This window comes from Xenopus laevis, chromosome 3S (genome assembly GCF_017654675.1).
Source record: "Xenopus laevis strain J_2021 chromosome 3S, Xenopus_laevis_v10.1, whole genome shotgun sequence".
NCBI classification, from domain to species: domain Eukaryota; kingdom Metazoa; phylum Chordata; class Amphibia; order Anura; family Pipidae; genus Xenopus; species Xenopus laevis.
Genome location: NC_054376.1, coordinates 53,569,874 through 53,697,652, shown reverse-complemented (window position 1 = coordinate 53,697,652; position 127,779 = coordinate 53,569,874). Strand labels below are relative to the sequence as shown.

The following is a 127,779-nucleotide window of genomic DNA, read 5'->3' as shown; positions in this document are numbered from 1 at the left end:
TAACTTTGTTAAACATCTTTGCAAGACTAAGACTGTGCACATGCTCAGTGTGATCTGGGCTGCTTAGGGATCGTCATAAACAAAGCTGCTTGAGTTCTGCATGGCTGGGAAGTAAGGCGGGGGCTCCCCCTGCTGTTCATAAGTATGATTGTTTCCCTGCTCAGCAGTTAGGGACCGTCTGACAATTCCTATCCACAGCAGTAAATGAAGGGAGAGTTTCACTGCATACAGTCAGGTTTCTTTTAAAAAACGGTACATATTTTTAAATTAAAGTATATTGGAGATAGGTTTCTTTTTCATTAAAGAAAGTAAAAATTGGATTTTATTTTTTTGCCTTTACATGTCCTTTAATGCCGAGTGCAGGATCTTGTTTGTTAATGCCGGGTGCAAGATGCAGGGTCTTGTTTGTTAATGCCGGGTGCAGGATGCAGGGTCTTGTTTGTTAATGCCGAGTGCAGGATCTTGTTTGTTAATGCTGGGTGCAGGATGCAGGGTCTTGTTTGTTAATGCAGGATGCAGGGTCTTGTTTGTTAATGCCGGGTGCAGGATGCAGGGTCTTGTTTGTTAATGCAGGATGCAGGGTCTTGTTTGTTAATGCCGGGTGCAGGATGCAGGGTCTTGTTTGTTAATGCCGGGTGCAAGATGCAGGGTCTTGTTTGTTAATGCCGGGTGCAAGATGCAGGGTCTTGTTTGTTAATGCCGGGTGCAAGATGCAGGGTCTTGTTTGTTAATGCCGGGTGCAAGATGCAGGGTCTTGTTTATTAATGCCGGGTGCAAGATGCAGGGTCTTGTTTATTAATGCCGGGTGCAAGATGCAGCGTCTTGTTTGTTAATGCCGGGTGCAGGATGCAGGGTCTTGTTTGTTAATGCTGGGTGCAGGATGCAGGGTCCCGTTTGTTAATGCCCTGGCGCAAGTGCTGGAGCACTTAGATTTTCAAAATCATGCCTCTTTAGAAAGCAATTGTGTCAGAGAAATACCTGTGAATGGGATCAAAAATCTGGCATTAGGTGCACAATTGCAATGCAGCAGGTGAAAGGCATCTCTGTAAGAATCGACCAGAGCTTCCAATCTTGAAAGTTAGGGTAAGGGTGTGGAGCAGGAGAAATGACACCAATGTGTCTAAACTCCCACCCCTTATAAGTACAGCGCTGTTAAACGCAGGTGGGTCTGTATTCAAGGGAGAAATGTAGGTTCTTGTGCTTCATTTTGGACACATGGCCTGATGGCAGGTAAGGCTACAACGTGTGAAAGACCTGGCACCTTTCCCTGCTGTCAGTAAAAAGTTGCCACCTTACCCCTTTAAAACCAAACACATATGGAATCCACAGCCTGCATGGCTAATTAGCAATTCATTTATGTATAAATAAAAAATGCATATTGATTTCTGTACGTTTGGCTACTGTTTATGCAACTTTTCAGCAAAGGCTTAACTAAATGAGCTTATGTCAAAGGGGAGTATATCTTTTTTTTTTTCTTTAAGGCTACAGCATAGGATTACATTCTTGACAAATGCAGCTTCCAACATACAGGCAGGTTAATTGGCTCCCTATGAAATTGGCCCTACTGTGTGTATATGTGATAGGGTCCTTAGACTGGAAACTCTACTGGGGGAGGGACTCATGTACAGTAAATAATGTATAATCTCTGTACAATCAACACTATATAAATAACAGGTAATAATAACAACAGTTTAGAGAAGGTCTTTTCCTGTTTCAGCATTATGATGCCCCTATGCATAGAGTTAGGTTTGGCCTGATACTGTATAAGAGACGTGGTTGCTGTATAAGACCTTTATAAACGGCTGTGCTTGTGCTTGACGTTAGCTTACTAAAGCCTGCTATAGCACTGAAATTAGCCACATATTCCATGGAGGTAGAGATATGGGAGAAATGCTTTTTTTCTTTCTTTCCCTTAGTGCATGATTCATGTCACATAAAGTGCAGTAAAATCCTGGCCTCTGTTCTAGCATTATTTCTGGATTATGAAAGTTTTGCATTTTCCCACGGTACACGATTCTCCAGTATAATGGGACATTGCGTGTATTATTTTTTATTCTTCTCTGTTTTAATACAATTATGTTTGATTGAATTTAAGCGGCTTCTATGTGCTCAGCTGTGGCTGTTGCTGAGCAGGTGTTTGATCCTTCACCCATTCAAGGACATTGCTCTTCTTCCCACATATTTCATTGCAGATATGGCAGTCTGGGAGACAGCCACTGTGCTCACTGTTTGCCTTGCAAGAGGAACGTTTATGCAGGATTAGAAGATAGCAGGTGGTTGAGATTTCTCTTTCCATGAGTATGACAACACCTCAAGCAGGGCCAAGCTGGAATTCATTGTGGGAAAGTGGCTCAGTTGAAAGGAAACCAGAGGAGGGAGGAGAATGTCAAAGCAGGGTAGCACTGCCCTCCATTTAAAGTTGGTAGTGGGTACTATGCATAGTAAACGTCCCTGGCCTTGAATGCTAAATGGCACAATTCTCTCACAAACACAAAGCTTAGACTATTTTATTTTGTGTGTTTTTGTAATATCACCCCCCCCCCAATTAGGGTTGCCACCTTTTTGTAATATAGTTACCGGCTGGTGGGGGCGGGAAGAAAAAGGGGCGGGTGTGACCTCAAAAGGGGAGGGACTATGATGTAAAAAGAGGCTGGGCCATGGTGCGGAGCTGTGTGACATCGAAAAAGGCCAGGGCTATGACATAAAAAGGGGAGGGCTGCAGTGCGGACCTGTGAAGAGAAAGGACAAAAGCTAAGTTTTACAGGGGATTGGGGGCGGGCCGAGAGGGTCTTTTTAAGGGTATTACAAATTTACCGGCAGCTACATTGCCGGTAAATTTGTAATACCGGCCCCGGCCTTGGCAGGCGTTTTACCGGCTAGGCCGGTAAAATACCAGCCGGGTGGCAACCCTACCCCCAATAAATATTTTCTGGCCCACTGCCAAAACTATTGTATTTATAAATTAAAAAATGTCACAAATATCTTTATAACATGGCTCTGCATTCACAATGCTCCAATACAGCAGAGCCAAAAGCACTGAATAAAACACAGACCTATTTGGTATACAAATATGGTTTCCTATACAGCTTCACATTCTGACAGGACCACCATCAGAGAGCTCCACAGAACTGAATGATCATGACCCAGACACTGGATTTCCTGCCTGGAGCTGAGGTTCAAAGCTGCGGCTGCATGAAAAAAACATTTCTGCCTGGGCCCCACATCAGTTCATTTATGGCAGTTCCAGCTGTCCCCCCTTTTATGGTGGCTCTGCATTTGGTCTCTGCAGCACTTCTGATATTATTATTGCCATCATTCTATTACTCTAAATCATACCTCCCAACATTTTGGAAATAGAAAGAGGGACAAAAGGATTTGCTGTGCGGAGTGTGGCCAATTTGTGTGTCCATGCCTATTTTTGTGGCCACACCCCCTAATTACCATGTTCATTTTACAAAATGTGGCAGGTTATGAAAGTTTGAACAAATTTCTGTGGTTTTCATGTGTTATAACAGTTTTGCTAATGAAATTGCCCTTTAAGCTGCAAGTCACAGTTTGCTTCTTTGCTTATCTTAAATTGTTACAAAAATATCTAAGTGCACCTGCCACATATTCTGGGTTCACTACCAAAAGCCAACCTTGTATCTTTTTTTGGCTGTTCAGTGCAGGAGATCAAAGAGAAAGTCGGGACATTTGAGTAGCAATCCTGGACTGCAGGTTGAGCTGTCAACATCTGGACTGTCCCAAGAAAAACCGGACCGTTGGGAGGTATGCTCTAAATATTTACTACTTATTACAAATGCTTTCAGGCAATTGCCATAAAGGGTGATAGAAGACAAGTTTTGGTATAGTGGCTAAGTACATATATACTACCTAAAAAAGTTCCCAAAATCCTCAAAATCTTTGGGGACAGTGTGGTCTGGAGGAGTCCCACATTCACCTTATGTTTCTCTGCCTGACATCACTATTGGTGTCGAAAACAACCATATAACCCACTTAAGAGTAACTTTTCCCAAATTCAAATGCTTACTAAATCATGACACTTTTACCTTAGAAACAATCCTTATAAACAAACCTTCCTCACACAAGAGATGGCTGTCAACTACAGCCCCAGACATAACTTTCGGTCTGTACATGGCCCCCTTACATCCTCCTTACTCATTACTTCCACTCATTCCCACATTCAGGACTTTTCATGTGCTGCATCCATTTTCTGGAACTCTCTCCTCCATCCCATTAGGGACTCTCAGAGCATCCAGGTTTTCAAATGGTCAGTTCCTTTTCAATCTCCTTTTCATTCAAACCTAACCTAAGCCCTCAGCAACTTGGCACCTCTCTGACCCTTTACTCTTTACTCACACACTCACTAACTACTGGTTTCCCATTATATATATATATATATATATATATATATATATATATATATATATATATATATTTCCAAAAAAAATCCTGCACTCCGTTCACCATTTAAAAGAGCCGGGTGCTTCCTTAAAAGCACTCAATCATATATTTTACAAAAAAATAGGAGCACACCGGATATTTTTGAAAAAGTTAAAAATCCATAATTTTATTTTTTATAATTTTATTTTATCAACCTTAAAAACAGGCCAACATTTCGGTCTTGATAAAGGTCTTAGATGGAGACTGCAATGTTGGCCTGTTTTTATATATACATAGTAATAATAATACATTTAGTGGTAAGTGTAGACACAATACAGATAAGGAAGACTGATCTACTGTCCTACTGCCTAGGCCTGTATTAAAAATACAGAAGATCTTTTTTTAGTAGAAATATACAATGTACACGTGTGTTTATATGGGATTAAACATACAACAGTGTTCCTTTAACACTCCATGATAGCTAGTAGTTCTGCCAAGGATTAACAGGTGTTTAAAATTGATTCCTGTTGTGGAACAGCTCAGGAAATCTTCTTGTATAAGGTCTGAGAACTATTCATTATCTTTCCACTGCCCCTAGCATAGAAGAAAGGATGACTTATTTGCCTCCACAAGGCCTGCAATAAAGCTCAGCAAGAGCACAAGAGAAACACAGCCACACTATTTCCAGTTATTTATTCTATGGGCTTCACTTGGCATTATCTCAGCTACAGACAAGCACATGCAGAGCAGAAATTCTCCACGCTATACAGCCACCCTGCCTATATAATTATATATGCAGCAGTTTTATATGCTAATCTGTTTTACAGCATACTGAGCAATTTCTCTCAGCTGACTTCTTTACAATCCCCCAAACTGGCCCCTGTCCATGAATGCTACAGGGATACGTTTTAATCCTTACAAACCATAAGAATTCACCTAACGGCTTGTGGACCTTGTATTGTTGCCCATTACCAGCTGTGGCACTTTAGTGTAATCTATCATTTTGTCACCTTCACAATCGGCCAATGGTGAGAGAGGATTTTGTGGTAACACAAAGAATATGTGAAGTGGCCCCAGAAAAGCAGTGCTACAATAGCTTTGTGAGGACAGCTCAAACACGGGCTAGCTGCAGGTAATAAATTAAAGGATATATTTCTTGGGAATTGGGTAAGCATTAAAGTATTCCCTTCATATTGCTCTTGTCTTTCTCCAGCAACAAAATACATGTGTGTATATATCCCAGGGTGTCAGTGTCTGATTAAATGGAAGGAAGACTCATCACCACAGGCTCAGTGTGTTTGCCTTCTGAATGCTCCCGGCTAGAAATCTCACAATGTCGATCCTGTTATCCATGTTCTGCTACAAATGTAGTGAATCCAGGTACAGCTGGGGGTTGGCATTATTCCAACCTTTATAAAGAAAAGAACAAATGTGCAAAATGTCATCATTCATGTAACAAAAACAACCATCAGGTTTATTTTAGCCACTTGGGCCTCATGTATTCTCTAGCATAGAGTTAATGTCCCATGACCGACCTGCGGTAACATCAACATTGCATTTCTATAGTGGAAATAACTGCTAGCAAAGAGGCTCATCATAAAGGGGATTCAACTATTGGCAGCCCAGCTGTTGTGGATCTACACTTCACATGATCCCTAATCAAGTCACTCCCCACCAAAACAGCCAAAAATTTTATTTCCTGCGATCCCCTCCAAACGCAGGTGGGACAATAATTTAGTGCATCTACTCCTGCGCTCCCCTGCGGCTAAATGGAAGAAAGCGCAACACATGGGAAGGAGCACAGGAAAAACCGCCCGTGTTTAAGAGCCCTTAACCTAAACACTGTTCCGATATAATGCACTCACTAGGCAAGTATTTAAAAGATAAACTATTAACCTTTCATGGCATGCTCCTTTCTCAGAAATTTGTACATTTTAGTATAACAAGAGCATAAACTGGAAGTTGCATTTCCCTGCCCATTATTGGCAAGCCATAAATCATTCATACTCTGTCTGCATCAGCAGCTTCAATCATACATTGTTATATATAATCACAGTTACTCTTATATGAGCAACAGTCAGATTTTCAATGTATATAATCACTGGGGGTTGTTTATCATTGAAGCAGTGTTGACAAACAAACAAATTAGATATTTTGCACAGGCCATAAACTGGCCTCAGTTCCTGGAATGACTCAAAGGTCAGAACCTAAGGGTGAAGTAGATTAGGAGGAAAACAGACTGTCCCTATTGTAAAATATATTAGAAAATATTAATATTACATTAAATGACATCGCATTTATATACTATTTTATTCCCAGTTGCTGAGCTGGGAAAACAGTTGTTATTACAGTTCATTTATTTAAAGAGGTAGTTCACCTTTAAATACATTTTGGTATAATGTAGACTAATATTTTGAGGCAATTAGCAAATGGTCTTCATTTTTTTAATATATTTTTATTATTTATCTATTTGGCCACTTTACACTAGCAACTAGGCAATGGTTTGAATAAGAGAATAAAATATGAATACGAGGGTCCTGAATAGAAAGGTTAGGAATGAAAAGCAACATAAACAATACAATTGTAGCAATAGTTTTTTGGAGGCTGAAGTCAGCGAGCTGAAAAGAAGCAGAAGAGGAAGGCAAACAATTAAAAAAACTATTGAAGAGTTAATAAAAAATGTAGACCAACTGAAAATTTGCTAAGAACAGGCTATTTTATAACATGCTATAAGTTAACTTACAGATAAACTGCACCTTTAATGTAAATTGGATGAGATGAGCCTATTGGCTGGAGGTGAAGGTTATTATATCACCCTAGGATGGCGTAACATGTAAATCAGCCCTGATTATAAAGTTACTATAATAAATGCACACACTGCTGATTCTTGCTCAGCCCATATGCTTGCATTAGAGTTCTCCATCAGCAGTCACAAAGTGGACTGAAGTATGTTCTCTGTGCATGCACCTGGGCAAGCTCTGTGTGACCTTAGCCAAAAGCTGGCCATACATAGAGAGACCTGCTCGGTTGGCAAGGCTGCTAAACGAGCAGATTTTCCCCGATCTGCCCACCTTGTTGGGCCATAGGGCTCACAAATAAGTCACAATGAGGTGAATATGGGCGAGGTCCTCGATCCGGTGGGATTTTTAAACCTTCCTGATCAACATCTGTTTGACTTAATCTGTCTGCACCTTATAAAGGCCTGTGTATTGCCACCTTTAGCTTCGGAACAAGTCTGTCACTGTCCTGTAACCCAGCAGTTGAGCAGTTAATTTTTCTAGTTTATCATGGTCAGAGAACCTGATTTTTTGCAATTTCTTTGACCATGTCTGTGAAGTACCCTGATGATTGCCCCCTCTATTTGGTTATATGCACAAAAACATGAATATTTGTATCAGTCCACAGTGTATATAAAAAACTTCTTACTGATAGTTGTTATGTTTGCTCCAAAAGATTACGACACCTGCAAGCTCTTCTTCAAAGTGTGCAATGCACAATTAAAATTTGCAATGCAGTCTAAGAAGAAATATTATATAGTATTTAGCAAAATGCTCATTTTTATTCTTATTTATGTAATTTGTTTTTCTCTTTGCAACTTTTATTACATTACCCCTATGGTGCTTAACTATACCTCCTTAGAATAAAAATCAGATAGAGGAACAAATAGATCTGCAGTGTGCAGACCAGAGAAAAAGTTACTACTTTGTGGCTACACTGCTAGTTATCATGGCCCTTTATATCCTGGTAGCAGCATCAGACACACAAAAGACACTAGAGATTTTAGACAGACACAGCGACCCCACCATTTCATGACATATTGTTCTCATATTGTTTTTGTCAATGACATATTGTTGCCTTAAGCATTCCCTGAAACACTGCGACATGTGCCCCCCCCAATACTCTTCCCTGTGTCCCCCTTTCCTTTTGCAAGCTCACCTACTGTCTGTTTTTTTTTTTTTGCAATTTATATTTTTAACATGCTTTTATTTTAATGATTTTCTTCTGTGGTCATTGACCAGTAGTGTCAGGAAGTTCAAAGGCAGAAAGGTCCGCAATACTGTCCAGTACTGATCAGTATAAGAATAGAAAGCAGAAGAGCACTTATTGACAGTTGCAAGATCACAGGCAATTGGTGTGCTAAAAGTAGCAAGCAGTGATAATAAAGAAAACCAGAAGCTTACGGGAGCAGGAAGTGATTCCATCTTCTGGACAAAGGCCATATATATTCAGGTAAAGGTGGTCATACACACCCAGATATTATAGTACAAAAACATTTTCATATAATATTCGATGCGTGTATGGCAGAAGACGAGCCAACCAATATTCAGGCCTTCTGCCGATATCGGTCGACTTACCGATCGGTCTTTAAAGGCACCAGAACAGATACAGGTAGAATCCTATTGTTTCTATCTGTATGTCTGACAATTCAGCTCTACATGTGTGTATTGAAACGAACAATCTTTCTTGGAAAGATCTTTTCCAGGAAATATTGTAATTGTTACGTTTATGGCCAACTTAAATAAGCTGTAGGGTCAACCACAAGGTGATGTAAATGGCATGTTATTTAAAAGAATTTCCCTATTTCTCCAAAACAAGACAGGCCAGAATGAGCGGAATGATGGAATGACATGGCTGGTCTGTACCTATTGACACTGTACTCTGCACCTAACAGCAGATTTTTTATCCACATTTTATACAAATATCTTGCAAGATGCCTCTTAAGCATGGGGCTTCTTGTGACATGTTTATATATTGCCCACTGCTGTATTTTTGAGCTATAATCATCCTATCCCCAGTTGCACGATCACAGCCCTATGGCAGGCAATAAGTACAAGGCTGGTCTGTGGCTGGTGATTCCATGCTCTGCAAAGGGTTATTTGTAAATGACCCCCTTTGTGCACAAATCAGTATTTGGTATGTATGTACATATAACTTTATTTGTAAAGCACTGTTAAGGAGCCGCAGTGCTGAACAATGCATAAAAGTCCAATATAAGTAAAAGTACAATATAAATAAAAGTACACAGGGAGGACAAGTCATAATATACACAGTAAACAGAGCTCATATAAGGCCACAGTGCTTAAAGTGGTGGTTCACCTTTAAGGTAACTTTTAGTGTGTTATAGAAAGGCCAATTCAAAGTGACTTTTCAATTGGTTTTCATTATTTATTTTTTATAGTTTTTGAATAATTTGCCTTTTTCTTCTGAATCTTTACAGCTTTCAAATGGACGTCGCTGACCCCATCTAAAAAAACAAATGCTCTGTAAGGCTACACATGTATTGTTATTGCTACTTTTTATTACTCATCGTTCAATTCAGTCCCTCTCCTATTCATATTCCAGTCTCTTATTCAAATCAATGCATGGTTGCTAGGGTAATTTGGACCCTAGCCACGAGATTGCTTAAAATGCATATTGAAGAGCTGCTGAATAAAAAGCTAAATAATTCAAAAACCTTAAATAATTAAAAATAAAAATGAATTGCAAATTGTCTCAGAATATAACTCTCTACAATCTACATCATACTAAAAGTTATCTCAGAGGTGAACAATGTGATAAAAGACACAGTAGAGAGGAGGTTTCTGCCCTGCAGAGTTTACAGTCTAAATCCAAGTACTTGGTATTAAATTATTTTACAAAGAAAATGTTAAGTGTGTCCTACTATTCCTCAATTACCCCATATTCCACATTACCTCTTAGAATAATGACACACATGTGCTTTGTGTGATTTCTAGCTTGTGCGCAGGCAAAATGCTGGAAAATACCCTCTCATAGACAATAATGGGAATTGCACTTATCTTGAAGGTGCGATTGTGAACCAGGTGCTCGAATGCCCACTGCTGCATTTTCAGGTAATAACTGTCAGATCATCAATTGCACCATCTGGGTCAGAGCACATTTTCAGTTGTAGACTATGCAGGGGTATATTTAAGTGATAATATCCTGGCCTGTGATTGCACCTGCAGGGTCAGCATAATTACCATTATTACTTATTTGAGATCATATTTGTATTTCATGCATTACTAGGGAAAATAGTAAAAAGATGAAGAGGAACATGTTGATCTTCACTGGTAGGAGATCAGAGTAGAAGGCATCAAAATGCCTACTAACCTTTACACTATAGTCAGGTTACACTTGTAAAGTGAAGCTCATCTTGGTACTGGATACTATTTCCCACAAATATATAATGCATACCTTGTATCATTTATCATCACCATGTAATTAGAGCAATTCATGGGAATATTAATAACAATTTATAGATATATAAATCTCTCACTCCATATATATATATATATATATATATAGATGTATAAGATATATGACACAATGACTTTGCAAATGGGGCAATATACTGCCCAAAATGTCATGGTCAAAAGTTACTAACTTTTAGCATAAAACCTCTCATTTCTGTAGAAATCTGGTGCTCAGTTCAACGTATGTCTGCCAACAGGCCATCTTCCTAAAGTTCTGGAGAACTTCTAGTTACACGATTAATTAAAGGAGAATTACAAAGACAATCAGTTTTAAAGCAAAAGTTGTGCACGGAATTTCCAGCAAAGCAAAAATGATACTCTGGAATCTGAATGAGGCTTTGTTCAAAGGTCACAGCTTCACAAAACCTCCTATCAGTTTCCATTCTAATCTGGCCACAGGCAGCATTGTTTCTTTAGATTTTATGGACGATATTTTATTTCACCTTGGAAGAGATCTGCTTGTTTAGAGAAGCAAATTCAATGCAGCCTGATTAATCAAAAGCCTGTTTACTAAGAATCACCAATACAGTTCAATATCCTTCAACTCCTTCAACTGTTCCTTCATGCTTTAGATTGTAAGCTGTTTTGAGCAGGGCTCTCTGGCCCCTTTTTTATTGTGCAACTCTTATTTGTTACATTATGGTAAGACTCCTATTTATTATTAAAAAAATTAGAGCCCTGCTTAACTTGCCTCCGCTATACAGGTATGGTATGTGTTATCCCGAATGTTCGGGACCTGGAGCTTTCCGGATAACGGATCTTTCCATAATTTGGCTTTTCATACCTTAAGTCTAAAGAAAATCATGTAAACATTAAATAAACCCAATAGCCTGGTTTTGCTTCCAATAAGGATTAATTATATCTTAGTTTGTATCCTGTACAAGGTACTGTTTTATTATTACAGAGAAAATGGTAATCATTTTTAATAATTTGGATTATTTGATTATAATGGAGTCTATGGGAGACGGCCTTTCCGTAATATGGATCTTTCTGGATAACAGGTTTCTGGATAAGGGATCCCATACCTGCATAATTAAATGATTATAAGGATGATGAAAAGGAGTCAGTATAGCCAATGGTATAACTACAGGTCTCTGGCACAGTCATACCCCCTACATTGCAATCTATATTTTTTTACTAGTCTAACATTTCTATTTTATTTTCAAAAGAATAGATATATAAAATACACTGAGATCATGTAACAGATTTAAAGTAGAGGAAATCATGCAGAAGCAGTAAAACAGTGTAATTATTTAGGGATGAAAAAGCAACTTATCAAGGCGTATACAGATAGTCACTATAACTGCTCAGTTGTATCAGTGCTTTCCCAGACGCATTCTCCATCCAAACCCTCCCCCACTACTTCCCATACATTATCAAGCAAGAGTGCAGTATTTACTAATTGGCGCACCAATGATATATATATCATTGGTTGCCACTAGCATCCACACAGAGAAAACATTTCAGCCCATGCCCCAAAACGAGTCCCACTCCCATGTGTACAAACGGACTTGTGACTCTTTTCTCCTCCCCACCTGCCCTGGGCCTCTATCCTGGGTCCCTGGTCTGGTCAGGGGTCTGTGATTAGGGGATGTTCTCCTCATACTGTAGTTACACCACTGCCTCTGTGACTCATATCTACTGGAGAGTCTAAATTCCAAATTCCCTGATTACTTGTAATCCTTATTACAGGAGTGCCCATATGTTACTAATGTGAGGCCTACTTTTAGTGTTGTTGTCCAATTATGATCTACATCCATAAAAAAATTGTTACCATTCTGTTCCATGGAAGATATTTTTTAAATATTATATTGATTTGTGAGAGAATTTATATTGTTATATTTAACTATTTCTTATGTAACCTTAACATACTTAATATGTGTCTAAAAAGCATGAAACAGGAGGGTGATATAGACAAGGTGTTTGTCGACAGTGTCTTGCGATCTACTGATCACCTGCTCATGGTCTACTGGTTGATCCCGATCTACCTTTTGGTCACTCCTGCCTTATGCCATATCTGTATAATCATGAATGATCTACTATTTAATAGGTAAAAGATAATTCTTTATACCCATGGGCCCTTTGGAGGTCCCTTGGCTCTAGTACAGTATCATTGCCTGCAGTCCTTGTAGTTACACCATGAATTATAGTAGCTCAGATGTTTAATATTAAACACAAATATATAGAGGAAATATTATTTTTGTGCAGATTGACCATACATATTAATTAGTAAGCATATAAAAAGTTATATTTTCCTTTAAAAATGTGCAATTGAATAATGCATGAAAGCTATATAGTTGTAAGCAGAGAAGGAAAGAAAAACTATAATTAAAATAAATAAAAGTAATATTAATGCACCATACACGAGGATATAGTAACTACCCTTTCTATGCAAAGCAGGATTTCTTGATTGTATGCATTCTGTAAATAACCTAATTTGTGGTAGAATTCATTCTAAATACTGATCAATATGAGCCTTGGGACTCACTCACTACCGAGTGCATGCACTAGGCTTTATATATGTTTGTAATTGATCTTCTAACATAAAACACATGGGAATGTAATGTTATTAACACTGTGTAGAATACTATGGCATTACAGGCATTATAGATTTATTTGGCAATAGTTCTGTTATTTAATTGGAACAGCAAGGTATAACCTATCATAACTGGGTAATGATGCAGTATTTATACCTGTTGTCTTATTAGGGCTGCTTCCATTGTATATGGAAAGGACAAGATGCATCTAATTCAGGTCTGTAGACTGTCTCTAGGGTAGCACTGTGCCACTAAAAACAGAAACGCGGATAGCAGAGGAGCCAGCTTTGACTAATACTCATTGAGGAGGAGAGTTTCCTTGTTCCGCACCGAGAAGAAATGGCCTAACTATAGATAGTTCTTACTGTGGCTGTTGGGAGACTAATTTCTATGTAGATATCGGCTGCAATTATGCTGACATAAAAAAATAAATGCTACCATTTGTATTATAATTATTTATAATCAAGCATACATTTGACTTCTTTTTCTTTAAGTATTTACATAAAACAATACACATGCAGGTATACGACTGGATACAGCAGGTCAGAGTTAGTACCTGATGGAACTTATTGGAAATGTTTTGTGATTTAATCTCAAAATAATTGAGATTTTGGGATTTTTTTTATTGTTTATTTATTATTAGTAATGAATCATTTTTAGCATTGGATTCTATACATGACTCCCCTTTTCTCTGGCCTCACATATGATAACATGATAGGCCAATTAATTATTTTTGTGTTTCTTAGGCAAACAACAATTACATTATCTTGGCTTCCACTTATGATGTACAAGAGGTAGATCTATAGAGTCTCCTGGCAGTGAGTCTTCATATGAAAACACAGGAAAATAAAGTGGGACAAAGTGGCAGATCACAATGCACTGATCTGATTATACAGCCATATTTGGGAGAAGTTTTATAGCATGCATACCTGTGGGAAACAGAGAGCAAAATATTAAGTCTGGCCATAATCATATGTGCAGTTAGGGCACTGGAGCCATAGGAAATAATTTATATTGAGTGTCACAGAGTAGAGAATTCTCCCAAATGATCCAATGCATCACATTGATTGGTATTGGTACTATTCCTTACAAGGTGTCCATATTTGCAGAACATACCATTTCAAAACTGTAGACTTTGTGAGTTGCTTTTTACAAAAGGACTTGCACACTTTGGCAACGTGGGTTCTAAATAGGTACAGAAAGTGCAGATGAGTCAAGTGCAGACATTCCAGTAACAAAATAGTTTTAGATTTATGTGGGTCTATGGTGTGTCATCCAAATCCAAAATAGAATTATCAGTTCACTAGTAAATCACCATCTTGTATACCTACCATTGTTACTTAATCATCTTGTGATATGGTGTCACACTGTGTTGACTGTGACTGGTAGTTACAGGTCTAGTGAGGCTGAATAAACAACAGGCGCTTTAGCAGAGCCTAATCCTGCTGGGAGCAGTTCCGGATGACCGTAATAACCGATTGTCCCCTTGTGCCTCTGGATTGACTGACAGTGCTGGAAGTCCATCTTCTGCGTTATAGAGTCAATACGATCCCGAGGTAGCTCCCTAAAGGAGGTCTTTCAATAGCTGAGTGGCTAGGGCGCGTGCCCCCATTCTAAAAGGCTGTGAGTTAGATTCCCACCTTTGTTAAAAACTCAGGGCCAAAGCAGCTACTTTTGGTTGTGCTTCGACCACTCTGGAGGGAGATGGAAGGGAAAGTGCCCTTCTAAGCTACCCAGGTATCTGCTTCATGCCATGGGTTCCCCATCTAGGTCTTGCCTTTGCATTAACTTTTCGTTATTGAACTTTGAGAAGGAGCCAGCACTTTAGGAAGGAACTGTTTTGAGACAGCTTTTGTTACTTCCCTTCTCATTGTATTTAACCACGACCCAAGTTTTGCTTCCTAGCCAGACCTAGTGGTAGACATGAGAATAGTACCCAAGCAGTAAAAAGCAGGGAGCACTTATATCAATGCAAACAAATCCCTGAGCAGAGGTGTGAGGGAGCTGCTATCTGGTTAGCTGCCCATTGTTCAAGGCTGCTGATGGGCTGATGGGGGGGGGAGAAGGGAGGGGGTGATATCACTATAACTTGCAGTGTAGCAGTAAAGAGCGACTGAAGTTTAACAGAGCACAAGTCACATGGTTCGGGACACCTGGGAAATGGACATCATGTCTAGTGCCATTCCAAATATCAAAATTAAATCTAAAAAAACATGTTTTGCTCTTTTGAAAAATGGATTTCAGAGCAGAATTCTGCTGGAGCAGCAATATTAACTGATGCATTTTCGAAAAGAACATGTTTTACCACAACAGTATCCCTTTAACATTGGAGATGAACATCACCAGTGATGTTACCCATAGCAAGCAATTAGGCAATTAGACTTCAACAGTCACTTACAAGTTATAAAACAAAAGCAAAGATTTGATTGGTTGCTATGGGCAACATCAACAGTGGTGTTTGTCTCCAATGCCCCTGTGTACATAAATACACATAGATGCTAAATATAGAATTCTTTTTTTTATTTAAATACATGCAATTATAAATAAACACTCAAATAAACATCCAGAACATGATATCTTTAAGGTCGGTAAAGTCCCTCACACCTTACCATGTACCTATTTAAAAATAATAAGGCTAATATACTATGGGTATTGTGCAAGTGCCTACCCATAAACAGCACTGACAGGAGCAAGGATGCACTCCAATTAGGAGTAGGAGTTAGCCTGCAGTAGCTACACTTTTCAAATAAGTAACAATGCCAACGCTCATTAGACCAACTAGAATCTTGTGAAGTCTTCTTATCATTATTAGCTATGTCAGACCACTCACAGTAAGCAATCTAAATGCAACGTCCAATATATCCATCGGAAGCATCAAACAAACGTGCCGCAAAATATTTTCTTCTAGAGACTATTCTAACAATGCTATCTTCTACAACTTTCCTTTTATTATAAGATTGCATCCCAAATACATATCTTAGCAACCAAATTTTTTACCATGAAAAATTCAGCCATGTATGAAGAAATTAAAAGCATAATAAAAATGTATGCATATCTAAAATGTATAGATATTTAGGCGTATACTGAAGAGAAGTGTTTCTGGAACTGATGCCATCTAAAGTATCAGCCCCATTGCTTACTTTAATTGCAGTCAGAATAAAGGTGGCCGTAGACGTGCAGATTTACCTTCATATCAGACAAACGATCGCACAAAGTTATGTCCGACAAAGCTGGTGACAGTCTCCCACTGATATTGTCAGATCGGCAATACATGCAGAGATATTATCGGTAGCCGACAGAAATTTTCTAACCTGTCTAAACTGAACGGCCGATCGCCATGGCACGAAAAATGTCGGGACACTCCACACACGGCCCAAAAATCGTACGAAACGGAGATTTATACAAACAAATCTTTGCATCTATAGCTAGTTTAAGGATTTCTTATCTTTAAGTGGGCACTCTGCACTCAAGCAAACACATTTCCAGTTGAAGTTACCAGGGTTGGCTTTTGCCATCCAATAAGAGCATCTGAAGCAAATTTTGTCTGGTTTAATTGGGGGAAAAAAAACTGGCATTGAATCGATGTTTGGATACAACTTAGAGCAGTATATTTCATAATAAATGTAGGTAAATAAGTTGAATAAGAATCCTTCTATTTACATTTGAGACCGATTGTCCAAAAAAAACTTCAGTGAAAAATGTCACATTTAAACATAAGTGTCTGTTCAGCCTGTCTGTAAAGATACATCTAAATCTATAGCTTGAAAAATATCCATATGATATATAAACTATCTGTTGCTCAAGGATTCACTTTAAATGGTTTTAAATTAAATTAAAAAAGAATGTACATTTTAGTAGGAGGGCCAGCAGCACTCTCAAGTCTTTCACTGAAGAGCGCACTCACAGATAAAGGGGAAGAATAGAATTGTATAGCCTTAATAGAAAAGTTCAGCAGACAGTGCCGGAAAAAAGAATTTTTTATAAACAAAAGGGGAGGAATAACATTTTAATAATGTAAGGAAAGGAAAGGAGCAAAGGATACCAGAGGGAGATAGAAAACAAGAAACTGCAGTGAAGAATGAGAAGACAAAAAAGAAAAGAGTCATCAACAAATATAATATCCAGTTTTCTTAATCAAATTCTTTCTCTAACCACATTCCTTACCCCTTGTTAATTAAACTGCTAAACAAAAAGGAATAAAGACTCTCAGATCTACCTATACACCACTAATTTCCTCTTGTAAGTTATCCAACATGTGGCCCTCCAGTGGAGTTTAGGTGGGATGCTGGGAGTTCCTATAGCTCAGAAACCCAGTGGGTGATAGATATTGCAGAAGTACAGCAAGATGGGAACCTCTACCAAGAGCTTAACAATAGAGGCAGCCTATGTACAATCATAGTATATGTTTGTGAAAGTGTTTATCATATCTTGATATATCAGTTGACCTAAAAGGGAACTGTAGAGTATATATTCCTGTGTGAGGACAGAACTGTGATTGGCTTCCCACATCTTCGCCCCTAATGTAACCATGTGGGGATTATGTACGTATGGACAGCCTGGTGTGAGTGTACTATTTTAGTGCAAATGGATTGGTCACCCAAGAGGCAGTATAAATAGAAGAACTTACAATATTTTAATAATGAGAAGCTGAAAGGCAGCGCTTGGCATCCAGTGTGGTGCAGAAAGCCAAATGCTCTCCATTTCAGCTGCACAAAATGGCATGTGTACATCAAACGGAGCCTCGCAGGGCTAGGATTACCACTGTCTATAGTAATGGAAATGTGCAGAACTTTAGACATATTGGATAAAAAGGACACATAAACCGACGTACATAGTGGCAGATTTATTAGATACTGAACTGAAGAATCCTGAAGTATTTTCAGCAGTTCTATATATTGCATATTTATGAAAACCTTCCTATCAGGAAATTTTTTAACAATAAAATGTTTCATTTAACTCTTTATGTGCCACAGATAGCAGAATTTATAGTTCTGGATTGCTAACTGCATATAAATAATGTGCAACTAGTGCAAGCCTTCTAACTGGATAGGGTTGCCACCTGGCTGGTAAAAATTATGCATGATGCCAATGTTATTAATAGGAAAAAACGGCAAGAATATAGGAAGGCCGGTATTTTTTTTTCCAGAAAAGGTGGCAACCCTATAACTGGATCTTCTATTTTTCACATGTATCAAACCATAAGGGAGCTGCCATGTTGTTCAGTGTCAGAGCAGGTCCATATTTATATATAAGCACCTGTGGGCCTGAGACTAGGGTGGCAGCCCATGGATGCCTTTAAGTAAAAAAAAAAAAGCATAAAACAATGCCTGCTAACCCCTGGAGACTTGTGGTTAAATCTGGTGGAAGAACTGAGGGGTTGGTGGGTACCTTTTCCTCTGGCAATCAGCACATGCACAGAATCCAAACTGTATTTCACAGGCGCCGATTGCCAAAAGTAAATCAGCAAATCATAACTGGTCAGTGTATTGACCTTAAAAGGGACAGTTTACCTTCTTCTTCAACAGTTATTCAAGAAATAGGGTTTGTGATGAACATACGTTTTGCCTATTGTTTTAATCATGAAAAATCCATGTTTTTGTTATTTCTTGATCTAAACAGAACAAAAATGGAAATTTAAGCTATTTCATGTTTGGTCCTTGTGAAATAGATAATTAGATACAGTAATCATCGTTCTTTATTCTATATTGAAAGGGCAATTACCCTTTTTACCTTGCTTGAACCAAACACAGAATAGCTTCAATTTCCTTGTTTAGCTCAAGAAGAAATTGAAACCACAGTTGTTTTTCACAATTACTACATTACACAGAAAGGCATGTTTCTAAGGGGTTTATGGTTCATTTATACAATTTCCAGCTCTGGCCATATTTCAGAATTAGGCATTAGCAATTTGGTGTTTGCACTGTTTATCAGATAGCACCTTAAGTGATACTTGCTTATTCATATGCAGTCTTAAGGCAACCACACCCCAATTGTCTTCTCTGGCAGCCTCCTTGTGCAAGCACTTTATGCTAATGCAAGTGTTTTGTAGGTTATTGTCATATGGAAATGGTGCAGTCCATGATGGCGAATTGCAGTAGCCTGAAATGATTGCATAAGTGCTTTCAGGTGATAGTTATTATACGCCAGGGGGGTTATTTGGCATATTTTGGTGAATCTGAATCACACTGGTTATTGGTTATTAGTTATTGGCAAACAAAACTGGATCTGTGTTTTTCCCAAACACCTGCAACTGGTGCTACTTCTTGTCTGCATAGTATCTGGTGTCAGCTAGTGGTGAGTACAGATTTCTATGGCCCTGACTCATTAATTCATCTGCACACCCAAGGGCTGATAAATAGTAGATAAATAGTATAAGTAAAATACACAATACTAACATGTTCATCTACTGATGTGCAGCCGCTCTGCTCGAGATCTCACATTTGGATGCCTGGGTTCACAGATGACTGTGCAGACAGAAATACGATTGCAGGGGACACTTGGGGGCCACTATTACAGCTGTCTGGAGACACCAGGACAAATTGTTTGGTCTGTGTCTGTTTGAAGCAGACCAGCAATTTTTCACAAAGGGATGACAGTTTCCCTTTCAGTGATGCCCGCCATAGGCTTTCTTAGGTCAGACTGTGACCTAAAGAGCCCTGTGTAGTCTCAATCCTATTGGCTGGTGTACTTCACCCCTTCTGCTTTTAAATTCCATGAACAATTGAATGTTGGATAAAGAATCCTTTATTTAGCTCCATCTGAACTATTAAAAACAAGTTTGCATCTTTATCTTATGAAACTACTGTAGATCTCTCACAAATTATATATATGGAAAAACTGAACTTTATTATTGCAAAGGGCAGGGTCGGACTGGCGCAGTCGGGGCCCACCGGGTTGTGAACCTCGGGGGCCCCGTGCGCATGCGCAAAAACTAGTGCGCATGCGCGAACGTCAGCCCCAATGCGCATGCGCGAACGGCAGCCCCAACGCGTGCATGCGCAACAGCGCCGAAATTTTTTTACTGCCGTTCGGGGGCCAATTTAGGCCCGGGACTGGGCCGGCGGGGGCCCAAGTGGGCCGGGGCCCACCGGGTTTTTTCCCGGTTTCCCGCCGGCCCAGTCCGACACTGGCAAAGGGGTTATGTTCCCTTTGAATGCTGATCTATTAAAAAAAGAAACTAACAAGGGGCCTATTTATCAAGCCTCAAATATTTATTATGCTCCTAAACTGAGAAAAATCTGAATTTGAAAATACGCCAGCTAAAACCTGTCAATATCATGCAGATGTCAATGGCAGATGGTTCCTTTAACAAATTGGAACAAGCTTTTTACTTTCAGGATTCTCAATAGTACGCTGGTTTTCGTCCAATAAATACAGGTGTTTTGGCACAACTCGATAAATTCGAGTTTTCAGAGTGACAATATGAAAAAGTCTCCCAATTCGGATAGAAGCTTGATTTTATCGAGAATAATTGGGGTTTGGAGGTTTGGTCAAAAAAGTTTTTTTTTAAAAAAAAGTGAGAAAAAGTCAAGTTTTAGTAAATATGCCCCAAAATGTCAGTTATATGTGTATCCTAACATAGGGGTTTCATATTCATGCTTGAAATAAGCAAAGCCACGTTTTGTTTAGAAAGCAGGCAAATGTGCCAGTGTGTACACATTACCTTACAGTGTGTATCTTTAGCCTTTACTTCTATTGCTCTTGAACTTTTATTCCCAATGTACACAGGCAGACACACATGGGAATTGCTAAAACAATGCAGTCAGCTCTTATGTACCATCTATTCATGAAAAAAAGTCATGTCAGCAAAGTCACAGTTAACAGTTTGGGTTCTACAGCATTCCCTTAGTTTTACATAAGGCTTTGGTTTTGCTTTTACTTAGAATATAATTATTATAATAATAATTATGACAACCACACAGTAGACCCTTAATTTAGATTGTAAGTTCTACAGCCAAGGACCTCCACCCTCTTGTCTCTTTAAAATGCATTGCAAACAATTTAGCCTTTGCAAACCCCTTTCCCCCTCAAGTGACAGTAGAACAGTGATTGAAAATGCTATAGTTTGCGATAGTGAGCAGTGTATGTAACAAAACTTCTTACTGAAAAAGTGTTTGCTTCAAATGTTTATGCCATTTTCAAGCATGTCTTGAAAGTTTGCGATGTGCAATAAAAGATTAATGAAAAATATCACATTACGACATGCAAATTTTTATTATTTGCGCCAAATTCATTCACTTTGTAAATTGTTTTGTATTTCTCCCTAAGCTTTTAATCTTTATTTTAACTGTCTGTACTTTGCATTTATTTTTATTTATAATTGGACTTTTTATTTATTATTGTAATGACCCCAGAGCTGTCAACCCCCTCCCCCCCATTTTCTCAGGCGTTACCAGATTTTGAGTCTTCTGTCACTCTTAAGCGTTCCCCCCCCCCTCCCATTTCAGATGTCTTTCCACAATTCCGGAAGACTTGCGGGTGAAAATCTGATATGCACATGCACAGAACTTTTCAGTGATGGCAGCGAAGTAATTTGCGCATGCGCATCACAAAATCTTTGGCTGTGCATGCATGTGATGTCATGTCTGCTGATGTAATTTCTTTATTGGAAAATGAGGTGTGTCCAGAGAGAGCCCATTCAAAGTTTGTTCTATTCATTTATTGTTCTGCTGTACAGTGCTCCGTGGATTTGTATCGCTATATGAATAATAATCTACTGCACATAATACAGGTAATAAGGTAAATGTTGGGATGATAAGAAGCCTGAGCAATTGCATGAAATATTATTATGGCAAGAAGTGCTGGGGTATGTTTGCTATACACAGCAAGATTAAAGCTGCCGATATCGGTCCATCTATCTGCTTATCTGCCCGTGTCTGGGGGCTTCCAACGGGTCTTCCCAATCGATATCTGGCCATGATATCGAAGGGGAAGGTTTAATTTTTCAGGCGATCGACCCGTCGGAGCCCATTGCTCCTCGCTGCAATGCGATTGTTCGGCCAAACGGTCAGAATATATCCCTACGATTGTGGGCATATCTGGGAAAGATACGAGCGGATCTTATAGTGTTTGGCCAGTTTAAGTGACAATATAACTGTTTCCATGTCGGCAAGAAGAATATCTCGCTGCCATGAATGTGTCTAGTGATCCCAGTGGGAGTGCACAGATTTCTGAATCAGCTCCAGCTTCACTGCCACTAGGGAGACCCCAGGCTCTGCGGCTCCTCTACACACATTCCAACTGTGCACAATAGTCACACCAGGTTAACCCCATCCTTTAACACTTTCACTGCACAGCTCTGTTAACTCTTTGGTGACCATGTGTTTAAAAAGCACAAGTATTGCTGCCTTCAGAGTTCTCCTCTCAAGTATTTTACAAATCAGACTTCCAAGTGCTGAACACTGCTTTATAGTGTCGGGATGAGTAAATGTGTGGCTGGTAGGGCACATGACAAGCAGGATGGACATAGCATTAACCTTTTCATTGCTGCATCAGGGTTTCGATTCAGGAAATATTTCCGTAGAACACACACAAGGCAGCCATACAATACACAGAACGTTAATAATGCATACAAGTATTTGCAGTTATGTTCAGGATTAGGTGCCACAATGCGAACAGCCATAGGGGAAGTGGAGCCATGCCCTGAGGCATTTGCCAGTCCAAGCGAGCCTGCTAGCTAAACAACAAGCACATGGTATCGCCACTGGCCGGCAAGGGAAGTGATGGGCATTACAGTGTCCCCATATGGAATGTGTGGGGGGAGGACGGCACCACACAGAACAGAGCCAACCTCTGACCCCGTGCCCTGCGCTGCTGGGACACACAGCGAATACCTCAGCCCTGCCCCCCTCCTGGCTACACAACAGGATGCACTATGTAGTCCCGGCCACTCTAAAGCTTTCCTGTCCCACTGTCCAGCTCCCCTTCATCTCTTGCTATTCTCCCTCCGCCTCCTTCTTGCTCGTGTGCCTGCGCAGGAGCGCTCTAGGAAAAAAAGTCCCCGAAGGACTCGGGAGATCCTTGTGTGAGTCACAGAGGCACACAGAGAGCCGTAAGTGTCAGGACTCTAGCATGTCAGAAGGACCTCGATAAATGGCGGCTTGCAGAAGGCGACTTCCCCACGGGGTGCTCTGTTGGCTAACCCTGCTCAGCCTCCCAGGTGAGTGCTAAATGGGATTTTTTTTTTAAAGACGGAAACTTGCTTTCGAGAGAAGTGCGGGTTGAAAATGACCTGTGTCGCTTGCCCTGTGAGGGAACCTTTCTGCGCACACTTGCACTGACCCATACATGGGGAACTCCCCTGTGTGATTCAGTGGAACAGTCCGGCAGCGACTATATGTAGTACCCCACTGACGCGCTGCTATTCATTCGGCCACCCGGCGGCCCCACACTTGCTGTAGCTGCTGCTGCTGACTTGAGACTTGTAGTGCAATAAAATTGCATGTAAGACGTCACTAAAGACAACTTTATAAACTTCGCTTTAGTTAACTGCCACAGTTAAAGTACACTACACATGTGTTCACTTGTTTTCTTTCAATTCCACTTAAAGTTGATTACATTTGTTTGCAGTGGCCTAGATATCAACCAGCAAACCGCTCCTGCTGCTAATGACACTGTTGCTATTGACAATGGGCATTTTATACATAGAAGATAATGCTTATAGGCTTCATCAAAGCATTGCTATTAAACATGGCAGTTTAATCCCAGGAGAATATGTACTTCCTCCAACTGGCATCCCTTCTTCAACTGCCACCACATATAGCTGCAAATTTAGTTCCTTTAATACTATATCACTTCCTCTCTGTTATGACTATAGTGTTATTAATCCATTCACTTGTCATTTGGAAATCCCAAGCTTCATAAAGTTTTAAAGGAATTTATAGAACTAGACAAATATGTCGTTCAGATAGTAACTGCTCAGAGGAGTTTATAACCCAGAAGGAGAGATTTCAGTGAACTCTTTCTAATTTCCCTTGTCCCAGGTTTAACCACTGTAAATGGTGTAAATGCCTCTATTTTCTGTGCATTTTAGTGAACTCGGCACTCACAGGCCTTTGAATGACCTCAAGGAAACCCAAAATATCGAAAACATTATAATAGTTTTGTTTTGCAATTGTTACACAAGGCCCAAGACCGCCCTGTGCATTCAGCAAATATATTTGTACAATCATCGCATGTTTGAAATATTATTATATTTGTGTATGCCATTTTTGTGCTACAAAATTTCTAATGACATGAAATTGTGAATCCAAGTGGCAGATTTACTTAGGGTCGAATATCAAGGGTTAATTAGCCCTCGATATTCGACCGTGGAATGTAAATCCTTCGAATTGTTCGATTCGAAGGATTTTAATGCATCGATCGAACGATTTTTCTTCAACCAAAAAAAGATTGCAAAGCCTATGGGGACATTCCCCATAGGCTAACATTGACTTCAGTAGGTTTTAGGTGGCAAACTAGGGGGTCGAATTTTTTTTTTTAAAGAGACAGTACTTCAACTATCGAATGGTCGAAAAGTAAAAGTAAGCTGACGTGCTGTGCTTTCTACCTTTTAGAAAGGGAAATTAATATATTGGCAAGGATTTATTTATTCTTTATTTGTGCCATTCTTTATTTGTTATTTGATGACAAATAACAGATTTCGTTGCCAAGCTAAATAAATATAAGATATGTTCTTTTTTCTTACGAACACCAGGGAGCACTTCATTCTCTGAGGGCTAGTCCACACGGGGAGATAGCGACGCGTTTGCGGTCGCGGCGACAAAGCGCCGCGACCGGCGCAGGCGACAGTTTTGTATGGGCGCCTATGTAAAAACGCCTGTGCTAACCACACGAGGCGATGCGCTTTTCAACAGTCGCCTGAAAAAGCCTGGCGAGGCATTTTCAGGCGACTGTTGAAAAGCGCATCGCCTCGTGTGGTTAGCACAGGCGTTTTTACATAGGCGCCCATACAAAACTGTCGCCTGCGCCGGTCGCGGCGACTGGCGCGGCGCTTTGTCGCCGCGACCGCAAACGCGTGGCTATCTCCCCGTGTGGAATAGCCCTGAAAGGGACACTGAGGGTATAGCTATCACAGTAGCCAGTAATATAAAGTGATACAGATGAGATTGAAGGATGAGTTGGGGCTGGGGTATTGAGATCAGATAAAGCTTGTTCGTAATGGATTTTACACATCTTTGACTGTGAAACTGCTTTAAAATGTTGTTTACCCGCAGCACACTATCTGGTGTAAAATATCTCAGATTACAAGGGGGCTTTCAGAGTTGAGTTATTGATCCTGATCTGAGAAATCAATTGATAATGGGGTGAAGTCTAAACCCATTGATATATGTCACCTTAAGCCTTAATGTTCTAAACAAAGATTAAAGAGACTGATTAAAGGTATGACAACAGAGATTTTATCCTGGGGTGAGATTCTGCAAATTTTTCCTCTTTTCTTTTCATCTTGCTCTGTGATGGATTACGAAAGCAGAATGGGTTTGTAGAGTTAGAAAAGGCACAGCACTTCCTTCACAGGGCAGTTTTTTTTCTACCACAACAAAATGTGTATTGGGTAATCAAGCAATCTCCACTGCATGAGACAGTAAGTAACCAATTAGTTCCGCATTTCTGTAACAGTGGGCAATACACAACTGTCCAAATAAAGGTTTCCTAATCTCTATCCCACTGTGATTTAGCAGCAAGAGTCACAAATATTAGGAAGTTGCATTGTCCATATCCTAAATGTATCTGTTGAAAAGAAGACATGAAGTAAATTGAGCAAGTGAAGGAGGTATTAAAGGCAGCCTAATAGACAGACAAGTTTAGAAAAAGAAAGAGTGTGAGTGCTTGTGTTTAATACCAGAACAAAAAGTATTTAGAACTGCAGAATTTAAAGAGAAGACCTGTATCAACTGAAAGAGTATGTAACTTTATAATATGTGTAATGTACAAATATGTCCCAGTTGTCACTTAAGGTGAACGCACAGGAGATGGGTGTAGAAATGTGAAAACTCCCTAGGGCTGGAAAACCTGCTTGTTCATAAAATGAAGGGGATGTTAATGATTTCTTGTAAAAATCAAACCTTTATGACTTTCCCTGTTTAGGATCTGTGTGACAAGCTTGTAAAATTAGCTGACAGATTTAAACCTCGGTACGTTGTTAATGATGGGGAACCTTTACTTTTTGCATTTTTTTATCTTCCAAAGTTTTTGTTCTCACAGTTTTTTTGTAGGCACCCATACAGAGTTGTTGCTACACAAATTGGGAATAAACAAACAAAAACATTTCTGGAACAAACATGTTCTAGTAGGTGCAGAGTAAGCTATTTTTGCAGGGCCTTTTGTTGTAGTGGTTGTTTTCTTTGTAAAAACTGTAAATTCAATGTATACACCCATTTATTGCACAGAACTTTATAAATACATAATAATAACACAAATAAAAATAATAATGCAGTAACATTTTACATTATTTTAAATCCGTTATTCAGGATTGGCTATGGAAGGGCAGAAAGGCTATTTCTTCCAGAATTACATAGGCCAGAGAGTTGAGTATTGTCCAACCACAAATATGCACAAAGAAATAGAAATTAAAATTAGCATGCATGACTTTGCTACAGAATTCTCCAGATAGCTTTTTTAGCCCCGTGGGGTGTTGCAGTTCAACAACTCTTCGATGTTCTCAGGCTGGACATACCTGATTTGTCTATTTTTTTCAAGCATTAGAAGGGGACCATGGCTGACCTGCATTGCCAGGGCCCCAATCGTCTCTAGCATTTTAATCTTTTGGCTGTTATGCTGTGTTGAAGAAAGTTTATATATTTATCTTGATTATTAACAATGTCTAATTGGGTACAATTTTTCTTTTTTATGTAGGGATTTTGTGTTTTAGCGATCTGATGTTTGTTAAAGAACCTCAAGATGTAATAGTTTCACGGAAAGATTCAGTGATTTTAGACTGCCAGACTAATGGAGAAGCTCCAATAACAGTCACATGGATGAAGAATGGAATAAAGATTTCTGAGAATGAACGGATATCCACATTTCACAATGGATCCTTGTACATCCGTGAGGTAGAGGGCAGGAAAGGCGAGCAATCTGATGAAGGATTTTATCAGTGTTTGGCTTTGAACAAATTTGGTGCCATTCTAAGTCAAAGAGCTCATCTTTCATTAGCAAGTAAGTTATTTGGTGTTTGGTTTCAATAGGACTGCCTGTGTTGGATTGTTTTCATGTTCGTTTGGGCAATTAAGCTCCAAAAAATAAATAAAAAAGTGACAATTCAAGGCAAGCTTTCAATTTAAAACTTGGACCCAGAAGAAAACCATAATTTAACATGCCATTTTCTCAATCTTCTGGCATGAAAGTGTTTTGACGTCGGAATATGTATCATCTAAATTTAAGGCAAGGCCTTAGACAACTGCTATGAACATTTCCATGGCAACTGTCAGCCCCAGCTTTTGATCTAGGTGATGGCCATCTTTAAAATGGCTCATTTTAAAACATATGCTGTATCTTATCAATTTGATTCGATAAAATGGGAAATTTGCTTTTGCAGTGATGAACATGGATTCTGCGCAGGCAAAACATAGCCTTGTAAGAAAAAACACAAACGTATAGCATAATCAATCTTAGGCAGTTAAATGTATTTATTTATGTTTCCATTTGATACTATCAATTTCCATTGAAGGGACAGGCAATGGCAGTGGAATGAAGCATAGATCCATAGGCTAGCTATTTGACTGCTGGTGCTTTTTCATAATCAAGGTTCCTCAGGGAGAACACATGATATTAATGTGGGAAACCTTGTGGGCGATGCTGGCGTAATGCTTGTCTTCTAAAAAGCAAATAGTGATAGCTGGATATATTAAAGAGGCCAATAGCTTATTTATTTATCTCAAATGCATGCCTTTTCTGATTATTTGATGTTTTGATTTTGCCTTGATTCATTTTTCTAATGCAGAGTGTAGTTCTCCCATTTCGCACCTGGTTATAGAGAACCCTCAAAGGCTAAACCTTTATTTCCAGTTGCTACATTTGGGGTCGCTGGGCACGAATCTCTTCTACCTGCCTTTCCCTCAAGGTGGCCATATAGGTTACAATTACGATCTTTCCTGGAAGAGATCTTTCCAGAAAAGAGTGTTAGTTTCGATACACACACTTAGAGCTGAATTATCAGATATACAGTTAGAAACAATAGAATTCTACCTGTATTTTACCATTCAGCACAAAAATTGGCCGATGTTCGGCTGCGTTCAAAGGCGCCCAATCAAAATTTTCCGACCAGTTAGACGGACGAGCTGAATGTTATCCAAGACTTCTGCCGATATCAGCCAGCTTGTCTCCCACTATACACACCGAATATCGCATGAAAATTAGTTTTGTACGATATTATCGGTGCATCTATGGCCACCTTTAGTCTAGGGGATTTGGTGTGTGAGTTGCTAGCACGCAGCAGAGGAGAACCAGGGTTACAACCTTAGGCCTGGTACAGTTGGTCAGGTTAGATAATTCCATCTGCTGATGTGCAATGTTGTCCAGTTCATGGTGCACTGACAGATGTAGAAGCAGCTGTTTTTCTTGGCCATACTGTGTGTGTGGCCCTTCATATGCTCTTTTCTGCCCGTGGGTTGATTGCTGATCGGTAGGAGAGGGTACACTGTCAGCCTGTGTATGGCTGCCTCTAGGCTTTGAATCAACCAATTTTTATTACATGCTGTTCCTTGTTTCTTGTTGATTATATAGGTATACATGTATTATGTTGTAACTATAAACTTTAATGTTTAAGGATCCTTTAAAAATGTAGTCTGTTAAAGATTTTTATGAACTGACATGAAAAAGCCAATTGAATATGCTGTATGTACAAGCAGTAACCAGGACTTTTATACAATCCAATAAATAAGTTACCCTTACAAACAAATCAAAGACTGCATAATCTATCCAATGAATTGTTATTCACAAGCTGTAATAGAGATATCAGTGGGCACTTCTGAGAATATCCCAAAGCTTTTTTCACATGAGACAGAATTGTAAATAGCCTGAAATGGATGGTGTGTGCTCTGGCTTAAGGCATTTTCATTTTGTTTGTCCCATGTAAACTTTTTCACAGTCTCCTAGAAACAACGGCAAAGGAGCTGAACATCTTAAATGGACAGCTTCAAGACAAATACACAGAACTATGGAAATTTGTGTTGGGGTCAGATATCTGAAGGAATTAGGAAAAAATAGGAAAATGCCAGTGATTGCTTTATCAGCATGTGTCCTTTTTGTGAAATTCATCTACTTACCAGCTTCATTTTCACACTATATTATTTGTAAGGACACAACTGTGGTAAGCTAATATATGCAGATTCTATGATTTCCATGTATCCAAGGAAGTTAAACTAAAAGCGCTAAATCCTGTAGATCTTTTTCTCTAGGAACATTGTTCTACTGAATTAATACCATTGCCAGTGTTTAGATGTTTAGAGAAGAAAAGGAAGATTTAGCTTTAGATTGTTTGGGGAATATTTATGTCAGTTTGTGAAAACTGATGACTTACTCCTATAACTAAGGCAAGCTATACATATTAAATAGGTTGAGAATAGGCATTAAATGGGCATTCTCTCTTGTCAAAGAGCAAGTGCTATCTCAGTCAGAAACTACAGCAGGGGGCAAGGATGTCCTTTTTAGTGGTGGGCCAAAGCCTTGACAAGTAAGATTACTAAGAGCTTTAATATCACAATGCCGAAAGCAGCATTTGGAGCTCTGAAGAGCTTAGCTTGGGTACTAGTTTTAAGACCTGAACACACAAGAAGACCAAGTCTTTATTACAAAAGTTTAAGAAGTGAAAACTAAAGGTTGGACTCCAGGCAGGAATGCCATTATCTTTTTGCACACTGAATGCTATTATCAGGTTAAAAGGTTACTGACTGGTCAGAGTGAGGTGTGCCCTACTGATAAAGAGCAAATGACCCTTATTCTTTGACCAGATCTTTCATATTTCTCCAGAGCGATCCAACTTTGGCCAAGTATTGTTCTGCAGGAATGCTTAGATTGGGAAGTGGGCTGAGCCCTTCTTTGGGGTCATAATAGACCTTTATCTTCTGATCTCAGCAGGCCTGCATTGCAGGGTGTCATTGCTGGCCATTCCATGGTGTCTCATCTGTTCAGACAGCTGGATAAAAAGATCTTATTAATAGGTCTAACTGAATCCACAAGAAAACTAATAAATCAGAGAAGAATAATCAGATGCAAACAACTTATTTTTGGCAGACCTGCCTCCCATGTAACTTCTAAAGAAGTCGATACAAAGGCTCATGGATACGTGAATTTTGGTAAAACTTTCTTCAGTTATATAAGCATCAAAACTGACGCGTTAAGTCCTGTGACTGTGTTTTTTAAAAACCTCCATCTCAGCATATTTAGCTGTAGTCGGCCCAGGTCAAACATAGTTTGTGGGGCAGTATAATTTAGGTAAAGTAGAACTTAACTTTTGTGATTGTGGTACTGGAGGCACTCCATATGAAGGTGCCAATGTGGCCCTTCCCTAAGAGTGCTACTGTATTTGTAGTTTTACTGCAAAGCCAATTTTCTAGTTTCTACTTGGATGGAGTAATAATTCTAAGACGCTCGATGGCAATATTAAATGTACGTTCTGCTAGTTTGTAGTGTCTCTAACCTTATCTATGCAAGGTTATTATATTCTACTGTTCTGCAGACATTCCTCAGGGTTACTATTGCATTGCTGAACCAGACAATGTCCTCCTTGCTTACCTTTCTTCCTTTTCCCTTCATTCTGCATAGGTTGGCCTAGGAATAGCGGCTTCTTTTGTCAACCCCTTCTGCCTTTGTTGAAGAATGGTTTATAACTCTGAGCAGTTGCTTAGCCAAAGGTCTATTGTCACGTTCTTCAATTGAGCAGCTGTGTCTATTGTTTAAAATGTAGAATAATTTATTGCCATGGCTGAGAGGGGATCTACTGAGAATGTGCTTATATATGTATATATTTGAATTCATACACAGAACTCTCTTCCACTGTATAATGTATGTGGAGGTAGAAGTGAGTTTGGTGTTGTTGGGTAATGGGCTCATATGTATATCTTTTATTCTTTGACTAAAAGTGGGTTCCGCAGTCAGTAGGAAGGCTCAAAATTAGTTGTATACAACCATGGACATGTAGTTTGCTTTTTTTCATCTTGGATGGTGGCAGCTTTAGGTAAAGCTGTTAATCAGATATCGGCTCTTACACAATGTATTAATATTTCATTGAGAATTTCTGAGGATATCTTCTGGCTAAGCACTTCTTTGTGACTGAAGGCAATTCTGTGCCCTAAAACCCACATTGCATTATCGGTCTTACTACAATTTGTCAATTTCTGTTCCTGGACTTCACTTCTCCATTTCACGGGTGGAATAATTTGAATATCCACATCCTGCTTTAAGAACCTCTCATTTTCCCTCTCAAGTGCTTTAATTCCTCCATTCCTTCTCTGGATAAGAATTTGCTGCCAGAGAGCAATAGAAAAGACTCAAAGATATACTTTTTTTTTTTATTTAAGGATTTATATCTGATGGGGGAAAGACAAGCCATGGTATTTGGGAAATCTAGAATCTCTATATGGCAAATGAACAGAGGAGAAAAGCAGGGTTGGAGATTAATTTAGTAAGAGGAGCACCAATAACATTGGAAATAATTTATATTTTGTTGCTGACCTCCATGTTTTTTTTGAGTTTGCTTATTTTATTTTCAGCTAGAAACACATCTTTGCTGTGGCAATTGCATTAATCAAATAGACTCCTCTCTTACATCGGCAGTTTCTTGCTAAAAATATATTAACGACCACACACAATGAGAAACGTGGGAATATCAGCAATGAAATTTACATACACTAAAAATACTTTGGTTGCACCCTCACATACCAACAACTAAATTGTAACTGAATTGTAGTAGGAAACACAGCCCACAGCCCAAGAAAGACTTGGACCCTTTATGTTGGATGTTTAAAACAGAGGAAGGTAAAACATAGGGCATGTTGGGATATGCTTACTGTGCTTACAACTTGACACTGTGTCCTTAATTATAGACATTTTTACATTTCTGTAAAAATATTCTTTGATAAGAGTTTGCTTAAAAGAATGAGGTAATGTATTTGTAAGCATATTATCTGCAATAAACCAGTCTGATTGGGACTTAGTTTTTGTTACATGATTCCCTTGAAATGTTTCATAGTGTTGCTGCATTTCAATCCACAGGGGATCGTCATCAGGATAGTGTTAGGAAGTGAGACACTCCTTCTTCTACCCAAAATTACCAATCAGTGCAATGCTCTAATTATGACATCACTCACCAAACTGCTAATATTAGCATATTCGTTACAATTAAAGTGGCAATGTGCAATAGTTTGAATACATTTTGGAATGCTGATGGAATGGAATTGATGTCTTGATAAAGGCCCTCTTCTGCAGGACCAAAATGTTGACTTACACCATTACAGTTTTGCACATAATTAAGTCCCATGAGTGCTCTGTGTTCTTTATGCTGATACATATATATATATATTATAAAAACCCTCAGAACCACCCACAGATGTACTTATACAGAGCTGGTTTTGAATAGCTGTAAATATTATGCTCTTTTTATTATTTTATTATCTTGCTTTGTAGTGGCACAGTCTGAGAAAATTGCAGAGACCAAACACGGTTAAACCACCGTGTGTAACATTTTCCTTGGTTATAAATATTGAATGAACACCATATTGTCACTAACAAAAGTGTAGTGAATTCCCTCCTGAGGTTTGATTTATTGTGCCAGTGATTTGCTTTGTATTTAAGCTCCGTAGAATAGACAGTGTACCAATTTCAGAATTAGCTGAGAAGGATGGTTATATAGGGCACTGAAAGTCAGCACAATGGACTTTGCCATGAGACAGCCCCAAGAGCTTTATTGCTGCAGCTTGATTCTATTTGCTGTATATGTTATCTTCCAGAGTAACATTAATCACAGGATTATTGCACACTAAGGGGCTGATTTATTAAACCATGACTTTTTTGTCAGCAAAAACCTGAAAAAGTCATGGTAAAAAACCCACCACTTTTCCAGAATTCATTATGTGACAAAACAGCGGCTATTACAAATACATGAATACTCCAGCTACAAACTGTTGAAGTAATGTAGAAAGCAATGGCAGATGTCCCTTTTATATCTGTAAGATCTTTCTTTGACTTGTGGTTTTTGAGGTTTTTGGCTGTTTTTGTGACAAGTAAAAAAAAGTCATAGTTTTCATGACGTTTCTGCAACTTTTTTTCTGTTTTTGCTTTTTCGGTTTGGATTTATTCATGGTTTGAAAAACCTCTAAAACAACTAAAATTCGACCTTCAATAAAATAGGCCTCCACGTATGTTCAATGCCAATGTTAAAGCGTTTGTTAACCTTCCAACACTTTTTTTAGTTCTGTTGTTTTCAGGTAGTTCACCAGAAATAAAGCCTTTTTTTCAATCACCTTGTATTTGTTATAAATGTTATAATATTGATGCTCACAGTTTAATTTCTAACCTTCTCATGTCTTTCTAAAGCAGATTTGAGAGAGGGGGTGCTGCTGAGATGCTGCAGATGCTGAGAAATGTAACAGTTGAGAATCCACACAGGAATAACTGAGTTCAATTTTGGAAAAACAAAAAATCAAAAATGGAAAGCAATTGAAAAATGTCTTTATTTCTGGTGAACAATCTAAAAAAACAACTGAACATATTTATATATAAGTACATATTTAGTTTTTGTGTTTATTTATATAGCTGGTGTTGTAGCAGAACTGTACACCAGTCACAGGTTAGGTCTGCGCTTTATTTGCCCTTCAGATGTTTTTATGTAAGGGAAGAAGCATAGTTTGCCTGATTTTATCATTGTTGAGTTGGTTTGCACTTGGACTGCTTAAGAATCTACACGTTAACCATTTGCTTAACTAATTAATGTTGGTCATTAATTGTGAAGTTGTTTTGCAACAAGAATTACATTTCAATTCCAGTTGCCTTTTGGCTATAGAAATCCATCCATTATGCATACTCCCTTAAACTCAATGAAAACAGCTAATACATATCAACAGGATCATTAAACCTCTCCGTGACATCCAGCAAATTAATGTTTGAAATATTTGGGGAAGTTTATACAAGACATTTTGCCTTAGGTGTACAACTTTTAGAAAAGATTTAAGGAATTAGCAGCTGCTCCTGCTCAACATTTCAACAGTTTTTGCCCATTTGGGGAAATCTGTGGCAATTCTCCAACACAGGGTGAATTATTGTTTTTTTAATTTTAATACTAAGGCTATATATTTATATATATAGATATAAGCAAGTCTTATATTGTGTCATTTTAAGTTTAATAATCTGGTGACATCTGCCCTTCCCCCAGCCCTTAATTGTATCACTTTTTGTTTAATAACCAATCAACAGTCTCATTTTAGAGGTCTTTGAAACCATGACTAAACTTATTTTCTCTAAAACCACAAATATTGTGACATTAATTAAAAGATCCGAAAAAGCATGAACGGGAAAAATCATGAAAACTTTTTCAACTTGTTACACAATAACTATGAATTTTATGTAAAGCCAGGGTCAAAAACACCCAAAAACCTCTAGAACCTCTAGAGTTCTCTTCCAGTTGTAAAAAAAAAGACCTCTGCCATTGACTTCTACATGATTTCGAGCTGGAGTTTTGTCTCATAATAAATCCTGGAATAGTCACGCTTTTTTGGAACTTTTTCTGATTTCTGGCAACATATAGCCCAATTCATGGGACAATGAGATTCTGGCTGGCATATTACTTTTTTTTCCACGAAAAAATGTGCACAGGAATAATTGATTGTAAATTATACTTAAATAAGGTAGAATTCGAGAAAAAATTTAAATTTTGGGGTTTTCCCCGTATCCCCCATATTTTTAAAAATATCCCCATAGTGTAGGAAGTGGAGTTATGAGATCTTTTATGTGGAAACCCTATATCCAGAAATCTCAGAGTCCAATTTAAGCAAATAATACTGTGACATGTGACAGTATAGTCACAAATTTATTCTCTTTGCAAATTTTATTACATTTCCCCCTTAGTGCTCTAGCTATTATAAATACATTTTGGTGGTAAAATAATCCTTTTGGGTTATTTAATTTAATGGCAATATTTTTTTCTGTATAAGATTGACCTCTGGATGTTTTCAATCTAAAATATGCCTTCCCTACATTGCAGAGCTGAAGACAAAGACACGCTAATGTACATTTGATTATACAAGCTTCATGTGTGTAGTAACATCTAAAGAAGGTAATTACAGGTTAGAACATTTTTGTTCAAAGAGACTCTTATCAGCTATCTGCCAATGCCTATAAATAAGCCAATAGCCTGCAAAGCAAGTTGTTTTGGAGACCAGATTTCACATTCGTGCAAGCACACATACAAACATAAACACATATTTGTCTTTTAAATCCATCCATCCAGGGTCTTGAAAAGCTCTCTTTCTTGTAGGGGATTATAGGACTATAGGATTATTAAAATCCAGATATTTATGTTAGGAAATAGCATATTTACCTTAGATACATGTTCTTTAAAAGTCCAATGGAATTTTAGACAGCATAAAATAATTGCCTAAATTTTTTTTGATCAAGTGTTGCAACTAATGCATGAGTTAATGAGTTATCTCTGCTTTATAGGGTTGCCACCTTTGACCTCTGAAAAAACAGACAAGGGGTGAGATAATGACATTGGGGGAAGGGATAGAGATGTATGAGGGCAGGGCCATGATATTTGGGGGCACATTGGTCGCATTTGGGGGTGGGGTTATGACATTGGAGGTCGCTATTAGCCAGATTTTGCCACGTCTTAGTAAATGTGCTTTTAAAAATCCCACCTCAGTTCTCCTTTAATTGCTCCCTACTAATGCATGCCATTAGAACATAAATTGCATTATTTTGAATGTTTCTGCATATTTATTGTGTTATACCTTATAAAAAATGTGTTTGGCCTTTCTGCAAGAGTAATTGTACATTTATGATGGAGTATAGGTGTCAACTTGCACAGGTTCAATTGACAAGGGCAACCAATAAGGTTGTCGCTTTCATTTTCTAGCATGTATGAGTCTGTTAAAATGAACTGCAGATCGGTTTCTATTGGCAACTGCACATGTGCAATTTAACACCTATGTTTGTAAATCAACCCTTATGTATGCTTCATCATCTTTATGTACAGGTGCAGTTATATGAATCTACTTTAGATATTTTTACTCCATCATCTGCCAGTGGCCAGGGAAAAGCATCAGGGTGGATTCCTTCATAGCGTAGTCAAAAGTTACAATTACTTTGTACAAAAATTACATAGAATATGGGCATCTATTCCTCTTGTAGTGAAATAGACTAGAGGCAACTCTTTATAGTGCTAGTGGTATAAATCCATATAGGTTTATTTAAGGCTAGTTTTTGCTTGTCCTTGTACTGGACAATGAAAAAAAAAATGTTTGCCTTGATTAGGGGATTACTGAAAGGAAAGTGTGAAGACCTTTCTGGTAACATCTTCATTTGCCCTTGGGTGGTTGAACTGGTCTTTTCAAAAGGGCCTTTCTATAGCTCAACCAGTGGTAACTGAACCTTGGCAGGGATCTCTGCTTACCATTTCAGTCATAGGCTAGCAGCTGGGAATTGATTCGTTTAACTATCCAGCCTGTCAAGATCTTGTCAAGAAAAAAAACAGCCCTATAAAGAGCTATTCATTTACCTAAAATGGCATTATATTATTGAGTGGATTACTTTTGGGTCAGAAGAAGCCTCTTCGTGGTCGTGTTTCAATTTGGCTCGGAATCAAAGAAGGATTTGGCCAATAACTAGAAAATGTTCGTTCAAGTAGGGGACAAATTATTTAAACTCTATGAAGACAATAACTCATGTCTAAGAGACAGAATAGAATTTAAGAAAATGCTTCAATGTCACACCTGCTTATACTGTAGCCTGTCTCGTGTAGACTGTTTCAAAGGGGGTCAAACCAAGAGAAATATTCTACAATAATTTAACAGTACAATGTCTTAGACAAGTCTATGAATAAAGAACCAATAACATCTGTATGAGAATGTTGCGATACAGATTTGAGACTGGAATAGCTGATGTATATGTTCATGAGAGTTTGCAGTCAACAGAAAACTTGAAAAACACACAATACACATGTACAAATACCTGATCAGAAATGCAACATGAGTCTATGTTATTGCTAGTTTAAATGAGAACAAAGGCTTAATTAAAAAGTAGATAGAAATTCTACACATTATGTTTTGAGATTGTGTACCTGACCAAGGCGATCACAGCCCTTAAACAGGGGAGATCTATGTCTCCAAACATGCTCCAGTAGCTCCCCATCTTCTTTTATGCTGATTTACTGCACATGCTCTGTGCTGCTGTCAGTTACCTGATCTTAGGGACCCACTCAAAATTTACTATATATATCAATACAAGGATCATTAGTACTAAATTGCCCCTATATGGCAGCTCAGAACCCAGTGGAATTATAATTTAATGTAATAATCAGGCCTACAGCATCAGATTCTATGACATGTGAACCTCAATATCTGTTTCATGATTTGTGATGACCCCTAAGCTTTTCAACAGTTGTCCAGACCACACTAAGCATGTCCATGTCACTGGCACTACTAACATTATTGTTATAGAGATTCTAAAACTTTAGGCTGGTGCAGCAAATTCAATATAGAAAATAAAATATGGCATTTCTACACATATAGATTTTTAGGATCTAGTTCTTACTTAAAAGTAAAGCTGATAGATTTGCACCAGGAATAATGATGAATGGGACTTACCACTCAAGAAGAGGTTCTTTATACCTAAAGACTTGAGTATAATGTAAACTTACTGAAAGTGTGAGCAGTTATACATTCAGACAACTGTGCGTTTGTGGTTGGCTGCTGCCAAATTAAACTTCCAGCAACAGTCTATCTCAGGGATCCCCAACCTTTTGAACCCGTAAGCAACATTCAGAAGTAAAAGTAGTTGGGGAGCAACACTAGCATGAAAAATGTTCTTCGGTGCCAAATAAGGGCTGTGATTGGTCATTTGGTAGCCCCTATGTGGATTGTCAACCTACATTGAGACTCTGTTTGGCAGTACACCTGGTTTTTATACAACCAAAACTTGTCTCCAAGCCTAGAATTCAAAAATAAGCTCCTGCCTTGAGGCCACTGGGAGCAACATCCAAGGGGTTGGAGAGCAACATGTTGCTCACAAGCTACTGGTTGGGGATCACTGGCCTATCTGCTGCCTTGCTGTTTACAGATAGTTTCTGTGTAGAATAAGATATTATCATGCAGTATGGACCAGGAGGCAATTTCACATGCTTCGACATGTATATAAACTATAGTTAGCTTTTTCTACTCAAAGTCAAATAGGTTAATTGATTTGAGTAAGAAAATTTTAAACTTTTCTGCAGCTATTGTTGGTGTTTGTGTTTATGAAGGTGCAAGACATCAGAATCTGTATGTTCCTTTGGTGACATATTTTCATAGAAGTAACAGCAGCGAATGAGGGTCCAAGTAATGGTTTTTTAAAAAAAGCAATAAACTTTTGATTTTCTTTTTTAAAGCAGCCCCCTCTGAGGTTGCTTTCAGATCTATCCATTAACATCACAGTCATGCTGTGTTAAAATGTAATTTAATTCCACAGCAGGCTAGTGGGTAAAACAAAGACAGGTTGCCTTCCCCAGGACATGAAATGTGATAAGTGCTAACATATAGTTACTGAAGGAGGATCTTTTTCTCCTAACCACCCTTTACCACAGTGGACATCCTGCTTCCCTAAGGCCTTGAGTCTTTGCAAAGGTCAGGTAAAATTATCTTTAATAATTAAAGGGCCGAGCTGCTGATTTCACTCACAGAGTTATTTATTAAAAAGAAAAATGGTCCCTCTCTTTCAGTTTACGAATTCTGCACGTTTGTGTGTGTGTGTGCTCTCTCGAGTGCATCAGTGCGTGCAATAGTTTAGGTGTGCGCTTACAAAGGTACATTTTCCCCATATGAAGTGGGATTTTTTTTACCGGCTTTTTCAATGAAAACCTTTATGCGTACAAATGTAAAAAAAAATGATAATAGTGAAATCAATAATCTGCTGCGTTACTGTATTTCACTCCGTTTACTTGTAGCATCAAAGTTCATTTACTTGATTTAAGCTCGCATTGACTGCTGGGATATAGTGAGCTGCTGGGAGCTGTTGCCTAGCACAAGGTGAGAGCCATTCTGTTGAAGTCATGGCCAGTTAGCTTAGCTCTGTCATTTTTATTTCACACCAGAGCATTAATGGTCATTATGAAGTGATGAGAAAAGGAGCATGCTGTTGTGCCCTTGTGCTAGAAATAATACGCATTAAAAAACAGAACTCTCCAGTTAACCTTCTGCCTGGCTTTGAATGAACACAACAGGCCTTCACAGATGAAATATGACCTACATGTTTCTTTTACTCTTCTGGTATAAACTATAAATTGTTTTGATATGGCTTATTCAGAGCATTATGATGGATTTCCAGCTGGCTCAGTGCCACGGATTCAGTGTGACCAAGTTGGAATTTCTGCCAGTTCTTCGATAATACTTTTAACTGTCAATTCCCAGGGCAGCGAGCACCGCTGCTTGTTATACAAAGTACAGTGGATGATAAAACTTTTGCTGATTTTCAGTCTTGTCTCTGATAAGGAGCTCATTTACTTTCCTGGGAAAAAAACGAAAACCCCAAAAGGCCTGAATCACCTTGGCACCAAATAGAAGTTTGTAAGACCTGTGGGGTAACAGGAACATTATATGCTTAATGCAAGATGGTCCGTTTCACTTTGCCAATAAATCGGCAAAATGCATTGAAGTCTATGGGAGTCCGATTTTTTTTTGTTGTCCAACGCATGCGTCAAATTTTTTGTCAGGCTACAATTTTTGTCATTTTTGTCATTTTTGTGTCGAAACGTGCAGAAAATTTTTGCCATGCTGTCAAGCCGGTCACACAGGAGTTGTATCACATTTGCTATGGAGTCACAAGAAAACTAACCATGATGTATAATTTTTAAAGGTTACCTGTCACCCTAAGAAATAATTCTAAATCCTATTTTATGATGGTTGTCAAGCAAAATAAACTTAACAAATACTACATAAATGATTTCAGTCTTATTTCTTTTAGAATTCACAATCACATCAAGCAGGCAGCAGCCATTTTGTGGCTTTAGATCATGCAAAAATCTTGTTTATGTGCCAGAATAGGACACCTGATGCCCATACCCATACACTGGCTACACAATTAAATGTTGAGGTTCGAGGGGGCCTAAGGCATAGAGGAGGGGCAGGCAATATGTGATTGACAGCTAAAGGTTTTAAACAGGTTTATAACAGGCATAGATGTTTAATAAAAAACAATCTGCATTTCATGTTTAATTTTAAAAGGACTTTTATTATACGGCTTTTTATGTCTGGGTGACATGTCCCCTTTAAAAATCCGTCTTACATCTGTTACAGTTTATCCCTATTGATACTATTGCAATCCGTTAATATTTATCTGGCCTATCTGCCCATTATCGTGTTATGACTGATACAGGTATGGAATTCGTCAGAGTATATAATCCAAAAAACTCTGAATTACGGAAAGGCCGTCTCCCATAGACACCATTTTATCCAATAATCAAAATTTTTTAAAAATGATTTCCTTTTTCTCTGTAATAATAAAACAGTACCTTGTACTTGATCCCAACTAAGATATAATTAATCCTTATTGCAAGCAAAGCCATCATATTTATTTAATGTTTACATTTTCTAGTAGACTTAAGGTATGAAGATCCAAATTACAGAAAGATCCATTATCAGGAAAGCCCCAGGTACCGAGCATTCTGGATAACAGGACCCATACCTATACTACATTATAGCAGCTCCTCCCAACTTACCCACTATTGAAATAATAAAAAAATAAGATTGTGAGCCAACTATTGGCCTTTTATTTGTGTAACAGCAAGGCAGGTGAATTAAATTCTGCGAGCACCCCAAAGTTGAGCACAGGTATTTAAGATCAAATCACTTTTTGAATTGAAAGTGATACCAACATGTCAGTTTAAGTAGTAATCAAGGGATGCAGTGTAAAATAAAAAATATTTCTAATATAGTTAGTTAGCCAAAAATGTAATGTTTATAAGGCTGCAGTGACTGGATGTCTAACATAATAGCCAGAACACTACTTCCTGCTTTTCAGTTCTATAACTCTAAGTGGGGGCCACATGGAACTTGAAGGGGTGGCACATGGGACATATATGTTCAGTGAGTTTGCAACTGATCCTCAGCATGTAGCTCAGATTCAAAAGCAACAGATATGACCCCCCCTCCTCAAGTCTCTGATTGGTTACTGCCTGGTAACCAGGGTAACCAGTCAGTGTAAACCAAGAGAACTGAAAAGCAGTGTTCTGGCTATTATATGAGACATCCTGTCACTCCAGCCTTTATACATTACATTTTTGCCTAACTAACTATATTAGAAACACTTTTTATTTTGCACAGCCTATCTATTTACCCAGTTTTTATTTTTACACTAAACAATTCCTTTAAAGGAGAAGGAAAGGTTTATTTACTATTATATTTACTTACCCGAAACCCCTGGGCCGGCGATCCTATCAGCATAAAACTGCACCAATCCCACCCGGTCCCCTTCCTATTGACATTCAGCACTTAGACGAGTGAGCCACTTCCATTTGGCATGCTGGACTGTGAGCAAGCTCAACCCTTCTGTAGATTGCTGGAGGACTGTTTACATGTGTCGTGAGGGGGGGGAAGTATCACTGCATGGGGGGTAAGATCACTCTTGGGGGAAGTCCAGAATATTGCAGCTCTTTGAGACTGAAATGGCAAATGGATCTATCACCAGGTATAATTAAGCAAGGGGAAACTGACCTAAGTCAGGAAAGTATCAGTATTGTTTTCAGATGAAAAGATATCCCCTTAATTAATTCTATTACGTTTTTATTTAAAAAGGCTAATTGATTTCTAATGTGTTAGATTAAATACAAATTTTAAATATTAATTTGAACAAGGTATGGCAAAAAAGTGCTTAAATATTGTAACCCTTAGGTTTGTAAAGTGCAAGTGCGAAAATAGATTTAATAAATTAAATTAATCTTATAGCCATAAAGTGTTGTGCTCAAAAATTAACATAGTATTTTCAAACAATCATATTCCTAATAAAGTGACTTTGTGCATAGGACAATTGATAGTTTTGATCTAGGATTACCAAGTGGGAAAATAAATAATTGTTAAGAAAAAATTAATGAAATTGTACCCACTCCCATAAGCTTAAACAGGTAATTGATATAAATTAATTCTCAATTTATTCAATTCAAAAATTTACGATTGCTTCGATTCCTAAATAAGATAGAATAGGAAAATTAGGTGGTGGAGAAGTCCCTTTAGAGCTATCTTATCTTTTTCTGTCTTAGGGACCCCACAAAGAGGAGAAGTCAGGGACACTGGGACTGTGGTCTCGTTTTATTGCAGCTCTTGGTTACTTGTATTACTGACAAGTTACTACTGACTATTTAAACTTGTCAGTATCACTGTAAAATACTATTATACGGATGCCTTTTCACAGTGTGGCTGAGCTTGAATGACAAGCCACATCTCTATATTGTTGTGCATGTAATTTTACCCATGCTTCAGTTTTTGGGAAAAGGTGTGTTGTGGTTAAAAAAAATTGTGCTGTTAATTTGCAAATAGTCCTTATGATTTTTTTTTATTAATGTTCCTTGTTTTCTGTCTAAAAATGATTGCATATATATAAGAAAATGCTCCACGTGCATATACTTGCAACAGTGTGGATGTTAAAATTAATTGGCTTTCATTACGAGCAGAAAGACTTTGGAACAGTCCTCGGCTCTGGGGCAATAGAGCACCAAAGCTGAATAGTAGGTATGGGATATGTTATCCGGAAACCCGTTATCTGGAAAGCTCAGAATTACTGAAAGGCCGTCTCCCATAGACTCCATTCAATCCTAATAATTCAAATTTTTAAAAAGAATTTCATTTTCTCTGTAATAATTAAACAGTACCTTGTACCCGATCCAAACTAAGATATAATTAATCCTTATTGGAAGTAAAACCAAACTATTGGATTTATTTAATGTTTACATGATTTTCTAGTAGTTCCAAATTACTGAAAGATCCGTTATCTGGAAAACACCAGGTCCCGAGCATTGTGGATAACAGGTTCCATACATAAGTATACATAGAAAGTAGTGCTACACAATCATTCTCACCGCTCTTTGCAGCGTCGGGTGCCGATTGTGACTCTTTCTGCCCAGGTCAAATCCAATCTCCAAAATATATTCCAGCAGCACTCCAGTTCAGTGAAAAAATAATTAAATTTGCGACAAGTGAAGCAACGTTTCGGGCATAACCAGCCCTTTATCAATTTATTTGTGCGACAAGTGAAGCAACGTTTCGGGCGTAACCAGCCCTTTATCAATTTATTTGTGCGACAAGTGCAGCAACGTTTCGGGCGTAACCAGCCCTTTATCAATTTATTTGTGCGACAAGTGAAGCAACGTTTCGGGCATAACCAGCCCTTTATCAATTTATTTGTGCGACATGTGAAGCAACGTTTCGGGCATAACCAGCCCTTTATCAATTTATTTGTGCGACATGTGAAGCAACGTTTCGGGCATAACCAGCCCTTTATCAAGCTTGATAAAGGGCTGGTTATGCCCGAAACGTTGCTTCACTTGTCACACAAATAAAAAAAAATTTCACTGAACTGGAGTGCTGCTGGAAAATATTTTGGAGGTTCCATACATAACATGCAGGAGACAGTCCTACAATATATTCTGTTCTGAATGAAAGCTATTCAACAAACTTCGGGCAGTAAGTAAAATGGTATTTCATGTAAGCTGATTCACTTCAGCTATTTTTAGTTTTGTGTTTATTTTCCAAGTACAGTGTGAATTGGCTGTGAAAATGCTTAGCGTTAAAATATTTCCCTTGATCAACAAAAGGACAGAAGTGAGAAATGGGTCTGGAAAAATGTCACCCAGATGAACTTTGCTGTGCTTCGTTTTGCCTGAACATGTGTCGGGAAGTCCTAGATACAACAGACCCCGAAATGCTTTCTACAAGCAAAACATGACCAGAGACCTTTGAAGTCTTCCAGTTCATTCTGTGAGGCCTCATTTGGAATTTGTAGCCCATAATAATCAGTCATACATATTCAAAGTGTGCTTTTTTTCCTCTCTCAGTTTCCAGGCTTGAGAATTCACCAGGCTCTATTAATTTAATCATCAATTATTTATAAAAACACCACCATCAGATCTTGTGCAGCTGCATCATAGTGTAATGACTGGATGGAGCTGGAAAATTATTCTGTTGAAGTAGCAAACCTAACTTAGTGACTAAGTGCAAGGAATAGAGGAGAAGGGCATTTGATATAGGACTGATAAATAAATATATGTGGCTATCTTTCTATTTATTCACATTCTGCTTTCTCATGACATATACAGTAGACTATCTTCACCAATCAAAATATGATTTTAGAAATTATCCATAACTCTATCTTAAACAGGCAATAAAGACAATTTCGGAAGAATGTACTATTATTATGTAAACATGCTATGGAGTGCCACATCATTAATAATATGGGAGCAAGCTACTGTTCTGCTGGAAACATGTCATTACACAGTAGAAACAGCATTCCCAGTGCTCACATTATCAAGAGAACTGGTAAATGCTTGCTGATGAATAATAAAAACATGATATAATCATATAAATATATGAAGGCTGGTAGCTCACATCACGTGACATTGTATCTCTGTTTCAGTACTTTATACTGTACTAAATTTTATTTATCATTTGGAGAATGTAAATACTAATAACAATATATACAGTATGCAGAACTCAGGGTTACTGCACACACCTCCATACCTTCCAACATTTGAAAAATATAAAGAGGGACAAAAACCATTAGGAGTGCTTCGCTCAGTGATTTCTTTAACCACACCCCCTAATTACCATGTCCATTTTACGAAATTGCGCAGGTCAGGGCTGGAACTAGGGGTAGGCAAAGTAGGCACGTGCCTAGGGCGCAAAGCTGGAGGGGCGCCAGGCACACACCTTCTCTGCCTCTCCTATCCCCTAGTCTGGTCCCTTCTCTGGCCGACATGCGCAATCTCTCTAGCGCGTATCTTTGTTTTGCGCATGCGCACTTTAGTTTTTTCACGCATGGGCACTCATGATTTTTTGCGCACTCGTGTTTTTTCGCGCATTCACACTCGCGTATTGGGCGCTTTGCCAGGCCAGGCTGCCTAGGGCGCTGCCCGCGTTGGCCCGGCACTGGCGCAGGTTATGAAAGTTTAAAACAGTTTTTCTAATGAAGCGAAATTGCCCTTTAAGTTGAGTGATTCAAATTGTTATGATTGTTTCCTTGCTTTACTTAACTTGTTACAAATGTATTGAAGTGCAACTGCTCAGTGTTCTGGGCTCCTTGCCAAAAATTTTTTTTTTAGAAACTTTGTATCTTTTTCTGGAGTCAGTGCAGGCAATTGAAGAGAAACTCTGTCATTTCTGTAAGAAACCTGGGACTGCGGTCTAAGCTGTCAAAATTGGGGCTGTCCCACAGAAAACATTGGGAGTTGGGAAGTATGCACCTCTTATGAAAACACATGCCCATGTGCTACCAGAATATTATACATAGAAATCAGCAGAAGCTGGTGCACACTGGGAGCTTCCAAACATGACTTTTCCATTTATTGAATCAACTTTTTGGTCCTCATCCAGGGCTTAACCAAGCCAACCGGGCACCCTAGGCAACCCGGCAGGCCACCCGGTCGGGGGGGGCAGAGAGGAGGGCAGAGCAGCAGAGGGCAGGGAACAGTACTAGGGGTAGGCAGAAGACCCTTTAACAGAAACCTGCCTGGCGCCCCCCTATTGTTGCGCCCTAGGCAGGTGCCTCTTCCGCCTACCCCTAGTTCCAGCCCTGTCCTCACCTGGGACCTTTCTCAAGATACGATAAAAAATCAGTTACAAACAACACCTGGGGGTAGATTTATGAAAGAGGGAAGTTAGAGATCAACACAGTCCATAGAGTGAAATACCGCTTCTCTACATTCATTTCTATGGGTTTTTTAAAGGGTGATAAGTTCACAATTTGATAAATACGCCTTTAAAAATCCCATAGAAATGAATGGAGAGAGGTGGTATTTCACTCTGCCGACCGTGGAGATCTCTAACTTCACTCTTTGATAAATCTACCCCATAGACTTATCCCCCTTAAGCAAACCACATTCACTACTTGGTAACCCATATTCACCTTTCGGTGTGGTTAATTAATAAGTCTAAAAGTGTATTTGTAACTGCATTTATATTGTATCTTTAAAAAGGTACCAGGAGAAGACCAAAACGTTGATTCAATAAAAGGAAAAGTCATGGTCCGAAAGTTCCATTTATGCACAGGCTATACTGTATATCTATAGATATAGATATATAGCACCCTTAAATCTGCCCCCATCCCGGGCTTACATTTGCCTATGAATGTTACTTAGACCTAATGAAGTTATATGGAGTTTTCATGTGACTGCTTAGCTATTTAAGTAAGTTAATTCTTTGTGGAATGGCAGCAAGCCATGGGAAAAGGTATGTTTCGGATTAGATGTCATCTCTAGAAGGCAATCACTTGGCACACTGTTCATATAAGCTCCCCTGATAAGGGAAAATCTGTGTGCCTTTCACCCTCCCCTGAAACCATGGCGGCCACACAAGATGAACAGCTTTGAAGGTGGTTAATGTAGTTTTTTGTTTCCTTTTTCTTGACTCTTGTCTCTAGGTTGGAAGGGGCCAGGGTAGCTGTTTGATAAGTATATTAGTATTTATTGTACAATTTCTGGGGCCACACACTGCTGCTCGAGTGATAGATAATCAGAGGCAGCAAACTTGTCTCGATGCTATCAAATAATGCCTGTTTCTTTTCAAAATCCAGAATTTACTATGTGCTGTTTAGCATCATGAAGAAACACTATTCATGTGTAATTAGTATAGCTAACTGAAACACCAAAGCTAGAAATAAAAACATAACTAGCATGTTTCTTTGCTATTTCAACAATACTGTTATACTGTAATCTTATTATTCTGTATATGGGAAAGGATTAAGACTGCAAAGTAAGGTACATTGCCCTGCTTAATTGATTGATGTATTAGATTTCCCTTTTACTGTGGTCATGTATTCCCGGGGCTGTATCATAGAAAAAGTGTACATGGATACAATTAATGAGAAACGTAACTTTTTTTTGATGTAACAATAAAAAGGGTTGACTTGTACATGACAATAAAATGCCTGCTACTATTTGGCTTGTGCGTTTATAGTTGTGCTTGAAAGAGAGCTATTTTTTCTTTACTCGTGGTAACAAAAAATAATTTAGTAGCTATTTAGGGATTATGATGATGACTAATTATTAGGCATATTACTGCACACATGATGATTGCATTAATCTTAGTGACTGGTCCATTGGAGGACCCATTGGGTCATTACATCGGTGCAACCCCAACTACTTCCAAAAATGCACTTACATACACGGTACAATAATAATTTATAACATTGTTGCTAAAGCCTCCATTTTTGACATAAGCTTGAGGTCCTATTTCCTATGTTTGATCTGTCCATCACCCACTTTGGTAAGTAGAGAAAACCTCAGAATCCATCACTTCACAGTGGAACATGATAAGGGAGGGACTTCATTACACTGTGAGCCCAAAGTGGGTGGAGAACTGGTCCCTGCTATTGTAGACAGACTATCATGATTTTGTTTCAGGTATTAAAAAAAAACAGCACAACCTTTATATTCATTTTTCAAATTCAAATAGTTTTTTTTACATACCCCAACTTAAGGGCCGATTTTCTAAAGAGGGAATTGGGCATTCTTTTGGCGATAATTCACCAAAATGATAATGCGCAGCAATTGACTAATAGGTGAGTAACATACTTCACTAGTGAAAAACCTCAGCACTAGAGAACTTTTGCACCATTTCGCCTGGCGAATTTTTACTCAGGCGAATGTTTGTTAATCCACTTTTTTATCAAAACGTGAAAGTTTCTATAAAAAAATTGTATGAGTCTTTTTCTCCGGGTTGTGACTGGCAAATTAATAAGATTCAATTTTTATATTTAAAGTGGGATTATGTTTACAAGTTGTAACTGTTAAAAATATCTTATTTACACTTTTTTCTTAACGTGTGACTCTCATGCCAGACTTGTTCTAGGGTTGGCTTATGTCCTAGGATAATAGAGGATCTCTTTTGTCTTTATTGTGCTTCCGTGAACATTTTTAATAAAAAGTGGTCACTTCCAGCAATTTCACAAACATCACTAATAAAGACATATATATATGACCTTTATATACCACCTGAATTTAAATTGACGTAAGAGTAAGTTAAAGTTTCACTGGGAAGAAAGTAACGCTACAGAAAATCCACTAAGAAAACTTTGCGCCAATGAATCTTTGTTTACATATGTACGCCAGTGTTCTTTTGCTGAGACAAATTACATATTTTGATGAATACGTGTAATCGACACAAATAAACGTCTGACGCAGTTGTCTGAAGTATGGCTAAGATTTCTGAAACTAAAATTCTAACGTAAGTAAATCTGACCCTAAGGGTGATATCATACTAAGAGATTAGTGGCCCGGGTAATTCTGCGCGACATAGGATGGCTAATCTCTTTTTCACCAGCAATAATATACATTGTGGGAAAACATACGTGTTGCTTCGAGTTTCTCAAGTTGCACGAAGTTTCCTCGCAAGGCACCTTCAGGCTACTTCAGAAAGCCGAAACAACTTGTATGTTTTCCCACAGACGATTTACATTATTGATGGAAGGAAGCTAGCAATGTTTTGTCACTTGCACAAATATATGGTCTGTGTGCCAGGGCCCTTAAAGAACTCACGTCAAAAAAGAGATTATCTTTTCCCTTTAATTAAAGCTTCCTAAGATGCAGGTAGAATTTGCAGCATACTTTTTTAAAGATTTTCTTCTGATGTCAACAGGATACCTGCAGAGTACAAAGACTTGCCATCATGAAGCTTTATTTAAATATGTGTGATTGAGGCAAATTTTTCTAAGTGTATTGGGCAAAAACAGGTCATTAGCTACTGCAAACAGCCATTCCTATATTTTACATCTTGTTTTTACAAGTATCATACATTTTCTATCCAAAAACTGATCTTAGAAATGTCCAATTATGCAAAAGATAACTGATTATCTATTTTTATCTATCTGCATAATCAGTGTTTCGTGATCACTAAACAGTAATCAACTTGCCAGGCTTTGTTGTTTCAGAACTGCATTTAGACATGTTTTTTTTAAAGAATAAATGTTTTCCTTTACTGTTGGGTAGTCATAAAATAATCATTCAACTGAAAATTAGTTATTGTCTTTGGTTTTTGCTCTGTTTTTTTCTTTCTTTTTCTGTTTTTTTTTCAAAAGCTGTGCCCTTTGCTCTCTCACCTTTTAATTACTTCCATATGAGATGGGGTGTTAAGCTGGTCACTTAAACGTTTTCCTGTAAGGTCTCTTTCCTTCCGGAAATGTTTTCAAGACAGAGCAAATGTGCAGAAAGCTTTGAGAGTAATTGTAAGGATTAAAGAGCAGAAGTCTTATCCATATCAGTTATTACATCTTATGGATATTCCATAAACACTCCTTAGCTTCAAGTTACAAAGACCCCCAGTCCAGCTTGCTACATAACATGCCTTCTGTATTACTGAACAAAAAAGTGGGCAATAGTAGCAAATTATATCAAGTAATTACTATAGTCCTAGCAATATCTAACATTACCTTCCCCAAAGCAGGCCACATTATGGCATTGCAAATTGTGCTCAGTTTACCTGTGTAAATGCGACTTTATTTAATGGAAAATCAAGGTTAAACTGATCCTATTTATTACTCAGGTATTTGATACAATTTCCTTGTGACATTTCATACATTGAGTTATTTGACTCAATAAAATGTTAATAATCCTTTGGTTTTTCAGTGGTTGAAATGTGATTCCATTCTTCCTGGGCTCCATTCTCAGATGTGAGACTACACAAACGTGTTTTTAAGTGCAGTGGATAGTAATCGGATTTGACAGTTCTAGGAAGTAACAACTGTGTTTAAACTGTTTTGATTTGTAAACCACAAAGTGGATTAACATGTTGATGGAAGCACTGGTATCCTGGAAATGAAATATGCTATACAGCTACTTAGAAGGCAAGTACAAAGGGGTGAAGGAGCTCCGTATTTAGCACTTTGAGGCATTCCAGACACTAACCCAAGGTCACCCATTGATTGAAAGCATGGGATCACTTGGCAAAAAGTGTTTATCAATCCAATTAATGCCTTCAAAAGCCTTGGGACTCTGGAAGAACATTCAGCTTATATAAGGGTATGGAGTAGTGTGGCCAAGATAGTCTTCTTGAAGTAGAATCATAAATTACATTAGGACAACCCTGGTGGTTCAGTTGCACCCTATAGGGCATGTAAGCAGATTCTTGCCCCCATACAGATTGTATGCAAAATATCCTTCACTAAAGTGACAAGTTTGCATAGTTTTATTTTCGATTAGTTTAATATAGGTATTTTTAGCCTATGGGTAGGGACCCAAAATTGGATGATATTGATTCAAGGATTCTGTAGAACTCCAACTAAAAAAAAGTCCTTTATGTATTCATCCATGTGAGTGTGCTTCTCTACGCGCTGCAATCCCCGTGCTGGAGTGCCAAAGGTTACTAATGCAAAAAGAGGTAGCCGGAGAGCACTTGATTCTTTAGTTAAAAAGTCATCTCTTTATTTGCAGACATTTACTGCACTGTTTCTGTAGAACCATGAGATGTGGTCAGTAAAGCTGGCCCTACATTATAACCTTGCCAAACAAGCAGATCTTTTGCCTATAAGGTGGGCAATATTTTGCTGACCTGATCATTTGACCTGAGCTCCATCAGATCCAGGACTGCTTTGACGTGCAGGTGCGGTCCTTGATCGTCTGGGTAAATCAAACTTGCCCCGTTAATATTTGGGCCAATTTTTGGGCCCATCTGCTGACTCCGTCCTTTTGGACCTTTTATCGTTCCATGTATGATCATCCTTTAGTTTGACCAGGTTTGCCCAAAATAGCTATTATTTAACTACTTTGTTTCAATCCAAAATCTAATCTTAATCAGTGGTAAACTGATGCAGATTGCATTGATGTGTGTGCAGTGATCAGCATTGAATTGTCTAGCCAAATAAGATAGTAATCTGCCTGATCAGTCTCTGGGCTGAAACAGTAGATCCTGCATGTAACAGCCTCTAACAATGCCCTCTGTAATTTCTCTGACTCTTTTATTAAAGGAGGGCGAATGGCAAATTTCACTTGGGGGTGCCAAAAGTTAGGCTCCCCAAGTGATTAAATTTACTTACCTAACACCCAGTGAGCACCACAGAGCAAACCTATTCCTGCTTCCTCTGTCTTCTCGCGGCTGAGCATGTGCAGTAGAGTGAAAAGCCGAACTTTAACCAAAAAGCCGGCTATTTCATTCTACTGTACATGTGTCTGCCCCGGGAAATCTAAAAACCGAAGAAGAAGGAAGAGGATCGTTCCATGGTGCTCACTGGAAGAACCCCGGGCCAGTGCAGTTTTCTGCTGATAGGAGCACCGGCCTGGGGTGTCAGGTAAGTAAATATAATCACTACGGAGTGCCTAACTTTTGGCACCCCCAATGTAAATTGCCTTTCCTTCTCCTTTAATTTTGTACGTTGCCTGTGTATAAGCAGCATGCCTGTAGTTAGAAGATACTTTTATATGTCACACTTGATCTTTATATTATCACATCCCATTTGGAAAGATCCCAAAAATTATAGAAAAAATAGTTCTATATTCAGTACATTCAGCGCAAAATCGAAATGGTTTGACGATATGTGTAAATGCCTTGTTTCATTGAGGCAGAGCTAGGCGCGCAGAGAATGTAAACAGACAAATACAGCTTCCAATCAAAATTAAATTTACAGATATCTTAATCTACTGAGAATGTTTAAAGATTGTACATTTTATATTGGAAAGTTGCTTAGAATTACATTTCTTTCATTATGAAAGACCATTTTATGGATTGAGATCTGCTTTAAACATAAACATGCAAATGTCATTGGATGATAATTGTAACTGTAGCCTTGATATTCACTGTATATATACAGTATTTTTATAGTTATATAGTATGTGGCTGTCACACTGTTAGCATGGGATGCTGGGAGTATATTGTTCTGTCGCTGGGCTAGACAATAATATCTACCTGAAAGGGCTTGCGTTGTTTTCTCCTGGTTGTAAACATGGGAATTACCCCAGTCTTAAAGGAAGGAGTGACCTTCACATAAAAAGGCAATTACATTTATGGCTTTTCGGAGGGGGTTGTTTTCTTGAACAACACAAGCCCCTTTAAAGCGGTTTCATTTTATTGGTCTTTCTGCTCAGCACTGCATTGCTTTTACAGTGTGCTTCTTAAACTGACATTAGCACTCGCTCGGCCTGCTTAATAATAGAATATTTTGTCATAACAATGGAACCCATTGTCTAAGAAAACTGATTTTAATGTCACATCGGTCAATTTCAAAAGGACAGTATCACCTACAAAATAGCTGTTAAAAGTGACAGTTGCATTGATTTTAAATTACTGCACCCCCTCACAAATGTATTGTCCTATCCGATAGTGATGGCTGTGATTGTGTGATTTGCTCATTTAAGGTGTCATTTAAAATGCTGCAGTCACCCAGTTTTTTGCAGTTTGCCCACTGTGTGAGGTGTTGTGCAAATAGTTGCAGACCTCTGTGTTCCCTTGAGGAGTGCAGAGACCTGCACCCCTTTTGCTAGTACATTGTTGACTGTGTTAGTCAGAGCTGTATTGGTGAGGAGCAGGCAGGGGGAAGGCAGGTAGGAATTTAAAGACAATAATATGTAATGTGATTAAGGGCATGCGGTTGCCACAACGATTTTCATTTTAACGGGTGAGCAACAAAATTGCCTGGAGCCACTGGAAGCATACAGGTCAGATAAATGTAAAAGGATGTGTTTTTGAGTGAAAATAGTTCAAAGCTTACCCTTGGGTAGTTCACACTGTTTTTGGCAAAGATTTGACATGTGTAAAGGAGACCTCTTCATCATGTAAAATGTATCAGTGCTTTTGCATTAGCTCTACAGAAAGCTTGTTTTAAGATCTTGAGGTAAAATCCCTTATAGACAACTCCTTTAACTTTGTGTTCTTCACTACAGCTTATTAGAATGTACACCAAACAATTGAAGGTAAAACACATTAATTAGTGGAAAGTGCGCACAAAATGATCATGGCTTAGTCCCATACTAGAGACTTTTGGATTTAGATATGCGAGTGTGCTTTGCCGTTTATTATGATTCTGTATATTGATAATTAATGTAATATTAATAAAGAATCACAGCAATGATTTGACTTCAGGTTTATTAAGCTGTGCATTTTCTTTCAGCCATGTCAGGCTTTGAAGAGCAACCTATGTCCATTGAAGTCCAAGATGGAAGTGTGGCTAGATTCTCCTGCAAAATAACAGCTAACTCTCCAGCAGTCATTACCTGGGAAGTGAATCGCACAGCTCTGCCCCTTGCTATGGACAGGCAAGTGTTCTATAACTTTTCCCATGTCATTGGCCAATTAGCTGACATGGTTCTCTGTTATTATTTATTGGAGTTTATGAAAAAAGAATCAATTTTGTTACATTCCTTAAAGGGGACATATAGCATACATTTTCACAATGCATCAAACCATGTAAAAAAAATGTAAAATAGAAGAAATAGTTTTTATTTTATACCTTTTGGATCAAAAATGTCTGTATTAGCTTGAAAACTGAGCTCAGCCCTCCCCCTTAGCAACTTCCTGTCCAAGACTTTCCACTATCTGACTCTGCACCACTGGCTCTTTCTGCCTTAACTACAAAGCAGCAGCCAGTGAGGGAGGAGTGGACGTGTTTGTGATGTCATACTCAGTCCTTCCCTGCAGACATCTGTTAACCCTTACTGCTTGTTTATCCTTCCATGAACTGCTCCTTTCTCTCCCTCTCTGTCCTGTGCCTTCCCCCCCACCCTTCCCTGCACTATTCATTTCTATCCCTCTCTGCCCTGTTCATTTAACCCCCTCTCTGCCCTGTTCCTTTCCATCCCTCTCTGTCTTGTTCATTTAACCCCCTCTCTGCCCTATTCATTTAACCCTGTTTGTTTTCCTCCCCCTCCCTTCACTGCTTGTTCCTTTCCCTTGCCCTGCAATAATTTGGGAAAAATGAAAAGCAAACTTCTGTATAAATAAAACATAATCTGCTACTAAAAGTATTTTATTATTTTCTTGGGGCAATGTGTATCAGCAGTTAGTATAAATACATAGTTATTTTCTACACAATATTATGTTGTATACAAAAAGCAATCAACATCTTTTTGGTTTCCTTTTTAACTCTCTGCATCTGTTATTAAATGTTATACAATTCCAGAACATCAGCTGCATTTATTCTCTTGCAACTCCCTGCACCTAAACATAAATTGTTGCATAACAGCTGCATTTTTACCTTGCAACTACGTGCACCTGATCATAAATTGTTCCAGAACAGCTGCATTCTCCCTTGCAACTCCCTGCATCTGATCATAAATTGTTCCAGAACATCTGTATTTATTCCCTTGCAACTCCCAGCAATTAAACATTAATTATCCCAGAACTGCTGCATTTATTTCCTTGCAACTCCCTGATCATATATCAATATGCAGGGAAAACAAACATACAGCTGCTGTTATGGAATATCATAACAGTAAATACTGATGTACACTGTTTGCATACGTTTTATAATGTAATAGAGGCAGAGAGTTGCACAGAGTATAACAATGTATTATGGACTATAGATTATGTCCAGCTGGGCATGTACATTTGTGACTGATCTCTATTTGCTGTGGAACACAGGAGCTTACTTACTTTAAATAAAAAAAATATTACTATTACATTACTATTTCAGTTCATTCATTCATTTCAGCCTAGCTTCTGACCTGTAAACATCTCTCTGCAGCTCTGATATATATATATATATATATATATATATATATATATATATATATATATATAAATATCTGAATATGAAGGTTATATAAAATGTCTCCATTAACTGGAACCATTGCTTTGTATTGAAGGATTACTGTTCTGTCAAAAGGAGTTCTCCAGATCTATGGAGTCACAAAGAGAGATGCTGGAAATTACAGATGTGTAGCTACCAGTGTGTCAAACAGACGGAAAAGTGCAGAGGCAACACTGAGTGTTGTGCCAGGTATGATGCCCAAAAATAAAATGTGTTGGTGTGTTTGGTTCTCATAATGTTGAAGAATAACTTAAGCCTGAAAAAAGTCCTAAGGAAGGGGAGTTACATTGGGTGTGCAGCTTAAGCAGATAAATGCCAAAATGCACCTCTTGGCTGTGGATAACAGTATTATGTCAATATAACTGTGCTTAATATGACCTCTATGCTTGTACTGAACATATTGTTTGCCTATTATTGACAGAACAATGTTCAGATTGTGTGAATGAGGCAAAAAGAAACTGGATTTAATTTAAGTAAAAGTATAGTCAAACTAGATTTTGAACACTGTTTTATTTTGAACCTCCATCCACTCTCTTTTTACAAGGAGAGAGACAGAATCTAAAGCACCAATCATTCCCATTCCCATAGTGTATTTTATGAAATATGTCCACACAATAAAAAAAAAGTAAACTATCTCATACAATTCGACCCATTGTGTCTGAGAACATTCGCCATAGTAATCACATGCAAGACTGTGGTGCCATCTGCCATGAGGAAAGTTTGCATCGTTAACCTTGGAATTTATAAAGGCTTATCATGTTTATTAGGTGGGAGAAAATGTTACTTTCAGACAGACAGTGGCTGCAGCCTAAACGTTAAACCACAAAGTAGTCATTACGTAGATAGAGCAATGTTGTATTCATGTGCTGAATACTCTGTATAGAGAGAAGAAAGACTAGTAAACCCAGCAAGCCCAAGCTTCTACTTTGATTTTTAAGCATGGTATGTTTGAGACTAATTTAAACATAACTGTTTAAAATTTAAATGTATTCTTGCTTTTTGTCCAGCCAAGGAAAATGAATCTTTCCAGAAACCTGTCATCATTGCACCTCCTCAAAATACAACTACCTCTATGCATCAGTCAGTCACTCTGGAATGTCTGGCTATAGGAAACCCAAAGCCTATTGTATCATGGAGCAGGATGGGTAAGATTCAATTTACTTTTAAGACTATTCAAGTCTGGTTGTAATAGAACAATTCTTATGATCTGATCTGTTGGTTCTCTGTGTTATTTTTACTACTCCATTAAGCTTTGTTTTTTATTTTTATAAAGATCATAAACCAATTGATGTGTTCAATACACGGGTAGTTGGAAATGGAAACCTCATAATATCAGACGTTAAGCTGCAGCACTCTGGAGTCTACATTTGTCGTGCCACCACACCGGGTACACGCAACTTTACTGTGGCAATGGCAACTGTCACAGTTCTAGGTATGTTGGATGCTTTTTAGGCTTTGCAGGACCAGTACACTGTTAAATATTTCCAACTCTTTTACAACATTTTGAAATTGAAAGATATCTTCATCTAAATATTAAATAATTATCCAAATAACAAGGGTGTTTAATCTAAAGCCTCTGGGGCCTGCTCTTGTTTGGAAGTTGCTGTTCAGAGATACAAAAGGACTAGGACTCATTTATGAACCAAGTACAGCCATTTACAATAAGCTATTCTAGGTGAACCCCTGCCTCTTGTGTCACATGCACCCATTGTATTGTGCACAAGGTGCTTCCCAGATCTTTGCAGAAGTTTTGCATGTTGCTTCTCCTGTGATTAAATTAGCAAATCAGTCCCACTGTGAAAAGTTTAAAGGAGCAGAAAGTTCCAAATAATATAATACTAGATTTGCTAACCATTTTTTCCCATTTCTTTTCACCTCCTCATAGCTCCTCCATCCTTTACTGAATGGCCTGCGAGTCTGACAAGGCCACGTGCTGGTACAGCCAGATTTGTGTGTCAAGCAGAAGGCATTCCAGTTCCAAAAATTTCATGGCTAAAGAATGGCAAAAAAATTCATTCCAATGGCAGATTTAAAATGTACAACAGGTATGAAGACTTTTGGTAATAAGAAGACCATGTTATATGACTGGTTATGATATAACTGATGTTCTATATGTCTGCATCCCAGAACTTGTTTAGATAGATAGTCAAATGATATGTAGAGGGACAGCAGTGGAGATAATAACTCAATACTACAAAACATGGAGTTTTAAGATTGCTTCTTTTTGTCTCCTGTGTTGATTTTGGTGGAAGGGATTTCTGAGAAATGATTTACATTCAGCTTTACATAGATTATACATAGATCTCTTTAAGATTCCAAACGGAATCTGATCTCTTAGGAATTGTTCAGTGTAAAAATAAAAACTGAATAAATAGATAGGCTGTGCAAAATAAAAAAATGTTTCTAATGTAGTTATTTAACCAAAAATGTAATAGGCTGGAGTGACTGGATGTCTAACATAATAGCCAGAACAGTACTTTGTGCAGCTCATTTGATTTCCACTGATTAGTTACCAGGAGTAGCCAATCAGAGACTTGAGGGGGAAGGGAACACATGGTTTATAACTATTTGCTTTTGAATCTGAGCTGAATGCTGAGGATCAATTGCAAACTCACTGAACAGTCATGTCCCATGTGGCCCCCCCTTCAAGTCGCTGACTGACGCAGAGATAGAAAGCTGAAAAGCAGGAAGTTGGATTCTGGCTATTATGTTAGACATCCAGCTTTTATACATTGCATTTTTGGCTAACTATATTAGAAACATTTTTTATTCTGCACAGCCTATCTATTTACCCAGTTTTTATTCTCACGCTGACTGTTCCTTTTATTTTCAAGGCTTTACACCTCTGACAACTTAGGGGCCAATTCATTAACTTCGAGTGAAGGATTCGAAGTAAAAAAACTTTGAATTTCGAAGTGTTTTTTTTGGCTACTTCAACCATCGAATGGGCTAATTTGACCTTCGACTACGACTTCGAATCGAATGATTCGAACTAAAAATCGTTCGACCATTCGACCATTCGAAGGTCGAAGTACTGTCTCTTTAAGAAAAAACTTCGACCCCCTTGTTCGCCACCTAAAAGCTACCAAAGCCAATGTTAGCCTATGGGGAAGGTCCCCATAGGCTTGCCTAAGTTTTTTTGATCGAAGGATAATCCTTCGATCGTTGGATTGAAATCCTTCGAACCGTTCGATTCGAAGGATTTAATTGTTCAATCGAACAATTATTCCTTCGATCGCAGTATTTGCGAAAAATCCTTCGACTTCGATATTCGAAGTCGAAGAATTTTAATTCCCAGTCGAATATCCAGGGTTAATTAACCCTCGATATTCGACCCTTGATGAATTTGCCCCTAAATGTAATAATGTTTATGCTCACAGATGATTTTTACATTAGGTTTAAATGTGCAAATTAGGGTTCAGATTTGGTTTGGTTAGAATATAAGGATTTGGTTTATGGCTGAATCCAAGAATTATGAATTTGGTGCATCAATAATAGATACAAACACACAAACTAACCATCAAACTACCAGATCTGTGACCACTTTTTCCACACACACTTGGTAGATCAAATCAATTCAGTTGGTCCAGGGATTCGTCAAAGGTCTGCATTAAAGGGGGTCAGTAAGTGAGAAGCATGTATGTGTAGGTGTACTCAATATGTAATATGTTGTTTCACCATAACTGCTTGTGTGTGGTGTCATAAAGCAGATTTCAACAGTTTTAGATTGGTATCATTTTACTTATGATTTAGAAAGGCTAATGTCACTTACACTAATTTAGTACCCCGGCATGTACATTTATAGGGTTGCTACTGATCTGTAAAAATATTACACCTGATATGAGTCTACACAAATAACAGGGCTCAAGATTGTGTCCCCTGTTTAGTACTCTGAGAAGACAGCTGCAGCTGCTGTGTGTGCAAGATCAAAGCAAATTCTGGTTTATTTGTCTCTTTTTCATAAATACACCAGTTTAGATTTATCGTACCTCTCATTTCTTCCATTAGTAAATTGGTAATTAACCAGATAATCCCCGAAGATGATGCAGTGTACCAGTGCATGGCAGAGAATAGTCAAGGTTCTGTTCTTTCTCGTGCACGATTGATAGTCGTTATGTCTGAGGACAGGCCCAGTGCTCCACGTCACCTTCGGGCGGAGACAATGTCCAGTTCAGCCATCATTCTCTCTTGGGAACGGCCTCTATATAACTCAGAGAAAACCATTGCTTATTCTGTGCACTACATGAAAGCAGAAGGTAAGACTCAGTGAATTGAATTGTGAGTATATTAAGAGATGATAGATTCCTGACAGCAAGAGGGTTCATAGTGCTTATAAGATTTTGTTCTCCAAAGCTAACCTGACATACAGCAGGCACGTGTCCTCAGCTGAATGAAATTATGGTCTTAAATTCCATTCGACTATCATTCATTTTGTGATTGATATGTTTAGTCTGTTTTCACATTCTTAGTAGGCCATATGTGATTCCAGAGAACAAGGCACCTGCTTAACAACAACAATTAAATATTTAGCATGCCTTTTCTAAGATATAAGTTAACGTGTTTCAAGCATACAGCTCTCATACATAAATCATTGATTTATTAACCCTAGAAGAAAAAACAAGCAGTAGCCATATCCATGTCTGTTTTAGTATAACAGACTGCCATTAAATATCACTTTCTAAATTTCACTTTCTAAATTTCAATATTGTGACCTTCGACATCAAATAAAGTAAGCAGGTGCTTTTTAATATATAAAAAAGGGAAACTTTTATATATATTAAAAAATCACTGTAAGCAATCTGAAATGGCTACTAGGTTTATAGTCATTCTGTTTGCAGACTAGTCTTACTCGTATTTATGGCCGTTTCATCATTCCTCTGCATGAGGCCCAGTACTGCATTCAGTCAAAGAACAGGGCCCTTTAATTTAAGCTTAAGGATCTTGTTTAGCAGGTCAAAAATCGTGCCACAACATTCCTAATTAAGAAGCCATCAACTGGTCTGTTGTGAAATACCGGTAATCTTGTCTAATTAAAATGCTTTTCAGTGTGTCAGAAATGTGGGAAAGCTTAATAGCGGCATTGGCTCTTAGTTGTGTTTATAAATGTAATGGTAATAGAGGGCTATTGGTAGTTTGATTAAGTGGACATGCATTTTAGTTTGAAATAGTCTTCTTCCACTTTCAAAAATCTTATTCCGCTTACCAGCTTCTGTGTATAGGAATTAAAAAAAAAACAAAGACAATCACATCTGTGCACCCCTCTGCATATTTTAATATGAATTGCTGTCATCCTAAGCTCATTAAGACTCTGATTTGTAAAGCACATTTTCTTTCAAAGCTTGGGCTTTTATTTTATCCCAGTGTCAGAGTAGATTTCAAGAACATAATCTTTTTTCTCCATAAAGCTTTTTTGTGCTTTTTTTCACATAAATTCATTTGGAGAATTTACTATGTTGAATGGGGTGAATTGGAAAATGGGTTTATCTCCATGTTTAATCACCTACGTTAAAACTAAAGGGATTTGAGATGGTTTAATGGTTAAACTATTAGTGATTTGTTTAACAAAACTTACCCTAAACGTGTTTTGACAAGTTATTGGAAGGCAGCTTTAAAAGCATCCCTTCTGATTTAATGAGAAGTCACTTTAACAAAACACTACTTTAGAGTGCATAGAAAAGCAAAATGCTGGATGAGAGGAGCTTTTAGGGCCAACAAAAGAATAATTTTAATTCGGGATAAACAAACTCCTCCTCGAAAAGCATATAGCTACAATATTATTAAAAAGAGACATTTTAGGGTAGGAAAATACTTAAATGATGTTTATATTTGTAACAGAAATTAAAAAAAAAGTCACATGTGGTTATCATATGGTATACTGCCATATTATAGTCAGCATTTTATATTTATTAATTGCACTATATTTAATTCCCTGCTCTACCTTATGTTTTATTTTATGTATTTCCTAGCATAGTTTTTATATTTGTTTTTAGGAGTTCTGCTAAATCATGAACATTATTTTTCATATGTTATAAATTAAGAAATTCATGTTTTTTTGCCTGAATGACGTGGCTCTTTGTGCATTTTGTACTGATTTTTTGGCATGGTCTCTTGGTAGGTTTAAATAATGAAGAATATCAGGTGGTGATTGGAAATGACACAACTCATTATATCATTGATGACTTGGATCCCGGCAGCAATTATACCTTTTACATTGTAGCATATATGCCAGTAGGGGCAAGCCAGATGTCCGATCATGTGACACAGAGCACTCTTGAAGATGGTAAGGAAAATGCCTATGTTAAAGGTTCTTATGATTTTGTTTTATAAATATTCATTTATAATTTTGGGAGGATTTATATTGTCTGGTAAAATATATTGGTGGTATTACAGGCCATAATAATCCTAGCTTTGCTATGTGATGAATCTATATTAGATTGATTTAGAATTAACACTCTAAATCAATCTGATTTGACTGAATTATAACCCCCACAAATTTCATGGATTAACTGCACACAAAATACACAAGAGCCATGAATATTCTGTAAATTATATCCTTATAAACAGTTCTTAGGGATGCCACAATTTATAATTGGTGCTTAATGTAATCTCTGCCACATGACACGATTACATGAATTTTGTGCATTATAATAAAAAATATACCCCTAATAAGGATATTAAAAGTCATCTCAGGGTTCCATGACCTGTATAAAAGATCATGGAACTCCTCTGTCACTAATCCTTATGTTTTACAATAGGGAGGACATTATTAACTATATTAAACAATTTTTGGGAGTCTCATGACCTGTACAACAGCACATGGTTTGGAACTCTTTTAATATATGTATATTAAGTAATTATTCAATACATATTAATAGAACAGTGTTGACATTATTCATATGTTATAAATAGATGTATTTTTTGTTCTTGCTGAGTAGCTTGTTTCACATAAACAAAATAAAAACAAATCTAAGCACCAGCACCCTCCCCCACTCTATATATATATATATATATATATATATATATATATATATATATATATATATATATATATACACACATACACACATACAAGTAATTTGCTTGCTATAAGCTCTCTTATTGCAAGACATTGCCGTGAGCCATGCAGAAAGAATCTATACAAAATTGAAAAATATGCCATGCCAGTGTCTTGCTAAATATGGATAATCTTTACTTTATTGAGTTGACATTTTGATCCAGAACTTGAATAAATACATAGATTCTGGATGGAGGAGCAAATCGATAAAGTAAAGATTACCCATGTTTAACTATTTAACAAAAACTTATCTATACCCACAAACATATACATAAAATCATATATATATATATTTATATACAATATTAAGATATTACATGAAAACATGCAAAAACTTACACATTTCAGAAGAGAATGGATTATCGTGCCAATATAATATATTAATATATTTATATATATAATTCTCAGTTCCTTTAAGAGCTCCAGAAATCAGTTTAACTAGCCGCAGTCCAACTGATGTCCTTATTTCTTGGCTCCCTATTTCGACCAAATTCCGTCGAGGAAAGATTGTCCTTTACAAACTATCTTTTCGAATGAGCACTGAAAACACCATCCAGAATGTAGAGCTCCCGGGAAGTGCACACGAGTATTTCTTGGAAGGTTTGAAGTCAGACAGCCTGTATCTAGTCCGTATAGCTGCAGCAACAAAAGTAGGTTGGGGAGAATCCTCTGCATGGACATCTCACAGGACACCTAAGTCTACAAGTATAAGAGGTAAAAATGTCTCTCCACAGAACTGGCAGCCATTCCGCAGACCTTTACCTTGTTAGGATATTGTTCTGTTAATAAATTAATTGTTAAATGTGGCATTCTATAACTGTCTTGCAAGTGTAAACCTTATTGACTTTGTATATGATTAAATACTCTTCTACCTGTGCACAGAACACAGGGATCTCACTGTAGTGAAGGTGAGACCTTGCCCAAGATTTATATTTAAAGTATACAGGTTCTTCCCTTAAAGGGCAGACAGATATGACAAGGCATATTTACCAAATGATTTGCTGGGCAATTGCAATCACCCTCCCCCCTAAAATACAGTTCATCTTCATTTGCTTTTTCATCATTATTTATTTTTTTAATTGAACCAGCAAGTTAAATAGCACTTCACAATAATTTCATAACAGTCATAATGTATAATAAATTAGCAAACAGTTACAGCATAAAACAGTAATAACATTTTGGGCAGTTCATTTTGTACATTGCTTTGAAATTAGGCCTGGAACTCTGTATTACCAAGTGAACTGGGGAATGTAAACTATGGCTGAGTAATATTATAGTCTGAATGTAATTACTGTATTTCTCATCTATCAAAAAAAAATAGCTTAATAAAAACTAAAGATGAACTTTTTCTCCACAGCGCCAAGGTCTCCAGAGCTCCGTTTAGACCCCTTGAATTGCACAACCATAGCAGTGAGATGGCAGCAAGACCCTGAAGATACTGCTGCTATACAGGGCTATAAACTGTATTATAAAGAAGAAGGACAGCAAGAAAGTGGGCCAATACTACTGGATGTGAAAGATTTTGATTATAACATAGAAGGGTTAGGTAAGTGTGTTGTCTTTTTTTTTTTTAAACAACTGTATATTTGTCTTTAAAAGGACTGTATTGCTACACAAGCAACTGTATTAAGCAGGGTATCGTAAAAGTGACATGCCAAAAATTATGCAGTCCCCCCCCCACCTATTCCATCACATTTGGTATACTATGCTAGAGTTGCTGCACTTGCTACTGAGCTATTGCTGTTGGTGGAATTCTGGGGGAAGATGCTGCACTGTGAGAAAACATTGAAATTCATGTGCATTTTAGCACCTTGCAGTAAGGAAGATGAGCCTTAGCATGTGCATGCAAAAGAGGTAGTAGAAAAAGACAAATAATTGGGCTTCATATTGAACACATTTGATTTTACCACCTTGGGAATAGTCATCTTTTCAGGATTGCTTTTGGTGCCCGCTAACTTTGGCTGTTATTTTCACTATAAATTAAATATCTTTCAACTGGAACTCTTTCATAAATGCCAAATAAGTGGAAATACTCTATTGCGGGTGAAAATTGTGTAGTCTTCTAAACCTCTTTAAGGTTATGATTCATTCTACAAACTGCAGTAATGAGACCAAGAGAAGGAGGCTTGCTTAACTACTTGCAATTTTAAAGTAGCTGCTCCAAGTAGAGTCAATGAAAATGACATGTAGAATGGCTGAATAGGCGCAGAATAGGGCCTGATTAATCATTCCCACAGGAACGCAGTGAGTGTGATTCATGAGCAGGGTTCTGTAATAGCACAGGGTGGGTTTCTGAACTTCATAAAAGGTTGTGTCTGGTAGGAGTTAATTTGTCACTGTTTCTTCAGCTCTGTGTCTTCTCTCTATTTGTATACTATAGGATGTTGCTAGAGTAGTAGATTTTCCATTAGGCAGTTGGCCATCTTAAGCCTATAAGTCCATGGACAGTGAAATGAAAGAAGGCAAACTAACATCCTGCTAAGGAACTGTACATGCCCTTGATCTTACCATGTATGGGTAATATTTACCTAAATATGTTTCTGCCTGTGCACAAGGCCCTTGTCTTGCTCCTGCTTGAGGATAATAATGATAAATCAATAATAATAATAATTATTATTTTAGCAGGGGGTCGCAATGATTGCAGTCACCTTGCCCTAAAAGTACAGACCACTGTAATTTATTTATAAAGTGCCAGCAAGTTACACAGCACTTAACAATAATTTTATAACAATCAGAGTAAAACAGTAGAGTTGTAGGGCTATGCACACGTGTTTACAATCTAAAGGGCACTAATCTTTTTTTTGCAAATGTTTATTTTCTTTTTTCTTTTCTTTTGATAATATGGCAAGAAGCAGACTATATGACCATGTTTGGGATCCTAGCAGCTACAGGTATGGGATCCGTTATCCAGAAACCCATTATCCAGAAAGTTCCGAATTACGGAAAGGTTGTCTCCCATAGACTCCATTATAATCAAATATTCCAAATTTTAAAAAATGATTTCCTTTTTCTCTTTAATAATAAAACAGTACCTTGTACTTGATCCCAACTAAGATATAATTAATCCTTATTGGAAGCAAACCCAGCCTATTGGATTTATTTAATGTTTACATAATTTTCTAGTAGATTTAAGGTGGGAAGATCCAAATTACAGAAAGACCCGTTATCCGGAAAGCCCCAGGTCCCGAGCATTCTGGATAATAGGTCCCATACCTGTACTAGGATTTTCAATTTTGTTATGGCTAGGATTTTGTGTTTTCCATCCACCAAAGTAGTCAAAACTACTACAGTTTGCTTTTCTAAATCGGCAAATCCAGTGACCGACTTTACGCTCCAGTGTTCCGTATAAACCATCAGATTAGTTGGATGGATAACATGCTCAGTGAATAAAGGCGTTAGATAATGGTTGAATGAAGCCAACCTGTTTGAATCACTTAATTGTGTAATGCAAGGCAGATGGATTATATTTGCTATGAAATACTGCATTACAAAGCCCCTTTAATGGAAGGTAGAAGGTGTTATGTGAAGCCTATATTTGACATGCCAGAAGCCAGAATTAAAGGCTCCGGAAGTTGTATTTTTTTCATTTCTCCATTTGAATTTGAATGTGTCACTGTTTTAATAGGCTTTCTTTATGGCCAGCACTTTGAAGATCGGTTGTCGGGGTTTCATTAAATTCTCTACGAGTAAATGAATTATGTGGCCATTTTCATTAGACTGAAGGAAGCTTTTGTTGTTCTTGAATTTATGCAAAGCACTCTGTGTCAGGTGGTATTCTGCATATACAGGCCTTGGGGTACAAAGTTTGTAGAAAGGAAAGGGCAGCTGCTTTAGTAAGAGCCCAAAGAAGAAAAGAGAGTAAGAGGGGAACTGATAATGTATTGGAAAGCGAATGCAACCCTGGAAGCAGCCTATTAAAAAGTTCTTTGCATTTCAAGTGCCACTTGAGTCGGTTTAGGAAAAAACTTCCCTTTTTGAACACATTGAAATGTTTGCTGACCTCCTATGAAGGACCTTTAATTGCTCAGTAATGCATTTTTATACATCAGGAATGTTCTCTGTTGATATATGCTAAACTTGTAATATCTATTAATTACAATATAGCAATATAAACAAAGGCTGTGTGACTGCTAATGTGCTTTAGGATGCACTGTAAATGACTTTGGTTATAATTTCCTTGTATGCTTCTATTTAACAAACTTGACTGTCAAGGAAATATTTCATTGTATACATTTAACCTTTTATACTGACTACATTTGTGTGTTTGTGTTCTTTAAATATCCACTGAAGAAATCCTTTTGCTCTTTAAGGAAGATAAAGAGTATAGACAATTTATGTTTATATAAACAGGACCACTGCGTGTATGAGAGAGAAAAGAGAGCTGTATATACAGAAATCTAACAGCATGTATTTCTGTTTCTGAGCACAGAGATAAGAATATATTGTTGATTGTGTTAAGTGTCTTAAGTGGGGCGTCACGTAGGTGTCCCATAACTGAAGAGTGCATCATTCCTCAGGGTGCCAGTGAGATGAACACTAAGGGGATAATTTACTAATGTTCATATTTCATTTGTTTTCCCGAATCATCATCTTTAGCGCAAAAAATTGTGGATTATACTAATTGCTATAAACCATGACAAAATTTGTTATTTATTAAACGTAAAAGCCATGAAAAACACTAATACAAAACACTGCCATCAAAAAGCTGTCAAGGTCATGTAAAAGTCAATGGGATTTGGCCTTTTTTGAGATTGACTAGGTGCAAAATTTCCTCCTTATTCACTCGATAAAAACTCGGTGCAGTTGTGCTTAAAATCAGCGTTGTGTGGCCGTGGTACCAACAAAACTTTTCCTATATTTGTACACATATACAAGTGTGAGGCTACCAAACCCCAAGAGATCATTTTGGTCCTGGGAGCAGATTGGAAGCAATTTATAAAATAACACCCCCAACTTTACCCTTTGTTGTTGTTTTGTAAGCAGCAGTCCATTATGCAGGGGATTGAGCTGTGCACTGGTAATCTAATTATATACTTTGCAGGGACGAAAAATGTAGTCCTTTCGGTCTCCCTGTTTGACCTGTTTAGCTCAAGAAATAACTAAAAACAGTTTTTTCATGATTAAAACAATAGGCAAAAAGTATGTTCAGCACAAACCTTATTCATTGAACTCAAATTCAACAAAGAAATATACTGCCTCTTTAAGCACTGAACCACCAATTCCCTCTGTGCCCTTGCCCTAAAGGAACATTAGAAGGATTCCTTTGTATCCTTTCAGGTCAGGAATAAAAAGTCAGCACATAGTTTAACTAAAAGCATCATCTCTTCTGGGACTGTAGAGGTCAGTAGGTGAAAGGTGATAGAAAGGCAGCAAATATACCACCCATATACACAAATTACTTTTTTTTTTTTTTGTAGGTCACCAAGGGATCATGGTTATCCAAGTTTATTAACACCAACATATTTGCTCAGCATATTTATTCACATACAGTATATCTCACCCCAGTACTACAGGCATGAAATAATTATCTGTGTGGACTTGTTAAAAAAGTTGCTCTGATTTATACCTGATCACCAAAATATTTTAGTAATAATCATACTAACTATGCTCTCTGTTAATCTGCAATAAAGGTTTCTTCTGAAGTTTTTACTCTATAATGGTGGTGGTGGTGGGGGGGGGGCGTAGTGGTTCAGTACAGTATCAGCAGATATTCTACTGGTACTTTAGAGAATTTACGCTACATACTTACTTCTTTCTTCCTTTCTCTTTCACAAATTGAATGCTCTCTATATATTTCACCCACATCTCTGGCAGTAAACTTCAAAACAGTTCCAATGTACACTTGGGGGCTGATTCACTATGGGTCAAATATCTAATTAAAATCCTTCGACTTCGAATATCGAAGTCGAAGGATTTAGCGCAGAAAATTCGATCGAACGATCTAAGGATTATTCCTTTGATCGAACGATTAAATCCTTCGAATCGAACGATTCGAAGGATTTTAATACAACGATCGAAGGATTATCCTTCGATCAAAAAAAGTTAGGCAAGCCTATGGGGACCTTCCCCATAGGCTAACATTGACTTCGGTAGCTTTTATCTGCCGAACTAGGGGGTCGAAGTTTTTTTTAAAGAGACAGTGCTTCGACTATCGAATAGTCGAACGATTTTTACTACGAATCCTTCGATGCGAAGTCGTAGTCGAAGGTAGCCCATTCGATGGTCGAAGTAGCCCAAAAAAACCTTCGAAATTCGAAGTTTTTTACTTTGAATCCTTCACTCAAATTTAGTGAATCGGCCCATTGGTATTTGTGGCCCTCAGGAGAACATAATGTAGACAAGATGTGCTCTGCTTCCATACACTGATGGAAGATTGAAGGTCCTGACTGTATAAGACAGTGATCCCCAACCAGTGGCTTGTGAGCAACATGATGCTCACCAACGCCTTGGATGTTTCTCCCAGTGGCCTAAAGCAGGTACTTATTTTTGAATTTCAGGCAAGCTTTAATTGCATAAAATCCATGGGTCCTGCCAAACAGCCTGTAGGCTGAACAGTCCACACAGGGACTATTAAATAACCAATGAAGCCCTTATTTGGCATCTTGTGCTTATGTTGCTCCCAAACTCATTTTACATGTGAATGTTGATCACGGGTAAAAAAGGTTGGGGACCCCTGATATAAGAGATAGAGTAGAGAGAGCTTTACTGATGTAAGGAATGCTGAAGCTAGGGAGAAATATATAGAAATTACATGGCTGAATTATTATAGCCACACCAGATGGAATCAATTTGTATAAAATTTTGTCCAGGTTCATATGGGTAGATTATAGCATACTCCATAGAAATACCACTGCCCTCAATACATATTTGAGAATATAAGAGGCTACATCAGAGATGAGTCATATATACATATCACAGAAATCCTGTTTGTATTATTAGTATTTCAGTTCGTTATGGCCTGAACTGGAGAGCAACTGATTACACCGGATCCATCCCCAATTGCAGGGAGTTGTATTACTGATGGTGTACCTCTTTGGTATTAATGGACTACCTGTACGAAACAGAAAGAAGCAACTTGCTACTTTGTTGCTTCGTCATGTCATGGCAGCATTGTGTTACCTAAGTGTTGAATAACCCTTGCGAATACAGTGCTCTGAGGTGCCATATAATGTGATAGACCTTGTGGGTGCCTTTATATTTGACTGCAACTGCAAAGCTTTGTTATGGGGGCTGATTATCCCATGGCATTTCAGCTTTAAATTAATTAAAATTCCCACCATCTACCAATAGCTGAAGCTTGTCAAGAGATGATGGTTTTTGTCATTCATACACAGATTAGAAAGGCTAGTCTGACAAGTTTAACCTGATCTTTTGTGAAAAAAAAAAGAAACAGATCAGCCATACTTTCTATGATAGCTTATTCATGGCTTCCATACCTTCCTGGCCCCAGGCATATGAGCTTGAAAACATGGCCATATGCCCCATATACATAAAACCGGAGTAGATATAACAAAACCATAGTAAACTGTAATGTTTGTGATTAATAGTAATAATATTAAACATAATAATCAAACACTTTTACACAACTGCTTACTTTCATAAATAATAATATTTTGTTTTAACATGTGTTTTTTTTTTTTTTATAGTAAGGAATTTTCTCTTGTTCTATTATAAAATGTAGGGCACAGCAGGAAGTGAGGAGCCCAGGGAAAATGACCTGCAGCCTGCTGAGCAGCACAGCAAGGCTCTAAACAAATGCCAGGAAATTCAATATTGTTATATTTATAACTGTTTAGCCAAAATGGTAAATTAGTAGCACTTGTTATGTAAAATTATCTGTGCTATTTCATTGCAGCAATATCTGCCCACTTCTTCCACCTGTGACTTTGTTAAATTAAAACTATACCCCCCAAAGAATGTAGGTCTTTATGACAATATATTGCATAAAACCGCTCATGTGTAAAACCCTGCTTGATGTAAATAAACCATTTTCATAATAATATAAATTTTTAGTAGTATGTGCCATTGGGTCATCATAAATAGAAAACGGGCATTTTAAAAAATAAGGGCCGTCCATTATCCTAGGATTCATGGTGCATACAAACATACCAAACAAACTATACTTGTTAGGTCACATGAGCCAATTAACAGACAAGACTTCTTTCTTTTGCTTCCACAATTCTTCCTGTTACAGTGTAGTATTTCTGGTCAAGTGATCTCTGAGGCAGCACACAGAACATCACAAAATGGTGGTTCAAGGCAAGAGATGTAAAAGGGCAATATTTACTTAAATAATAATAACAGTTTGATAATCTTTAATATGCCACTTAATATGATATAAACTATCTGTTGCTCAAATGGGAAAAAAATGGGAAATAGGCTTAGTATTAACAAAATGCTATGTTTGAATGGCAAAAAAATATAAAAATGAATTTAAAAAAATCTTCACCACTTTCAGCTTCCAGTAAATTGAGCTAAGGTCAAATGTGAGATTTCTGCATGGAGTTTCTGCAGCCAGATGAGAGAACAATTGTCTCCTGAGATGCTTGCTGAGGAATGCTGTGGGCAACATAGGCAGACTGACACTCACTTTCTTGACTGACAGTTCCCTGTGTAAGCTAAAGGGGGCTGTCTACCAACTGTAGTTTCTGTTTTGAGATATCGCATTAGATGCAATTGGAATGTAATTGTGTATAAAGTTTTAGTTGTACACGCAGTGCATAGAATGAACTCTATTTCAGAAGAGGATGTTAAAGGTTGGGAAAGATATGTGATAATTTTTGTCTGAAATATATGTATTGAAATATAATATATACAGTATATTATATATATTGTGTTGTTGTTGTACCATGTGTGTTTACAGTATGAAAAAACACAAATACTGCATTTCATAGGAAAGGTAATTGGGAAAATGAAAAGCAAAGCAAGACATAATTGTAAAAGTCTTTTAACAAAACTCCCCTGAAGAAAATTAAATCAGTGTTGTCCATTAATCATACTGCATGCCAAACCTTCAACCCCTTTCAATTGTTCCTTGTGAATGGAAAGAGCAAATCAGTTGTGAGAGGCCCTCTCAAGGTCTTAAAAAGTCAAAGGGGAAGACTTTATAGAATGTCACAATTTCCACATGAAGGAGGGGAGAGTGGTCAACAGGAAACATTTGCTCCCCAGAAAGAATTGCCCATTCTCCATATTACATGACCACAAGTCATCCGTGGTAACCAACACTGTTTTCTTTCCGTTCTTTCTTTTTCCTCCTTTCTTTAATTTCTGTATGGTTGGGTAGAACTGTGAAGGGGCAATGGCTGGGCCTCCATAATGTCTGCTTGGAGGATACATCTGTTAGACATCCCTACCCGCTGGCACATGTGTACTTCAGATTACAGTGATGTTACAATAAGCATTATTACATTCAGGAGAAAATAAAATATCATTGAAACAGCTATAGGGGCTGCTTAGATTCCCTAAAGGGTGAAGTGGCCATCACTAGTGACAATTCGCCTGAAATATCATCCGCTGGGACATCGCCAATTCACTAACAGGTGTAGAGGACAATTCGCTAGCGAAGAAACTCTGCAGCTCCTCTTTTTTTCCTTCTGTTCTGATTGTTTGGGTGGTCGCCTTAACATATAGAATAATACAAAGGTTGTCATACAGTGTATGCCCCCTCATGTGGTATCCATTGTTTGATGAGACTGTACATATGCATCTCTTTTGACATATGAACACTTCTAGTCTTTGGTGATTTTTTTGGGTTTCAGATTGCAGACAACAGATAACTTGCTAACAAAAATAACATTTTAGACAATGTTGTACAGCAGCTTGTTGCAACAGTTTGCTAAAAATGATCAGAAGTTTCTTTCTATAACAATAATTTTTCAAAAGCCTCACACGTGGCATATCTGTGGCAGCTGCAGTATAACTATTAATTATAATGTATGTTTTGACAGTTTTAGCACTTTTTTTTTGTTTGTCCCAAAAATCCCGGAGAACCAAAATGCCATGTTTAAAATTAGCCTAGTGCAATGCTCCCAAGAGAGGCAATGGGCACAGATGGAATAAGAGGCTGAAAAGGCATTCAGACTTTCAATTTCCACACTCTGGTTCATCTGAAACAGGGTGGGGCAAGGAATCCATTGTGTATTGCACCTCTAAATAAAAATTCTAGATCCATTCCATATCCATCTTAGAATTAAAACAGTTTTTATGATGCACTGCGGTGATTCTTTAAATTAATGGAAATGCTAAAGGGGACATATAGATACATTTTCACAATGCATCAAACCATGTAAAATAATGTAAAATAGAAGAAATAGTTTTTATTTTAATACCTTTTGGATCAAAAACATCTGTATTAGCTTAAAAAATGTGCTCAGCCCTCCCCCCTTTGCAACTTCCTGTCCAGGACTTTCCAGTATCTGACTCTAGAGCCACCTGCTTTTTCTGCTTAAAGGAAAACTATACCCCCAAAATGAATACTAAAGCACTAGATAGTTTGTATCAAATTAAGTGACATATTAAAGAATCCTACCTAACATATATATATAATGTAAGTAAATATTGTCCTTTTACATCTCTTGCCTTGAACCACCATTTTGTGATGGTCTCTGTGCTGCCTCAGAGATCACCTGACCAGAAATACTTCAACTCTAACTGTACCAGGAAGAGGGGTGGAAGCAAAAGACACAACTCTGTCTGTTAATTGGCCCATGTGACCTAACATGTGGTTTGTTTATGAAATGCCTGTGTGCTTAAGGTGTGATAATTGATTCTTGCTTGAAACTGGTGCGTTCATATAAATATTATGAGCACTCTGATATTCTTGAACTGTTCTAATAATGAGATTACTAATGAAGAGGTATACAAAGTGCAAAATAGAGCTTAAATTACTGTATAGTCATGGGGCATGTTACATAAAACATCTGTTGCTGTGGTGTCAGAAAATCACATCTACTTTATCTACTATCACCTGACAGTTGTTTGAAAAAAAATACAAGCTTTCTTTTTCTTTGGGGATTAACAAAACTGGATCAAACTGGATCAGTGACAAATTTGTAATAATCAATGCTGGTTGATCATAAAGTAAAGTGCTTCAGTGTGACCAATATGACCAATATGACCAATAAGCACAAAATGTACAAAAAAGAGGGGGTTATACATTTATGTGTATATATATATGTGTGTGTATATATATGTATGTATGTGTATATATATATATATATATATATATATATATATATATATATATATATATATATATATATATATAAAAAACAACATACATACATACATTTATAACTCCCTCTTATTTGTTACTTTACTATACCTTTAGCCAGTATATCCTTAGCACTGATTTTATTTGATATTCTACTTGATACAGCTATTTTTTTTGAAGTAGCTTAAAAATTAATAGGGGTTTTCTATGAAATCATTGAAATTGAAATTTCATCAATTTGACCAAATTATTTTATCAGTTAATACAAGCACTATGTTATGGCATTGAAATATTCCATTGTAAAATATTCCATACATGGATAACTACAGCTTATACATGACTGGATTAAGAACCCATGTTAAAACCGTAACATACAAATCATGTACAGAACCTTCTCCTATTTAAATTGTATTCCATTCTTCCTGCTCATGAGTCCTGTGTAATCACTTTTTCCAGATCTGACCCTGTTACAGCTGTCGTTCTGGTCTTTTAATCATTTACATTTTTGGGGGCAGCAGTTCTATTTGGGTTTTTCATTTTCCCACCCTTCCCCCTTAATCATTCCTATACACATCAGTTGCTCCAAACACACTTTGGTCAACCTCAGATTTTGTGGCAAAGGTCTTGACCCATATGTCACTTTAGGCCACACTGATTGCCCCTTGGCTGAATAATGATGTTAGGTTTATTGTGCTGAAAGGACATCTTGGGGGCAGTGCACTCACCCTAGAAATTAGGACCAATGAGCTTTCCAGCCAGACCCTCCAAGAACAATAAGCCTGTGCGGTATTAAGAACCTGACAACACAAAAGATATCCTAAAATAAGGACATTTGGCTACACCATACGTTGTATCTTCACACCTCAGTTCACCTCTTCAGCTTTTTCTCTTCCAGCTGATCACTGAAATAGAAATTGTACTTGCTTTGTTTATTGTGTGTTTGTTTTACAGAAAACTATAAAACATCTATAACAGTGCTAAAAAAATAAATCTTAAACTGTGTGTATAACACCAGTAAATTCACCCTCATTGCCAGTTTGGCTTTTTTATAGTGGAAAGAAAAGCATAATGGAATAGCCTCTGCCTCTTTATAGGGTTTTATTAATTGCTACTAATGTTGGCACTGCTTGATACATTGGTCCCATAATTAGTAAATATGACATCTTGCTGGTATACAAAAGCATAGGGCATAAAGGACAATGTATTCATGCAGCTTAGTGCAGTGGGAAAGCAAAGGGAACACATTGTACATTTACAAACACTGGAATAGTGTCGTGCTTGCTAAAGCACAAATCTCCTACACAAAAGGTTAGTCGATTTTAGAAAAAAAATTGAGAATCAAGTGGCACTTCTATAGTCCCAAACTGTTAGTTTGGGGAAATGCATTTTGGTAAAGTTAACGTTTTGACTGAAAACACTTATATATTGCAGCAAAATGACAAGAGCAAGTTGCCTTATGGCACGTTGGTTTCTCAGAACATTGACAGCAATAGATGAGTGAGTTCACTTGCCTGTTCCATTCGTATGAACAGCTGTAAGCCATTCTCTGGAACAGGAACAATCCTTCAAAGCTTCAGGCAAAATGATACTTGGGCTGGAGATATAGGCAGCTCTCTGAAAATACTCATTTATGGCTCAGAGTGACTGCATTCCTTCTAAAACAATTCATTATCACTGTATAGTAAATTGTTATCACAGATTAGTAGAACAGAGGTAATGGGTGCCATGAAAGAAATATAAAGCTCTTCTATGAAATAGGCTAACAGCTGACATAGTGAGTGCAATGCAAGCCCTTTATCTTTTCCTCTGCAGAAACCTATTAAGACAATACTGTATATGAATTACGGAGCAGGTTTATCATTATTTATGAATCCGTGTTCACTTAACCCAATGTGTTGTGTCTTTCACATCACAGAAGAAATATTGAATCTTTATTTTTTTACCAATTCTTCGGTAGGGTTAACATTGGAGACTTTGGAAACGTGCAGGAGGTCTTATTTGCCATGTGTAGTACTTTCTGTATGAGAATAAAGACACACCCAGTAAACAAACTCGTTGCCGTTCCCACATATTGCAAGGCTGCTTGAGATTTAGGGCAAATTCGCACCTGGGTAGTAACCCACAGTAACCAATGACATGTTTGCTTTATACTTTCAGCTGCCTGAAAGTAGCTCATCACTGATTGGGTGCTGTCGGTTACTGTTCAGGCCAACTGTACCCATTGTGAATTAGCCTGTGTGACATAAGATGCTACAGAAAAATATTCAAAACCTTACATAGGCTGTGAAAATACAAGGCTTTTGTAATAATACAGCAGGGATCCCCAACCTTTTTGAACCCATGAGCAACATTCAGCAGTAAAAGGAGTTTGGAAGCAACACTAGCATGAAAAATCTTCTTGGGGTGTCAAATAAGGGCTGTGATTGGCCATTTGATAGCCCCTATGTGGATTCTCAACCTTCACTGAGGCTCTGCACCTGGTTTTTATACAACCAAAACTTGCCTCCGAGCCTGGAATTCAAAAATAAGCTCCTGCTTTGAGGCCACTGGGAGCAACATCCAAGGGGTTGGAGAGCAACATGTTGTTCACGAGCTACTGGTTGGGGATCACTGTAATACAGCATACCCCATTTCTCTTAGAAAAAACAGATACAAACCTAGTTTTTTGAAATCTCCCAAATCATCTAACGCTTTATCAATATGGTTGTGAAGATTGTATCATAGTAACATAGTAACATAGTAAGTAAGTAAGGTTGAAAAAAGACACATGTCCATCGAGTTCAACCTTTTTTTTTATTAACTACCTATCTGCCAGTTGATCCAGAGGAAGGCAAAAAAAACCCATCTGAAGCCTCTCCAATTTGCCTTAGAGGGGGAAAAATTCCTTCCTGACTCCAAAATGGCAATCGGACTTGTCCCTGGATCAACTTGGACTATGAGCTATTTCCCATAACCCTGTATTCCCTTACTTGCTAAAAAGCTATCCAACCCCTTCTTAAAGCTATCTAATGTATCAGCCTGTACAACTGATTCAGGGAGAGAATTCCACATCTTCACAGCTCTCACTGTCAAAAACCCCTTTCGAGTATCATTGTAATTCACACTCACTATAATAGTAGATTTAAGGGTTATGTAATAAAATAGAAGGCACTAAGTTTGCAGAGGAGCAGTAACCCATAGCAAACAGCAGGTAGCATTTACGGGTCACCTGTGTAAAAACAAATATCTTTTTTTTTTATCTTATAACCTTTTTATTTATTTTCCAAGAGTTAAGTGTACAGACTATTATTTCCATAAAAGCCAATGTCTTATTGGTTGCTATGGTATACTGCTGCTGGGCAAATGTAGTGCCTTTTATTACATAGGGTATTAATTGGTAAATTCAGTCTATTTAGCGGTATGTTACCTACTGGTAACATATTCATGAAGAAAGGAAGAAAGCAACCATCTTTTTTTCTGTTTGCCATTTTTTAGCAGTGCCTTTATGCCTGGTGTGTGCTTTATCCATTCAACGGTTAAAAGTAAGAGTAATTTAAGATAACCCGAACCATAACCCTAATGAGATTTGAAATAAATACAGAATTAAAGAACTTATAGTCAACAAATAACTTTTACTCAAGATGGACGTTTGTCAAGAAAAAGATAACCCTCCCCCTTAAAACGGATATTATAATAGATTATTGGTCGGTTAGGCTACACATATTGGTAGACAAACTGGCCAGTACAGGTCCCAATTGAACAGCTAGATCAGGTAAGCCTAAAAATTCATTCAGCATGCTACAATACATTATAAGCAGAATTGATTTTCCAATATGTTTACAATTCTGAGAAGTTTCCAACCATAAATTGGGTTGTTTAGAGCCAAACACACGCAGATCTTTGTTAGTTTACTTAAACAGCTGATCCACATGTATGACTGTGTGTAACCAGCTTTGGTGAGTTTAAGCCTAGATATGATCTTTCATATAGCATTTACAGATTCATCATGTGTGACCATGGGGGGTACGGGGAACAACATTTGTGCTTATTATAAATCATTTTAATTGTCATCCTTAGTACTGTGCTGAGAGTCTTCTACCTGCCCTCGGAAATAGATTAAAAATATGTGGCATTTAGTGTTCCGTTCAATAATCTTCAGCTGTCGTCCTCAATTTGAAATAAGCTGCGTGCTGTGAACAAAGTCCAGAGAACAGTGCGCTGAACCATCTAGTCTATTCTATCAGTGATCTCTGAGCAGAGCAACACCGCTATCTCTCCTTCTCAGGGAAGACTGCACTTGTGGGAATAAAGACCCTTTTTGTCAGAAAAAAAGTAATGAGAAAGGACCTTGTAGATACTGAACAAAATATTTTCCATAAGAGGCAGGTGTGATATAGAGCAAAGAGGCCAACTATCTGTCTGTACCCCTTTCTATAATATGATGTCCCACTTAGTAATGTTGGTATTGTGTGTTTTATAAACCATATTTTGCCAATTGGTTTAAGGGCAATGTCAATGCGAAAAATACAATGTTGCCTCATAAAAGAAAACATAATTCTAAGCAATTTTGCAATATACAGTCATTACACATTTTCTATGGTTGTATTTAGCTATTTGTATATGTATGAAAAGCAATGTTTGTCTGTCCCTGTCTATTCTCTGCCCTGGTGGCTCAGACTGTTGAAATAATATCAGACCTGTCTTTCCTGGGGAACTAAGTTTATGGGCACACAGGCTGAAGGCTGTGGCTGTTGTCAGGCTGCATATTTTTACAGGCTGAGTGAAGCAGATCTGCTCAGTGCCTCTGCTCCATGGATTTGGATCTGATCAGCCTGTGTCCAGCCACACACAGTGGAGCTAAAGCTGAGGTCAGTCCAAATACGCAAAAGGAGGCATCTCCAGGCTGACCTCAGCTTCATTTCGTCTGCGTGTGACAGCACACAGGTTGATTAGATTCAAATCAATGGAGGAGGAGGGGCATTGAGCAGATCTGCTTCTCTCAGTTTGCACAAATACACAGGCTGACAACAGCCAGAGTCAACTGGGCCGGTGTGCCCATAGCCTAAGACTTTGCAACATTGTTTAAAAAGTAACAACCAGGAGTTAAGAGTTGTTCACCTGCCAAACACTTTTTTCAGTTCAGTTGTTTTCAGATTGTTTGCCTTAGTTGCTTTCCATCTTTTATTTTTTTACTGTTTTCCCAAATTTAAATTTAATATTCCTGTTTCAATCTGGCATCTCTATGATCCAGGAGCATTCTGAACTGTTACAATTTGCTACATTTAGGGTCCGATTCACTAAGGATCGAATATCGAGGGTTAATTAACCCTCGATATTCGACTATGAATTAAAATCCTTCGACTTCGAATATCGAAGTCGAAGGATTTAGCGCAGATAGTTCGATCGAACGATCGAAGGATAATTCCTTCGAACGAACGATAATTCCTTCGAACGAACGATAAAATCCTTTGAATCGAATGATTCGAAGGATTTTAATCCAACGATCGAAGGAATATCCTTCGATCAAAAAAAGTTAGCCAAGCCTATGGGGACCTTCCCCATAGGCTAACATTGACTGCGGTAGCTTTTAGATGGCGAACTAGGGGGTCGAAGTTTTTTTTAAAGAGACAGTACTTCAACTATCGAATAGTCGAACGATTTTAGTTCGTATCCTTCGATTCGAAGTCGTAGTCGAAGGTCGAAGTAGCCCATTCGATGGTCGAAGTAGCCCAAAAAAAAACTTCGAAATTCTAAGTTTTTTACCTTCGAATCCTTCACTCGAAGTTAGTGAATCGGCCCCTTAGTATAAATATATACCGGAAAGTTGTTATGTTTTTATCTATTAGGCTGATTTTTATTTTTGTGTTTACATGGCCTTTAAATTGATTTAATAAATAGCATAGGCAAGCAACCTATCACTATAACTGATCCCTCAACACGTATCTAAAAAAACAAAAAAAGGTAATAAATCAAGAGAATATACCTAAAAAGGCACTTACACACAGACACTTGACAAACTCTGCTTTCTCTTATTCAGCATGCAGTGAGTGGGTACCCCAATAAGAGATTGCCCAGAGTTTACAATCCCCTGGAGTTTTCACTAAGGCTTTGCATAGTTAAAGGGATCCTGTCATTGGAAAACATGTTTTTTTCAAAACGCATCAGTTAATAGTGCTACTCCATCAGAATTCTGCACTGAATTCCATTTCTCAAAAGAGCAAACAGATTTTTTTATATTCAATTTTGAAATTTGACATGGGGCTAGACATTTTGTCAATTTCCCAGCTGCCCCTGGTCATGTGACTTGTGCTTGCACTTTAGGAGAGAAATGCTTTCTGGCAGGCTGCTGTTTTTCCTTCTCAATGTAACTGAATGTGTCTCAGTGGGACATGGGTTTTTACAATTGAGTGCTGTTCTTAGATCTACCAGGCAGCTGTTATCTGGTTACCTTCCCATTGTTCTTTTGTTTGGCTGCTGGGGGGGGAAAGGGAGGGGGTGATATCACTCCCACTTGCAGTACAGCAGTAAAGAGTGACTGAAGTTTGTCAGAGCACAAGTCACATGACTTGGGGCAGCTGGGAAATTGACAATATGTCTAGCCCCATGTCAGATTTCAAATTGAATATAAAAAAAATCTGTTTGCTCTTTTGAGAAATGGATTTCAGTGCAGAATTCTGCTGGAGCAGCACTATTAACTGATTCATTTTGAAAAAATTGCTAGGAGTCACAGATCTCTTAGCAACCAATATTATTGAAAGGACAAGGAAAGGCATAATTATTGGGGAAGTTCCAACTTGTTAGGCACTCTTTGCCGAAAACTGCGCTGATCTGGGCTCAAATTTTAGGGAGTGTTGCTATGCCATATTCCTTCCAATTATTTGTTAGGCATCCTCTCAGTGTCGGACTGGCCCACCGGGATACCAGGAAAACTCCCGGTGGGCCCAGGTGTTAGTGGGCCCTTTTGCTTCTAACCATTTGGCCAATTTCCTGGCCATTCCCTATTTCTTTATGGGGAAAAATGTCCAAAATAATGGAAGAATATAGTAAGTAGATATTAGGAGAGGAGGAATAATAATTTGAAAAGTGGGCCCACAGTCTAAAGTTTTCTGGTGGCCCCTGGTACCCCATCCTCTACTGATGTGAATTCCTAACCACAGACCCCACGGCGATGCTCCTCTTAAAAAACAAAAAAAAACATCAGAAAGGCCATCTCAGGGTGAGCAAGGGCCCCTGAAAGGCCCTTGCCCCTAGCCAATGGAGTTTTCAGCGAAGAGAAACTCCAACCCAGGGTCTGAGGTTAGAGATTATAATCACTGGGGTGCCTAACAGATTGGCAATCCCCAAGGAGTTAGCCCTTTCTTCTTCTGAAATAAAAGTAACAATGATACAAAGTTAAATTCATGTAGAGAAATGGCTTTCTTTATAATATATTTAAATAAACAGTTATTTATTCCTTTCAGAGCCACAAATGTCTTTTGAATTTTTAGTTTCAGGTCGCCACTTTGCAGATAAACTTTAGATTGAGCCCCCGTTAGTTTATAACACTGTTACAGATGTATGAAACCATTTTGCTCTCTAAAGCACTAAAGAATATGTCAGCATATAAATCTGATAAAAAAGTACACTAACTCACACCTGCCTAGTTCATGTAGAAGTCAATGGCAGATGTCCTGACGATATCCTGATCTGAAAAAGTAGCTGTATTCGATTGTCAAATCCAAAAAAGTCGCAGTATTCGGTGTCAAATAAAAAAAAAGTCACAGTATTTGGATTTTTTCACAATTTTAGCGAGTTTTTTCCCCAAACGAGAAATTCTCGGGAAAATGTATTGATAAATAAGGGGAAAAAAATCTGTGCAGATTTGTGAAGTCGTTTTCAGAAAATTCTCAGTAATTTTTGGATTTTGATAAATAATCCTCTTAGTATTTATGTAGCTTACATATTTATTCTTATTAAGCCTTTGTCTGTGTAAGTAATCCAACTAGTACATTATATGATGAAAAAGAAAAATGGTTTCATGTATGCATTAAATGGAGAATGTACACTGGAAAATAGAATACATCAATGTTTTCTCTCCCTCTAACTGATTATCCCATTTTGGCAAGAGAATCGCTTTGCAGGGCCTCTCCATGCAAGATGTGTTGTATCAGTACTTGACAGCATGATGGATCACCTTAACTGCCTTCATTCATGATCTATGGGAGGTGGAAGGAGTATTATAGTAACCTAATCAAATTGCTAGAGCAATAGTGAAATTGCTTTTCTTGCTCATTACCAAACTTATTGTCACAATAACCCTTTGGTAAGAAGAAGAATCAACAATATTTAAATAAAATGCAAACAAATACAAATAGACTTGTATACAATTAGAAACAAGTTTTGCGCTATTTCACTTGTAAGTTACTATATATGCTATTGGTTCTCAAATAGGGCTATTTATATGGGACCATCAGATGAACCATCTGTTGCCTTGCATTATTGTTGTCAGGGAGGAGTTTGTGTTTGAACAGGCTACCAATGGATGGCATCCTATGAGACAGTTTATAATAGTATACTATTATATATAGCAGTTGGTCCATTTTTTGGAGGCTAAAGGTGGCCATACAAGGACAGATTTGATCTGCCGATGGTGACCTTGCCAAACGAGTGGATCTTATAGTGTATAGCCAGCTTTAGCCTCCATAAAGGTTAATTATTTTCTACCTATGGGGCCCTGAATTAGAGCTTAAGCAGGGCCCTATCTGTATGGTATTTCTTCTTCCAGTATTTTGCATGAGTTTTATCTTGGTGCACCAACATGCCCAAAACATACTAGAATATGAAATAGATTCTGTCACGGGGAAATACATCTGTTAATAGAGCTCCTCTAGCAGAATCCTGTCCAGAAATCAAAATAGTAAACATGTTTTTCTTATTAAATTTAATATGAGACAAGGCCAATCCCCCTCAGTCATGTGATTTTGATAAGCTTGAGTCTCTCTAGGGTAGGTAGCAAGATAACAGCTGCCTGAACTGATAGCACTTTCTTTTTTTGTTTCTTTTCTTTTCTGCTACTGTTGCTCTGCTTTGGGCTAATTGCACATGGTGGTAGAGACAACTTCACACTGCCCATTCTGCCTCCTATTCACTTTAGGGTGGTGGCACACAGGGAGATTAGTGGCGGCAAGAATACAAATCGCCAGCGGGATGGCATGCATATCGCTTTGTTTTCCGATGTTACCTGGAGTTGCCTAACACTTCGGGAGAATTTGGAAAACCTTAAGGGTGAAGACACACAGAGCTACTAGTAGCACTACTTGTCAAGGCTACAAAATAATAGACAATAGTAATAATTGGCTTTGCTAAGACACTACGTGGGTTTTAGCAGAGGCAATTCTCAGTACTGTCTAAGGCAGGGTTTTTTTTGGCATTTTGTAGCCACGACAAGTATCTACTACTAGTAGCCCCATGTCTTCCCCCTAAGAGCAATGGCAGACAGAGCATTTTTTCCCTCTTTAGGGTGGTGGCAGATTAGTCGCCCAGCAACAAATCTTCTCTTCTTTGGGCAATTAATCTCCTCGGAATGCCTTCCCGCCGGCAAGAATACGAATCGCTGGACGGATGGCATAAGAGACGCTTCAGATTTCCGAAGTTGCCCAGAGTTTTCTCGTGAGGCAACTTTGGAAATCCAAAGCGTTTCTTATGCGATTTGTAATCTTGCTGGCGGGAAGGCATTTCATGGAGATTAGTCGCCCGAAGTAGAGAAGATTTGTTGCTGGGCGCCTAATCTCCCTGTCTGCCACCACCCTTAGGAATCTCACTTCCCTGTGAGTACCTGAGTCCATGTGTGAATAACTAGATAAAACTGACTTCATGTAATTGTGCATAAAATGCAGACGGTAGCATTTATAGGAAGACCGTTTCACTGCAGTAATTAAGATAGACAGCAATTTTGTAAATGGTGTATTTTGTGTGCTATGTTTCCCGTTGGGGTTGTGATTTCAAATACTTCAGTATTGTGGCTTATTAAATGTATCATATTCTGACTGTATTATGTACTGAATAGGATTAAAATTGGCAAACTAAAGTTGAAATGGCTCAAACTCCTGGTGTTAACAAATATTACTATATTAAGTCGATTTACATTTAAATTTGTGTTTTTTTTAATAGATCCAAGAAAAAAATATCAGGTGAGACTACTGGCGTACAACAACATGGATGAAGGCTACCAGGCAGACCAAACAGTCAGCACGCCAGTCTGTGTGTGTAAGTAATGTTATGTATTTGTACAAGGTCAGGTTATTAGACTCTCATAGTCCCATGTCCTACGCAGTTGCTAAGGAAGATAATCAGTTCTTACTTTTAGCAACTGGATAACATATCCCAGCCATTGAATTTTATACTAAAAAACTCTAAATGCATTTTATTGGTCTATCTGACTACAGTAAAACCCCCATTTTACATTTTCAAGGGGACCAGAAAAAAATGGTGTAAAATCCAGGAAAATGTAAAATCAGGGAAATGTATTATGCATATAGGCGGGACCACAAAACAACATGTAAAATGAGGGAAAACTTAAAATCAGGGGATGTAAAATTGAGTTGTCACGGTATATTAATTTATAATCATCACTTCTTCTTTGGCTTGTCATTCTCAAAGTTTGAAGTAACAATCTGTGTGTGTTGGTGTGTATGTAAATGAAGAATTTAATAAAAGTTTTGTGTCTGTGTAGCTGTTCCTGATCACGTCAATCCACCACCACCGCCACCACATCATCTCTATGCTAAAGCAAACAGCTCTTCTGCCATTTACCTGCACTGGGGACGACCAGCTTTCTCCTCTGCCAAGGCCATTAACTACACTGTCCGATGCAATCCTGTTGGGCTACAGAATGCTTCCTTAGTGCTTTACCTGCAAACGTATGTACCATTCTGCAGATTGTCTTGATTTTATGCAGAACTAATTACATTAACTCTAACACACTCAAATTATACATTTATGTCTTTGCAACTGCTACTCCTTTTATTTACATTTCCACTTGCTTTATGGCATATATAAATTAAAGGAAACCCCATCAAACAATGTAGGTCTCTATAAAAATGTATTGCACAAAACAGCTCATATGTAAAACCCTGCTTCATGTATTTTAAAAAATAAGGGCAGCCCCCTGGGATTGTATGATTCACGGTGTACACAAACAAACCATATTTGTTAGGTCACATGAGCCAATTATCAGACAGGGTTTTGTCTCTTTGCTTCCACACTTTTTCCTGTTACAGTTAGAGTTGCATTATTTCTGGTCAGGTGATCTCTGAGGCAGCACACAGACCATCACAAAATGGTGAAAATGTAAAAGGGCAATATTTCCTTACATATATATTCCAGTTTGGTAAGATTCTTTAATATGCCTCTTAATTTGATATAAACTATCTGTTGCTCAAGTATTCATTTTGGGGGTATAGTTTTCCTTTAAATGATACTTATAAATGAGTACTAGTGTAAATTTTACAACGGCATACCTTTTGTATATTGTGATTGCACTGTAAATGCATTATAAACATTATCTGTTTTACTTTGCACCATTGCAGGACAGAATCTCACATTTTACTTCAGGATCTTGAAGCTAATACTAAATATGAATTTGCCGTGAGGCTTCATGTGGACCATTTGTCAAGCCCCTGGAGCCCTGTTGTTTACCAGTCCACCCTCCCTGATGGTATGTTGTATCAATGCAGTTTATTATGGAGACTTACAGCAAGGAACATGTCCCAAAGGCCTTATAAAATAGCTGTAACAAAGGTTGTTTAGTAGAACTGACAGGGCCAAAGTGAGGCCATCATACTCCCTTGGCAGATTTTATGACCGCAATCTCTAAGTGTTCTCTGTGTATAGTGAGCAGCTGACTATGACTGTTTGAATAGATGCATTAATTATAATGATGCCTTTCTGGGTCATTTCTATGCTTCTTGTTTGAAATATAACCCCTCATGTGCCAAATGATCTCTGATGCTTATTAACATTCCCATGCATGTAGGCTTTTAATATATACAGTATATATCCCAAAGGATTAAATACAAATAGATTGTTTTCGTCACTTGGCTAAAAGGCATTATTTCATACAGCATGCCAAACCAACAATTTAATATTAATTGGAAACTGGTAAAAGGCTCAAAATGATCATTAAGACTGCCAACAACTGTTTAATGAAGTCCTATGGCTTATACTCTGCCTTGGCCAAATCAAATCAAATATTCTTTTGTGATCCCAAGTACAGGTTGAAGCGCAAAGCCTCAATGATTCATTTCATACTTATGTCTCACTAATTGTGTGCTTAGAGATCACTTACATTTAAAATAATTTTAAAAAGTATTAAGCAATGGATGTAGAGTTTTAGACTACTCCTTTCTGTGTGCACAAAATACCCCTGCTCTGGTTATTTGTACTTATATATTTGATGGGGAACTGCCATGTTGCTACTTACAGAGGCATCCATCACAGACATTTCTGTTTTTGCATTGTTTTAAAGGAACAGTTCAGTGTGAAAATAAAATAGATAGGTTGTGATAGATAAATAGATAGGCTGTGCAAAATAAAAAAACCTTTCTAATATAGTTAGTTAGCCAGAAATGTAATGTATAAAGGCTGGAGTGACTGGATGTGTAACTTAATAGACTTCCTGCTTTTCAGCTCTCTGAGTTAGTCAGCGACTTGACGGGGAGCCACATGGGACATATCTGTTCAGGGAGTTTGCAGTTGATCCTCAGCATTCAGCTCAGATTCAAAAGCAACAGATGACCCCCCCCCTCAAGTCTCTGATTGGTTACTGCTTGGTAACCAGGGTAACCTGTCAGTGTAAACCAAGCTGAAAATCAGGAAGTAGTGTTCTGGCTATTATATTAGACATCCAGTCACTCCAGCCTTTATACATTACATTTTTGCCTAACACTTTTTATTTTGCATAGCCTATCTATTTAAAACACTGTATCCAGAAAAGGATGTGAGGATCTCCAATAATAAAGAAACAAATATATAAAAAGTAGAAAAATGTATTAGGACAAGGTCTCATGTCCTAATACATTTTTCTACTTTTTATATATTTGTTTCTTTATTATTGGAGATCCTCACATCCTTTTCTGGATACAGTGTTTTGGACTTTGCACCTTGGGACTGAGATGAACTGTGAGTGAACCCTCCTTTACCATCTTAACCACATTTTTGCATTTTTGACTTAATAATTACTTGTTGAGTGGTACCATTTATATTTGCCGTAATGTGGCAGTAGCACAAACTCTGCTCCCATAGCCTATCTATTTACCCAGTTTTTATTTTTACACTCAACAATTCCTTTAAGGCAGCAGTCATAGCTGAATATGACTGTATACTTTATATGTAGTTAAAGCAACAGTTTGGAAGGAAAACTTGAGGCTATGCATTTTTCACTAACTGATGTGAAATCTTTTTACCTGACTGTCGGGGTCATTTACCAAATAATTGGTCTGACACCAATGATGAATATACAGTCCATTTTAAAGCACAGGACCAATGGCTTACCTCATAAATTCAAATTAACTACATTTGCCAATTTTAATCCTATTCATACTGCACATCCCCCAGATGCACACATTAGGCAGCTGTGTTGAATGTAAGCTGCATTGGAGTCCTCTGTGCAGGAGAAGACTCATGGGGAATTTATTATCTAATACTAATAACTGTCTAAAAAACTAATAATATCCTTGCAGCAACCTTTGATCAAAACTAGTTGAAAGTTGAGAAGATAAAAACTTTTTTTTAAGAAATGTTTAAGAGTTTGAAACCATTGTGTATGCCATACATTCTAGGCCTAATTTATATTAAAATATAGATAACATAAGAAATTTGTTGAATCCATGAGTGTGCTATGGGCCATAAAACCCATGGAGGGCCAGATATGGATTATGGGCCTCCAGTTGGACAAACCAAGATCAGCCTACTTTACTGGTATAGAATTTTGTACGGACTGAACTAATGACTGGATCATTCATTTAGAAACACATCGATATTAATATTTTTTAGCCCCACCAAGGCCACCAGTGGGAGTAAAGGTGACATTGATTGAAGAAAACACTGCTTTGGTCTCATGGAAGGCCCCCGAGGAGCTGGATTCGGCTGTAACCAGTTATACCATCATGTACACATCTAGAAAGTCCTGGATAGCTGGTGAATGGCAAATTCTGCATAGAGAAGGTAAATGTCATTGCATCCAAGTTATTCACTATGCCAGTGAATCCATACATTTCTATAGAATAAAATACAGTATTATTTTGTAGTATAAAATGGGATCTGCAGCAATTCAGCAGTCTGTTCACACTCACAGTCACACGCCACCCATATAGGACAAAGGCAATACATGTATTTGAATAACTACTGTAGGTGTGCCAATGATATTATTGCATAAGCAATGGTAAAATGTCTTAAACTGGCCTTTTCTTAGAAGAGAAATAAGAATAGCTTAATCACTATTCCTGCAGATCAGATTTGGCAACCATTATTGGGCTAGCTTTTGTAAAACTACTTTGAGTTTGGGGGGTTTAGGGAATAATGGGATATATACAGGTATGGGACCTGTTATGCAGAATGCTCAGGACCTGGGGTTTTCCACATAGCGGATCTTTCTGTAATTTGGATCTTCATACTTAATGTCTATTAGAAAATAATTTAAACATGAAATACACCCAATAGGCTGGTTTTTCTTCCAATAAGGATTAACTATATCTTAGTTTGGATCAAGTACAAAGTACTGTTTTATTATTACAGAGATAAAGGAAACCAAATTTGGATTATTTGAATAAAATGGAGTCTATTGAAGATGGCCTTTCCATAATTCCTAGCTTTTTGGATAATGGGTTTCCAGATAACAGATCCCATACCTGTTATATCTGTTTGTGTACTCACAAAGGGGCTGTGAAATGGTACCACTATGCTGAATTGTTTTAGCTTGCTTATTTCTAAAGCTCACAACATTTTTAGCTGTGTATTTAAAAAATACTTCTTCAATATCTAAACCAAAATGTAATCTTTTGATTGATGTTATATCTTTTTGTTATCATGCGGTCTTCTTTTAAATTCCTTTAAATTAGATGGATAATGTAAGTATTTGTGCCGGAGAAGTGGTTTCATTAATGAATTAATGGACTCCCGCTGATTAAAACCCTCTGGTGTCCTGGACATATGTTAAATTCTTAATTTAATGGCTTACAAAATGTTTGCATGGTTAGTCTTAGATCCTACTTCATTGGAAGTCAATCAGACTTGCAGTCTCTGTTCTGGTGTTTTGATCAGTATTTAAAGCCTGAAAGTCTGTGAAGTTGCCAGCACTATGACAGTTTTATAGCACCAAACCAATTCTACTAAAAACCATGTCAAGGCAGACAAGACACAGCTGCCATGCGCCTTTCACCAAAATGAGATCTTGTACAGGGTTAGTTATTATTTGCTTTTGATTATCCCCTGGACTTGCATTTGTAACTGCTCTAGCACCAGAGACAGTTTCTTATAAATATTTTGTAAACTGCCTTTGCATTTTGGGCTTAACTTATAGTAGCCCAGCCCTTATCATTTGCACAAATATGTTGGTTTGCAATCTCACTTTTCTTTCTTCAAAAGTGTTGGCATTTATAGGTGCTGTTTCCATTATGCATGGAACACAGATTATTATAACTATATATTTATAAAGAACCATTTCATTGATTTTGTATTGCTTTTTCAGAAATAATCCCTTTTATGGAGACCTTTTTAATGGTTTCATGTATACTGAGAAATAATGTTACATACCTAACTGTATTGGGTAATATGGGTATTGTCAATAAAACCATCATCTTTCGAGAAAAGAAATTCATTTCTCTGTGTAACACTATTAATGCTGCATTGCAGGAACAATGACAATGGCATTATTAGAGAATCTGCTGCCTGGAAACGTTTACCTTGTCAAGATCTCAGCTGCAAATGAAGCCGGAGAGGGCGCCTTCTCTAAGGTCGTGGAGTTGGTGGTGGAGTCAAAGGAGAATATGCGAGTAGTCGCAAAGTCAAAGCAGTTAGATTCTGGACATCGTGAAGGTAAAGTCTAAAGTGCTGTGAAAGTCAGCAATTCATAAATGTAGTTTTACTATTGCTGTTTCTCCTTGCAGTACTGTAATTACATTATTTTTTTAAAGTAAAATATATGTCCTTTGGAGTGTGGAAAAGCTGAAAACATGCCACACTTTTATCTCTTATGGGCAGCACAGTAGTCACAGTGAGCTAAAGAACTTCTGTTAGAATGTACTGCATTGCACAGCAGTTTTAGGGCATGATGGTGCTGAGCCTGCGGCTATCCAGCTATCAGCTAATGCTGAATGGCTACTCCATCACTAACTAGAGCCCTGATTTAAATATATATAGAAGTTAAATACCTCATTTTGAACAACGTGTATGTTTTTTAATTCTGTTCATCACAGATTATTCTGGATTTTACCATTTGGATCAGAAATCCATGACTGGCATTGTTGTCGGGGTGTGTATTGCAATGACTTGTATCCTGATTTGTGTCCTTATCTTGATTTACCGAAGCAAAGCTAGGTGAGTATTTTTGCAGTCCTGTAGGGATTCTTTAATCCACCCCCCCACCCCCGTAAAAGAGTAAGAGCAATTTGTTTAAAAAAACATACTTGCCATATTAAGGTGTTATTATTGCCTTGTTATAAACACAGGAAAGCATCCATTGCTAAGATTGTTCAGCAAGAAACCAACCTTCTACCTCATGCAGCTGCATCAGCTCCTACTGATAGGCAAGAGAGAAAGACAGCAGACCAAACAGAGGAAAATACTGGCCCTTTGATTCCTTCTGTTGAATCTACCCATTTCATAGATGCCAAGGTAAAGTGTTACCAGGGTGATGGTGTTTATAGACATTTGTTGTTTCATCATTTTTCTGACTAGTCTTTATATTGAAAAATTTACCAATATAGAGTCTATTTATGGAACTCCTTGGGCAAAATTTACTAACCGGCGAAAATTCACCTGCTCTGGCTTTGCGCACATCACAACACTTTGCCAGGCGAAAATTCGCCTGGGCAACGCTAATTCACGAAGATCCGAAGTTGCGCACAGGGTACTGAATGCTGGCGAAATTATACTCAGCAGTTCGAAGTTACGCTAGCGTTGGCTAATTAGCATACGGCTAAAAGCAGTTAAAGTACAGCAAAAACATTAAACTACACAAGGCCACCTTAAGGAACCTTAATAAAATTATATAAAGTTGTTATATTGCCCTACACATGTGCCCACGGTATAGTTTAGGTGCCATATGTTAGCAAATGTAGGGGGGAAAGGAGGAACTCCTATCTACTCTATTGCACTTTGCCTGGTCTGAGGTGGCGAAGGCAAGTCTGGCGATAGAGGTAACGGTCAGTAAAATAAAAAACTTAGTGAATTTGCGTAGTAACGCTCTTTTGCCAGACCGAAAATTCGCCTGGCATAAGAGTTCCAAGTTTCGCCAGAGTCTGTCTCCTTGGCGAAATTACGCCAGCTACCATTAGTAAATCAGCGAAGTGCCAAATTTTCGCCAGCGTTAGCCACTTCGACCTTTAGTAAATTTCCCCCTTAAGTTATTGTACAGATACATTTGTACTAATTCGAAACCCACCCAAGTGAAGGATGTTATATAGATATATATCTATATAAGGATATTTTGCTTTTATCCTCTTGTGGATTAGTAGCTTTCTGTTTTAACACAGCAGGTCACCCAGAACTACGTTAAAGTGGACCTGTCACCCAGACACAAACAGCTGTATAATAAAAGTCCTTTTCAAATTAAACATGAAATCCAATTTCAATTGTTTATTAAAGCATTCATAGCTGTTGTAAGCTCATTTAAAAATCTCAGTTGTCAATCAAATATAGCCTGCCCCTCCTATATGCCTCTAGGTGGAGCAGACAGAGAATTACTTTCACTTTCCATTCAACACTTCCTAGATGTCACTGTTCTCCACATATTCCCCCGTTCTCTTCACCATTTAATTGTGAAGCCAGGACATGAAGATGTTTCCCAGTATACCATTCTGAGGTCACATCATACTTTTCTATTTTTTTATTTGTATTAATTCATAAGTATTTATTCAACAGAAGAAAACCAGCTTTCATTGTATTCTAATAACTAATATAGATGTTTATAAAAGGGAAAACATACACTATTTATAATGGAGAATATAAAATTACCAGCAATTTTTGCAAGATTTTAGTTTGATTTAATGAAATGTTTATGTCAGCTAGACTGTAAAAGAGACAACACCATGAGATTGTATTATTTTTTTCAGGGTGGCTCAAATCTCATCATAAATGGCTTTGGGCCAGTTCAGAATAACACCAAGAAATCATGGCCATTTTTCAAGAACAATAAAAATGGCAATGTTGAACAGGTAACTTTCTATTCAGCATGAATACATTAGCTGTGTTGGGTTACATAATTCTTACTTGCATTTACAAATCTTGTCTTTGCAGCCCAATAAGAGACTTGTCAAAGCAGCGTGCTTATATCAGCCTGGCACTAGAGTTTTGACAGGAGAAGATTTATCCCCTCCATCTCCAGGCAATCCTGGCACATTTAAGATGCGGAACAGCATTGCAGATACTGAGCATTCTGGAAACAGTGATGAAAGTTGTGAAACTAGTGATTCTGGACGGTTTTCTCGTGAATCGACTGATGAAATTCACCTGTACTCAGTTATATGTCCCACCACTTCTACATCAGATTCCTTTACCAGCCATGAATGTAGACAGAACTCTGCTTTAAGTGAATAAGGAAGACCATTCAAGTGTCCGGGGTTGTGGAGGCTTCATCTGTCTCACCTTCTCCGACACATTTCTCCACAACCATTTCAAAAAGCAAAATCTCTTCAAGCCACTTCAGAGGCAGTAGAGTTTGTTCGAAGGACAATGAACGGAGCTGTAAACATTTCACCGATATAGCTTACCTCTTCTGTATGTCCATTCACTTTGAAGGTTGGCTTGCTAGATAGTGTTGGATTTAATTGGTTTTACTCAAATTGTCAGTGCTGCAAAGAAATATCAAGCAGTGTCTTTGATTAATGTCTACCTCAACTGGTCAGATGATGAACTTCATTTTGCTGCTTTTCCCACATGTATGTTTGTTTGTGTCCCCTACACCAGCAGGGCCAGTGTTATAAATGATGGGATATTGGGCTACCTGCATATGGTGTCCCCAATTTGAGAAAAATTACTCAGGGAAGTTTAACCTTCATCCCTCCAGCAGTTGTTGAGCTTTTATATGTTACTGAAGACTGAGAGTTGTAAGTCAACAACAGCTGTAGGGACACTGGTTAGACATCTCATAATAATTAGCAACTTTCTCAAGGACATTTTAAGGCCTGGGGACACTTATGAGGCTGGGGACCCATGGCAAATGCTTGCGCTGCCCTGCCTAAAAACTGGCCCTGCACACCTCAATACTTCCTAATTGTAATGTATGTTATTTTGCTATGTGTATGATGAATGTTCTACTCAAGGGATTGTAAAGGCACAAATCTTATATAGCTTATCTAAAGCTTTGCTTCCATACCAATATCTGTCAGTAAAGGCAACAGAGGTACACGGTTGTGCATTATGCCCATAAGCTGTTTAATTTTGCCGTATGTAATTGATTTCAGCTAGCAGTTTTCAGTATTGTCATTTAAAAGCACTTCATATATATATCTATATATACTTTGATTTTGTAAGTCTTTAAAAAAGGACCAATTCCATTTCCGTGTGCCCTGATATAACAGCAACAAAGCTCTGAACATGGGTTAGAAACCTTTAATTCTTTGCTCTTCTTTAAGAAAAAATCTTCAATGTTCTGTTCAGCATTTCTACCTAAAGCAATCTTAAAACAGTTTCAAAACAACATTAACTACCTAGTAACTACTGTGCCTTTCCCACTCTTGGTAACACACAACTGCCTTATTTCATGACATTCAGGAAGCTTCTCAGGTGAATGGCAAGATGCCTTAAATTCCTACATCATTAATGTGGCATATCTCTAGAATTGCAAAAGACTTTTTATGGTTTGTTTGTCCCACCCCAAAAATATATATACAGTACATAGTGCTCTATAGATCATGTCACCAACTTACCTTAAAAACGCAATTCATATTAGATAAAAGATGAGAAGAGCAAACTAACAGATACTGTTACTTAAAGTTTTGCCACTGATTAATATGGCTTATGTAACAACAACTACCCATATTTATTTGGCAGAAAGGACCATGTTTATTTGTAGTGAGCCTGAGCCAAAAACAGGGTGGTCCCAGGGACGTCTTCCTCAATTGCAAAGATTGAACCCAGAATGAATATGGTATGTTGAAAATCATTATACAGGTATGGAACCTGTTATCCAGAATTCTTGGGACATGGAGATTTCCGGATAACTGATCTTTCCATAGTTTGGATAATTAGATTTTAGTTTGGATCATGTACAAGGTACTGTTTTATTATTAGCGATAAAAAGGAAATCTTTTTAAAAATTTGGATTATTTTGATAAAATGGAGTCTATGGGAGACTGCCTTCTGTAATTCAGAGCTTTCTGGATGAGTTTACAGATAATGGATCCCATACCTGTACTAAGTTGCCAAACTCTACAATGCCCAGACAACTCAGCGATGATGGGGGAACAGTTTCCCATTGATCTTCCTGGTGTTAGTCAACCCATTGCATGTATGTGAAAAGGAGCCTCAGTTTAGAAGCAAAGCTTTAGATGATGCTTTTCCTAATGTTTGCATTTCACTCTTGTGCCTTTACAATTCCTGATTTATACTACCTCTTTTTTAATACACAAATATGTATGTTTATTGCTTTCCTGGACTCAGGGAACCGTGTTTATTTTGTATTTAACCCATGAAAACATGGGAACATTTTGACAGGGTATCATCCTTTTTATTTCTCTCTCTCTTTTAAATGTGTTAATGTGATAATACTACAGTACAGTAGTTACTATAGTTGCCCTGGTACATTGATTAATTACGTGTAATGGAATATTATGTCATACCAAAGATTGTTTTCTACTCTTAAGGACTATATTATTTTCAGTCCTTTCGTTGGCAACTAATAGAATTGACCATAACTGTGCAGTGTAAATGTCTGTCTACATTTCTAACTACCTTTCGACTAAACTAGTCTTGTCCAGAATCTTCCAAGAGATGATTTTACTTTTTAGTTTGTAGCGCTTTAACTTGACAGTATTAGATTACCTATTTTTCGAAAAAAATCTTTTATATGCTAAGAAAAAAAAATCAAATGTTTTTAGCCAAAGATTTATTTTTGGGTCTGGTCATATAAATGTTTAGTTTATGGAAAATGTTTAAAATAGTAAGTAGTGCTCAAAAGAATTGTGTTTGCATCAAAACTCACCTATCCTGTCCATCTTATCCTAATCCTCTATGCCATGGTAACAAAAGTGTACAGTTTTAAATTGTTAGCCATTAATGTGATTATGTCAAATATGATTTATATGGAAATGCTGATGTAAAGAACTCGATACCTATAGCTATAGCTACAACTGTGCTTTTTTTCAGGGCACATCTATAAGAATGATATGTTATTAGAATTTATATGGACTCTTTTTTTTTTTTAAAAAAAACAAAACATTTGTTATTGGTGCACTTGAAAGTAAACTATAGCCCCCCCCCCCCGCATATATATTTATTTGTGGAAGTTCAGATTATGCTCAGACACTTCCAATCTGTAGAGTTTGTAGGGAAGCAGAGTAGGTTAATCAGAGTGTAATGTAATACAAGTCATAAAGTTTGCACCATGTACAGTAAGCCATCGCAACCAATCAGATGGTTGCTTTTTAATAGCTGACCAATAAAGGCTACCAAATGCTATTTGACTTGGGTTACTAGACACAGGGTAAATGTTGTGATCTTTTATTTCATTACTAGTATAAAGGTACATGTTTACTAACATTGGAGATAGATATCTGGAGAGATTTCTGGAGATGTTTCCCATAGCAACCAGAGCTTTTGTTTTCTAACTTATATTTAGCTGTTTAAATCTAATTGCTGATTGGTTGCCATGGACATCATCTCCAGAAATCTCTCCAGATATTTTTCTCCAGTGTTAGTAAACATGCCCCAAAGTCCTCTACAATCCCTGTAGGACATATGCCTTACTAAATAAAGCTTATGCCGACATGTAAGACAGGATGAACTGTATACTGTATGTATAATGCAGAGAAGTGCTGCCATCTTCATGTTGTTTATTCATAGTTCATAACAGAGGATGTTGGGATTTTTTAAAAAAAAATTCTACAACAATCTGTGACAATCTAAAAAGGAACGAAAACCCACTAATGGCCAGGAAAGCCTGGGAAGCAGAAAACCTTATTTGCTCAGTATCAGCATACAGAATGGTGATGAACTCTGTAGACTTTATTCAGTGTCTACCAGGGTTAAAGGAATTTTTCAGGGTAAAAATAAAAACTGGGTACATAGATTCTTTGTGCAAAATAAAAAATGTTTCTTATACAGTTAGTTAGCCAAAAATATAATGTATAAAGGCTGGAGTGACTGGGTGTGTAATATAATAGCCAGAACACTACTTCCTGCTTTGCAGCTCTCTTGGTTTACACTGTTTGGTTACCAGGCAGTAACCAATCAGGGACTTGAGGAGGGGCACATGGGTCATAACTGTTGTCTGAGCTGCATGCTAAGGATCAATTACAAACTCTCTGAAAATTTATGTCCTATGTGGCCCCCCATAAAGGAGATGCAAACCCAAAAGTTAAAAAAATGAAAAAAATTAGTATAAGCATGAGAAGTATTTGTTCCTGTCAACTAACCCTTGACAATACAAGCATGTAATACAAAATGGATTTTGTATTACATAATAGTATCATTTTCATAGTGAGGACAGCCCTGTATTCAGTTTTTTTGGAATATCATTTTATTGGCTAACATTAAATACCAAAGATATTTAAGGTTACCATGGCATATAAGCTGACAATGTTCTATACCAACTGTGCTCTGTTTGCAGTTGTTTAGGATAAATGTGATAATTTCCAGAATATATGTTTTAGTGGGGTGGTTCTTGAAATACTATATCTGCATTACTTGTTAGCAGAGTTATTGAAATAGCTTCTTTACCTCCAAACTCTAAAACATATATTCTGGAAAGTGTTATCTGGTTGTTTAAATGCATAAGCACAAAATGATACCCTTTGTTGCCTTGGGGGTTTGTATTTTGCAGGCTAAGGACAAGGAGAACCAAGAATTCAAGGGCAGAGCAGTGACTCGGTTAACAAAATATTGTCTTTTAGCTATATGGAAGAAATATATATATATATATATATATATATATATATATATATATATATATATACACACACACACACAACAAGATTCTTGGAGTTGTGTATCAGCCGTGAAAAATGGATTCTCCCTTCTGCTTACTTTATATGTTTGTATATATTCAAATGTGTAAAGTTTGTTTGATGTATGTGTAGATGTGATGTACACAATAACGCTGATGTGCTTTCAGCAAAACAAAAAGCATTGTTGTTGCTAAAATGCTCTCTGCTAAATAACCATATCCAAGAATACCTGGAACATTTTTGAAACTCAAAGGGGAATGTATTCAGGGGCTTTTGGTTTGGCAGAAATGTCTTCAAGCTCATAAGCATGATGGGCCCTGTTTATTCCACCAATGGGATGTGTAGCTCTGCTTTCATTTTTCACATGTAAGGAGCCATATGATTGCAGGTGGTAGTGCAAGTAGTGAATTGAATTCTGAATAATGCATACAATGACGTTTGTTATAGCCATTTGCAGAAAAGGAGAGTTATTAATGGTTCGCTAACAGAAAGATCTGCTGCAATCTATTCTTCTAGTAACAAAGGTCTGTTGTATGATTGTGCACTTGTCTGCCAGTAGCCATTTACATTTTGCTGTTATAATTACAAGGTGAATGCTTTATGAATGATGAATAGGGATGACCTACAGTGTTGACAGTTTGAATAGGTCAAATTTAGAGAAAAGTCTGAAGGATAAAAGGAAGAACTATCTTGCGCTCTCTTTACATTTATATATAAAGCGCTGAGCATTTTATAAAGAAATCTCATGTCGGTCCCACAGCTAGGCTTAATAAATCCCATTCTCCTAATAATTATTGTAGAGAACTCCAGAGACACGTTCCTTACATCCACGAAGATCATAGATTTCTCAATGTTCCTTTGATATCTTCTATGAAGCAGTTAGACAAATTCCTTATGAAACTTTTATAGAATCAATTCAAAGCCTTGTCAGAGAATCCGGCAATGTGTTACTCAGGCAGAAGGTACAGCTAACCTCTATGGAGCCATTTCCAGGGGGATTTAACATTACACCTATTTCTAACAGTGGAGAAGCATTACCTGGGTCTAAAAAAAAAAAAAGAACTCTGATCTAAACAAAACAGGTTATAGCTCTCTATGTGATAGTTCTTTTTTTCAGTATATTTTTATTCACTTGTTTTTTTTTTAATGTAATGTATGACAAGTACCTATTGGGAAATGATGTTGGCCTTATGTGTACAATTAATTGGTCACTAGCGTTATTAGCAGATGTTATCATTTGTATGAGAGAAAACCAATTATGGGCTGCAATCTGTAAATCCTCCCGTGTGTAGAGGAATAATAAATGTTCTGTGAATATTCCAGCTGTAGTAAAGCTTGCTACATTTGGTTTTTTATATTCCATGTTCAGTGTTAATGAAAGGCTCAGATCAGTGAATCAGTTTTAGTAGTTGGTTGTTTCCTAAGTGCAGCAATACTATAGGTTGGGGGCAGTCTAAGACGACGGTGCTTTTATGGGTCATAATCTGTAGAGATCTCCAACACTCCATGTAATTCCTGCCTAAAGTATTCTCTTTGTAACCTCAGCTGTGGCACAAGGAATAGTTCCTTTTTTGCATCTGAACTGCAACATTTTTGACTGTGAATATAGTGTAGCATTGTGTACTGTATATAATAAATCACCAGCTAATAGTGTTTCCACAGGCATGCATTTTGTGTACATAAAAGTGAGTTTAACAATTCATGCTCATGTGTTATCCACTCCATGGTATGGGGGATTTCTCTGTCTATTCCCCAGTAAACAGATCTTGTCAGTATTAATCTGGCAATAATACTAGGAAAACAGCTGTTTGCTACTTGAATGATTATGTTGGAAGAATCTTGATGACAGAATGTAAGATATACTACCTCATTCCATGGGCTTACATTAAGCAAGTATAGGGAAACCTTTTTCTCCTTTGCATTCCACACATAGTGCTGCAAATATTGGTACGTACACTAGCATTTTAACCAGCAGCATGCTGGATTCTACAATCAACACAGACATGAATGCAAAAGCTGGAAAGATGTTGCTCTTTTACAATTGCAGGTACCATGTACTAAACTTTATCAATGCAGTTTCCCACAGCAACCAGTTAGCAATCATTTCTGACCAGGCTACGGCAAGTTAAAAAACAAATGCATATATCTGATTTGAGATGCTTTAGGCAACTACACTGATGCAGTTTACCCCCATGTTATTTAATTTGATTTCCGAGGATCAACCTAGATTTATAGGTATGTCTGTGTGCATTATTCCATATAGAAAATGTTTTGTTCAAACATTTGCTGTGTTTAACCACATCAAATGTATATTATGCAGCTTCACACAGATACAATTGCAATGTGTACAAATTCGTAAAGTTCCAGTAACATCATCATTTTAAAGAAATCATTCAGATTGTAATAATTACTGAAAAAACTGAAAAAGTCACTTTATGGAGGTTATATACTAAAAATCTGAAAATTTCTCATTATTTTAGTAAAAAAACTTCGACCAAACTCCCATCCACATTTTTACCTTATTTATCAATAAATGAACTCGAAAATATCTGGTGTGGGAAAAGACTCGATAAAATTGTAAAAAAATCGTAATTGTGCAATTTTTTTTCTGATTTCACGCCCCAAAAACTTTGACTTTTTTAAATTATCGCCCAAAAACCACAAATTATTCAGATTATTGTACAAAACCCAGCGCAGATCATGATATCTTCCAATTATTAAAGGGACATCTGCCATTGACTTCTACATGTCCTCGGCAGGCTCCGCGTGGAGTACTTTTTAATTCAGACTTTTAACAGCATCGGGGTTCAATAAATCATGAAAAATTTGGGGTTTTTTTTCATGAAAATTTTTTTCCCCTTTAAAAACTCCAACCAGAAAAAAATATGACTTTTAGTAAAAAACCCCTACATGTCTATGCATTCAGAAGATTACTCTTACTTATAGGAAATTTATGTTTTTTTAAGATGTAGACATTTTGACATTTCTCAGGTACTGTTGTTGTCGAGGTGTGAAATAAGAAAGGCCATATTTTGTGCAAGCTCAAAAAGTTAGGGCTTTCCTGCCAAAGTAGGGGGAAATTATATTTAGGGGGTGATTTATCAAAGTCCAAATTTATCTCAATATTTTCTGCTACAAACTCAGATCAAATCAGCTAGGGTGTTTTACGCTTATTTATTATTACATTTTCCCAAGAATTTGCTTTGCGGGAAAAAATCTGATTTTCAAAATTCTTTCGGATCCGATTTTCTTACTTTTTTCGGATTTACATCCGATTTTCATACTTTTTTCGGATTTTTCACCTGAATACTCAGGTTTCTTATGTTTTTTGCCCGAAAACTTAAAGGAGAAGGAAAGCTACTGAGGCATTTTATTGCCAATAGATTAGCTGCAATAGTGCAAGCTAGAATGCTATATTTATTCTGTAGAATGTTTTACCATACCTGAGTAAAAAGCTCTAGAAACTCTCTGTTTGTTTAGGATAGGAGCTGCAGTATTAACATGGTGTGACATCACTTCCTGCCTGAGTCTCTCCTTGCTCTGGGCTCAGATTACAGTAGAAAAGGGAGGGGGTGTGGAAGAGGAGCAAACTGAGCATGCTCTTGCCCAGGGCAATGAGGTTTAAGCTGAAGGCAGGAAGTCTGATACAGAAGCCCATGTGTACACAATAGAAGGAAAGAAATGCAGTGTTTCTTTTGACAGGGGACTCAGAGCAGCATTACTTTGGGGGTTTACTGGTATATTTAGATGGACCTTTCTGATATGGCTTACTTAGTTTTTACCTTTCCTTCTCCTTTAAGGGTATTGCACGAAACCCAGTGCAAATCAAAAAATCATTGAGACTTCTCCCATTGACTTATATGCAACCTTGACAGGTCTGAGATGCCGAATTTTCAGATTCTGACTTTTCCATCCTCAGGGTTTAATAAATTTTATAAAAAAAATTCACGAATTCTTCATGATTTTTGCATTCAGAGTTTAGTAAATAACCCCCTTAATGTGTCTGATGTTACTGACCCTTTAAGCAGCAGAGTGAGACGTGAAGCCATCATCCTTTCAGATACTGTAATTTCCTTTATATAAGAGACGGCCTTGTGTACTAGTTACACCTCATGGAAACTTGGCTGATTGTACATTGCAAGATCTATTTATTTGTCGGCAAAAGATTCAATCTTTGTCTGATTTAGACAAAACAAGATGAAATCATGTTGATCCACTCATCACTTAGGGACTCATACCGACTTGTCAGCCTTAGACCAAATCCATGGCACAGTACCATCCTTGGCAAACTGTATTTAGCAGCCTGTCTATCAATATCTGAGTGAGCCCAGGTTAGATATTGATCAGAGCTGGCATCATTTTACACCCATGCAAGGCCTGTAGGTTTTCAGCTTGGAGAGAATTTGGCAGCCAATATCTCACCATGTATGGTTACCTTTAGTACCGTACCTGTGATTGTTTAAATTTGCTCTTTTGTAATAAAGGTTTTTTAAGTTTTGCCGAGTAACAACTTATACTCTTTTATTCACTCACCCTTATTTCTCTGTTGATGTAAAGTTAGTAGTGGTGTTATTACCAATGGAGGACATTGCTGATTTAGTTTGCTACTGTACTCAGGGAATCCGCTGTGTCATTCCAATGTATAGAACCACTTCTCACCTTGAATTATGAATGTAACTGAGATGTCTTTGTTTCTGTTCTTTTTTGTTTGTTATTGTTCTCATTTTTCAAAATTATTATTTTTTTAAATGTGTATTAGAGCCATTTATTTTTGTCTTCTTCACATTTTATATGGTCTGTGACATATTCCCAAGGGTTTGCCAAAACACATAAATGTTATAAACGCCAAATGTTTTTACTGTGATAATAATCAAAATTTTCGTGAGCTGCATAGTTCAAATAAAGGTTTTTTTTTAGTAAAAATGACTCATGATGTATGATAAATCTCAATTATATAGATTTTTTTAAAAAGTGCAAGTCAGGCCAAATGCCTATATATAAACTTCTTGTACTGTTAAGAAGCAGATGTCCCCAAACTTTTGTGTCTGTATGAGCCATATTCAAATATGAAAAAGTTGGGAGGGCACCCAACACATGCAATAATATTTCTCATTGCTTGGCAGCAGGATTACTTCCTCCTGCTCTTCCCTAGTGGCTCAGATGATTGTGTTCGGTGAAGCTGTCCATACTAATATCTGATATGAGGATTAGGCTTGGGCAAATTTGAACCGTTTCGTTTCACCAAAAATGAATTGGCAAAATGACGCTGACGCCCATTAAAGTCTATGCGCGTAAAAAAAATTTTGACGCACGATGCCATACAAGTCTATGGGCATCATTTCCATGGTGAAACAAGGCAAAAAAATTTGCTCAATTTTTCCTCCCTGGCTATCTCCTATAAGGAAAGCAGGGAGGAGAAATTGAGCGCCGCACGATGGATCGCCGGATCACCTTTTCTGAAGAGGAGTGCAAGCGGAGATTCGGTAAGTTATTTCTTAATAAAGAATTAGCGATTTAAAAGTTTAATTTGTCTTTGTGTTTTTTTTTTGTTCTACACTAACGAATTTTTTAATAAAAAAATTGGTTACTGATCCTTGAAGATACTCTAGAACAATGATCCCCAACATGTTGCTCACCAACCCCTTGGAATTTGCTCCCAGTGGCCTCAAAGCAGGTGCTTATTTTTGAATTCCAGGCTTGGAGGCAAGTTTTGTTACATAAAAACCAAGTGTACTGCCAAACAGAGGCTCCTGTAGGCTGCCAATCCACATAGGGGCTATCAGATATCCATTCAGAGCTCTTATTTGAAACCCCAAGAACTTTTTCATGCTTGTGTTCCAACTCTATTTACATTTGAATATGGCTCATGGGTAAAAAGAAGGTTGGGGATTCCTGCTCTAGAACATTATTATATATTAACCTGGACCTATAAGTTTCTAGGCAGAGTGTGCCATGAGCCCAGCCACTCCCATTGTAATTAAAAAGCATTTCCAATTCTATTGTAATTATTTGAAAGCATTCCTGATATTTTATTTGCTGTAGAGATAAAAAGGAATTTGTCCCATTTTAGGACTGCAGTTTTAGTAGGTCTCAAAATACACGCAGGGGTGCTTCGCCAATGAGGCAAGTTGAGGCTGTCGCCTCAGGCAGCAGCGCCCCACTAGGTACCAGGGGCAGCAAAAATGCTGCTCCTGGTACTTAAAGGGGAAGGAAACCTAGTCGTAGCAAGGAAACCCCCTGGCCTACCCGTCCCGCTGGGCAAATGCCCCTAACTTGTTACTTACCCTTCTGCGCAGGTCCAGTCCAGGGAGTTCACCGACGACATCTTCTTCCACGCGATCTTCTTCCTGCTGTAAACGGCGTTTTGGCGCATGCGCAGTAGGATCATTTCGCCGGTACGGATCTACTGCGCATGCACCAAAAGTCACGCGCATGCGCAGTAGATCGTACCGGCGAAATGATCCTACTGCGCATGCGCCATTCAAAGCAGGAAGAAGATCGCGTGGAAGAAGATGTCATCGGTGAACTCCCTGGACTGGACCTGCGCAGAAGGGTAAGTAACAAGTTAGGGGCATTTGCCCAGCGGGACGGGTAGGCCAGGGGGGAGGAGGGAGGGTGGGCAACAAACGGGAGGGGGGTGGGGGGTTTGCGCCGACTAGGTTTCCTTCCCCTTTAAAGACCGATTTTCCGGGGGAGGGGGGCCAGGATCGCCCCTGAATACACGAGTAGTAAGTTAGAGTGGAGTGCATCCCTACTTGTTTGTGGCAAAATAATTTACACCTAAGCAGTTCTATTAAGTTCTAATATTGATGAATGTGAAACAGCTGAGCATATATATGTCTTAATCAAACATGGCACTGGTACAGTGCATTGTTACAATATATAAATATTAGGATTTGGGTTCTGTTACTCTATTATGTCCCTCAGGGCCCTACACACGATACACGTATCATGCAACATGTAGTGTATTCTAAGTTGCTAATAATGTGGCTTCCAATTTAATGTCATTATTGAAGTATTTGCCTGGAACATGGTGAAGAAGCCCATTAACCAAGGGCATACCTCCCAACTGTCCACTTTTCTATGGGACAGTCCCGATTTTGAAAGCTCAGGCCATAGTTCCGGGTTTGTTACTGAAATGTCCCGACTTTCTCTTTGATCTCCTGCACTGACGCCAGAAAAAGATACAAACTTTCTGAGACTTAATTAAAATACGAGGCTTTTTGGCAGAGAGCCCCGAGCAGCTGCACTTAGATACTTTTGTAACAATTGAAGACAAGCAATAATACAAATGTAACTATTTAAGATAAGCAAGTGTCTCTGGAGAACTGTCACTCAGCTTAAATGGCAATTTCAGCTTCCTTAGCAAAACTGTTACATCACATAAAACATAGTCATAGGACATGGTGATTAGGGGTGTGGCCATAAAATGGGCGTGGCGATTACATTTTAGGCGAGTCCCTCTTTACAATGTTGAAATGTTGGGAGGCATGCCAAGGCCTCAACTGAAGCAGGACACACAGGTGTAGTTGTGTTTGAAAAGTTGGACCTGAGACTTTCACAGAAAATATTATACATAAAGGACCGGAGCATTTTGTCCCTCTCTGGTGTAGCTACAGTGCAAGTACGTACATAAGGGAATGTAGTGAATAGGGCCATAGGCTGTGTGGTACTGAAACATATAGAAGCAGCGGCAGGGCCTGTTATTATATTTGGTATCACGTGTGTCATTCTCCCGAGATGCAGGTTCCCCGAGTCACCGCTAGATGGCGCCCCCCCTCCTTCCACGTTTTATAAGTAAACACAGCTGACAGCCGCTCCGTCACATCAAACAGCGGGTAATGTCTTCACAGGCTGACTGACAGACGTGGGGTTGTCTCTCGTTTTCTCTGTTCTGGTAACCTACATTTCACTTGGAAAACTCCTGAGGAGCTTCAGCCCTGCCTGACAGCTTCCTCCTCGTGCTCTTCCTCGGCTCAGGTGCCTACACGGGGGAGGCGAAATCGCTGCACTCCTCCCAAACTTTCAAAAGTCTCTCCAGCTCCCCCTCCCCGATGGGAGGAGAGAAAAGGAGAGGGAGGAAAGGAAGCTGCCAGGCACCCGCACCACAGACCGGGGCACAGCTCTCCCGACTCCATGTCCGTGGAATGTCCGCGCAACAGGAGAAGGAGCCGTGTAAGAGAGCGAGAGGTAACCCGGGCTCACTGTGTGCAGACAAGGGGAGTGAGTAGGGCAAGGCTGGGCCTAAACTAAGGCTGCCAGGCAGTCTAAGCCTAACTCTGGATGGGGAGGAGCTGCCAGTTGCTGCTATGGCCAGGGAGGAGGTTCTGTAACCATATACTATTCTTTTCTCTGTCAGTTGTATGAGTCCTGTCAGTATCAGTGTGGAACTGGGACACCAGGGCCCCACCCAAAAACCTTTCACCAGGGGCCCACCCAAAAACATTTGACCAGGGGCCCATCCAAAAGCCTAAGATTAGGGGCCCACCAAGTAACCTTAGACCAGGGGCCCACTCTCAGTACTATTATTCTTCCTCTCCTCACTCAACCTCTATTCCCCTAGTCTCCTACTTTACATACTATAAACTATTATTCCATCTATTAAGCCACTTCTCATAGAAATAGGGAATTGCCATGAAATAAGACAAATGTTAAGCAGCAGGAGGGTCCACTGACACCTGGGCCCACCGGTACTTTTCCTGGTATCCCTGTGGGCCAGTCCGACACTGGTCAGTTCTATGGGCACAATTATTACTAATAAAAACCCAGTGAGAGATGATGACCCAATTGGGAATGGCTGACACAGAGGCATCATTCTCATCATTCTCACCTAAACCGTGTCTATAGCCCTGTCCATTGTGCCAGTGACACACATTCCCTACTGAGTCACACCTCTGCGTGTATCCGCACTTCCCATTAATGAACACAGGTCTGTAACCTTACACACTCCTATTGGAATCCTGTGAGTTCATATGGGAGGAATGTGATGTGCTCATAATATCTGCTCAGTGTTTGTACTGACTACATGTTTTACATACAGTCTCTGTGTATCACTGATCAGCGCTGGCCCATTCTCCACAACAGGAATCGCTACACAATATCTTTGAAAAGCGGCTTTTATTTAGGCTCCATAAGTGATAACAGGCAGTGGGTAAGTGGTACCACTTACCCACTTACCCACAGGACATTCTATAACATACAAAAAGTTAATGCACACCTTTAAAATGTACAAGATTCAAGCAGTCCAAGTGCAGGCAGAGCACACAAAGGAGATATTCAACATCTCCTCAAGGTAGCCATTCAATTCCAGGCCTCCCTTGTGTCTGTGCAGCCTGTACTTTATATCTTTGCGCATTCCAGACATATAGATTTGGGGGGCACAAAACATGCTAGGCGTAGGAATCATTACTTAAAGGGGTGGTTCACCTTTAAGTTAACTGAGTATGTTATAGAACTGCCAATTTGAAACAACTTTTTCCATTGGTTTTCATTATTTATTTTTTATAATTTTACAATGATTTGCCCTTTTCTTCTGACTCTTTCCAGCTTTCAAATGGGCGTCGCTGACCCCATCTATAAAGCAGCTGCTCTTTAAGGCTACAAATTTATTGTTATCGCTACTTTTTATTTCCAGATTGCTTAAAATGCAAATTGAAGCGCTGCTGAATAAAAAAGTGAAAACCACAAATAATGAAAAATGAAAACCAATTGCAAATTATCTCAGACTATTACTCTCTACGTGATACTAAAAGTTAACGCAAATGTGAACAACCCCTTTAAACTTGTCTGCACATAACCGCATAAACTGTGCGCAGGTCAGAGTAAATGTAAAATGTTGTGCTTTCACACAGAATTCTTTGGGGTAAATTTATCAAAGAGTGAAATTTTGCAGCTCTCAATTCATTTCTATGGGATTTTGAAAGGCGTATTTATCAATGGGTGAAAGTTCACCCTTTGATAAATAGGCCTATAAAAATCCCATAGAAATGAATGGAGAGTGGCGGAATTTCACTCTAGTGGCAGAACTTCACTATTAACTTCACTCTTTGATAAATATACCTCTTTGTGTGCACTACAATTTGTTGCGTGTACTGGCCTCAAAATTTATGTGTGCACGCAGAAGTGCACTGCTGCCTTAGAGGGAACATTGGCTCACACCCATATTGACACTAGCTATCCTAGCAGGGACCCACAATTTCTCTGGAATTCTGGGAAATAAAGTTGTAATATGGGAAATAAATATGGCACTGAGCCCATTAGTGCAACAGGTATTTTTGTTTGAGGGGAATTGTCGCTTAAATTAAATTTAAGTTACTTTTTTTTTACTTTTACCTTTAAATGGTTATTAAGATGTAAATATCCATGCTGGAAAGTGCCCAAGAACAACAGGAATAAAAGTTAATAGAGTAAACACAATAGAACAGGTGGAACCTCACTATATGTACTGAAATAATACATAGTTAGAAGTCACATTGCCACATGTCATTGCTTTATATGCTGATCTTTTCCTGCCAGATATGATCTGGTTTAATGTAATCGTTCATGTGCTTTCCATTAGATCTTTTCTACAGTAATCTTACAGTTGCCCACTGCCATGTGGCTGATACACAAAATTCAAATAGTCTTTCATTCAGATTGGCACCAAACTGAAAGGCTGACAAATTATCTGCTGTTGAAAGAAATGGAGTAGGCAGCATGTGGGTGTCAATTTAGGCCTGAATAGTATTTTCTACCCATTTTAGGTAAATATAAACTAATTGCCCATGTATGCTCTTTCTAGTTTACATGAATAGTTTTACATGGTATTTTTTTTAGCTGGGGGTTCTCATTCTGTTTGCACTGACTCAAGGTTGGGAAACACATTATTTCTTTAGTTGCTGTGCCACGGCTCTCTGAAGACAATGTGCACCTTTGGGAACATAATGTTGCATCTGTGGTTGCCATGCCAACTGATCCCATGAACCCTGTATTTTGGGAAAAGGTTTGCAGGGTTTGTATCCTCCCTAGAGGATTTTATGCAATGGATAAGAAAAAAAATCTTGAAAACGGAATATCTTGAGTTTTTGATCGCTTATAAAACCCAGGGCATCTTTATTATTGTTATTGTAGACAAGATAATATGTTTTCATCACAATAGCTTTTCTAAAATGTTTTAACTTATCCCAAGTCAAGATAAAAGCCACCATTCAATAGAATGCAGCATACTTGCTATACATTCGAAGGCAGACCGAACACAGATTATACACAAAACATTAAAAGGAACAATGACACCAACAAACGATAATGTTTTAAAGTAGTTAAAATATAATGTAGTGTTGCACTGCAATGGTAAAACTGGTGTGTGTCATCCTTACATTAGGGGATGTTTGGCAAGATGGAAATATCATCTCCTTTCCAGCCCTGTTAATAAAATTTGGCCTAGAAGAAACTCATTGGTTGAACTACAGTATTGCACCATGCATTGGCCCAGAGGCACAGACATGTACCAATTAAAATGGAGACCCATCCGCTCCTCCCTACACTAAGCCCCAGGTCCCCAAAGGGTATAATATCTAACCTGTATAAAGAGATAAGTGCTCGCCACCACAAGGAAATTCCGATCAAATCAATAACTGCATGGGAGATAGATGTGGGAGATATAGTGGATGAGCAGGAAGGCACCTTGTTGCATACCATCTGGTCCTGTAGGGTGATACAACCATACTGGACAGATATAACAAATGTGGTATCAACAGTCCTAAAACGAACGATACCTCTTGACCCACTCTGTATCTTTGGCATATTCACATGTCTGCCAATTACCCCACAGATTAAGGCCTTCCTTAGCAAAGTCATGTTTCAAGCTAGGAGGGTTATAACTCTTAATTGGAGATCAAACAGCCTGCCTGACCATGGCCAGTGGATTAGTTCAATGACCAATCTAGCATCAGTGGAGAATCTTATCTCCAAAAAGAAGGGTCTATTATCTAAGTATTACAGAGAGTGGTCCCCTTGGATCAGTAAATTTCCCTGCCCCACCATTCATCACTCTAGTGACCACCCACCCACTTAAAGTGGGGACACCTTCCTAAAAACCACCTCAGATATGTGCACTATAGTAGCCTTCTGGTAACTAGCTGTAAAGCCGTTTTTCACATATACACTTGTAGATACCGACTGCTTAAAGATGCAATTAAGTTGAAGTTGATGAATCGCATGTTAACTCATATGTGACTCTTTATTGTAACACTGTATTTATTAAATCAGCCAACTGCATACTGTACTAAGTTGACATAACAGCATGTCTGTAATAAGTGGCAACAATTCTTCATTGATGTTTGTTCTTTGGTTTTCAATAAACATACCAGAAACAAAAAGTGTCACCGGGGAAAATGATGATCTTTGACTTTGTTAAACAACTTATTTTAAAGAAGAGGTACATATGTATGTATTGCTAATCTATTGTTTCATGTTTCAAGGTTTCACTCAAAACACTAGCAGAAAATGTCTAGTTTATGTTTGGAATTATGTACATTTGGTTGCCTTCCATGACAAGCTTTTTAATTTGTTTATAAATGAATAGGTGCATAATGTTGTTTTTTTGTTTTGTTTGTTTTTACATAGTTACATACCATACCCAGAGTGAGTTTGATAACTTCTTATCCACCACCTCTTTTTAGTTGCAATGGTTACAAAAAATATATTTATGAAACAACTGGTGTGTGTGCGCTTCAGATCATTTTGTTACTGTTTATTTAAGGCCCGCCTAGACAAACCATTTATTGAGTTCCAGTTACTACTCTAAAGCTAGCCATAAACATACCATCAAACTATTATGATTTTATGTATGTGTATATTGGCTGTGATTTGATGATCATTTTATGGTGCACTAGTAGATAAAGAAGTGAAGCGGAGATTTCCTTCCTGAGTCTATCTAAGGTCCACCAGCGAGACTGGCCGGCCAACATCTGTTACAAAATCAGCCAGATATTTATCGGGGAAGTTTGATTTTTCCCCATCCAATAAGTACAGCATGTTGATGTTGTCCTCATCTGACCGAGGCATCTAAGCTTGATTGGCAAAATAAGGCCCAGATCCTCACCTTTTGGCGACCTTGCAGGGCATGGCAAGCTTTAGTTGAGGCACCATAAAACCCACTTTAAAAAATAACTGGTACTATGAAAGGGGTTAATTTTTTTAATGACAATATACCATCAAACCAATATGAAAGCTCTCAAGGATAGCTTCCGTGGGGCTCAATCTGGTATCCTAAGAATGACCTGTCAAATCCGTTGAATTTCCTTATCCCCTCTTTCCTCCTTGCCCCCTCCCCGTGTTTCTGTCTATACTGTTATTGTAAACTGAGTTATAGTGAAACATACTTTATACTTGAATGTGTAGATCTAAAACTATAACAGTCACCTTTAATTAAGCCCCCACATTAGCCTATGCATGGTTTACATTTGACTTTTCCCTTATTGGCCGAAAGTTTGTGACATTTCCCACTCAGTGAGCAGTAGAAATAATTGTATATGGATTGATAGGCAACTCAGTTTACCATGGATGCTGCATCTATCATCCAGATGCTGCATTCAATAGTTACATTTCTTTGCTAATGGGTTTTTGTTAATTAGGTGATGATGGTGTTTTGGACGGTATAATAAGACCAGGATTACAAGGAAGCCCCGAAAAGAAGAAAAGAAAGTCTAGTCTACAGGTGAGTATTGGGATAGCTTCAACCATAAATCATAGTATCCAAAATAAGAGAATATGAAACTTGCACAAAAGTATATCACTTGGCAATATATAATAAGCACATGAAATCAAACATAGAAAGTTGGCAAACAGCAGCAGTAACTAACAAGAAACATAAAAAGCAAGCTAGATAGATGCCACCAATGTTTAAAAATATAAGATGGAAAATGTGGTACAGGTATGGGGCCTCTTATCCAGATTGTGCAGGACCTGGGGTGTTTTGCGGATAAGGGGTCTTTCGATAATTTAGATCTTCATACCTTTAGCCTTCTAAAAAGTAAACATTAATTAAACATAATAGGATTGTTTTGCCTTCAACAAGGATTAATTATACAGTTGTGTTCAGAATAATAGCAGGGTGTTTAAAAAAAGTGAACGAAGCTCAAAATCCTTATAAAAACTTTTGTTTCCATACAATCAAATGCATTGGGAACACTGTACATTCTATTCCATATCAAAACATAAAGAAACATTTATCAAGCTTGTGTTATTCCTTTACAGAAAGTTAAGAAAGGGGGATATTAGGCTGCTCCAAAAAATAGCAGTGTCTGCATTCTTCTATACAAACTTAAACATTCGCTGTATAAACTGAAAAATGTTTCAAGATTTTGCTTTCCTTTGAATCACTGAACTAATATTTAGTTGTATAACCACTGTTTGTGAGAACTGCTGCACATCTGTGTTGCATGGAGTCAACCAACTTCTGGCACCTGTTACATTCCACAATTCTTCTGTATTTTTTGGTTTTGCCTCTGAAACTGCATTTTTGATGTCACCCCACAGATTTTGGGTTAAAGGGGAAGGAAACCTAGTTGGCGCAAAAACCCTCCCCCCTTCCCGTGTGTTGCCCACCCTCCCTCTGCCCCCCTGGCCTACCCGTCCCACTGGGCAAATGCCCCTAACTTGTTACTTACCCTTCTGTACAGGTCCAGTCCAGGGAGTTCACAGACGACATCTTCTTCCACGCGATCTTCTTCGTGCTTTGACCGGTGCATGCGCAGTAGGAGAATTTCGCCGGTACGATCTACTGCGCATGCGCCAAAAGTACATTGTGACGATAATTACCGGCAAAATGCTCCTACTGCGCATGCGCCAAAACGCCGGTCAAAGCAGGAAGAAGATCGCGTGGAAGAAGATGTCGGTAGGGGGTTACTGTTTTTTTCATTTAAGGTTAAATTCTCCTTTATTGATTCAGTTATACAGAATCAGCAGAATGCATATCATGACTGTTGGGTCTGTTGGCTTTCTATTACTCTACTACACCTACTAGTCCTACTAGTAAATTATTTGCCATGTAGAAATTTAACAGTGATTGCTCAGGTTAGTGATGTTGGACTGCTATTATTCTGAACACAACTGTATATTAGTTGGGATCCAGTACAAGTTATTGTTTTCTCATTACAGACAAAAAGTAAATCATTTTTTGAAATTTGAATTATTTGATTATAATGGAGTCTATCTGCATAATCGGTTTCCGGATATACAGTAGGGCCCCATACCAGTATACTATATCATTCATTTCTCTTGACTTCTCAGTCCTTTTATTTAGGTGTAAAGTACACCATACTCATGTATGAAGAAATCATTATTCTAAATGATTATGTACCGTGTATATGGAAATCCATAAAAAAAAATTTCTTTTACATCTTAGGCACCTGTGACTCCACTTATTTCTGAATATGCTCCACCAGCAAACACAAGCTCAGATCATTTAATAGCTTCCAATCCTTTTGATGATGACTACAATATTTCATCTTCTGCGGGGTACCATTTTTTTGGTAATCCTGGATACGCTGGATTTGAGGATTATGGTAATTTAAGGATACCACAAAACACATCGCCTAGAACATCCACTCGATTCTGTACTCCATATGCCTTCAGAGATCATGTACGTCATTTTCCTCAGGATGTTATGGCTATGGCATTTGGAAGACCTTCCTCTTTTAGTATGGGAATACAGGAAAATTCAAACTTTGAAAACCAATTATATTTTAGTGCAGGAGTTGGTCAGACTATCACAATGCCAGGTCAGCACATTAGATGTAATCGTAATGAGAACCTTAACCCCATGACAACATATAACTCTTTTCAGTCAAATTCTGGTAGAGGCCCTGGTCACAATTTGAATATTATCCAGCAGCTGGAAACAAGCCATACTTTTCCTCAGTTACAAAGTCACCTTATGCACTTAAAGACCACAGTATTGGCTCGAAATCCTAACTTAACCTCTGCTTTTCAACACAACAAACAGGATTCTGAGTCAGTCATACATTCTGGTCCTTCTAAAAGTCATAAAAGCAATGGGATTTCTACAGATAATTCCCATTCTGATTGTGCTGATGTTAATGGTGGTCAGACTGCAGGAAACCATAGCAGGTTTCATGTACCAAAGCCATCAAAAGCTGATGTAGCATCCAGTGAGAAATGCAACAAATGGCTTCTTCATTCTTCTCACGGTGGCCAGTTGCCTTCAGAGTTTTTGTACTCCTGTGGAATTTGTTCTGTAGAAGTGAGGAACCTTCAAGATGCCATCATGTGTGAAGTGTCTTGTCAGAAATGGTTTCACAGAAGCTGCACAGGGATGACTGAGATGGCCTATGCTCTTCTTGCTGCAGAAACCTCAGCAATTTGGGGTTGCGACTCCTGTATGGCAAAGAAGGATGTACAGCTGGTGCACACCAGGAAATCCATTGGATAGTTCCTGATAAGCTTTGTCTTTTTTGTTTTTTTGGGTGAATGTACAAAACAAGATAGCGTAGAAGAAATGTTAACTGTAAGCTAACAGTCTTCGCAGTTATTTCACGTCATCCTCATTTGCTTATTGTGGGCTATTTATACATGGAAATGTACTGTATTTAAAGGAAAAGTAAACCCTAAAAATTAATGTGGCTAAACATAACATATTTTATATAGTGAACTTATTGCACCAGCCTAAACTTTCAGATTCCCAATAGCAGCAATGATCCAGGACTTCAAACTTGTCACAGGGGGGGCACCATCTTGGAAAGTATCTGTGACACTCACCTACTCAGTGGGCTCTGAGCAGCTGTTGAGAAGCTAAGCTTAGGGGTCACCGCAAATGATCAAGCAGAAAATGAGGTTGGTCTGTAGTATACACAGATCTTTACTGCTAAAGGGCTGTGGTTGCCTTTGGCTGGTACAGAAGCCCAAAACATAATGTTCAACATTTCTAGCCTACAGTACTTCTTTAGTTAAGCTTTAGTTCTCCTTGAACTTTTGTTGGTTGTCATGTTCACGGGCCTTGCATAGCTTATTCTGTGCACAGAGCACTTTATCAATGCATACCTACGAGTAAGGGCTTTCATATTACAACAAGTGTGTGAATCTTCATAGACAGAAAAGTACCATTATTCATTGTCTTGTAAATGTATCTGAATGATAAACACTATGAAATCCTCCACTCATACTGTATGTAAATGCACAGGAAAAAAAATACTGTGTAAACAGATTGATATATTATTTTGATTTAAAATATGGCATGTTGGTGTCATATTGTCTTATGTTTGGCACAAGTTCATGTGCATCTTAATGTACATGGGTTGGTAGAATTTAGCTGGGCCAACACTATCTGTAGTGTTTTTTTTTTTAATTAAACTTTATCTGACAGATACTCAGGACTAATGGAAGCATAATATGACTTTGGATTCACATACAGTACATTCTGCTTTCATTTGTCACTGTGATGGTTTAACAATAAAATCAGATGAATCAGTTAAACGGAAACATCTGAAATAACCATACCTACATTTTGGATGAGACTATAAAACCAGAGACTTGATCTTATCACAGAAAAGGATCAGTGATAGGACAACAAATTACTGACGACTACACTTTTTTATGTTCTATCTTTCCATGTTGTAAACTGCTTGTCTAAAATCTCTTGCACTATTTTCTTTTTTTTTTGAATAACGTAGCTGTGTATGATGCGTGCCTTTGGCTCAGTTACTTTGAACAGGTAATTAATGAAACTCATCAGTCACAGTTAAAAGGATTAAATATTTAATTGTCATTATAGGGGCTATAATTCATTTTACAAAAATCGAAACACCAAAATGCGTGAACCCCATTCTTCAGGCTTCTGGGAGATACAATACAATGAAGGACTTTATTAATTATGAAGTTACTGGTATGCTTAAAGAACCAGGCAAAGGCACTGTGTTGCTTCACTTTTGCACTATATGCCCCGACCCCAATGGGAGCTGAATATATGACTATGAAGTGTCTTGAATTTTTTTTTTAAGAGCTATGTCAATTCTGTTTGATTTGTATTTAATTGCAAATAGACCTTAAATTCAGAATTGTTATTGGGCAATTCTGTCTTGTTGCCTAAATAAGCACTTTAGTTAAATGATGGATGGTGTAGATCAAATGAGAATAAATATGTGTAGAATGACTTTTTTTTTTCAATATTGACCCAGCATGAATTTTTTTTCTAATTTAACAGATTTGTTCAAATGTTGCTGTAATCATTGGCTGTAAGAATGTGTTAGTGTGTTGCAATATTTTGGAAATTTAATTGTTTTATGTACTTGATGTTTGAGTGCTTTAGAAATAGAATTTAATTCAGATTAATACTAGAAGCGAAGCATGACGGGCTGTTCAGCTATAAAGAGTTTGGCTAAGAGTTTTATAGTCATCGATGTTGGTGATTTGTTTCTCGGTTGTTTTAGTTAAGAGTGCAAGATGTACTTTACCATGCTAAGAACACCAGTACTATTCAGGTAAAAAGCACATTATTTTTAATGGAAGCTGCTTGCTGTCCCACAGGGTTTATTTTGAAGTGATGGGATCATAATGAAACCTATTTATTTGTCCTCTAAGTGAAATGTAAAATTAGTACAATTCTAAAAAAAAAATATATATATTTATCATTGTAATAAAACTTGAATTCTAATTTTGCTTTAATATTATTTACTTGCATGACACTTGTGAAAAAGCCAAGGGTTACTTATTTACTTATATAGCTGCTATATTGCATTAGTTGCCATTTGAAAGTTAGAAAGTCACTCTTTCCAGCTTTCAAATGAGGGTCACTGACCCATCTTGTTAGGCTACGCATTTATTGTTATTGCTACTTTATAGTACTCATGTTTCTATTCCCTCTTCTATTCATATTCCAGTCTCTTATTCAAATCAGGGCATGATTACCAGGATAATTTGAACCCTAGCAACCAGATTGCTAAAATTGCAAACTAGAGCTGTTGAATAAAAAGTTAAATAACTAAAAAAAAAACACAAATAATAAAAAAGAAAAACAATTGCAAAATGTATCAAAATATTGCTCTCTATGTCATACTCAAAGTTAATTTAAAGGTGAACAACTTTAACCATCCCATAACATATCAGCATGTGCTCCTCTTGGTATGCTTATCAAAATAGCTTGATGTGGTCAGAGAGGTACCCTGATGAATTTTACAACTGTAAATCAGTATGGAATGGCCCACGGGGCCCTCTGTACTAGTGATAGTTATCCAGGTACATAGTAATGTTGTTCACTCCTGGTCTGGGTGGCAACAGCTGGGTCTGCAGTCTCCATTGTTACATTTTTAAAGGTAAGTAAATAATTTCAACTTGTACTGCAGAAAGTGCTTTGTCTATTTGAAGGGGAACTATCGCAAAAATGAAAATTTAATATAAGCTTCGTCATACTAAAATAAGAAACTTATTAAATATAATCAATTACAAATTCTGCATAATTTCTGAAATAATCAAGTTTATCTTCACTATCCCTCTCCCAGCATCTGTTTCTCTTCATTTTTTCTTCATGCAGCAGTTAGGTGTCAGAACATAAACCTTCTTATTTTAGAAATGGTACAGAATATTTAATTATTATATTTAGAAAATTTCTTACTTCAGTATGCTGAAGCTAATATTACATTTTAATTTTCGCGATAATTCCCCTTTAATATGGTACCTGCACCTGTTCCATCACATATGCTGTTGCACATGTGAGTGCTCGCAAGGACACAGAGGACTTGCATCTAGTGACTTGCCTACACTGAATACTGTAACTACATGACTGGGTGAAGTTCCACTCAAAGAAGAGTTGCAGTGTACTGTAGTTTTCATGCCAACAGTAATCTTTGAGTACTCAAGGTTTTGTCACATTTGCACAGAATTAATAAGACTCCTTCCTAAAGCTGAATTCCTTGGTAACACTGGGTTGTTGCTATGCAACATGTTGTGATCTGACATTAAATGTATGTTTAGAGTCTGCAGTACTCAAAGGAATACATTGCTTCTTTGGTGCTGAATTAACCACGTATTATGCAAAAGTGCTAGCATTCAAACAGATGCACAGTTATATTAAGCAAGCTACTGTTATTTTAATCCCCTAGCTATTTCCTGACTAACACTGATATACAGTATGCCTATTACTGATGTCCCAAAGCACATGATGATGATGTTGATGATGAAGCAGCAGGAAACAAAAGGTCCTTGTCTAGTAATACCAGTTAAAATGCTTCTTCGCAAGAATGGCATATATAACATTTCTGCAAGAAAATATCACAGACACCAGCCAGTGATATGTGATGTAATATGTGTATTTTAAGTGTAATAAATACACTCAAAATACCCAACCTATTTTTCTGTATACCTTGCTGTAAAAAGCTATTGGGTGGGTAGTTTACCTTCCAATTAACTTCAATATGATGTGGCAATGATCATTTTGGCTGCTAGTGTCTGCATCATAGCTTTAAATTGCAAACTTGAATGAGGTAGAAAGAGGAAGGCACGTAATGTAAAAACTTATAATAATGGAGACCAACTGAAAAGATTGGAACATTCTATAACATACTAAAAGATAACCTAAAGAGGAATTACCTCTTCAACTAGTGTTCAATGAGGCTATAAATGTTAAATAATAAAATGGATCCTCATCCTTATGCACATCATGGTTCGATACACCTGCTCCATTCTGTCCAGTCTGCTCCTGTTCTGCTTTCTTTGTCCGCACCGTCCTGTACCAGTCTGACTCATCGCCCTCTTCCCCTTTGTTTCTGTCCTTCCTCTCTGTTCCTTGTGTGCACAGCCAGTCCCTGCCTTAAGAACTCGCCTTCCCTCCTCTGCCTCCACAGTGCCCCCTAACCTCACCCTTGACACTGGCAAATCTGCTCTGCAGAAGCCTCCGCCTTTTCTACCCCAGAGGTAGACCAAGATCTAGTTGAATGAGCTTTGATTTTTTTTTGGAGGTTGTAACTCTGATAAAGAGTATGTAAGAGAAATTGGTTGCTTAGGAATTGATGGTTTTGATGCCTTCAATCCTTTACTGTGACCTGAAAATAGGAATAAATTGTTCTGTTTTCTGAATCCTGAAGTAAGTTGTAGATAAATTAATAAGCATCTTCTTACGTCCAATGCATGCATGTTGTACTCCTCTTCTGACTGAGCTTCACGAAAAAAAGACTGCAAAACAATATCCTGTAAAACTATGAAGTAACTTCTGGTGTAAAATCTGGAGGAAGCCTCAAAACAAATTTTTCGTGACATTCTGCATATATTTTCTTAAATAGAGAGAGCCTGGAGTTCTCCAGCCCTTCCGGCTGACTAAGAAGATTGTCTTTAATGCAAGAAACCTTAGAGAAACTGAATCTAGAAGCTCAATGGAGAGTAAATGCAAGCTAACAATATCTGAGTAGCCTTGACAAACCTTTTAATCAAGGATTCACTATTCAGGTGTAGACGATATGTTGGCGCTATATAAATACATGTTAATAAAATAATAATAAATAGACCTGTTATGCTGCAACTTGAACTTTCAAAACTGATGGTTTTAGACCCTTGTTAAATCCAACAGACAAGAAATACAACACATAAGAAACTGTAGGTTGAAACAGGTTCCGAGTTCTAGTTTCACACCACTGCAGAAGGTAAGAGAGGTAAGATGCTCCTCTCAAAGCTGAGTTGTTAAAGATAGCCTGCTGATATTCTGATGAAGAACTGGCCCTTGATGAAAGAGACTGTTTTACAGTAAGAGGAAATTGGCTTGGCAACTGACATTTCCATCAGAGTTGAGTACCATGATCTCCTCAGCCAGTATGGAGCTATCAGGATCAAGGTCAGAGTGATCATATTGGCTTTCTGAAGAACGTGAGGAATCAGTTGAAGGGGAGGAAAACAGTAAGCTAAATGGAACTCTGAATTCTGCCATAGAGCATCCCCTGCCTCTGCTGATGGTTGGAAATAGAGGGAGTAAAATCTCTTCACTTTTGGTAATAACTGTGTAGGGAAAAAAGATCAATCTGTACTTTCTAAGGAAGAATCTAGTATCACACCTAAGAATATTTTGCTCCGTTCTGAAATCAGATTAAATTTCCTGTGTTTGAGAATCCAACCCAGACCAGACAGATGAACAGAATCACTTTAGGTGATAGAAATAAATTTCCTCTGAAGTTGTACAAATACAGAACTAGACAAATCCCCTTCTGTCTCAGGAAAGCTATCACAATTGCTACCACCTTTGTGAAGAAGAATGACCAAAGGGAAGAGCAGATAACTGTAGATATTGTATCTTTAGATATTTGAAATATCTATGATTTATTGGTATATAGAGATATTCATATTTAAAGGAACAGTTCAGTGTACAAATAAAAACTGCACATACAAATAAATTGTATGTGCAAAATAAAAAATATTTCTAATATAGTTAGTTAAAATGTAATCTATAAAGGCTGGAGTGACCGAATGTCTAACCTAATAGCCAAAACACAACTTCCTGCTTTTCAGCTCTCTAACTCTGAGTTAGTCAGCAACTTGAAGGGGGGCCACATGGGACATAACTGTTCAGTGGGTTTGCAAGTGATCTTCAGCATTCAGCTCTGATTCAAAAGTTATGACCCATGTGCCATCCCCCTCAAGTCACTGATTGGTTATTGATTGGTAACCAATTAGTGGAAGCCAAGAGAGCTGAAAAGCAGGAAGTGGTGTTTGTTCTGTTATGTTACACATCCAGTCACTCCAGCCTTTATACATTAAATTTTTGCCTAAATAACTATATTAGAAACATATTTTATTTTGCACATACAATCTATTTACCCAGTTTTTATTTTTACCCTAAAAAATTCCTGTAAGATCGAGAGTTATCATAAAATCTCATTTGTTGAGATGCTACCTGTGCCTCTAGTAAAAAAAACGGTCTTTCTCCCACTGCAATGTTAAGTTTGGTGTCAGAGCTGTTGCTTGTATTGTAGCCCTGTATTACAGGGAAAAAAACTGGGGCACGAAGGGTGGAAGGCTGTTTTTACGTATATGCTGAGGGGTGCTGCCGGAAGACAGAAGGAATGGTATCTTTATACAGTCCAGCAGTGTTTGCATGAAAACAGGTGAGATCATTTGTGATGCATCCCTCCTCCTTCAAACTACAAAACAGGCCACTCACAAAACTGCACCAATAGCATATGCCAAATAGCTGGTTATTTTTATGTAGCTTTGTGTATCTAGAAATCGTATAATCACCAGCCCTATTTAAATAGTGATTCTTAACAAAAAGGAGTGCCTTATCATGAGCTACAGCACTCCCAATAGGTTAAATTAGAATAGATTGAGCCCATACCTGATAAAGGCAAGTTGTTACCCCCCACCCCCGGCTTAATTTTCAGCTCCCTTGAGTCACATTTTCTTTAAACTAGTCTTGTCATATTTGCCTATGGACCATTTTAAGCCTGTTCTCTTTGTAACAATTAATACTGCAGCCTAGAGGTTTAAAGAACTAAGGATATTGGTCGGCTCGTTGATCGTGCTTGCCGAAATTTTTTTATTGGGCATCTTTGCAGGCACCCGAACATCAGCCATTGTAAGTGCTGAATCGTTGGATACAGGTAGAATTTTATTGTTTCCACCTGTATATCTTGACGATTCAGCTCTACACATCTGTGTTGAAACTAACAATCTTTTATGGAAAGATCTTTTCCGGGAAAGATCGTAATTGTAAAGTCTATGGCCACCTTCATCATTTGCATACCTCCCAACTGTCCCTTTTTCGGGGGGACAGTCCCTCTTTTGACAGCTCAAACCGCAGTCCCTCATTTGTACTGGAAAGTCCCTCTTTTCTATGCACTGAACAGCCAGAAAAAGAAACAAAGTTTCTCACTTAATTGGCTTTTAGCAGAGAGCCCAGAACAGCTAACAGGTGCAAGTAAGATACTTTGTAACAATTTTGAGACACAAAAACACAGTTTAGATAAGGAGAAATATTTTCAAACTTTTATAACCTGCAAAAATTTGTAAAATGAACATGGTAATTAGGGGGTGTGGCCACAGAAAGGGGTGTGGTCAAAAAATTGCTGCGCTACGTGCGGGAAAACATTTTTTGTCCCTCTTTTTACTTCCAAAATGTTGGGAGGTATGCATTTGGATTAGGACTGAACTGGTTTTCAAGAATGGAAAAGGCAGCTACTAGTACCAGCTTCTTTATTACTGCTATTGTTATGTAGTCTTGCACACAACCACAGTTTTGCATGGCATCAAGGTTAGAAGGAGCAATTTCTCCTGGTGCAATAATACTGGCTTTGATCATTGATGGGGTACATCTAATTTAGTGGGTTCTTGCTCTAGGTTATTTTGTGAATTCCATATTGTTTGGAACTCTGACATTAAAGAGGTGGTTCGCTTTTAAGTTAACTTATAGTATATTATGGAATGGACAATTCTAAGCAACTTTTCAATTGGTTTTCCTTATTTATTTTTTATAGTATTTTAATTATTTGTCATTTTTTCTTCTGACCCTTCCCAGCTTTTAAAAGGGGGTCACTGACCCCATCTAAAAAACAAAACCTCTGTAAAGCTACAAATGTATTATCATTGCTACTTTTTATTACTCATCTTTGTATTCAGGCACTTTCCTATTCATATGCCAGTCTCTTATTTAAATCAATTCAGAAAATTGCAGAACTTGCAAACTGGAGAGCTGCTGAATAAAATACTAAATAACTCAAAAAACACAAATAATAAAGAATGAAAACCAATCGCAAATTGTCTAAGAATATCACCCTCTACATCACAGTAAGGGGCAAATTTACTAAACTCTGATGAAAATTCTCTGTGACGTCATTTCGGTACTTCGCCGATTTACTAACGTAACCTTGCTAGCGGAGATAGACTCTGGAGATAGACGCCTGCCGAATTTGCGCTCTGGCGCTCTTGTGTCAGACTTGCCTTCACCACCTCAGAACAGGCAAAGTGCAATAAAGTAGATAGGAGTTCATAAAAATTTAGGTGAAAATTTTTCTAAGTCCCAAAAAACGCTGATGTCTTTTCCTTTATTCAGGGTGAAAGGCTGCAAAAGACGCAACTTCGGATTTTAGTGAATTAGCGTTGACCTGGCGAATCTACGCCTGGCGAAGTGTTGCGATGTGAGCGAAGCCGTCGCTGGCGAATTTTCAAGGTTAGTAGCCCCTAAAAGTTAACTCAGAGGAGACCAAACCCCTGTCATTTTAAATGGCTCGTATTTTACAAAAGGTATATTATTTATTATGAGTAAGTTTCACAGAGTCTTTTGACAGAATTGACATCACTAAGCACCATTTATAAGTGAGGACATCACCAAGTACCCCATATTGTAAAATATATAGTGAATAAAGTACCCCTTTAGTAAAATATAAGGATATTATAAGTTACCGAGGAGTTTCATGACCATATAAAAACACGAGGCCGAAGACCAATTGGAAAGTTGCTTAGAATTGGCCATGCTATAACATATTAAAAATTAACTTAAAGGTGAACCACCCATTTAAGATCTGGGAGTGCAGCTCCTTTTAAACTTTCTACATTTTGTCTAATATGGTTCCCCACCCAGACGCCACTATGTCTCACTGTACTTGAGAGCCTGCTTTTCTCTCTCTCTCTAGTGACAGGAAACATTGCATTGTACTGCTATATGCAAGATAATTCCTTCTGTGTTTTTCGCTCTCTGCCCCCTTGTGGAGAGATTTGTCTGAGATAAACAGCTTGTGATATATAAGGCGGTAGTGGTTGCTGCTCAGTTGTTATTAAAAAGTGTAATTCTTATAAACTCTGCCTATGTTTCTTCTAGCGACATCTGTACAAAATGATAGTACCGTTAACATGAAGCAGAAAGAACATATGCTCGGTCCACTAGATGCATTCAGATCCAGTTTACACCTCATGTTTTTTCTACAGCACTCAGAGAATCCTGTGTGGCAGAGGAAGAAGAAGTAAGTAAGGATGGATCATCAAATACAATAACATTTATACTGTATATTAATGCTTACTTTCCTTTATAATTAAGCCACTCTGGGTTCTTTTCCTCTTTCGTCAAGTCTATCACCCACTGCATTAGAGGCTATTCGGGCTTCAGCCTGCTTGTGTAACCACTGTAAAAGATTTAGAAATGAAATATTTTTTATATACAGGAGCATTTTTTTGCATTTCACTTGTTGAAGACTAAACTTCAGACAGAAAGGCCCACAAACAAACAGCAAGTGAAAGACGCTGAACATTTTACTTTCATTTTTTTAATTTGTCCAATTACTTTTGACCCCCTGAAATGAAGTGATTGTGTTAAAAAAAAAAACTGAACGTCTGCAGTTCAACAGCATCTGAGTTTTTTCATTTGAAATTCATTGTGGTATTGTACAGAACCAAAATTCGAAAAAAAAGTTGTCTGTCCAGATATTTATGGACCTAACTGTTTATTATAATAGGGAAGCATAGCATTGTACATTAAAGAGGATCTAAACCCAAATAAATTGATGTAAAATTACTCTGAGCACTTCTTAGATCATTATTGTAATTTACAATCACTTTCTATTTTTAACATTGAAATATTAGCAATTATAGACAATTATATACTGCTAGCCAGGCTTCAGCTCACCTGCTCTCTTTGAAGAGCAAGGGGCAGATTCGCGACCGCTTCGCACACATCGGACCACTTTGCCAGGCGCAATTTTGCTGCCACTGTTAATTTACTAATATGTGAAGTTGCACCCTGGATGCTGAACGCTGGGGACTTTTCGCTACCGTTACTTCGGCAGTGCGAGCATTTCATAGTGAAGATGTGCCAGCGTTTGTTTGTGCCTAGCGAAAATTCACTAGTGATCTTGCGCTAAGGTCAATATGCATGGGGCAGGTAATTTAAAGTTGTATCGAGGTCTTTATTATAAATGTTGGTGCAAATTCTTTGGCTACCGCTGTTTCTTACACATGTCCAGGGAACCTTAATAAAGACAAGAGTTAATATAATGCCCTACACATGAGACCACTGTAAAATGAATGTTCCATATGTTATAAAATGTCTGGTTACCCAAAAAAGTTTGTCAGAACTTTTGCAGGCAATTTCGCTTCAAAAAACGAAAAGTTGCCAGCATTTTTGGAACTTTTATGCATTTTTGGCACACAGGTTATGATGTAAGATTGTGGGAAGATCTAGTTTTTTTTTTAGTTCTTCGCCTGGTCTGAGGTGGCAAAGTAAATTCTGTCGAAACAGGTAACGTTCAGTAAAATCCACACTTTAATGAATTTGCGGAATAACGATCGTTCACCAGAGCAAAAAGTCGCCTGGCAATAGAGTGAGAACGAATGCTAGCGAAGGTCTCTTTTTCTAGCAAATTGGTGCCTGCACCTGTTAGTGAATTGGCGATGTCCCTGCGCACGTGATTTCTGGTGAAAAGTCGCTAGCGTTAGCCGCTTCGCCCTTTAGTAAATCTGCCCCCAAGAGTGTCAGCGGCACAGACTGTCTATGCATTTTATATGCACTTCCTTCGTTTCCGTTGCTGATTCTCAGTTGAGCTGCTGGGTATCTGACATCTAAACAGCAGTTATCCCAGAAACTGCTGAAACCATAGAAAATCGGGAAAAAAAAGGTGCTCTAAGAACACACTTAATTAGGTTTGCATTAATTATTTTTTTGGGTTAGATCCCTTTTAAGTAATGTACATAAAGATTTCTCACCAAGTTCACAGTATCAGTCACACTGACGGTATCTGCTCTTTTGACACAGCAAGCTTTTTGCAGCTGGAGACTATCTTGCTGCTGTTAATGCTTTCAACCTGGCAATATGTTTAAATAGTAGGATTCCGGTTAAATAATAGGATTCCGGAACTATATCTCAATCGATCTGCCTGTTATCTTAAACTAAGAAACCTCATCAAAGGCTTTAGAACTTGTATGCATGTATATCTTTATTTATAAGGTGCTACTTATGCATTCGGTGGAACATTACATTAAGGGTAAGTCCACACTGGGCGTTTTGGGGAGATTTGGTCGCCTGGCGACTAATCGCCTCATTTTTGTGAAGTTGTAGAATTCTCTCCCTGAAATGGTTGTCCTGGTTAGATAGATATGTGGTTATATTTTAGGCCTAATAATTGGTTGGATGACAGGAATATAGAGAAACTACAAACTTACTGAAATAAGCTTTTAGAACAAAGTTGACCAACTGTCTGGTCTGATTACCATCTTGGAATTTCCCCCCTCTGAGGCAAAGTGGGAAAGCTTCAGATGGGTTTTTTTTGTCTCCCTCTGAATCTGTTAACTGCTAGGCAAGTTTTCTTAAAACAAAAAGTTAAACTCCCACAGATGTGTATCTTTTATAATGAAATATTTATGTTACTGCTCAGTGTTCAGGTCTTGCTTTGCATGCAAATATGTTATAAAGGCTAGTTACACTGGTATGATTTTTATTACTAATAGTGTGGGTCCTGGCTCACTGGTACTTTTTTCAAATGACTGGGAATAATGTGGTATAAGCAGGATTTGGATCGCCACAATGAGCAGTGGAAATGTAAACATATTTGGGGCATATTTATCAAGGATCGAATTTCGAACTAAAAAAAACGTTGAAATTCAACCATGGAATTTGAGTACTTCGATAGTCAAAGTATTTTTTCCAGCGAAAACGGCCATATTCAATCGAAGTACGGTCGAACGATTTAACCCTTCGAATCAAATGATTCAAAGGATTTTTTTTAAAAAAAACCTTTGACTTCTCAAAACTTCCCCAAAAGCTTCAGATTCAGGTTCTAGTATGTCCCCCATAGGCTAAACAGCAATTCGGCAGGTTTAAGGTGGAGAAGTGTCGAAATTTCAAAGGTTTTTCAGTTTGAATCAAAGTTGAATTTGGCCTATTCGATGGTCGAAGTACCCAAAAATTACTTAGAAATTCTACGTTTTTTAATTCGAAAATTCACTTTGACCTTTGATAAATCTGCCCCTTTGTGTGACCTGCCTCTAAGGTGCCAATATCTAGTTAAATGAACCAAACTGTAGTATTGTTTTTTCTTTGCAGCATATAAAATATATTTTTCTTAATTTAGGTTAAATACTCAAGAACATCTATATGCCAAAGAACTCTTACTTTTTAAAGATTCCTGCAAAGCTTTGTGTTGCTTGTCCATGGGAAATTGTAGTTGTCTCCATGAAATGCAGAATTAGGGTTAGTTCACACGAGGAGATTCGGGGAGATTTTGTGGCCTGGCGATTAATCGCCTCTTCTTCTGGGTAACAATCTCCCTGAACTGCCTCCGCCTGTCTTCCCATCCGCTATAATGAAAAGTCACCTGCGCTAAAGCACACGCGGCGCTAAAGCACACGCGGCGCTTCATTTTCTGAAGTTGAGGAAACTTTGGACAACTTCAGAAAACAAAGCGATGCGCGTGCTTTAGCGCAGGCGACTTTTCAATATAGCGGATGGGAAGACACGTGGAGGCAGTTCAGGGAGATTGTCGCCCAGAAGAAGATGTGATTAGTTGCCAGGTGACAAAATCTCCTCGTGTGAACTAACCCTTAAAGGAGAAGTAAAGTCTGTTTGCACTTGGGGGTGCCAAATGTTAGGCACCCCAAGTGATGGTATTGACTTACCTGAAACCCCAGACCAGTGCTCCTAACAGCAGCAAACTGCACCAGGGTTTTTCTAGCGAGTACCACGTAGCGATCTTCGCCAGGCTTCTTTCTTCAAATTTCCCCGGGCAAATGCATGCACAGTAGAACGAAATAGCTGATTTTTTAGTTAAAGTTCGGCTTTTTGTTCAGCCGCGTGAAGAAAGAGGAAGCAGGAAGATCGCTCCGTGGTGCTCACTGGTATAACCTCCGGGCCGGTGCAGTTTTCTGCTGATAGGAACACCGGCCTGAGGTTTCAGATAAGTCAATACAATCCCTTGGGGTGCCTAACAATTGGCACCCCCAAGTACAAACAGACTTTTCATCTCCTTTACAAATGTGGCGTTTCATCAGCTATTCTTGTACTTTAAAATGTTTCCTGACAGTAAGGAATATGTTCCTGTCCATAATGAATTTTTTAAAATACCCCAGTTAAATTTTTGATAAATCAGCCCCAGAATTAACCAAAGTACATTTCTTCCTTTTTTTCAACAGGCCTTGGCCACACAACTTTTTTAACACTTCTTAAAAATATCTAACTTTAAAAAATAGGGCTCATTCATGAACATAAGTGCAACAGTAAAATGCCAAAAAGGATACAAAATTCAGAATGTGTGATACGATTTATAGAGGTACTTGTACCTACATGCCATTTAGCCTGCTCTAAGAAATAGATACAAGGGAACCCCTGAGTAAACACCAGTCTGCACCTGCTGGGAATTTTAAAGATTCCTTATAGATTTCTTAAGACTATTTTGGCTCAGAGCCCCTTTGTGTTGAAACTGTTGTACATTTGCCCCCTTAGCTATAATTCTAGGGGAAAAAATACATTGAGGGTTAACAAATATCTGCCTGAAAATTAAGCTATGAAATATAAATCCCTTGCTCCGATTCGCTGCGTTTTTATGAATAACATCAACAATTATAGATTTATTGGGAACAGCATACTTAAAGGAATTGTTTAGTATAAAAATAAAAACTTTGTAAATAGATAGGCTGTGCAAAATGTTGTCATTATAGTAAGGCAAAAATGTAATGTATAAAGGCTGCCTGAATGTCTAACATAATAGATCACTACTTCCTGCTTTTCAGCTCTCTTGGCTTCAGGGGCGATCCGGGCCCCTCCGCCGCCTGAGGCAGCAGCAGTTGCTGCTGCCCCGTAGAGTATTTGTAGGCCGCGCACTCCTGGGCATCAACACAAATCGCTCTTCTCCAGATAGTTAAAAGGTAAATTCTTTATTAAGACATACTATCAATCAAACAAACTTAGCACCTGAGGTCTGACACG

At 37.9% G+C, this 127,779-nt stretch overlaps 2 protein-coding genes across 2 annotated transcripts; both read left to right on the top strand.

Annotated features, from left to right (window-relative positions):
• Positions 1-22,637: 22,637 nt before the first annotated feature.
• On the top strand, positions 22,638-94,025 carry prtg.S (protogenin S homeolog). The gene is made up of 20 exons (XM_018255456.2): positions 22,638-23,333; positions 27,029-27,331; positions 53,657-53,801; positions 55,350-55,483; positions 56,302-56,439; positions 56,568-56,726; positions 57,180-57,339; positions 59,303-59,550; positions 61,410-61,574; positions 62,757-63,062; positions 63,706-63,894; positions 83,692-83,787; positions 84,254-84,440; positions 85,110-85,237; positions 87,574-87,744; positions 89,431-89,613; positions 89,994-90,114; positions 90,246-90,411; positions 91,851-91,952; positions 92,035-94,025. The coding sequence occupies exons 1-20, from the start codon at positions 23,267-23,269 to the stop codon at positions 92,332-92,334; spliced, it is 3,468 nt and encodes a 1,155-aa protein (XP_018110945.1). The 5' UTR covers positions 22,638-23,266; the 3' UTR covers positions 92,335-94,025.
• Positions 94,026-104,732: 10,707 nt separating this feature from the next.
• Positions 104,733-113,565, top strand: pygo1.S (pygopus family PHD finger 1 S homeolog). The gene is made up of 3 exons (XM_018255455.2): positions 104,733-105,092; positions 110,516-110,598; positions 112,288-113,565. Exons 1-3 carry the CDS (start codon positions 104,957-104,959, stop codon positions 113,332-113,334), a joined length of 1,266 nt encoding a protein of 421 aa, XP_018110944.1. The 5' UTR covers positions 104,733-104,956; the 3' UTR covers positions 113,335-113,565.
• The last annotated feature ends 14,214 nt before the right edge of the window (positions 113,566-127,779 follow it).

What these genes read in the sequence shown, in the direction of transcription:
- prtg.S (XM_018255456.2), top strand. Translation starts at nt 23,267, where the DNA reads ATGGCGGCTTGCAGAAGGCGACTTCCCCACGGGGTGCTCTGTTGGCTA. An exon ending in TGTATCATGGAGCAGGATGG is followed by an intron (nt 56,440 to 56,567) that starts GTAAGATTCAAT and finishes ATTTTTATAAAG; the next exon opens with ATCATAAACCAATTGATGTG. An exon ending in GCACTACATGAAAGCAGAAG is followed by an intron (nt 59,551 to 61,409) that starts GTAAGACTCAGT and finishes GTCTCTTGGTAG; the next exon opens with GTTTAAATAATGAAGAATAT.
- pygo1.S (XM_018255455.2), top strand. Translation starts at nt 104,957, where the DNA reads ATGGGAGGAGAGAAAAGGAGAGGGAGGAAAGGAAGCTGCCAGGCACCC. An exon ending in GCCGTGTAAGAGAGCGAGAG is followed by an intron (nt 105,093 to 110,515) that starts GTAACCCGGGCT and finishes TTTGTTAATTAG; the next exon opens with GTGATGATGGTGTTTTGGAC. An exon ending in AAAGAAAGTCTAGTCTACAG is followed by an intron (nt 110,599 to 112,287) that starts GTGAGTATTGGG and finishes TTTACATCTTAG; the next exon opens with GCACCTGTGACTCCACTTAT.